The following is a 144,179-nucleotide window of genomic DNA, read 5'->3' on the forward strand; positions in this document are numbered from 1 at the left end:
TGTATCGAAAGATGGCCTAGTCGGCCATCATTTAAGAGAGGCCCATTGGACTTGCAAACTTTATATACCCCAATATAGGGGAATGCCAGGGCCAAAAGAATGGGAATGGGTGGGTAGAGAAGTGGGGGGCGCTTTGGGGGAATTTTGGGATAGCATTGGAAATGTAACTGAGGAAAATATGTAATAAAAATATTAAAAATTAAAAAAAAAGAAAGTCAAGAAAAAAAAAAAACAAATGCAAGCAACCATATCAGCCTGGTGGTGAACAGGTGCTTGCAAATGGCCTCCTATGATGGAGATGAACTGAGTGAGAGTCCTTATTAAGGGAGGATGCAATGGTGTCATGGAAGAATCCAGAAGGAAGCCGTACTTCCTGTCTCTGACTCAGCCAGAAGCAGGAAGAATCTGCCGCACGCACATGTTCTGTGAGTTGCACACTGTCAACTTGTTGAAGGCACGGAAGGATGAGTCAGGGGACATGGGATCTGCTTTACTGTGAATTTTATGTGCTTCTTACATAAGCCATAGTGAAATTCTTGCCCTATATCTATATGTCTTAATATCTGGCCATATATCTATCTGTCTATACATCTATAACATGAAGGTTGGTTTCAGATAGGAATTTCTCTGAGTTTTTACAATATTTGATACAAAGATGGTTATGGACTTAAAACACTAGGAAAACATGCCTATTGACCAAAGAAACCAGTGATATTTATTTTTATTTTATTAAAGATTAATAATAGAGTTCTTCATTATGGTTGAAGAAAAATGGATTGTGTATATGCACTGTAGTTTCTTTACTCTCCCCTCTGTTAGCAGACACCTAGGTGGGCTCTGCTAACTTAAGTGTGGTGAATCATCTGCCAATAACCACTGATGGCACAACCAATGATTTTGTTTTAAATATCACCTTGAAAAATGAAAGCATATAGTGTAATTGTAGTATTTTCTAAGCCACCACACACCTCCTCATACTCCATTTTCAAACAATCCTAGGATTTGGAAAGACAAGTGCCCCATCCTATTATCAGGAGGAAAGCAGACTTGTGATCACCCAGCTTGTAAATAAATGTACCCAGACCTCAAACCAAACTGGGCTAAAACCAATTTTGCAAACTCTCTTCTTTCGGGGAGAATCCATGTCAGTGCTCCAGGTAGTTACTGTGTCAGCTTCAGGTGCTGGTGGTTCACATTCATTGCCCACGTGCTTTCTGTCTGAGAGGTCTTCTTGCGCTACTCTAGGACTTTCTGGCATGAAGAATTCATTTGCCTAAAGCTGTCTTTATAATGCTTGCTATAGATTTTATTAAAGGAGATTCCTCGAGCAGGAAATGTTCCAACAGAGGGCAGGCAGTGACATCAGGAGCACAAGGCAAGCTCTCAGTTTCCTGAGATGCCCTGATTAGTGGCCATGGCCTCCTGTTTGATGGTGTCTGGAGAAAGATGCTTAATAGCTGGGCTCATTACACACGTGATCTGCAGAGTATCATCCAAATAGAAAGCAGAGCCCCTTTTTGGTGTCGGTAACAGTAAATTCAGGGCGAATCCACATCCTTGGAGTTTCGGTGTACCCATGGGAAAATTTATAAAATAACTGCCTGATGAATGTGCCCTTTACCATAGGCCTACTATCTTCCTCTCCGGAACCTCGCTGTTTCTTGCAACAGGATGACGTATCCTCCTCTGAGTCCTCAAGCCACAGTCTTTGTCTACTGAGGCATCTGCTCATCACAGGACAATTCTGATTGTATGTTTATTTACGCGTCTCTCCCACTGGGCTGTGTGGTTCATCAAGACAAGACTGTATAAACACACCACAAAGTCACGCACACATGTACTCGCACGCATGCTCACAATGGCACACACACACTGAGTGTATGTTTTCAGATCTGTTCCAGTCTTAAGATTTCAGAGTCAAGGATTCCCATGTGTGACTCTCGGGATGTCATAGTGGCTCCAAGATTCCACTAGCTCTCCTCACCATCCTGACATTTCTGTCTCTAGGTCTCGTTTTTCACATTTTTGTAGCTCCATATCCTTCCTCGATGTTCTGACATGCATGGTGTGAGAGAATATTCTTCCTCTTTCTGGAATGCTCTTCTCCTAAAAACACACAGTCTGGTAGCATCCCTTCTTTCTTGCTTTCTTTTGTTATTTTATCTTTACTCAGTCATTTTTGGGGGATTCCATCATCTCAATGAAACTAAATTTGTCCTGTGCTATATTCTACTAGCTCCTCCCTAAGTACCCCAAAACGTCCAATATTTCTTCCCTCGCTTTGCATTTTCACTTCCAGAGTACTAACCAACTTTTAACTTGTAGCTTAGTATTGAGACTTTTCATTTAGGACCTGACTCTCACTTCTAGAATGCAAGTTCTGTAACAGAACAGAATCTGTGATTCACTGGTACAGTTGCCACTGTCTCATGTCTATGAGAAGAAACCAACAAAAGAAAGTGAAGGAAGGTGGGGTTTGTTTGGGTTCGTAGTTTGAAAGGATACACTCCGTCATGGTGGTTAGGCATGGCAGCAGGAAGGGAACTAACTGGTCTTATTTATGAAGAAGAAAGATGGATGCTTGTAGTCAACAGGCCTCCCAGCACCTTTCTCTCTCCTTCAGCCCAGGACCCCAGCCCACGGATCTGCATACATCCTCACAGATACACTCAGAGGTGATTCTAAATCTAATAAAAAACATATGTAATCACCATAGTAAATGTGTCCCATCAAGATGGCTCATCAGGTCAAAAGTGCTTAAGGAAAAGGCCTGGTAACTTGAGTATGATCCCCAGGAAGTTGTCCTCATGGCACTCACCAGCCTTTACATATATGTATCAAAGACAAAGCTGACAGTGAATGCTAGCCATCATAAATGCCATCCCACGTTGCTAGAGGAGTGCTGGGCAGGTAGTGGATGCTCACAAACTGTTGTTGGACTACATTAGCTCTATTGACTACACTTTACTGAATGAGGGATTAAGTCCTCCCAAATAGTCAGGCTGAGTGCTTCCACTATTCTGTTGCTAAATACTTCCACTACACATTGTGGGGTCCTTTGTATAGATAGATCTCTAAGGAGGCAGAGTGCAAACACAGAATTTGCCACAGAAAAGTGACAATCCCTTCTACGCAAGCATTTTGTTACTTTTATAAACATTTGTCTTCTTTATGAAATATCTCCAAAATTGAATTTACAATGAGTTCATCCCCATCCTTGTAAAGTGGATGGGTTGGATGGCATTCCTTGGAGATACTGGTTTGGAGCAGATACGATTTCTTTCCTTGGTTTTGTCCTTCTTGTTTCCACTCTCTCTGCTTCTTCAAGTCCTTGAGTTAGTAATATATTGATCAGAATAAGCACAAAGCCAGCAATTGCCTCTTGGTTGATTGTATGGCCACATGGAACACATAGCCAGAGTTCTCTGAGAATCAGCCCCTAACTCTACTCTGGAGTGATTTCTCGGGGATTTTAACCCAGCCCATCTTTGAGCTGAAATGTTTATCATTTTTCTTTTTATTGTTTCTGGCTTCTTCTCTGACTTTGAAGTCTCTGAAATCTTTAAGTATTTGGTGGGTCTCTGTACACTGCAGGTCTTCTGCTTGTAAGAGGGCACCTGGCCAAGAGAAAGGAATTGGAGCTCCTCTCTTGGCTGGGCCCATAAAACAATCAGTTTTCTTCACAAGTCTGTCATCTGAAACGTGAAGCCGTGCTAAAAGTGCAGATAGTGCAGCGTGCTCCAAGGAAATTAGACTATCCCAGTGGGCTTCAAATGAAAGGTAAGTCCATTGCATACAGTAACCCTCTCTTCTCCAGAATAACTGGTTGTCTCTGAGGGTGAACATGGCAATGACCTACAGCTGGGTGTTTTTCATGAAATGCCTTTATCTCTCTGCTGAGCCATTTGGTGATGCCCATTTGTCCTCTTTGGGTCCTGACAGTCTCAGATCTTAAGACTTCCTCAAAGAGAAGGCAGACTCTCCTGTCTCTGTTTATCTCCTCAGAGGGAAGGCAGACACTTAGGCTCCTGCCTCTCCTCTTACAGGGAAGGTCCACTCTTGTGCCCCTGCTTTTCCAGAAACAAAGGAGGTGGACCTTCATGTCCTTGTTACTCTCTTCATAGAGAAGACCCCAGTGTCTCCCCATAGGTGAGTAGACCTTTGTGTTCCTGTTTTTCTCTCCACAAAGAAAGCAGACCCTCACAATCCTATTTTTCCTTCTCTCAGGAAGCCCAAAGTGATTATTTTTCCCACTTCCTAAATCTTTTGGTAATCTTTTTTCCAAGGGAAGTGACCTACTCCTGCCTACATGCCATGAGGGGTCCATGGATACCATATCTCAAAAGCAGAAGTAAATATTTGCATCAAAGAGAAGCCATATCACAGGCTTGAAGTTGAGCTCTCATGAATGAGCTCTGGGATTGACTTGGCTTTATGCCTTCAAAGATGCAATGAAAATCAAGACATTAAGACCTTGAGGTGATGAGGCTCACCCAAATCCAGTGAGTGTCGGTTTTGTAAAGTTCATCCTTTTACTTTCTCTATAATGTTCACTAATTTTTCTGTACCCTCCAAAGAGCACACACTGTATCGCCATGGTTGAAATGCATGCAAATGGCAAGAACAAGAGGAGGCATACCTGCTGAGTCAGCAAGGTTAGGTGAGCAGTAGGAGAGTTCAGTGTGCCATCGTGAGGTGCCATTGTAAAGAGTCAAGGGATGGACAGAGTGGCAGATAGCTGCCTGGTGTGAACACATGGTAGGATGAAACCTGCCTATGAATCAAATCTACAAACACTCAACTCTGTGCAATAAAAGCTGTGTTAGAAGTTGGGTGGATCAGGTAAATGATGAAACTCTATCTGCTGATGAAAGAGGGAGTCACTTTCCTGCCTACCTACCTGCCTGCCTGGTCAATCTAAGAATTCTGGACTTCTGTCTGGCCCAACTTCAAGTCCTGCAGAGGGATTCAACAGAGAAGTTAGAGTGAATATTTTGAAGAATTACAAATATTCCAGGAGTTGAAAGGATCAGGAGTGAATTCTTTGTCAGTCCTCAGTTGGAAATCCAGAGACCGAGTACCATATTGTATGCCTCCAATCTCTTTTATGGATGTTCCTATTAGTGGTGCCAATCCCCACAGGCAGCCTAGTCTGTAAGCCTACATCATATTCTTAAGTTGTTTGGATTGTTAGAATTGTGCAACCGGGAGTTCTAAGTGCCAACTGAATTGAAAGTCTTCTCTTGAAAGTACTGAGTTTCCATGCTGGTGTAGTCCCCCCACTTGCCTTTAGATTCCATATCTATACATTTAACCACTGTGGATCAGTATTATTCTGAAAAATTGCATCTGCTCTGGACATGGACAGTTTTTCTTCCACTTGGCCATTACTCCCTCAAAGTAGAGCCTCTGACTATGAATAACCAACCCCTTCACATTGTATCAGGCACTGTAAGTACCTAGAGCTTATGTGGAGTATATAAGGGCATATTAATAGAACATATTCAAATGCCATGCCATTTTATGTAAGAGAGTGAGCATCTGTGGATTTTGTTATCTGCAGGGGATCCTAGAATTAATCTCTTGTTGACACCAAGGATCCATCGTTTTTTTCAGGAACCCTTCAGTGGGAAAGAAACCTCTCTTCTATATATTTGTGAAGGTGGCTTCTTGTACTCACATCCAGGAGACAAAACTCAAAATAACTGCTACTGCCATTTTACATTACCTCAACCCTAAGTGATATTAGATCTGAGTGGATCACCTTCTCAATCTATCCTGACACTGTAGGTCCACACATCTCCTTCACAGTCTGGCAAAGCTGATAAGCTTGATATCCAATTTGAGGTCATATAAGGGACCCCTGCCTCATTCCTAATTCACATAGAAAGGATTACTTTATTTCTCTAAGGAGGACTACAAAATCTACCTATCACACTGTCTCTTTCCAGACCATTAGAGCAAGATCACTGGAGTAAAAACTGCACACACACACACACACACACACAGAGAGAGAGAGAGAGAGAGAGAGAGAGAGAGAGAGAGAGAGAGACAGAGACAGAGACAGAGACAGAGACAGAGACAGAGACAGAGACAGAGACAGAGAGACAGAGACAGAGACAGAGAGACAGAGACAGAGACAGAGAGACAGACAGAGACAGACAGACACACAGTACATACATACATATCCACAAGCATGCAAGCACAATTTCATATGAAGCATTTGGGATAATTGGTTGACTTGGATCAGTTTCTTAGAAGCCACCTTGGAGGTGACAATTCAAGAGCAAGTGATGTATGAGGACACTCTTCCATGAGAATGAAAAGACTGGGGGAACCAGGAGAGCAAAGGGGAAGAAGCCAAGTCAAGGTGTGACTTCAGACAACATATGACTCCAGCCTGACCCCAAAGAGAAGCTTTGGAGAAGAAATTACACCCTAGAATTGATCCAGACTTCAGTATATGGAGGCAAGGACTCTGTTTTACTCTTGCCAGTCCGTAGACAAAACAAAACAAAACAAAACAAAACAAAACAAAACAAAACAAAACAAAACAAAACAAAACAAAACAAAACAAAACACAATCCTGGGTTTTAGAGTTATCTGAAGAGCTAGGTGTTAGTGTTCACAATAACCTCATAATTCCATCTGTTAGAGACAGAGATCTCCTGCAGGCTGAGATATGTAGAAATGTAAATAGATATAAAAGAATCTGTATAGGATATCAACAACATGTCTATTCATTCTGCCATGCCACTTTCAAATGACTACTATTAGCTTTAGAGTTTATGTCCTTCTACCCCATTGGTCTCTGTATGGTAAGAAACAACCTACCATTATTCAACAGTATTTGAATAATCCCTGGGGTTGGTGGGATCAGGAAGATCCTGCCACATCTCAGGTTCCACTGAGTAGGTAGATCAATATGAATGACATTCATATTTTGATAACTATTATTCAAAGACATCTTTTAAAAACACTTTATAGGGGCTGCTGTGAAGTCCTGTTTGCTGAGTCTCCTTGTAAGTATGAGCTTGGTCAGATCCCTTCTATTACTGGAATTTTTTTATCCAGCTGACCATCAAGTTTAGTCAAATCCCCTCCCAAAGAAGACAGATTTCTATGAGTGATCCTGGGACCCAGCGCTCAGCCCTTCAGAATGGCCTATCTCTTAGAAGGCAGATTCGTGTTAAATAAAATCACACACAGGCAACTCCTCTGACAAGGCAAATAGAAATCTGGATAAAACTGCTCCCAACTTCTTTACTGTAAACAAGCCAAAACGCAGCAGAGCACTAAACCGGGTCTTTATCTTTGTGGGTTTGTTTCTGTTTAATTTTCAGTAATAACTTCTAGACTCCCTGTGCTCCATCCTTTTATGGTCAGGAACTCCTGACACGGTAAGCAAGTCTCAGGATGCTGCTCTTTTAATATTATCAGATTTTTAGTGGTCAGTGTGAAGCTGTTTTTCCTCTCCCTGCCCCCTCTCTTTCATAAAAGCATCTGCTCCTTTCTCCTCCTCAAATCACAAACAAAACAAGAACAAACAAACAAACAAACACACAGAAAAGAGGGCTGGAGACTTGACTCAAATAATAAAGTGTACCAGGACCTGAGTTTGATTCTCAGAACTTATAAAAAACTAAGCTGGGCATGATGGCACACTGAAGTCTCAGCAGCAGGGACATTTATCCAGCTCACCATCCAATTCAGTCAAATCGCCTCCCCAAAGAAGACAGAGATTTCTATCAGCAAACAGGCAGATACTTGCTGTTCAACAACTAGCTTTCTCCATGAGCTACAGGCCAATGAGAGACCCTGCATTAAGTAAAGCAGTGAAAATAATAATAATAATAATAATAATAAAAACAATAATAGTGTCTGAAAAAATGACATTTCAAGTTGGCTTCACATGTGTATGCATTCATATGTATGTGTACATATGCACACAGAAATACACACACACACACACACACACACACACACACACACACACACACACTCTAGAGAACAGGACTCTTAAGCTACCCAGTTTCTAGTCCCTAGAATACACTTTGGCTCTTCCTCTTCCATAGCAATACCATAGGATGTCAAGGAGTTTCGAGGGACCTGAGAGATGGCTCAGTAGTAGTTCTATGTTTCCTTGTAGAGGCAATGGGTTTGATTCCTAGCACCTACATGGTGGCTCCCAACCTTCTGCAACTTTATTTACCTCTGTGGATACCAGACACATATATTGATGCATGTAGGCAAAACACCTATAGCTTCAAAATAAGACAAATAAATCTAATATACTTAAAAATTATTTTAAGCTATTTCTAAATAGATGATCCAACTCAAAGGGGGGGGAACCCCCTTCATATAACTACCTAACTCCGTCAGCTAGCAAATACTTGGACAAAGAGACACACCTCTTCCTATAGTTGAAAATATTTCTAAGAAACCAGCTGGCATGGTTGGTCATTATTGTCAGTTATGAGTTAGACTGAAAGAACTCTTGTTTATGATTCCTAAAGGATTATTTTGTAATCCAAGTGCATGAAAACATGTTTAATACATTGTTCTACCAAATGACAGTTCCTATAGCTTGCAACTCAAAATGTCCCGGTGGCGAAATCCTCCTTAGTCACCTGCTATAACTTCACTGGAATGTGTTGAGACACGGAGTCTATAAAAGCAGCTATACCCTTGTTAAGCTGTTTGGTCACATAATGTAGGGCCTCATCCATGGACACTGTCAGGAGGAGAAAGGCTTTTAAACCATGTGCTTTAAGCATATTGAGAAACTAGTTTCTAGAAACCCAACTTTTCATTGAGTGCTCTTCAAAGCCACGCTAGTGTATTTCCGACAGCTATAACAATGCTATATGAGTCACACACATGGTTTCAAGATTCCTAAGCTGGCTTTGTGAGACTGCTGATGTCATATCGGAACTCACCTCCAGGTCTCTGAGTCGTGAAGCTGCCCTGCAATTCTCTCAGACTCGAGGTTCTAGAGAAACCAAACATTCCTTTCCCTGTTTAACAACTGTCTCTACTACCAAGGAAAGATATTTCTGAGATTCAACCTGCAAAGGTGTCTTGATCAGCCCACTGTGATGATAACAACTAAAAGAGCAAAGAGAACCTCGGGGTTGAGCACCTGGCAGGTTCGAGTCGGAACTCCAGCTCCACTGCTTTCTGAGTGATTTCACATGAAGGTTGCTTCATCTCCATGAGCCCATATTATCTAACCTGGAAAACCAGGAAACTATCCCAATCTCACTGGGCTGGGAAAGTATAAAGTTAGTCACAGAATGACATCTGTCCTAACAAGGGGATCCAACATGGACACCGGTGTTTGGGAACTGCCTTGTCTCTGGTGAACTTGATGACTAGTCTTCTTGATTTTAAGCACAAAATGACTAAGAAAATAATCTCCTCTGGTTTTGGGCTCTCTTCTTTCTACTTTGTTTTTAATCTTTAAGAAGGGGGTTAATTAAAACTTTCTGTATGTTAACCGAAAACATACAGAAACATACATAAAACAAGGGAAAATGACAAATGGGAGAGGTAAAGCCAGGCCTTGCAAGTCCCCCCTTTTCCTACTGGATGCCAGTTGCCACTACAAGATTGTGAGAAAGGAGGACGGCTGGGAGATATGACTTTGAGTCTAGTAAAGGGGGGCACGGACTTTGAATCTAGTAAAGAGGGGTATGAACTGAGGGTGAAGAAGAGCATGGAAAGACTAAAATTTCAAATGAGCAGAGAAGAAAAACTAAATGCCACCATCAGCTTTCTGAGAAGTACAGATGGGTTGCTGGGCTGGACAGAGGAGAACCCTTTACAGCAGAAGGGATGGGAAGAGCTTTGCTCTGAGGAACATTTCCTAATAGTAGCTTCACTGGCAATCTTCTACCTCTTACTGACAGTGAGTCAGAAATCAAGTGATAACTTGATGTGCAGAAGCCCTGGATAATCTGAGAACTCTGTACCCAGTATGAACACACACATACACATATTTTATAATATAATATAAATACATATAGTATATTATTCATATTGTACATTAAGAACCGCATAGCAGAGAAAACATATGGCTGTTGGCTTTCTGAGTTTGGGTCACTTTGTTTATCTTAATATGTTCCAGCTCCATCCATTTTCCTGTAAACCTTTATAAATGAGGACATAGGAGACTGAGAGACACTAAGCTCAAGGACACTCTACTTTTAAGGCACAGCTTCAGGACCGAACACACCCTGGTGCTAGAATGTATTTCCTTACTCTCAGCCACAACCTCCCAGATGAAACACATGACAGATCTCAGTTTTTACACTTAATTATGAAAAAAGTCACCTGAGGTATGGGTTATCACTTAGATTCTTAGGGAAGGAGCCTGACACCCTCCTGTGACTTCTCCATGACACAGCAAAAGAGGACCTACACAGTCAACTAACTTGAGCCAATGGGGGCTCACAGAGAATCAACCACCAACTAAAAAGCAGGCAGAAGTTGCACCTAGGCCTCCCACACATTTGTAGCAAATGTGTAGCTTGGTCTTCATGTGGGTCCTGTAACAATTAGATCAAGGCCTGACTCAGACTCTGCTCCCTGCCACTGGATCCCCTTCCCCTAGCTGGACTGCCAGGTTGGGCCTCAGTGGGAAAGGATGGACTTATAGATCTGCTGGGACTTGATGTTTCAGGATGGGGATGTCTCGAAGCGGGGCTTCCCCTTTTCTGAGAGGATGGTGGTACTTGGGGTGGGTGTTGTGAGGGTGGGCCTGGGAAGAGAGGAGAAAGGGTCTGCGATTGGGATGCAAAGTGAATAAGTAAATAAATTAATGAAAACATAGAAAGAAAACAGCAAGATTTAGAACTTGTATTTCAGAACTGGTCAAGAGCTGAGCCCCAAACCCCTGGACCCAGAAGAGGACAAGATGGCTTCTGCCATTATCTGGCATCATAATACTTGAGGAAAAAAATGTGGAGGTTAGCACAGACTTTGGTTCCCAACAAATAAAGCATAAAATATCCTAGCAATGGTCAACAACTGGTATAGTGTATGTGTGTGTGCTAAAGAGCCATGCGTACAGGAGAAGCACAGGGTTAAAGGCATGTCTCCAGTCTCATATTCCTTGCAAAGCCTTCAAAACACCTTCTTCCCGAGACACACTTCTCCAATGTTTAAGGGAAAGAATCCATCTTTAAACTTGAACGGTTTCCTGCTGCCTTTCTCTGAAATTTTCATTATCTTAGATTTCCTTTTTTTTTTAAGGGTTTAAGGCTGTGACTTCAATGAGGCTGGGCTGAAGAGACAGTCTGACAATACTTCAGCCCCTTCATTCGCTGGCATGGGTTAACATTTCATCCTGAGCTAATACCACAGCGTGACCTCAGAGCAGTGGCAGGTGCCTGATGTCATCTTCAATACAGAAACCTTCACAAGCCTCTTTGGAGTAATGATGGAATGGCACACTCACCATTGGTCCCATGAGAGACTCAGAGCACTTCTACTGCCTGCAAAAGCCAACATAATTGAAAGTCCGCAGAGTGTTGACTGAAACACATCTTGCTTGGCTTCCCTAAATGCGCAGAAAGACTGAGGAGAAGGAATTGGGTGAGATGGCTGGCCTTTAACAGTTGCCAGTTGACACTGCCAGGTCCAGAAGTATGATCTAATTTCCACTTCAGGGGGCCCACAAACACATGTCAACAATCAGTTTCCAAGGCCACTGTCCAAGTCCTGGTGTCCCCATCCCTTCTGCGCTATAATGTATGCCTCAGTATCCTTGGCAACTTCTGGAGAGAGGCTTTCCATGGAGGTGACCAGTGCAGATTGCAATCTCAATAGCAGGGTGGGAATAAGCACATCTTTTTTATGGTTAGCAAGATCTTACTATTTCCAGAACCTTGCTCAGTACCCATGATAATGGTAAAAGACAAATTAATAGTAAAAGACAGATACTCATATTGCAGAGAAATACACTAAGGTGCATGATTGTAAGACTGGAGTTAGTCTCCAACTACCAGAATAATTCTTCATCTTCTTCTTTATCATAAGGTGGGATAATTAATATAATAAGAAGACCTTACTTGGAAGTTCTTTGTAAGGGTTGGGCTACATACTCATACATACAAATCTTTTTAGATCTATATTCACACAGAGATATTTTTACATGCCCACACACAAATATATACACATGGCATCTAATCCCATGTATGGCATAAAGTAATCCTTCTGTAAGAAATATACTTTCTTTTTCTATGCAAAATAGCATTGTGCAATTGTTCAGCTGTGGACTCTAAAACCAGATCAGCTAACTTGAGATAGTTTCCTAACCTTGGACCAGGTACGTACCTTCTCTGGGCATCAGTTTCCTCATGTGAAAACTAGAGCAATGCTTAAATCTTTTCTGAAAATACTATAAGAGTTTAACCAATATACGATAGGGACATACAACAAGCAAACTACTGCCTTTGTAAGGTGGGATTCAGGGAACTTCCCCCTACCTTTCCAGGCTTCGTACAAGGGCTTCTAGGACACGCGAGAGGTGGAAAACTTGACTGCATTCTGAAACTCAGAGAGAGTGATAAAAACACAACATGAAGTAGTTGCACTCACAGGGAATTGTTGCCACCATGCTAAGTGTGAGTACTGGGCTATTCTGCAAAGGTCTCGAGGTTTTTCAGTGATCGAGATTGCCACACCCTGTGCCACCACATCAAAGATCTTGGCACCTTTCAGGACACTGTATGGGACCTGCCATGGCATGCTCCTTCATCCTAGGACAAAATGACAACTGTCTCGTACCTTGTAGGGCCAGTTTTGCCTCCTTCTCCACCCCAATACCAGCCTCGCTCAAAAAGTTCCTCAAACAGAGGCTCCAGGATGGGAGTAACAATGGGATGTTTTCTAGTTGCCTCTTTTTTTTTTAGGGAGGCATCACAAAAGCTATTGTTAGTCTCTCAAGGGAAGGAAACATATGCTCCAGGTGAATTTTTTCAAACTCTTGACATAGGAGAAACACAAATTACAATCCCAATACATTTTTTCTTGCCAAGAATAAGAAATGGGAGGAAGATAAATTTTATATATATATATATATATATATATATATATATATATATATATATATAACATGTTAATTTATAAATACCAAAATGGTACAATATATAAAGACATGGTCTTTGCAGATCCATTTTACTAGGACTATCTCATGATGCTTTAGTACTTTTATATTTTGTTACAAGGCAGAGCCTCAGAATAGAAAACACTGGTACAAATACTTAGTCGTATAGACAATGGCAGTGTCTACAAAGTGAATAAAAATCCTTTTCCTTAATATAGTCTTGGAATTCTTAATCAATTAATATGTGGCAATATAAGGTTAGTAGTCTAAAACTAACATTACCACAAGAGAAGAGTATACTCTGGCCGCATAGGCTTCATGACAGAAAGGCAAAGATAGTTAGACACACGAATGTGTTGATATCCAGATTATATCATACCATTTAAGAAAAATAGAAGATAGTTACAGTTAAGCACAGTTAAACATGGCATCCTCATAAAATAAGAGATAGTACAAAAGGATAGTTCTTACATGGTATTGAATATCAAAAATGACATTCAAGTAAGCACCAGTTTTAAGAACACACAAATGCCCCCTACCAGCTGTTACCATTAAATATTCTTCTACAAATTTAAGTCAGTGAAATGAAATGCAGATGGAAAGAGCTGTTAGGGGGGCTCACTACTTTCTGTTTCTTAAGAAGGTAAACGTATTAGACTTCAGAAATAGTACTGGTTACAATAAATATGTAAAAATCAGTAACTTCCTACATAGTTGCACTAGGTAATTGGAATGTTAATAAGAAAGTAAATTCATTATGCAGGGCAAGAGTTCTGAGCTTAATAAAGGCAAATTTTATAGCATTACATGTAAAAAACCCTTCTAAATTTACAAAGATCTAGCTGTAACTGCAATGGCTAAATAACTCACAGAAGAACACAGGTGTGTGAGTCACACAAAATCTTCTTGTATGTCACAAAAGGGTAAATATATGAGAATATGGATAAGCCAGATGCCATGTCACTTACCTGTGCCACTTGGTAATCAGTGTTAGATCTTCTGGATATGGGAGCAAAGCTGTGGTACTCAGTAGAGCCAGAGCCTGGGACTATCACTATGGCTCCCTCATTGGACAATGGAGACTCTCTGAAGGGAAGAACAGCTGAGGCTGTGCAATTCGGCTGTAACTGGAAGCAGGGGAGTCAACCACATGGAGAGAGATACTAGTACAATTTTTGCTTTGGAGATAATTAAGAAAAAAATCAGTTTTTTCATAAAGTCACAGATTGAGTATGTAGTCTGTTACGGGAGCATACCAAACAGAGTAGTGTTGTCTAACAAAAATCTAGACTATTCTCACCACTCTCTTAAAGTTCACCTCTCTTCCTTGACTGACTTTTACTAGAATAAGCAGATAAAAGTTACATGAAAATGTAATTTATGAGTCCCAAAGGCTGCTGGGTAATATAATAGAGAAGATGGCATGTTTTGGACAATTTCTAGCATCATGATCTGGGAGGGTTACTTCTCAATCCTGAATATCTCTATCTACTCCACTGAAGAAGAGGGAGGGACATCTACAATCCAGGACCACAGCATGGCTGGGGAGAGCAGGAATTGACTGCAGTCAGCCAACATGTCTCTTCTCCCATTATCTCCTCACTGATGCATCAGCTTGTAGACTTCAAGCCATCCTCCATGTGAGCCACTGCGTGTTCCAGAGCTGCCGTCTGATGTCATTATTCTTGGACTTACAAAGAAGCCACAGTGATCTGTCATTGTTCCGTTGCATGATCTTTCTATATCCACTATCTCTCTGCCTTAATTAAGGTATAGTTGGCAAACCTAAATCTGCGTTTCTAACTCAGTTGATACTTGCGTCAGCTCAGAGCTCTGGCTAACTAATAGTCCCTTACTGTCGGAAGTGTTAGGCATATGACTGTCTTGGTCTTGATTCCTTCCCTCTATGGGTGCCTCTCCTCCTGAAGTGCCTTCAGGGACAGATTCACATGTTTGGTGCTCTGCTGCTAGAGTCTGCCACTATTTCCTAAAGAGAAGGAGTAGATGATCATGGGTAGCCTTCCTCTCTGATCCAAACTAGCCTTGTGGGTGTTCCTCTTAGTTTGAGAAAGAGCCACGCTGAGCCCTGAATGGTTCTTGACACACAAGAGGCACATGGGCCAAGACAAAAGGCAAGACAGAGACACAGTAAACTTTAGTCACTATAAAGGCTTTCATTATTGTTCCTCTGATCTAAGCCCAGGTCTCTAAGAAAGGACTTGCTACTCCCATGCCACTACTGCCTCTGTTGAGGTGTGATGCATATGAATTAATTCTTCCCACAGTTACCTGAGGAGGTACAGTGTGGTTTAGGACAAGGCTTCTTTTCAACTAGTGCATGAATGTTTCCCAGCTGTGACATTAATTCTGGAGTTCTTCAGTCAAAGGTTAAAAATAAGTCTCATGAGCTGGCCCCATGTTATATTCTGAAACCCATTCCTCATGGAAGATGAAGACAGATATGGAAAGACCAGAGCTTGGAGTGTATCAGAGAATGTGCATGTATTGTGTGCATATACATGCAAAAACTGCAAAACACACAAAGAAAGCAGTAGGCACCTACTTGTGCTTTCCCCAGACCCAACTGTCTCAAAAGCTTCATTTCATAAGTCCTGCCCTTATAATACAGGAGTATGACTTGACATTAGCCAAGTTTAGAGAACAATAGTCCATTACTAATCTCTTCTCTGAGTAGCTGGTCAGCTGAATCTGGGTAAACCCATTGATAGCTCTGTGCCTCCTTGCTCAGAGCATATGCTCTTCTAGGACAAGGGGTAACAATTGATAGTACAAGCTTTCCCCACACTCCTAACACAAGTTCCTTGCACACTTCTGCACAACTGCCTTGCCTAATACCACTTCTTGGGTGTATGCTAAGGATATATATTTTCAAATAACCTTCTAGAGAATTCAGTTCTCCTCCAGCCCCAAACCCTTTGGTAATGCATGGAGTATTTCCTAAACCAGTTAAGCCCAGAATCAGCCATGTTTCTTGAAGTAGGTACTGGATTGGACTCATTTCTGACAGATCTTTATAGCATATGATAAAATAGTATATCGCTTAGAACAGATTCTCAACTATAGTATAATACTACCTATAATTAAATAGTACCTATTACCTATGTCAAGTTTCCAGAAGAAAGTGAATACCTGATACAGTCATCTGTTACCAGAGCAAGCAGGCAGAGTGCCCATACAACCTGTGAGGTGCCCCCTCATCTGGTAGCTACCTTTCATTCAAATAGAGGAGCCCATCGAGAAGCAGCCTCATCTCACCCCTTTGTCAGGCATGCAGCCAGCCAGCTTTGTAGTCCAGCTGAGTGACCATACTATACAAAGCCATTCCTTGTTTGTTTTGAGATCCAATGCTAAAACAGAAGAAATAATTTGGACTTTTTTTTTTCAGTATCTGTGTTGGTCCTTCCTGGTTCACAAGCCCTTCATTTATTTAACAGCGTATTTTTATCTATCTCTTTAAAGGAAACACATCTCATTTTTCATGAGGTTAGCCTTGGCTTTAATTGCTTTCCCAATAACTCATTCCACATGTCTACTCATCTTGCTGGATCCAATTCTCCTGGAGAATCTGACTTTATTTGTTCTTATGAAGCATCACTTAGGCTGACCTATGAGTTAGGTCTTGTGCAGAGATCTGGAAAGCATCTCTCACCTGCCTGTCAATATCATTATCATCACCTGCATCACCCTCAGTTACTTAAAATCTACTTGAGGCAGAAACCAGGACCTATATCTTCTAAATCTGCATAATCCTCACAAACACTCAGAGTGGGAATCACAATGATGTCTCCATTTACACTTAAGAAAAATGAGCCTCAGCTGGGAGAAGTTAAGAAGTTAAGGTCAACTTGAGCCTTTTGGAATTTCCTTGTGACCCACTGAACAGAAATGGCAGACTGCCTCCTGGCTTGAAATGTTCTGTGAATACTGAAGATGATCTGAGTGAGTTCTTATGCCAAACCCTAGTTAGAATTTGAACACAGTTCCTTCCATAAAGAAAATGGAGATGTTATTCCCTTTTGAGGTGGTTTTATAAACTTGTGTGACTATTCCATATTCACTTGGAACCTCTTACTGTGTCTCTTTTACACACATTGTGCATCTTTTTTATGGTAACTCTTCAAGGTCATTAAAACAGGTATCACTAGCCTTTTGCATCAATTCAAAGTTGTATGTGGTTCAGTAACTACCAACTCGGTGTTAGCCAGTATCTATGTGAATTCACAGAGAATGTGAAGTGAGTAACGCCAGTGCAACGCTCATGAAGACTGGTCTATATTGTGTACAATTCTCCAATATGGCAGTGGGCATGCTCAACCCAACAACAAATCCACTCACTGGGGGGACTGTAGCTGTCAAGACACAGAACTCTTCCCAGTATAGCCAGGTTAGTTTCTGGAAGCATGTGGAACTGGAAGAACCAAGATACACACAAGGGCTTGATGCCAGGCTAAAGAGCTAAGTGCCATGAATAGTAGGCTCAAAGGAATTATAAGTATTCCAGAAGAGGATTTCTGTGCTGTTCTTGTGCTAAAAAAAAAAAAAAAAAAAAAAAGGAGCACGGTGATGTCGGGACCTTCAGGGAAGCACTTCCCCATGAACTATGAGAAAAACAGAGTAATGGGATGAGAAGAGACTAGACCAGTTGGGAGGAAGAGAAAATAACAAACGAAATCTGCTATATACTAGCGTTCATGTTTGTTACCTTAGGGTAAGGAGTGGGTCAAGGGTGTGATACCAATCCTATATTAGAAATGAGCATCAATTCAGGAACCTGATTTCAGGAGTTACAGGCTTCACTTTTCGCAGGCCATGAGTTCTTGGGCACATCTGCTTTTGTGTTTCATGTTAAAAAGAAGAAAAGGTGTGTGTGTGTGATGCCTGAGCAAGGTCACTGGGTATTCGGAAGCAATCTTTTGCGATTGTTTGAACCAGGGATGATGAAAATATCCCATCCTGGGCATCTTTAAGATGAGAAAGCTGATAGTGAAAAAGACAGGGGAGCTAGGGGAGAGGCTGAGGACCGAGAATTGTATGTAGGTTTCATTGAAGATCCACATTCCAATGAAGGACTTGTTTCCTTGGGACCTTCACTTCATCCTCTCAGATCTGCTAGTTCATTGTTAACCGCCCATCACTAGATCCTCAGGGTGATTACCTCATCCTCACAGATTCATCGGTTCATCCTTAGAGGTCTATCATTTTATCCTTATATCACTTCATTGAAATCACCTTTGTCTTCAAAATAGACGAAAGGTCCATCTAGTGCCTAGGATCTTATTTCCTGAGGCTACAAGGACACCAAGAAATTCTGTGGAGCTCATGGAACAGAAAATAATCACACAAGTCCCCTGTACAAAGCAGCCTCCTTGCCGCGAAGCCCTGTTTATCTGACTTTGGCATATCTTTCTGTTTTATACAGTGCATTTATTTAGCCTTCAGGAAAACTGAGGACACATTATTCCTCCACTTGGAAAAGGAAAATATTTCTATTCAAGTCAAGGGAAAAATAAAATTCCCAGACACATTCTGAAGTCCCTGTTTGGTGAACAGCACGATGAACATGTAGCTGGTGTAGGAGTGGTCTCACTCCAGTTATTGTCCCTCTCTCCACAAGCATTCTTCAAACCCTAGCCACCCTTAAAATTGGCTTTACTCCTTGAGTGTTCTTTTTTCCATCATGACATTCCCTGGTCTATCTCAATGACTCCTTATCTCTTCTCCCTTCCCCAACATATCCATAATGTCAAGGAGATCTTGTTTGACTGTGTTTGCCTGATTGTGTCTTTCCCTCCTTTCTAATAATTTTACTCTAGCTGTCACTGAGAGCATCTGAGACACTGGCTGCAGCTACCCAATCTTCTTCAACACCCTGCCTGGGGATTCATGGGAAGCTGCTCAGCATCTGCTTGGGCAATACTGAAAATGGAGGGAAGCACACGGGTTAGTGGTCCCATTTTCTCTCTCCAGAGAGACCTGTATTAGAGTTTTCTAGAGAAACAGAACCAACAACATGCCTATGTATAATAAAACAGAAGTTATTAGATTAGCTTATATGATAGGTACAGGGTAGTTCAACAATTACTATCTGCACAGTGTAAAGGCTGGGAGCTTGGTAGCTGCTTAGTGTAGGAAGCTGGATGTAGGCATTCCAATCAGGCACTAAAGAACTGGAAAGCTATGGGTCTTTAATTTACACTCAAGGGCCAGAAAGGTTGGGTTCCAGTGTCAGGCAAGGATGGTGGCAACAGCAGTGACGATTAGTAGATGTGCTAGCCATCAAAAAAGGAATGTGGGTAGACAAAGCAGCACTGTTTTCCTCTCTGAGATCTTTGCATCTGGGATGCTACCAGAAAGTGCTGCCCACTGTGGAGAAGGGTGTTCTTCCCTCAGCTAAGTTCCTTCCTGGAAATTTCCTCACAGACCCACCCAGTGTCATGTCTTAGTTGATTCCAGATCCATTAAGGTTGCCAAGCAACATTAACCATCACCCAGCCTCTACGGACTAGTATTGTGTTTCTGCTCCCAGGGAGGTGTGAGCAAATGCCCACACTGCCCAAGGAGACCAAAGAAGCAGTTCCAAGACCAGCTTAATTATCCAGTGGGTTTTCTAGGTATACCAGAATATAGGTGAGAGGGAACAGGGTCTCACACCAGCTGCATCCCATCTTGAGTGATGAGTCCACCGAAGCACAAAGATGAAGTCTTCCTTCAGTTAACCTCCAGCTTCTAGGTAGTCTTATAAACGCACAGACATGGACAGATGGTCAGGATATATATGTAGCTGTGAGGGTAGGAGCCTTTGACTATAGTTTCAGATAAGAATCTAATGATTTTCTCTTGCCAATTCCTAGTATGAGAAAATGTTCATAGGCTTTCTGTTTCCAGTGTTCACTGTGAATAACCATAACTAGTCTGATTTCAGGTGGTAGCATGTTATGCCTGGAGGACAATATTCCATAGCAAGGGTCCATAGAGATGATCAGCTATGTATGGCACCCTATATAATGGCTTTTGTCCTTTCCTGTAACCTAGCCCTATGGCTGTTATTCACAGAGGTTATATCCTCCAAAGCAAGTATGCACCTATGTACTCATCACAGGTTGTGTTTCCTAGGTGAACCTAGACCAGGTTTAAAGAGCTCCATGACTGTCTTTTTAACAGAGAAGCCCATCTCTACCTGTTCTTTATATTGAAGACTGTTTACCATTATTTTCAAACAAATGGACCCACTAACAGAAGGACTGAAGTAGAAGGACATGAAAGAAGGGGAAGGAAAAAAGAGAAGCAGGCTCTAGCCTTCTAGACAAAACCAGAAGTCCTCATCCTGGTAGTCAAGGTTCCTTAAGCCCATGAAGAATAAATTTACCTTCCAATCACCTATAGATGCTTTAGAAGAAACTCAGCCTCCACACAGATATACTTCGGGTTATTATTGTTTTCTAAGTAAGACAATCCTGCACTTCCTTGTCAACTCCTTTCTACACAGGCCTTTCTGCCTGCTGTTCTCTTACTCAACTAGCACATCCCAACAGGAGTCCCTCCTTCCATGTGGTACCTCCATGAGCTCATAACCTCAGCTTCCCCCTACTTTAGTTGGTCATGACAGTATCACGTCAGCCATCACTATTATACTCACACTAACGTTTACTGAGCTCTTGCAGAAGGCTAGGGCTCTGTAAGCTGCTTCACATGGCCCATTTCATCAGCTTTGTAAGACTGTACGTGGGTATGATATTAGTGACACAGCTCCAGACAAGAACAATTAGGCTGTGGAAGGCTCAGGAGCCCAGGATGTTAAGTGTTCATGCAGGAGTAACTCAACTGTGGAATTCTGCTTGACGGCTAATAAGAAGATCTAGGGGCATTTGGATTCAATGGTTGGGTCCTATACTTCTCTGTAACTTCCATATAACAGTATTGAGAATGAATTGTAGCATAAAATAATAGGCAGAGGAAAATTCTGGCACATATAATGAGGACATATAAGCCTGTAGGGGGAAGAGCCCATCTCAGTCTATACTTCCCTTGTCTTCCCACCTAATGCCTCAGCCATTAAACCTGAGCTTGGACAACCCTTGCTGCATTGAAAGCACCGATGTTTTCTGTTTTAGAAGAATGAGAACTTTTCTTGAGGTCTTGGCGCAATGAGTTTAGTTCTGGGTGTGCCTGTGATTGCTGTTACTGGGACTTGATAGCACTTTTTCTTTTTCAGAGCCCCTGTGATCTCAAGGGCAGGTATTTGACAGCCTTGATTGCCTTTGGGCCAAATCCATGCTTAAAGCAGCAACATTGTCACAGTCAAGGCAGGGCAGAGCAGTGGAAAGAGGCCCATTTCGGGGTGGCAGCCTAGTATTTTCCCCAGCTGGATGGGAGCCCCATGGTCCTGTGGTCAGCCTCAGAGCCTACCTTCATGTCTCAGACCTACATTTGGAACTGGCTTCTCCCAGGAGCCCAGTTCTATAAACAAAAAACAATCGGAGCAAATAAACACATTATCTCATTGCTGCTTGACTCAGATACTCCAGAGGTCTGGAGGCAGGAGGAGCCAAAGAAAGGAGAGGAGGATGGAGTGGGAGTGGCCCAGTGCCAACAAAAGCTCAGGCCAGCCTGTAATGGCATTATAACAGAATACACCAGTAGAGAAAATTACGTTTTGTCTTTAGATGTCTGGAGTTAATGGGATCACCTTTGCTGCCATCTTAATCCCATCCCAGGACTTGCAACTCTCACAGATGCCCACTGTTTCCTGGGTGCAGGTGGCTAGCACAGAATAGCTACCTCACTTGGGAAATGAAGCCATGGAATGTGCTCCTTTGTATCCAACATCTTGTTGACCTCCCCCTACAGAATCAGGTTTGTGAGGGTCATTCTACCGGTAATTGTTAGACATAAGAAAGAAATTCCAAGGGGGAGTCCTCTTCTTTGAGGAGAAGGGGGAGGGGCAGTGGTGGGGAAGGACTTGTAAGGGAGGGGATGAGAGGTGGGGAGGGAGGGGGTCTGTGATGAGTCGGTTAAGTGAATTTTTTTTTAAAAAAGTAATGGCCTCTGCCAAGGAGAGGACCAAAAATAGAATCAAGACTTGACTCAAGGTCACCTGTCTTTAAGATCTTGGTTCCTCCTGCTTCTTCCCCACCAAGAAGACTGGAGACCCCAGAGCTCATCACCAGATTCTCTGCCCTCTCTCTTGCCAAAGAAGGCATACAAAATGACAGAATGGGGGAATAATGAAGGAAAATGGTCCCTCTGGTTTCTATCTCCTTTGCTCCCTGTTGCTGAGCTATGAGAACCCAAACTTGAAAGGTAGGGAGACTGCATCAAGGTGAAACTCCATTATAACAATAGTTTTGTGTGCTCAACAAAGCTTCTACCTCTCTCTGGACCTCAGTGTCTCAGACTATGAGTGACTGAATTACAGCAGCTTTCTCAAGCGATTCACTTAGCTGTAGTTTCCTGTCGAGTCTTTGGTACCTCACATTTTAGATCTGTCTGTCTTTAACCTTTCTGCCTCTACAGATGTTCTACAGATAACAACTTCATCAATACAGTGCATTCATTGAGTATCTGCAAAGTTTAACCCAGAGCAAAGTTTAACCCAGGGAGGCTCAGCTAGTCATCCAGAGCTGCCTGTCAGAGTGGACTCTCTCATCTTGCTTTTCCAGAGATGCAGAGACGCCATGGAGAACTGTGCTCCATTCTCCTCTTTTTCTCATGTGTTTCAAGACTTGGCTCTCTGCTGCGTTTCATTTTTCCAGACGTGATTCAGAGACGTTTCATTACAACTTGACATTTTCCACCCAGACTGAGAGTCCTGCATGAGGCCTATCCTGAGGCTCTCTTGCTGTTTATTTAATAGCTAATTAGGGCTGATAGAACAAGTGTAGCCTCAAGGTTTCTGCCAAGACCAGCAGCATCCAATTACCTACTGGAGTAGGAGGTGGTGGGATAGAATCCAACGTTTCCAGAGCCTGGTGCCACAAGACTACATTGGAGGGAGGTTGGAGAGAGGAGAGAAAGTGAAGAGATGGGGTATCAAGTGGTTAGAGAACCTTCTAAGGAAGAAAGTTATCAGACTAAGAAGAGAATTGAGACTGAATAAGTTCTCCTCTTCTCCCTTTGTTTTGCTGTGGTCCTGTATCTCACCCTTAACTCCAAATTAAAACACATCTGAGCTTCTGAGGGGAGTGTCTTGTGGGTCAAGCCAGGTGAATGGAAGAACTCTTTTGTCCAGGAGAATTTGATGTAGTCATTCTGTTTGCATTTGTTAAATGAGCATCCTCACTACTAAGAGCGTCCGGGATCTAAGAAAGAGTGTTGGAGAAGTTTGGAAAGCAGATAGGAGAAGAGACAATATTTTGTGGAGTCTCAGGATGATGCTCAGGAGGCATCCACCTCTGACAGGGCCTGGAAAGTTCCCTAGTAGAAAATGCATTGAGATGGAACTTTCTAGATAGCTCCACAGAGGAATGCTGTGGAGGGTGAGCGACTCGTTGCATGTCCTGGCCTTGCCACTTCATTTGTCTCCTGAAAGTTGGCAATGCGTACAAAAGCAAGGAGGCATGATGTAAGCCAGCTGGATCCCAGGCAGCACCCAACTGCAAGTTCAGGTGAGCAAGCATGAATACACTGTAATCTGGATAAGGCAAGCATCATCATCAGAAAGATCTGTCCACCAGCTTGGCAAGGCCCAATGCTGTAGCTGATGGCCACAGGAGGCATTTAAGTAATTAAAAGCAGAATCTACAACAGGACAAGTAACAGACTGAATGTTTAAAGCTGTGCTTGTAACATGTCAGTCCTATTGGGCAGAGTAGATGCAGGCCATTTCATACATCCCTGATATTCCATGGAACAGCATTGATCTAGACAGTTGAATGCTTACAGCAAGAAAAGTAAAAGAAGCAGATTTCTGATTAGAGTGGCAGTAGAAAATATGGGCTATGGGGTGGGTAGAAAACAGTGACAAGGGACCATCTGGGAGTCCGTTCTGAGTGTTAAATACCCTTGAATATAATAAAGAAGAGAGGGGAGGTGGGTGTTTCTGTTATTCTATTATCTTTTGATGAGGATGAGGAAGGAGGGAGTGGGATAAGTATAGCCCCCTCCCTTGATCCAGGTGAATCTTGGTGAGGAGAGAGAAGGGGATGGGAATGGATGCAGTTCTGTCAATCACTTCACAAGAGGCTTGGTAAAGCTGGACGACAGGACAGGATGGATAAAGTCACTCTGCCACTCCAAGTGAGATCTGATGAGATTAAGCATCAGAACAGGATGGATAGTGTCCGTGGTAAAGATAGAGAAGTAGTAGAGTGGCTACATTTCCTGTCTTACTCAAGATGAGGCTTGATAATGTTGGAGAAGGGAACACAGTTAGTTATCATATTTGTGCTACTCTGGGTGAGCCTTGGTGAGGATAGAAAAGAGGTAGAGATAGGTACAGTCCTCTTGTTACTTCAGCTGTTATATTCAGTATAGGAATTAGGTAGAGATAAATTCTATCTACAGACTGCTCTCAAGTGTTTCCTAGAGCTGTTATCTTCTGGTACTAGTGAGTAGTTAGTGGGCTCCTCTTTCATTCATCAGAACCCAATGGCTACCTCATATATATACATATACACACACACACACACACACACACACATATATGAATCTTGAGGTTCAGTTTCATTACCTGGTGCTCAGACCCACACTTCTTGGGTTCAAATCTTGTGTTGTTTCTAGCTAGTTGTATGGATTTCTGAACTCTCTGGATTTTTTTTACTGTTTCTTTTATGTAAAGTAGGAAAAAATAATAATGTTACACTCTGTGTTTTTTATCTAAATAAGATACCTTTTTTTGCTAGAGATGCTGATGATGTATCAGGGTGCATGCCAGGACACTTTCATCACAGAGCTCCATCTTTAACCCCTTATTTATAAAGCATCGTAAATGGGACCTGACACATCTTACTCCCAATAGGTGTAAACTCATACTGTGACCAAGAAGCAATGAGTCTTGATGCTTAAATCGGGGATTCTAGATCATTCTTCAGGTACTAGAAATGTATTGCAGTTGCTTTCTTGGACTAAGCCGGAAAGCAATTGGCAACTGATGACAGCTAGTGGAAGGAAAAGTCAGTTTTCTTTAGGAATCCAGGACATGAAAGGCTATCCTGCCCAAGCAGATGGACCTAAGTCTATATATGTACAGACAGCACTATGTGGACTCGGGGCTTTAAAAAACTCAACAGCAAAGCAGAGGATGCCAGGACTGAGAAGTGGAGGACCATAGGGGAGGACTTGTAGAGCAGAGTGTGGAAGGAGAATCCAATCAAAACATATTACATGCATGGGAGAAATTATCAAACAATGAGAATAGAAAAAAAGAAAAGAAAGAAAGCCATATTATTTCCATGACCAAAGCTGGTCTCTGATCCTTTTGGTTTGCACCGTCCAGGCAGAGATGTCAAAGCTTGAACATGGAGGCTGGTTTCCCCAAGGACTCATTGCTTGGTTTTTAAAACTTCATTCCCAGAGAAATGGAGCCTCCTGGCTCCCTGGAAGAAGGGTCAATACAGAGAAATGTGATAATGGAGTAAGACTAAGGCATTTCACAAACATGAGACTCTATGACCTATGTGTCTACTGGGCCTGGGGCTCCAGGTCTGGAGCTGCGATCCATCATACTTACTCCTCATAGGTTTGCAGCAGGCTACTTTTTACAAAGGGCTTTTCAATGATCAGGATTTCTTCCTGAACCTTTTATAAAAAGAGCCTCCAATAGCTGCCAAGTATATGTTAGAATCCCCTGGCAGAGAGCCCACTTGCCTGGAAACTGCTGAGTGATAGAAGCGACACCCATGTTTTAAAGCTACTTAATTCCTTCGCTAATTCCCCCCACATTCTTCCATGCATGGCCATGCATATAAATCAGCCATGATTATGCCATTCACCACTCTGTTGCTTTCTGTTCTTTGACTTTGATGCCCACATGCCTATCTGCTATTTTGCTCCTCCAAGGCTAGCCAAGAGAGAGAGAGACCTGTGGGATTAAGTTGAGCAAACGAGTTATCAATATTAGGTCTCTGGCTTGAATACGCACTCATAAGTATTCATCATAGTCTTTGTGAAAGGAGAAAGGACCAGCACTGACTTCTGCCCATCAGCCAAGATCTTGGCACCTTGCAAAAGTGAACCCTAGCTCTTGCTTCTGACCCTGGCTAAGTGAAGTGAGCACATACTTCTTCATGTAGGAGAGGGCACCCAAGCCTGCAGAACTGGTTGATAGGCAGCTTTTCCGAGGTGAAAGCCCTACCTTTCCCCCACATTTAAAGTCAACACATAATTTATTGTAAAGACTGTGCTGTACCTCTGCTCATCCCTTAAGGGTTAATCCACTGGGTCAGGTTCCACCCTGGCCTGATTAGGTTTCTATTTCTGTAATAAAACAGTGTGACCAAACTCTACTTGGTGGACATGGTAAAATCAGTAAATTCCATGAGTAGGTGCCAATGCTACACTTCCTTAGCTAGGAGCTAGCAATGTACGTGGAATTGCATGTCGGTAAGTCCCAGGATGGTAGTTGTTTTATTATTATTATTATTATTATTATTATTATTATTATTATTATTATATTTTCTTTATTTACGTTTCAAATGTTATCCCCTTTCATAGTTTCCCCTCTGAAAATCTCCTGTCTTTTCTCCCCCAGCCCCTGCTCACCAACCCACCCACTCCAGCTTCCTGGACCTGGCATTCTCCTATACTAGGGCATAGAACCTTCCCTGTACCAAGGGCCTCTCCTCCCATTGATGACCGACTAGGCCATCTAGGATGGTAGTTTTAGTAGAAGCATTATGTGCAGAGAAGACAAACCCACAAGCAGTGTCAGCATCTATTCTGGTAATAACATATTGCCATCCCCTCCACGATGGAAGTAGTCCCCTACCCCAGGATTTACATTAAGATGTATTTCTTCCCAGAATTTCCATCCCCTAATGTAGTCCCTAGAACTGAGACTCCATGTTCAGCTGGGTCTGCCCACCTTTTTGAAGTCCTGACTGCTTCTTTTTCTTCTCTGTTGACTTTCTTCTTTCAGATGCTGGCAAAACCTAAGTATGCTCTTAACCTCTTTAACTAGTACTTTAACTCTTTAACTAGTACTTTAACTCTTTAACTAGTACTTTAACTCTTTAACTAGTACTTTAACTCTTTAACTAGTACTTTGAGCTTCCTCACAGCTGCTGCATGGTAGGCTTTCCCTCTAAATAAATTGTCCTGGAGGCTTCTGTTTGACTTTGTTCGTGGTAGTATCCATACATAAATTCTTTTATTAATGAGATTAATAACCCCAAGATGGGACCCAAATTTCTCATGTATCATGTAATGGCCCAAGGAGGACTCCCCAAGACTTCCAGTAGTATCTTTTTCCTGCCTTTCAATTCTTTAATTGGCAGAGATAATGAACCCATTTTGGCAATTCTATATGCCTTCATAGACAACTTACAACAGAGATGTGTGAAAGGGAATGAACAGGTATTAATACCCATGCACGGATTTTGGGAGGAAACCAGGGCATAGGTCACCCTACCACAGTGGGCCTGGAAGGCAAGTGACCTTGCCTGCCTTGCCCTGTTGTTCATAGTCCAAGTCTTGTGTTGAGCAAAGGCTGAGATAGACTTGGGAGTGCGTATGCATTCATGTGTGTGTGTTTGTGAGTGTGTGTGTGTGTGTGTGTGTGTGAGAGAGAGAGAGAGAGAGAGAGAGAGAGAGTAGAGGTAGTTGCCATCAAGGAACCACAGGTCTGGCAAGACTGAGTCTTTTCCTTTGGAGTAGCTCCTGCTTACAAAATCTCATGAAAGAAGATGTGGAAGGAGAAAAGAATAAAGGAATGAGAAAAAAACCTTTGATAATTCCAACATAGTTCCTTATGCTTTTACTTTCTACGTAGCTATGTATTATTTAGTATAATTATGCTGCTTTGTATTATGATTTTCTTTTCAGGATAACTGACATGATCTTCCAATTGTGTGATGGAATATGTAGAAGCAGGTACTTCAACTGTTTCTTTCTATTCTGTTTCCACAATTCAACACATGGTGCTACTGTGATCAGGTACATAATGATCTATTTCCAGAATGTTTTTGGCTTCTAGGGAAACTAAGTGTTTCTTTTTTTAGTATAAACCTTATTGCTTTTTTTTTCTTGAAAATTTTTCTTAATTACTTTACTTTTTTACACTCCATATTTTATTATCACCTCTGACTGTTCCACATTCTATACCTCCTGCCCACCTCTCTGTCTCCACGTGGATGACCCCCACCCCCAGCCTACCTGACCTCTAAACTCCCTGGAGCCTCCAGTTTCTTGAGGGTGAGGGGCATCACCTCTGAATGAACACAGACCCAGCAATCCTCTACTGTATGTGTGTTGGGGGCCTCAGGTCAGCTGGTGTATGCTGATTATTTGGTGGTCCAGTGTTTTAGAGATCTCGGGGGTCCAGATTAATTGAGACTGCTGGTCCTCCTACATGATCACCTTTCTCCTCAGCTTCTTTCAGCCTTCCCTAATTCAACAACAGGGGTCAGCTGCTTCTGTCCATTGGTTAGGTGCAAATATCTGCATCTGCCTCTTTCAGCTGCTTATTATGTTTTCTGGAGTCCGGTCACACTAGGTCTCTCTTTGTGAGTGCTCCATAGCCTCAGTAATAGTGTCAGGCCATGGGACCTCCCCTTGAGTTGGATCCCACTTTGGGCTTGTCGCTGGACCTTCTTTTTCTCAGGCTCCTCTCCATTTCCATCCATGTAATTCTTTCAGACAGGAAATATTATGGGTCAGAGTTGTGACTGTGGGATGCCACACTTGATGTCTTATCATCCTGCTGGAGGTAGGCTCTATATGTTCCCTCTCCCTACTGTTTGACATTTCATATAAGTTCATTCCCTTCAAGTCCTGAGAGTCTCTCACCTCTGTTGCCTGTTTCTATTCTTTCTGCCAGCCCTCAGGGCTTCATTCCTTTTTGCTTACCCAATACCAAATCAGGTTCCCCTCTCCCCTCTTCCACTTTCCCACTTTCCATCCCAAGTCCCTCCCCACTTGTGACTGCTTTCTTCTCTTTCTCAAGAGGGATTGAGGAGTCCTCACTTGGGCATTTCAGCTTGATGACTTTTCTGAGTAATGTGGTCTGTATCTTGGGTATTCTGTACTTTTTTTTTTTTTTTACTAATATCCACTTATTAGTGAGTACATACCATGCATGTCCTTTTGGGTCTGAGTTACCTCACTCAGGATGATCTTTTCTAATTCCATCCATTTGTTTGCAAAACTTAGGATACCCTCATACTTAATAGCTGAGTAGTATTCCCTTGTGTAAATGAACCACATTTTCTGTATCCATTCTTCTGTTGTGGGACATCTAGGTTGTTTCCAACTTCTGACTATCACAAATAAGGCCACTATGAACATAGTGAAACACGTGACCCTGTGGCAAGGTGGGGCATTTTTTGGGTATATTCCCAAGAGTGATATAGCTGGGTCTCTTCAGGTAGATCTATTTTCAATTTTCTGAGGAACCGCCAAATTGATTTCCAGAGTAGCTGTACCAGCTTGCAATCTCACCAGCAATGGAGGAGTGTTCCTCTTTCTCCACATCCTCTCGAATATTTGTTGTTACCTGAGGTTTTGATCTTAGCCATTCTGATTGGTGTAAGGTAGAATCTCAGGGTATGTTGATTTGCATTTCTCTGATCACTAAAGATTTTGAACATTTCTTTAGGTGCTTCTCAGCCATTAGAGATTTCTTGGTTAAGATTTCTCTGTTTACCTCTGTACCCCATTTTAAAACTGGGTTATTTGGTTTTCTGGAGGTTAGCTTCTTGAGTTCTTTACATATTTTGAATATTAGCCCTCTCTTGGATGTGGGGTTAGTGAAGTTTTTTTCCCAATCTGTAGGTTACTGATTTGCCTTATTGACTATGTTCTTTCCTTACAGAACCTGTCCAGTTTCATGATGTCCCATTTATCAATTCTTGTTGTTAGAGCATGAGCCATCGGAGTTCTGTTTAGGAAATTTCCCCCTGTGCCAATGAGTTCAAGGCTCTTTCCCACTCTCTCTTCTATTAGATTCAGTGTATCTGGTTTTATGTTGAGGTCCTTGATCTACTTGAACTTGAGCTTTGTACAAGGTGACAAATATGGGTCTATTTTCATTCTTCTACATACAGATAGCCAGTTCGACCAGCACCATTTATTGAAGATGGTTTTTTTGTTCCATTGTATATTTTTGGTATCTTGGTCAAAGATCAAGTGACCATAAGTGTGTGGCTATAATTCTGGATCTTCAATTCTATTCCATTGATCAACATGTCTGTCTCTGTACCAATACCATGCAGTTTTTATCACTATTGCTCTGTAGCACAGCTTGAGGTTAGGGATGGTGATTCCTCCAGCTGTTCGTTAATTGCTAAGAATTGTTTTTGCTATTCTGGGTTTTTGCTTTTCTGGATGAATTTGAGAATCACTTTTTCCATGTCTTTGAAGAATTGTGTTGGGATTTTGATGGGGATTGCATTAAATCTATAGATTGCCTTTGGTAGGATGACCATTTTTACTATGTTAATTCTGCCATTCATGAACATGGGACATCTCTCCATTTTCTGAGATCTTCAATTTCTTTCTTGAGAGTCTTGAAGTTATTTTCATACAGGTTTTTCACTTGCTTGGCTAGAGTTACCCCAAGATATTTTATATTATTTGTGACTATTGTCAAGGGAGTTGTTTCCCTAATTTCTTTCTCAAACTGTTTATCATTTGTATAAAGGAAGTCTACTGATTTATTTGAGCTAATTTTATATCAGGCCACTTTGCTGATGTTGTTTACCAGCTGGAGAAGGTCTCTGGTAGAATTTTGGGGGTCCCTTATACATACTATCATATCATTTGCAAATAGAGATACCTTTATTTCTTCTTTAGCAATTTTTATCCCCTTGATCTCTTTTATTGTCTTATTGTTCTAGCTAACACTTCAAGTACTAAATTTAATAGATAAGCAAAGAGTGGGCATCCTTGTCTTGCCCCCAATTTTAGTGGAATTGCTTCAAATATGTCTCCATTTAATTTGATATTGGCTGTTAGTTTGCAGTAAATTGCTTTTATTATGTTTAGGTATGGGCCTTGAGTTCCTACCCTCTCCAATACTTTTAACATGAAAGGTGTTGTATTTTCTCAAATGCTTTTTCTGCATCTAAGGCAATGATCATGCAATTTTTTTTCTTTGAGTTTGTGTATATAGTGGATTGTGTTAATGGATTTTCATATATTAAACCAACCTTGCATCACTGGGATGAAGCCTACTTGATTGTGGTGAATGATTGTTTTGATGTGTTCTTGGATTAAGTTTGAAAAAATTTTATTGAATATTTTTGCATCAATATTCATAAATGAGATTGGTCTGAAGTTCCCTTTTTCAGTTGGGTCCTTGTGTGGTTTAGGTATCAGAGTAATTGTGGCTTTATACAATGTGTTAGGTAGTGTTCCTTCTCTTTCTATTTGATGGAATAGTTTAAGGAAAATTGGTAGCAGGGCTTCTTTGACGGTCTGGTAGAATTCTGCACTACATCTATCTGGCCCTGGGCTTTTTTTTTTTTTTTTTTTTTTTTGGTTGTGAGGATTTTAATGACTTCTTCTATTTCCTTGTACAATATGGGCCTGTTTATATAGTTTACCTGCTCTTGATATAACTTTGGTATGTTGCATTTCTCTAGAAAACCATCCATTTCATCTAGATTTTCCAATTTTGTTGAGTATAGGCTTTTATAGTAGGATCTGATTATTTTTTTGAATTTTCTCTTTGCCATTGTTATGTGTCCCTTTTCATTTCTGGTTGTGTTAAGTTGGATACTGCCTCTTGGCCCTTTAGTCAGTTTGGCTGGGGTCTATCTGTTTGTTGATTCTCTCAAAAACCAGCACCTGGTTTGTTGATTCTTTGTATTGTTTTCTTTGTTTCTATTTGGTTGACTTCAGCCCCGAGTTTGACTATTTCCTGCCTTCTAGCCCTCTTGGGTGAGTTTGCTTCTTTTTGATGTAGAGCTCTCAGATGTTCTCACCAGTTTCTTTACCAGGGCACTTAGTGCTATCTATGAACTTCCTCTTAGCACTGTTTTCATTGTGTCCCATAAAGTTAGGTATGATGTGTCAATATTTTCATTAAATTCCAGGAAGTCTTTAATTTCTGTCTTTATTTCTACACTGACCAAGTTATCATTGAGTAAAGAGTTGTTCAGTTTCCACGTGTGTATGTGGGCTTTCTGTAGTTTTTGCTGTTCCTGAAGACCAGCCTTAGGCCATGGTGATCTGATAGGATACATGGTACTATTTCCATCTTCGTGTATCTGTTAAGGGTTGTTTTGTGACCAATTATATGGTCGATTTTGGAGATGGTACCATGAGGTGCTGAGAAGAAGGTGAAATGTTCATTTGTTTTAGGGTGAAATATTCTGTAGATATCTGTTAAATCCATTTGGTTCATAACCTCTCTTAGTTTCACTGGGTCTCTGTTTAGTTTCTGTTTCAATAACCTGTCCATTGGTGAGAGTGGGGTGTTGAAATCTCCCACTATTTTTGTGTGGTGTTCAATGTGTGTTTTGAGCTTTGATAAAGTTTCTTTTATGAATGTGGGTGCTCTTGTATTTGGGATATATATGTTCAGAATGAAAAGTTTTCTTGGTGGATTTTTCCCCTTGATGAATATGAAGTGCCTTTCATCATGCTTGATAAATTTTGGTTGAAAGTCTATTTTATTGGATATTAGGATGGCAACTCAAAGATTTTTTCCATCCTTTTACTCTGAGATAGTGTCTGTCTTTGTTATTGAAGTATATTTCTTGTATGCAGCAAAATGCTGGATTTGTTTGCATATCGTTTGTTAGCTTATGTCTTTTTGTAGATGAGTTGAGTCCATTAATATTCAAAGATATTAAAGAGAGATGACTGTTTGTTCCTGATATGTTTGACTTTGTAAGTGGCTTTATGTGCTTGTGGCTCTCTGCTTTTGGCTTTGTTGTGAGATGCTTAACATCTTGCCCTTTCTTTGGTGCAGGTACCTTCCTTGTGTTGAAGTTTTCCCTCCAGGATCCTCTGTAGGGCTGTGTTGGTAGATACATACTGTTTGAATTTGGTTTTGTACTGGAATATTTTGGTTTCTCTATCTATGTTGATTGAGAGTTTTCCTGGGTAAAGTAGCCTGGGCTGGCATTTGTGTTCTCTTGGCGTCTGCATGACCTTTGATCAGGCTCTTCTGGCTTTCATAATCTCTGCTGAGAATTCTGGAGTAATTCTGATAGGAATACCTTTGTATGTTACTTTACCTTTTTCCCTTGTAGATTTTAATATAATTTCTTTGTGCTGTGCATTTAGTGTTTTGATAATTATGTGATGAGAAGATTTCCTTTTCTGGTCCAATTTATTTGCTGTTCTGTAGGCTTCTTGTACCTTTATATCCATCTTTTTCTTTAGGTTGGGGGAGTTTTCTTCTATGATTTTGTTGAAGACATTTTCAGGTCCTTTGAGCTGGGAATCTTCATTTTCCTTTATTTGGATTTGTTGCAGAAAATATTTAAAAAGTCAACCTGCCATCTCTCCTGCCCTGCTGGTCCAAGTTCCCACTCTAGTTCCAGTACTGTCAGGCTTCAACACTATATCCCAGCAGGGTCCCCCTTGGCATGTTCTCCCAGGTGAGCTACTCTCTCCCAGCTAGTGAATTTATCTCACTTCCACACAATGCACCACATACCCCACAATCAGCCATCTCAACACCTAGTTACCCAGTAGAAACTTGACTCCTAAAGCTTAGTTATCCAATTAGATTTATATAACAATAAGATCACAATTTACAAGATGTCAATACAATAATTTCAGAGCCAATTGATTAAGTTAAAGCTTTAACTTAATTATTCTAATCTTGTGAAAATCTTAGCTACACGTGGCTGTTTAAAACCACATGGGATCAGGATCATCTCCCTATTTGTCTGCCTCCATGTTGGCTTCTCTCCTTTTCCCCTCCTGCTACCTCTCTATCCCTCTCTGTCCCCCAAACTCCTAGCTCCACCTCCCTCTTCCTGTCCAATCACAGGCCTGCCACTGCCCTATTGTGATTGGACAGAGAAAATCCTACAACACTGATTTTTCTTAGATTTGGTCTTTTTATTGTGTCCTGCACTTCCTGGGTTAGGCATTTTTTATGTTTTGAATTTTCCTTGACAGTTGTGTCAATCTCTTCTACTGTATCTTCTACACTTGAGAGTCTCTCTTTCATCTCCTGTATTCTGTTGGTAATACTTACATCTGTAATTCCTGGCCTCTTTCCTAGGTTTTCCATTTCCAGGTTTGCCTCCATTTGTGTTTTCTTTATTGTTTCTACTTCCACTTCTAGGTCTTGGATTGCTTTATTCAATTCCTTCTCCTATTTAACTGTGTTTTCCTGTATTTCTTTCAGTGAATTATTGATATCCTCCTTAAAGGACTCTATTATCTTCATGAGATAGGATTTTAGGACAGATTCCTGATTTTCAGTTGTGTTGGTGTATTCAGGGCTTGCTGTGCAGGAGAACTGGGTTCTGATGATGTCCATGAATTTTGGCTTCTGCTGCTTATGGTCTTGTGCTTGTCTTTTGCCATCTAGATATCCTTGAAGTTTGTTGATCTGGATGACTATCTGGAGAATGCCTCTTTTGTACCTGGGTTGCTTCACGTCTCCCAGTAGGTCTGCAACCCTGGATGTATGGGGGCCTTTCAACTAGGAACTCTTCACAGGGGCAGAGAAGTTGCTTATCTGTTGCCCTGGCAGCAGTAGATCTCCTCGGAGACCTTCAGACTGTTGAGTCTTCAGTGGAGCAGTCAAGAAGTTGTCCAACTGCTCTGAGTGCAGCTTATTTTCAAGTGCTCTGAGTGCAGCACATCCTCAACCTGCTCTGAGTGAGGAGGGTCAATTGGCTCTGAAATTATTGTATTGACATCTTGTAAATTGTGATCTTATTGTTATATAAATCTAATTGGATAATTAAGCTTTAGGAGTCAAGTTTCTACTGGGTAACTAGGTGTTGAGATGGCTGATTATGGGGTATGTGGTGCATTGTGTGGAAGTGAGATAAATTCACTAGCTGGGAGAGAGTAGCTCACCTGGGAGAACATGCCAAGAGGGACCCTGCTGGGATATAGTGTTGAAGCCTGCCAGGCTCACTTCTCTGAGTGCAGTGAGTCCTCTAGGATGGATCAGGATATGGAGTCTTCACAAGAACAGACCAACTAGGAGTCTGCCCCAGCAGCAAGGACCAGGCAGAATGGATGGAAGGGATGGAAGGGGATTGGTATTTCAGGAGGGTGGGGGTTTTGGTGGGTGATGGGTCCCAAGTCACCAGACTCCCAGCAGCAGCTCTGGCACTGGAGAGTAGGGGTGTGGGAGGGGGTTCTTACCAACTGCTCTGAGTGCAGCAGGTCCTCTAGGATGGATCAGGATATGGTGTCTTCACAGGAGCAGACTAACTAAGGGTCTGATCCAGCAGCAAGGGCTTGGCAGAAACAAAATTAAGTTCTTCTAATAAAATTGGCATACATAGTGTAGAACACCACACCCTCAGTATGTTTGTCTTAATAATAATAATTTTAAAAGCTAGAGCAGGGCCATGGCAGCCCATTGCTCATGAGTTATCAAGCATGAGTAAAAGGCTTAAAGAATTGTGTTATCCTCAGTTATGAATTTTCCTTTCCTGTCTGAGTAATGGCCACATTGATGCCAACCTGAGTATATGCCAAGGAAGCTTTATGAACAATTATGTGCTAGTCTGTCTGATTTTTCATTTGTGCAGAGAAGCAATAGATAAAGTAAGAGCCTGTGCATGGTTTAGTCAATGTAAGGCAATATTGATGTAGACCTACTGGGGGCAAGAAAGAATGCCAGGCAAATTGCCCTCCATCTTTTCTTTAGTGGCTCTTATTTTAGTGATTTTTACTTCCCAATGACAAATGACTGGTCAAGGAGAAAACAATTAAGATTTTGCTGAACTGAACAAAAGGTAGTACATGCTCCTCTCATGAATCCAATAGAACAAAGATGAATAGCTCTGCCCTAACTCTAAGGAATCTGTTCTGAAATCTTCCACACTCTACTCTGCCTGCAGCCTTACAGACAGGACCCCGCCCCCCCCCCCATGTAGATACATTTGCTCAGAAACATGCATAAACTATTATGGCTGGTAAAATGCACTAAATTCTTTTATGTGTGCTAACATGTAAGTCCTATTTCTTCCTGTATGTTCACACATATATTAAAATGTAGATTCACAGGTTTGGGTGGAGGAGTGAAATATAATCTGGGACTGGTGAGATGGCTCAGTAGATAAAGAGCTTGCCCCTAAGTTTGACAACTTGGGACACCTATGGTGGAAAAAAAAAGCTGATTCTGATCCTTTGGCATTCACACATTTCACATGCAACATTGTACCCTCACACATTAAATAAAGAAATGCAATAAAAAGATAATAATATAAGGAAATTCTTAGCTCAGCACATAATACATAATAAACACAGGATACACACAAACTGTTAATAACATGAATGCCATAGCTATAATTGTCATGACCATTACATTTACTCAGCTACTGTGTGTGTTGTATTGTGTTGTGTTGTGTGGATGTATATAAACAGACAATATTGTCCTGAATAAAGAAGCAGAATTGAGTGTGTCTGGAACACCCACCACACTAGGATATCTAAACTGGACTTTGGTCCGTTCACCTTCAGGAACTTCTCTGTTCAGAAAGTAGCATGACTTCTTGGAGTAGCAAGGTAAAATAAAATCAAGTTTGGAGCATTGTTTTAGTAATACCAGATGGCTCTGTGTGTGTCACATGCTTAGAGCAGAGTGTAGAACGCATTACCTATCAGCAGGGTTTCCTATAGTGAGCAGCATAGGTGTTCTAGCACATTCTTTTATCCATTTGGCCTAAAGAACTATGTAAGACACCCATAATGCTGGCTCAAAAAGCAAGCATAATTGTTTTTAAAGGAATCTTCCCACTGTTCCAAAAGGGCACTGAAGATAATGTTTGTCGGCAAAGAAGAGAATCAAAAGCAGTAAAGTAGAAGACAGACGCTACATGAGAATGAAGAAGGAAAGATTATTGTCGAATGCTCACTCCGTCACTTATGGGGTCCATGATTAACGATAAATTACTTTTCTAAGCCTTAGTTTTTTCAGTCATAGGATGAAAATAGTATTCTTGTATATATCATAGTGTTGTGACAAGAATGAAAGATGATCTGTCATGCAGCATCTAGCTGAATAGGCAGCAGGCTAGCCTGCCTCAGCTCCTTCTACCCACTGGTTCTCTCCAAGGAACTCAATCCTTCTGCCCCTCTTTACTCCTTTATTCACCATTGTCTTCCAGGCAAAGAACCAGAAATCACATAATAGGACAAGTAATCTCAGAAAGACACATCCTTGCCTCCTATCTCATCCTCAGCTCAGAATTCTCTCTCTCACCTGCCTACTGCTTTGGAAGGTTTCTTCTCAGTTGCTACAATATACCCTAAGCCTTGAAAGTGAGGCATTAGCCACTGCAGGAAGAAGTTCCTTGTTCACAACCATTTCAATGTCATCTAGCTGGAGTGGCAATAGCTTTGCTGTGACACAGGGAACCTGGGTCTCAATGCCAACTTCCAGTTTCGATGCAACATGTCCCATCAGGCCCCATTGTAAGCTGGTAGCTTATGTCCTTGAGTGAGCCCTGCCCAGTATTGTACTAAGTCACTGGGGCAGCTATGGTGTTAGAGCATGGGCTCTACTGTGCCTACAGTCCAGGGAGCCAAGCTTAAGTCTCAACATGGGGCTCTTCTGGTGAATGCAACTTTCAAGTCAGTTTGCCATAGAAAGTTCATGAAAGTTTCTTCACCTTCATTATGAAAATTATTAGGGCTTGGGGGCTTATAAATTTAACCAGTAAATTGTCTGTCATACACACTTGAGGACCCAAGTTTGATCCCCAGCATCCATAGAGAAAATCAGAAATAGCAATGCCTACCTGATGATTTCATTGCTGTGGAGTTAGAGACAAGCAGATTTGCGGGGCTTGCAGCTAGCTAGTCTAGCCTAATCAGTGGTCCCAGAAAAAAAAAAATTTCTTGCCTAAAAGCTCAAGGTGAATGGCTCCACCCAAGGTTAACCTCTGTTCGCCACAGGCATATGCACACATATACACATGTATGAATATGCAACTCCTCCCCCACATATTTAAAAAGCAAAAGCCCATTGTTAACCCAACTTTATGAGACTCCACTAAGATACTGTGTTTAAAAGCGGCTTATGAATTACAAAGTGTTTTACAGGTAGAGAAAGATGTTACCCATATATTGAAAGCTTGGAAGTCGCCAACCATCTTTCCAGAAGTAGAGGGGGTACTCAGGAACTGCTTCCTGCCAGCATGCATACACATATTCTGCATTGAGAGCCATGGTATTGTTCTAAACAGTTAACGTGGCAGAATCATGATAGCATGAGCTTGGACACTGGAAAGAAACAGAACTCAAATTTCTTTCCCCATATAAAGCAATGGGCCTTTGCAACTTGATGCTCTTGAAATGCTACGGAGCTGAGCATGGAAGCAAACAAACAAACAAACAACAAACTGAAAACCAAAAACACCTGAGCAAATTAACCAGAGGCTTGTCCATTCCAATTTGGTTTTGGAAGACATTCATTGAGACCAACATACCTGCCAACGAAAATCTTGGGAGTCTTGGGAGTGGCAGCTTGGACTTGACATCTGTATTATCTACAACCCCTTCATTTGCAAACTGGTCTCAATGAAGGTAACAGTTTGTGGTAATGGGAACCGTATGGGCTGGTGACTGCTGTCAGTTTAAAAAGTCCACATGACTTCTGTGGCCAGATGCAATGAAAAGCTAAGAGCAAGAAGACAAAGCTGGGTGGAAGGAGGGGCTAGGAGCTGCCTGGCTGAAGGGAAGGATGTAGGGACAGAAGACATAATGCCAGGGCCTCATCGGCAGTACAGATGTTTTCATGAAGCCTGACCTCTGAAAGCATAGGCTCCCACATTTTCTTGAACCAGTAAGTATTGGGGCCAGGGGGATGCTTAAGAAGAACTGTTTGAGAATACAGATGTATAGTTCAGGCTGTGCACAGATCTGCCTAGGATGTGTCCTAGACATAGAATCTTCTGAGAAGAAGCCCAAAGAACTATGAATAGAGGTAAGGCTAGACAGTTAATTTTTTTAATTAAGCATATTTTGATGCTTTCATGCATGCGTCATGTTTTACATGTATAATAGAAAAGGTCTGGACTTGAAAATTGTATATTATTCTAATGTCACAATAAATATGACCAAGCAAATATGAGAAGTGAGTATTTAATTTGAAGAGATTGTTTATTAGTTCGTAAAAGCAAAATAATATAACCAATAATTATTGTGAAGAGCATTTGTGTTGATGATGTTTCTTCTATGTAGTAAAAGCTTCCATTTGTTCATTCACTTATCTATTCAGTAAGTATTTATTCAGCACCTATTTGGATAACACTAGATCCAAAGTCCTAATCAGGAAGGAGGCAGTAGGAATGAGGGAGGAGCAGGAACAGAAAAAAGACTGAGGAGATTGGAGCAAAAGAAGCTACAGACAGGCTACATAGCTACATAGGTCTGGGGCTATAGCAAGAACTCGAACTAATTGTCGGTCTGTCTAACTGTCTGTCTAACTGGGAAGTCTTAGGAAGGTTATGAGCAGATGCATGACAAGATCAGGTTGGTCTGTGCTGCTTTGCTGAGTGGTTTCTACACAAACTTTTACAGAACCTTCAGTGAGTGGAGCAGTTGTAGGAGTCCAAGTGAGGGAAGTGTATCGAGCACTATCAGAAACGGTGAGTCCTTGCGGGTTTGTGGATTCTATCAGGAAACGAGAGCCAGTCTTTTGCTGATGGTTGTCATGTATATTTCAGAGAACAGGGGAAGAAAGAATCTAAGAGTTAGAACCAAAGCAACTGAGAGAAGTTACCATGCAGAAGTGGGAATAATTGTAGGTGAAGCAGGATGGGGAGAGGAGTTTGGGGATCCAGTAATATGTATCCCAAGTCCAGGATATGCAGCAGTCATTCAAACAGAAATGAAGAGGGTTTAGTGGGTGAAAATCGTAAATGCATGAGTTGTATTTAAGGCTATAAAACACTATGAGAACTATATGATAGTGAGTGGAGACAAAAAGGAGGGGACATATCTTCTGTTGGGCACTGCTAAGACTCACAGAGCTTAAAGAGCCTTCCATTCGATGTCTTCCAAATGTATGAACTCTATCAAAAGAAAATTAATGAACATTACTCCTAGTTTGCATAGTATAAGCGAGAAATTCTGTAAAGTAACTGTTGCTGTTATTATTTTATCTATATGAAAATTGGAAATCAGAGAAGGCTATTTGTTTTCTTTGTGTCAAATAACTAGTAAAGAACAGAACAGATATTCCATCCCAGGCACCCTGACCACCATCCTAAGGTTTCCTCCATGCTGAGCTGCCAAGGACTGACATGGTAACAAACAATGAAGAATTTCTTTAGTCTTCAGGGTGTTGAGTTTTCCCAAGTTGGAAATAGAAGCCAGGCCCATCATAAGAGTCAAGCATCCTTGCTCTCCAAGCTGAAGATATTACCAATCTAAAAAAATAAATAATATTATGAAACTCTGCTTTTGGCAAAGTTAAAACTTTAAAACAATAATGAAACCAGGAGAGAGGTGGAAAGAATGCCGACAATGATAACATTTGTCAGCATCCTGCCTTCTCTTCTCCACACATGCTCACTGGAGCTCTAAACCATGCTCTCCATCTCTGGAGGATGCAGGCACAGGCAGAGTATAATCTTTCCTGTGTTCTAAATCAGGAAGAAAAGATAGAAAAAAAATAAAATGACCCCTATGAGGTCACCTATGTGTGGATGGAAGTTAGAGAAAGGTGGATGCTTTGAGAACCTTTCTCCCTACAGACTGTCTAACCCTGCCTTATGCAATGAAGAAGAAACCTGCTAACAAAATCAGATCTGACCATTTTCCAAGCCCATTTAATCTACTGTTGATAAAAACACTTTTGGAGAGAGCTACTATGCATGCTAGCATGTATTTCAAAGAAGAATAAGCTGTAGCTTGCTGACATTAAGTAAATGGACTAATGTTTATATAAAACACAACTACCATTGTATAAAATGTGGCTATAACCACAGAAAAATCAATTCAAGTTTATTCATTCATTCATTTTATTTGTTCATTCATTCTTTCATTTATTATTTTGTGTGTATGTTATGTATGAAATGCATGTACATGTTTGTGCAGATACACTTGCACACATGTGTTTGTGTGTTTGTGCCCATGCATACAAAATTATGCGTGTGTGTGTTTGTGTATTTACTTAGGCAAGCAGTTATTATTGGCTGTCTTTCCCTATTGCTCTTGATGATTTGCAACCTCATTTATCATTGACCCTGGAGTATGTTTTTTATTCTAGACTGGCCAGATAGCCTCTGGCATCCACTTGCTTCTGCCTTCCCAGTGCAGGTCCTAGAGACTCACACTGTCAAATCCAGTTTTTATGTGGGTGCTGCGGATGTGAATTCAGGTTTTATACTTGAACAGCAAGTACTTTTACCTACTGATCCATCTCCTTACCTCATACTTATTTTTTAAAATGTGCTTTGCTTGGCTTTTATGTGTCCTACAAACATCAAGGCCAATTCTGTTTGAGGCTTCACTCTTTTCTAGACTGCAATTTAATCTCATCTGTGCCAGGGGTTCTTCTTCTTGTTTGAGTACTATCAGTTCTTCTGAAGAGCCCACAAAAATGGTTCTTCTCAAAAGAATGAGCTGAGACTTTGCCATTCTGGTATTAACAAAGCCTTTCTAAGTACCATACGAAAATGTCTGGGTTGCACTGGACCAAGTGCTATGAGCTGAAGAGGAAGAAATGGATTATAACAGCAGGCAAAGAACCCTGAGTGACAAGATAAGCAGCAAGTAGTGAATAAGCAAGCAAGGACACCACCTTGGCCAGCCCCAGCATTCTACATCCTCATTCTGAGTTATATTAACATAGTTTTGTGACTGTGTTAGTTACTTTTGGATTGCTGTGACACAATGCCTCACTGGAACAACTAAGGAAATAAAGGTTTATTCAGACTCATGCATTGGAGACTTGAGTCTGTCATGTTGGGGAGAGCATGACTGGAAAGGTATAGAAATGGAAACAGCTCATTTGTAGCATATAATTGTATATATAATATGCATATATCTATATGTACACACACACACACATGTATGTATGTATGTCACAGCACCAACAGCTTTTCATGTGGCACAGACAAAAAAATCAAAAGACTAGACAAGAACAAGATGCAGATTGTGATATTGAATAGTGATGACTTGATAGAATAAGCATTACCTAAAGGACAGACATCTGTTCAGACATTTCTATGTTGGGTTACTTGAGGTATAAAGACTCAGAGCAATGTAGGCAGAACCAAAGTCAATCTTTCCTTAAGTCCTTTCTTCAGATACTTTTCACAGCAACAAGAAAAGAAATTGATAGGCAAAACTGTTAAAGGTCTATTCCTAGCAAACCGCTTCCTCTAGCTGGGCCACTGTTTGTAAAACACCCTAAGAGCTAAGAACTGGGTATTTAAAACATGAGCCTATGGAGAAATCATTCAGAGTCAAGCCATGTTTAGCTAAAATGAGGGCAAACATGTCTTTACTGCAAACCCCAGAAAAACCCACACCAACACTTCCTATTGTATTTCAGATCTGAAAACTGTATTTTTTTTTTACTCTTAACCACACCTTAGCTCTTGTCATAGTTTCAGCCAAAGAAAATAATTTCAGAGCAGCTCATGTTAAGCTTTTTCTCAGTCCAAAGAAAGAGGACAGGAAGTAAGAGATGACATTTGATTTTCTTTTTGAGGTTTCCTGCTCAAATTTAAGACCAAAAAATTTGGTGTGGGTTGTTTGAGTCAAATGAATTAGGGAGAAGTGTTATTTCTATTCAACTCATCTCATATTTTTTTTCTGAGGGAAGATAAAGTCAAAGCTGTAGTGTGTTCCTACAGTTGTTGTTCTAGAAAATGAAAATAAAAATTAGAAATGTGGATATAAGTCAACATTAAGGCAAAGCAATATATGGAGAATTGATAGTACTGGAGAATGGGAAACTTGTGGTCACACTTAATTGGGGAAGGGATTGTAAATACTGGCTGGTTTTGAAAGTGACATTTGAAACAGCTCTTTGAAACATGTAAGCTTTTGACACACAAAAGAAAAGATATTCGAAATGGAAGAAACAAAGTCAGATAAGTGAAGAAGACAGGAAATCTCATGATGAAAGGGTAAACAACGGAGCAGAGGGTACCCATGTTTGACAGAACCTTTTTATGGATAGTCTGGTGACATTTTATGAACTCTATATTGAAGGAAAGAAAACCCAATTTATCATGAATACATTGAGTTTAGATTCAGGACGAAAACCTGTTCTTGAAAACATTCCAAGAGAAATAGAGAGAAATCAAAGAGAGACATGATATTGAATTTATAGCCCAGAGATGTAGATAAAGTGGGAACACTGGGATAATAAAGACTTGAATTGCCACTATGCAATAGACAGCCAACATTAGCTATCTGAGATGACAGTAGAGAGCCATGGAAGCTTGAACGCTGGCAATATTATTATTCTCAGAAAGAAAAAAAAGAGAAGTGTCTTGAAGTGTCTGGTAGAAGTGACATTTAGAAGGAAAAATTTAGATCTGTAAAAAGAGGACATGGAAATCATTCCATATGGAGAAAATACAACAGGGGTAAGAACATATGAGAAATATTTAGAAAGACAACTATAAACTTGAATGACATGATTCTTAAAGTGAGATATTTTGTAAGAGTATTATTGAGTATTTTTGAATCAATATTCATAAGTGAGATTGGTTCGAATTCTCTTTCTTAGTTGGGTCCTTGTGTGGTTTAGGTATCAGAGTAATTGTGGCTTCATAGAACAAGTTAGGTAGTGTTCCTTCTCTTTCTATTTTATGGAATAGTTTGAGGAAAATTGATATCAGGTCTTCTTTGAAGGTCTGGTAGAATTCTGCACTAAATCTATCTGGCCCTGGGCTTTTTTTGGTTGTGAGGTTTATAATGACTTCATCTATTTCCTTGTGCAATATGGGTCTGGTTAGATAGTTTACCTGCTCTTGATTCAATTTTGGGATGTGGTATCTGTCTAGAAAACCATCCATTTCATCTAAAATTCCCAGTTTTGTTGAGTCTAGGCTTTTATAGTAGGATCTTATGATTTTTAAAATTTTTTCCATTTCTGTATGTGTCGCTTTTCATTTCTGATTTTATTAATTTGGATACTACCTCTCTGCCCTTTAGATAGTTTGGATAGGGGCTTATCTTGTTGATTCTCTCAAAGAACCAGCTTTTGGTTTTACCAATTCTTTGTATTGTTCTTTTTGTTTGTTTGTTTCTATTTGGTTGATTTCAGCCCTGAGTTTGACTATTTCCTACCTTCCACTCCTCTTGGGTGAGTTGCTTCTTTTTGTTCTAGAGTTCTCAGGTGTTCTGTTAAGTTGTTAGTGTAAGATCTCTCCAGTTTCTTTACCAGGGCACTTAGTGCTATGAACTTTCCTCTTAGCACTGCTTTCATTGTGTCCCATAAGTTTGGGTATGATGTGTCAATATTTTCATTAAATTCCAGGAAGTCTTTAATTTCTGTCTTTATTTCTTCCCTGACCTAGATATCATTGAGTAAAGAGTTGTTCAGTTTCCATGTGTGTATGTGGGCTTTCTGTAGTTTTTGCTGTTCTTGAAGGCCCGGCTTAGACCATGGTGATCTGATAGAATGCATGATACTATTCCAATCTTCTTGTATCTGTTTAAGGCCTGTTTCGTGACCAATTATGTGGTTGATTTTGGAGAAATTACCATGAGAAGGTGAGAAGAAGGCTTATTCTTTTGTTTTAGGGTGAAATGTTCTGTAGATATCTGTTAAATCCATTTGGTTCATAACCTCTCTTAGTTTCACTGTGTCCCTGTTTAGTTTCTGTTTCAATGACCTGTCTATTGGTGAAAGTGGGGTGTTGAAATCTCCCACTATTTTTGTGTGGGGTTCAATGTGTGTTTTGAGCTTTTGGAAAGTTTCTTTTATGAATGTGGGTGCTCTTGCATTTGGGGCATAGATGTTGAGAATTGAGACTTTCTCGTGGTAGATTTTTCCCCTTGATGAATCTCTGGGAGGGAAAGTGGATGGTGCAGGGTTGGGAGGACGTGTTGAGGAGAGGGGAACCTGATTTGGTGTTGGGTGAGGGAAAAAGAACTGAAGCCCTGAGGGCCAGCAGAAAGAATGGAAATGGGCAAACTCAGGAGATAGGAGGTTGGCGGGATCCCCCAGAATGCACCAGAGACCTGGGAGGTGCGAGACTCACAGGACTCAAAGGGAGGACCTTAGATGAGTAGGGAGAGGGAACTTATAGAGCCCACCTCCAGCAGGATGACAGGGCATCAAATGAGGGAGAGGTGTCCATCCCACAGTCACAACTCTGAGTCATAATTGTTCCTGTCTGAAAGAATTACAGGGGTAAAAATGGAGAGGAGACTGAGGAAAAGAAGGTCCAGTGACAGACCCAAAGTGGGATTCATATCAAGGGGGAGGTCCCATGGCCTGACACTATTACTGAGGTTATGGAGACCTCACAAAAAGGGACCTATTGCCCTCCAGAAGACCCTACAAGCAGCTGAAAGAGTCAGATGCAGATATTTGCACCCAACCAATGGACAAGCAGCTGAACCCTGTTGTTGAATTAGGAAAGGCTGAACAAAGCTGAGGAGAAGGGCCATACTGTAGGAGGACTAGCAGTCTCAATTAATCTGGACCCCTGAGATCTCTCAAACACTGGACCACCAAACAGGCAGCATACACCAGCCGATATGAGGCCCCCAACACACATACAGTAGAGGACTTCCAGGTCTGTGTTCATTCAGAAATGATGCACCTAACCTTCAAGAAACTGGAGGCCACAGGGAGTTTAGAGGTCAGGTGTGGTGGCAGGTAGGGACACCCATGTAGAGACAGTGGGTTTGGGGAAGAGGTGTGGGATTTGGAACAGTCAGAGGGGGAACAGGGTGGAGAATAAAATATGGAGTGTAAAATAATTAATTAATTTTCCCCCAGACATGTAAATCTGGGAAGAGGTTGATAAAATTCAGGGATTGAGTGTTTAAATGTAAATAAATTTCTCATTGATCTGGCATTTTAGACTAGAATTTCTCTGAATTTCATGTATGTAATTAGCACATCCCAGGTGTGCTGTGACTCTGCACAGTAGAGGTCCCAGATAGTTTCACCATGCATTACTTTCATTGACCTTATCTCAGACAGCATTTACAGTCATCACGATCTCTCACAACTCTCACAGGATTAGAACCAATGCCCTATCTTGCAAATTCACGTCTCATCTCTATGATTTGAGTTCTTTCTGAGCAACCAACTCTCAAAGACACAGACAACATAATGCCCAAAAGCTTGCAGGCTGGCTAGGTCCGGCAAACCTAGCAGAAAATCAACAATGTGACTGTATTAAACAAGACAGAAGACAAAGGTGCACAGTAGATACCTCCTGCACTTGTGTACGTGGGGCAAATTCACACTCACGAATGCTCTCTGGCTGTCTATCTGTCAGTCTCTTTTTCACTCTATCTCTCTGTGTCTCTCTCTGTGTCTCTGTATCTCTCTCTCTCTCTCTCTCTCTCTCTCTCACACACACACACACACACACACACACACACACACACACACACAAGAAAGTGAGGAAGAAAGAGAGAAAGAGAAGGAAAGTTAGAAAAAAAATTAAGCAAAAACAATGCAGGACTTCACATTCAGAGTCTCCAGGTCCCAGTCTGTTCTGCGTTCTATAGTGAAGTTGACTTTCCAGAGAGTTTTGTCTCATCATTATTAATGCTGTCATCAAAAATTAAATTGCAGAAATTCACTCGTGAAAATGGGAAACAAGAACTCTCACTACTTCGCTCAGTTGGTATTGCTCTAGGAGCATTCAGAGAAGGGGATGGTAATGCAAAGTCACTGTCACCTCCAGTGATGCACTGCACTTCCCCTACAACTGAAAAGAGTAAGAGTGAATGTGAAGATGGCCCAAGAATCTTGCTAGGGAGGTGACAGGGAAGCACCCACTACTATTTGAATGATTCCTGATTAAAGGTAGATCTTCCCTTCCCTAGAACTCCATCATGGAGTAGTCAAGAATTTGTCTAATCAGGATATCATAGATTGGACTTCAATACTCTCTCTCTCCATCTCTCCAAATATGCTTACACTTCACATTTTTCAGATGCAGATTCTGGGATACAGAGGCCCAAAGATCAACATTACCTGAAGTAAGGTGGGAAAAGGGAATCTCAAGCCATAATTACAGAAATCAGCTCCATGTCTTTTTACTTCCCTCATAGCCCTAACATTTGGTCTTAATTTGAGCACTATGAACTACTTCATTTGTACTGGTATCCTATTTTTACTTGGAGTGCCAGGCTTGTAGGGTGTAACTGTCTCTTTGATTAATATCCCAAGCATTCTAAGACTGGTTGCTTTCTTAAGATCAAAGTTTCTCTCTTACACACAGAGTATATGTACAGAAAGAAAAAAAAAGTAAGCTGGTTCTTTTTTTTTTTTCCTTTTTTCAAAAGAGACAAAGTCTTCAGAAGAGTGAAACCTGTCCCTGAATCCTAATCCATGGATCCTGCTCTCTGTTTTAATGGCCTTTTATTTTCCTGGAGAGTCAGAGTATGTACCATTAAATACCAACTTCTGCCTAAATCCTGTCCTTATCATTCTATGACTAAGATCTCATTCATGACACACAGGCTTTGTGAGAATGGTGTAACTGGTAGGTTTCTCTAAATACCAGAACAGCTAGGAAGTAGCAGCGTTGAAGTGAAGCTTCTACAAGGTGCCAGGATATCCCAGGCCCATCGTGTATGCTGTCCGACACCTGGCTTGTGCACATAGAGCATTGCCTAGAGGACATAATCCATAGCTTCCACCCTCATCTAAAGATACCGTGTCTTCAAAGTGATTCATAAAATGTCTCATTAAATCACCTTCAAGAGAGTTCATAAAATGTCCCATTAGATGTGATCCACAGCTTGAATCTAATCTCACCAGAAGCTCTTGGTGTGAGAGGAGTTGGACCTTTAATTTGCTCCCTTGATGTCAGTTAGATTTGAGGCCTGGTGGTGGTATGCCTGTTTTCCTTAATGGCTGAGGGCCAAGCCAGGCACCCTCTCCTGCTCATAAGCAATGGATGGTTTGCACGGAAATGCAGAACTTCCCAGGGACCCCTGCTGCACTTCATCTTACAGGGTTTGGCTCACGATTCCAGCCAACTGAGATCATTTAGAAGTTTGATTTTTGTCATCAATCATTTTCTATCCCTCCCAGCTGTGTGTCAGCCACAGATGTGATAAGCGAACTTTATCTATCTTTGTCTAAATTGCAGATACAAAATATTAAACAGGGCTCAGGAACATACCTCTGCTCTCATCCCAGGAACTTAGAAAACAGGCTTCATCTTCATATTTGCCCTTTGATACCTGTTTTTTGTTTTGTTTTTTTAATCCTCTAGCAAAGGCTTCAAGTGTAGAGCTTTGATAGTGTGTTCCTTTACTTGTGAGTTGTAATGCTAGGGACTGTAGATAGGCTCAGTGTTTGTTGAGTTGCTTTCAGAGGACTTGGGTTCAATTTTCAGCACCCACCTGGCAGCTCACAATTATCCATAATTCCAGTTCCAGAGGATCTGGTATCCACACAGAGACATGCATGCTGGCAAAAAAAAAAAAAAAAAAAAAAAATCAATGCACATAAAAATAAATAAATCTTTATTAAAAATTTGGGTCCAACTCTTCCATAAGAGTTGGGGGGATTGAAGGACCTAAAGAGGATGCAAACCCCACAGGAAGACCAACAGAGTCGACTAACCTGGACCCTTTGGCCTCTCAGAGACTGAGTCACCAACCAAAGAGCATACAGGGCCTGAACCAAGGCTCCTGGCACATTTGTAGCAGATGTGCAGCTCAGTCTCCATGTGGGTCCCCCAACAACTAGAACAGGGGCTATCCCTAAAGCTAGTTCCTGTCTGTGGAATCTGTTCCCCAACTGGGCTGCCTTGTCTAGCCTCAGTGGGAGACAATGCAACTAACCCTGCAGAGACTTGATGCTCCAGGATGGAGGGATACCCAGGAGAGGGCCGCATCTTCTCATAGAAGAAGGGGAGGGGTGGGGTGGGGAGGAGGAACTCTATGAGTGAGGAAAGGGGGGAACAGGGATCAGGTTGTAAAATTAATCAATCAATTAATTAATGGAGAAAATATGGGCTCAGTTCATAAATCCCAGACCAGCATAGCAGCAGTGAATACTCTCAGTGTCTCAGTAAATATGGGCAATGATCTCAGTGGGCAGTCTCATGTGGTCATTGCTGAGTCCAAACAACTTTATATCTGCCAAGCATATTTGCTCATTCAGAGCTCTTGTGTGTATATATATACAATTCTATCAGAATTCCCTTTCTTTCCCATTAATTCCATCCTCACACTGTTCTTTGCCTTTTCGTGAAAAGTTCCCCCTAGATTCATGTGTTTGAACATTTGGTCCCCAATGGGTGACACTGGCTATGTAAACCTCAGGCAGTGGAACCTCACAGAGAGAAGTGATCATCTGGATGGACTCCTTGCTCCTCTGATCGGCACTCAGTGTTGGATGAACAGTGCGTTAGACCAAGCTATTGGCTTCAAGTCAGAAGTCATGTGGACAAAGGCGTCTTCAAGATCTGTGTGAACAGGTATCACATCTGTTTGCTTGTCATCATTCTAGATGAAATTCCATAAAAAGCAGACTCTGAGGTGGTCCTTTGTACACAAAACAGTTATTGGGGAGGAGTTATGAGAATTGACCCCCTATAAGATGGAACTGTAAATGGATTGGACACAGGCAAAGAAGCTCATATAATGAATTAAGCAAAAGAACTCTGCTAGTCTTATGGAGAACTTGGCAGAGAGATGGCTCTTCAGTCTTATCCCAAATAGAAGCAAGAAAGTTGAGCCTCTCGTCACCTGCCTTCCATGAAGGCTGCTTCCAGGAAGGGGATGGAATTTTGATCTTGGAATTTGTCTTTCACTGAGTACATTCCCAAACAGAAACAGCTGAGAACCACCAAAGTACACAATGGTTGGAAACAGAACTGCTCCTTGTGGAACTGGAGAGTATCTGCTGGACGATCTGTGCCTGGTGGTACATGACTCATTAAAGGCTTAAGAAGATGTTCTGTGGGGCTGTCAACATCTATCAGTCTCCATATATTTCAGCTTCCTGGTAAGGACTGCTTAGGTACTCACCGTAAGGATGAGGAAAATCAGTCCTCCTTCCTTGATAAGGGAAGACCACCCTTCTTAGAGGAGAAATGTTGGGGGGGGGGGAGAGGGAGCGATAGGCTGGTGGCACTGAAGCCAAAAGACAAGAGATGATTCAAAACAAATAACATAAGATTCTGGAATGAGAGACCATGGCATGAGCCTATGGTAGCCATCGACCAGGCCAGGTCCTCATGGCCTCCAGTGCCAGATGTCAGAGTTTTGGCTAGATCCACAAATAAGTTGTGGGGACCATAAAGTTTCAATAGAAGATTGAAGACCATGCTCTCATAGGAAGAACAGAGGTTGAATTACTGAGGCTATTTTTGATGCAAGGATTCCATGGAGGCACCAGCTACCCAAACTCAATTATATGTATGATCTCCATGTAGAACAGTGTCTGACTGCCCACACTCCAGGTACTCTGTGAACTGAAGGAATCCTGAAGAAGTCTCCTGTAAGTATAGTCTAGCCTTGGCAGTGAGTGTCTATGAGTCCATTCTCAGTTAAAAGAAACAAAGAACAAGCTTAGGGTTGTCAATTCAGAGGTAATGGAGCACAATAGACGCTCAAAAGATCATCAGCTGAGGAGTCTTCCTGGACAGACTTGATGTCCATTATCAGCCACTTACCACCTATACCATACCTATACTTTACCATCTGTAGTGTAGCATGTTCCTAGTCCACATTCATAAAGTTTGTTCATCCATGAAGTGAAAACAGGAACTTCCAAGCACTTCACTGGTAGGGAAATAAAACTTAATCTAATGACAAAAGTTTTATTTTTATCATGCTGACAGATATTTTTTGGAAAGATGAGGATCGATGTTAATGAAAGCGGATACTGAAGGCTCTGTTGCTCACCGTGGGTGGGTATGCTGAACTGGAATAAGCAATTCTAGGAAGGAAATTTTGAAATTTCATTTCACATTGTGCTATAAGCAGCTCACTTCACAAGTGGTCCAGTTAGAATCATCACTGACTACCAAGCAGCTTGTTTGCCATTCCTTTTAAATTTATTTCAAACATTACATTATTTTCTGTGTTGTTTTATAACAAGATCATAACTTTAAATGATAATAATAATAATAATAAGAAGAAGAAGAAGAAGAAGTGCTTCTCAACTCCTGTACTGATAAAGTATATGCAGAAAGGGGCCCTGAAAACCCTAGCCCTTGCATTTAACCGAAGGTCCATTTCCTTCCAAAAGCAAGTATCTCCCTCTATCTGACCACCTCACAGTAAAAGAATAATCCATCCTCACACTGTGGTCCCCTACAAAAGGCTTTGATATACAATAAGTGGTTTTCTGCAGGGTAACATCACAGCAGTCTCTGAAAGGTATCCTTTAACCATCTTGCTGACTCTATTTCTTCAGCTCACTTTCTCTTTCTGTCCTGGACTTTATCACTTCTTTCCTATAAGATCTTGTATATTATCCTTATTTCCAGTTTTTTCTTTATGTCTTCATAATTCTGCTCTCCTTCACCCACTATACTGCAGCCAAGGTGATTGCTCATCCCATTGTGTTTCTCTGACCATGATACTCTCTGTTCTTGATAGAAGGGACATTGGTACTTCTCAATGTGAAGTTAAAGGTCATATATGATTAAGCCTCTATCTAATTTGCCAAGGGCCTCTCCTGCTTCTCTACTGTGTGCAAAATCACTACATTGGTCTTTCACAAACTACCTTGTAGTAGTTTCCCAAACTCTCCACTCACTTTCTATGTTTCCTTCATTTACAAACACCAAACACTCATTCTACTTCCCTAGGTATCTTCTGAGAGGTTGTTCTCTCTCCACTTCTCATTCAAGTCTGAGGATGCTTACAGTCACCTGCAGTACTTCTAAATCCAGGTCAGTTTTGGGTCTGCTGACTATATTGGACAGCATGATCCTCGGGGGAAATATACTATAATCTTTTGAAATCTTGCCACCCAGCATGTATGCAATGCAGTCCGCGGGTCTGTTAATGTTTTCTTAAATGATTTTTTTTTCAGATTTATACCCCATGGCATAAAACAAAGCAACGTAGAAAATCTCTGACTGCTCCATAATGCTGACTTCACAAAGTCCCCAGCCACCCACAGGATCTCTCAAAGTTGTCATCTGGAGGATAGGGGAGCTTTGGGGAAAAAATCAGAGCCCCTCAATTACCAATTCTGACAACTCTTATTTTAGCTTAGATCTCCCCATGCAAATAGACAGTTGACATGTGATTGGAGAAGAAATAGAAGTATGTTTCTATTAAAACCATGTTCCTTAAGTTGTCGCTCTGAATTTATATCCCTCTGGCCTTTGCCAAGTTGGCTCTGGGCTATATTCTGTCCTGAAATTAGAGCATTCTTCTTGTAGCCCCAGGAGATGCCTAAGATCCTTGAAGATGAAAACCAGACTCTGAACCATAGCTTTGGGAATTAGGGGAGTCCAAAGTGTAACTTCCCTATGCAATATGCTTGGGATAACCCAGCTTTCCTTTGCACTTCTGATTAGAGTTTTGAGATGGAAGAGGTCACAGCTCCGATGATCTCAGCCTAAGAAGATGAGGAAGAAGACCAGCACAAGTGGTAAGAATCAGTTACATTGGGGTGAAGGAAAACACTACCTAAAATGTCAGAGGCCCTTGAACTTTATTTAAGAAGAAGCAATTGTGGGGTATATGTACATGAAAATGTTGAATTTTATCACAATGAGCAATTATTTGGTATCTGTTATTTTCGTGACATTTACTGAGTCTGAGGAAGGACGAAGACGAAGCTAAGAAGTTGATTGCCCTTGAACTACTTACTCATTGCTACTTTTAAACAAGGGTTTGGCTCTCAATTGCCAGTAGGATAGGGTATTATGAGTCTCAGAAAAGATTAAAATTGCATCTGTGAGTGACATGGCATAGAACCAGGGAAGATGGAACAGGGTTAAGAGTCACGGTGTCAAGATCAGCCAACTCCATAAAGCATGATCTCATGCCACTCAGAGCCTCGGTTTCCTCTGCTGGATTTACAGTCATAATAGCCACTTCAGAAAGGGGTTAGGAGGGGATTAAAGGAGAAAAAGTGTGGGAGCTGTTGGCCTGAAGTAGCACTAGCTTGTTTCTCTTTTGCTGTCCATCAAAGCTACGACCCAGTGACCTCATGGGAAACCTTGGGGAGCGATAGCATTCAAGAAGGAACATGGGGAAGAGTATCCAGAGTACAGAGTGGAAGCCTTTGCCCTCTTCTTTCAGCTCTCCAAGGAATGTCTTCCTGCCCAGTGACCTGGACAACTGCCTGTCTTTAGAATTAACGAATGCTCTGACTTACAGGTATTTCTATTTGCCTGAGAAATGGAGCTAGCTCACTCAGTCCAAAACCAAGTAAGACTACCGCCATACTGGCTTCTCCATTGAGGCTTCCACACCCCCACCAGACCACAGAGTGCATAAGAAGAGGAAAATAAACAAAAGGGCAGGGCAAACAAGGCCTTTTCCTCACAGGGTTAGCCTGTGGTCTAGAGCAGAACAATCTGGCTTGGGAATCTCGGTTTGGTTTAGGGAATCTCGGCTTGGTTTAGGATGGCTGATTGCTGGAAAGCTCCAGCTTCTGTCAGAAGCACGCAGGCAGCTGGTTTATGTCTCTGTGACTTCTTTCATTTTATACATAGAAAAGCACATTTCCAAATGTGTCTGTAAACACAAGAGATGACCCACTTTCCCTGCTCTGCTTCTTCTTCCAAGTTTTAACTCAGAAGAAATGCAGCTATCCTGTTACAGTGGGCCTGAGAAACTTAAACACAACATAGCATTCTTACTCTCAGACAATGAGGGGTCAGTGAGGAGTGATGATACCTCAAGGCAACTCTGACACAGCTGCTTCCATCTCTGCTTTGAGATCTGTGTTTCCATCTTTCAGATGGACACAGCAACACTTCAAGGATGGGTTTATGAATTAAGTAATTCCATATATGGAAGAATTATGTTAAGTCTCAATAAGCGTTTGCTTCTTCCATATCTGCCACCATGATATAGGGGATACGTCTTGCCTTAAAAAATTCTCTTTTGCAAAGTTTAGCTCTTTTCCTCACCCTTTCTACTCTGTGGGGCTGATTCAAGAGGTTAAGAAAAAGATGGAATGAACGTACTTGTCTCATGAAAAGAGCACTAGAACAAAAATAAAGTCTGTTTGATGTCTGTTTTCTCTAAAGGACAGCAAGGTCCATGTAAGAACCAAATATTCTTAAAGACTCACCTGAGCAAGGGTGGTGGCTCAGTGGCAAAGCTCTTGTCTAGTGTGTATCAGGTCCTGCTTTTCATTATTAACATTTCTGGGGTTGGGAGTATGTCTTATCCCATCAATGGATCCTTGAACTCCCAGAATGATGAATTATAATCAAAGAGAAGGAGAAAAATGGAGATACAAGTTGCTGTTGAAGTCAAGCCATATTGGCTACAGGGCCAAGCCCGAACTCTTTGAATATCATACAGCATCAAAGAAATCAAGTCTGGGAAAGCCTGATGCCAGATAAATGATTAACTTAAAGCCTATATGCTCTAATCTGAGATCAAAGGAGGTACTCTTTCCAACAAGTAAAACCCTCTGAAAAATTAGAACATGATTCATGCTAACAAGGCACTTAGGATTCAAGTAAGTAGACAGCCCCAGCCCAAGGAATTAGAGGTATGTCTGTCTAAGGGAGGAGGGAGACAAGATCATCCTCAACTTTTATGTTCAGAGGTAGGATTTCCATGACCTGAGGCTATCTAAGGTCTAAAGGGTTGAACTTCTAGAAGAGTTATTTACCACTGATCTATAATTTACTAAGGTCTAAGGTCAACAAGAAAAGGGTGCCTCCCATTGATCTGTTACTCCCAAGTTCTAGTTTAAGGTCTTGCACAAATGAATCCCCAGGTACCTAACTTTCTATATTTGCAGTAGGAAGTCTTCATTATTAATTTTCAGATTACCTCTAACCCTCCTATGAAGGCATGTTCTTATCTATCTCCTTTTGTAGGATGAAGAGAATCCCAACACAGAGCCAACCATTCTAGTTCCTTCTGTAATTCTGAGAAGCTATTTCATTTGTTAGGGTCTATGATACTTCATGATGCCAGTCCAGTCTGAAACAGAAGGTAGAAAGAAGTGTGTTTCCCTATTATTTGACACCTTCATCTACACTAGCTTGTCACAGCCTGTGGGTCATGACCCTTTTGTGGGTAGCATATCAGATATTCTGTACATCAAATATTTATGACTCACCATAGTTGAAAGATTAAAGTTATGAAGTATCAATGAAAATAATTTCATGGGGGTCACTGTAGCATGAGGAACTGTACTAAAGGATCACAGCATTAAGAAGGTAAAGAGCCACTGATCTACCCAGTTGTCCAAGCCAGAAGCTTAAGGAACAGCTTTGACTCTCCTTACCATTTCTGTCTGCCTAACTTCACTGTCACAATGTCTCTATCAGAGTCTCTCTCAAATCAGTTTTTGCCGGTATCAGGATTTCTCTGGAGGACTCAACAAAGTCCTCTCCATGCCTGAGATTCCTACAATGATTGAAATTCCATTGTTTCTTCCCCGTGGGTATGTATTTCTGCCTTGGACGGACAACTTCAGTTCAGCTTTCACGTGTCCCTCAGAACCACTCTGTGCAGATTGTGACCTGATGCTTCTAACACACTGTCCTTCACCAGTCCCTATGCCCTCAACCCCTACACTCTATCATTCACATCTTACTGGACATAATGCCTACTTGTGTCATTCATTTCTTGCTGGATATGCTGCCTACATTACATTACTCTCTTCTTACTGGACATGCTGAGGTTCTGGATAACCTGTCCATCTTTCAGTCTCAGCTATTCCACAGGTGCAGGCTCTCACACTCTCCAGTGCTTCAGCCCCTTCACATTTCACATATATTTCACCTGAGTGATTATTTTAGATTCCGACAGTTTAAGTGTGGATTCCTCGAGATGTTTCATTTGGTTGGTTTTACACTGCATTTCTGTTTTTACCAAGAAAACTCTTTTTTTTCCTCTAAAACTCATCTTAATGTTGCTTCCCAGTAAAGACTTCTCTGTTAGTAGCCTCCTCTGCATTCCTTGAGCAACCCCAGCTCATGGTCATCCCAGTGGTCATGAAAGAGGCATCTCAGTTGACTGGTCCCTTCTTGTCTGCTTCCCTTCCTAGAATAACCACAAGCTTCCTGAGGGAGTGCTGCACCTCAAAAAGGCCTACCCTGAGACTTGACAGTAAGGAGAAAACAGCACAAGAATTTTCTGGGGAATAAAGATGTCCTCTGAAGTTCTAAGCGAAGCAGAGAGAAAACTCACATTTATTTTATAAAAGGTCAACTCTTAGGATATATTCCGATATTACTAGCTTTTCTCAACACTATGACAGAACATCTGACAGGAACAATTTAAAGGAAGAAGTTTTTATATTAATTCTTGGTTTGGGGCAGATGCAGGCAGAAGGCAGAAGGCAGGGTGGTGGAAGCACAAAGCCACTGGTTACATTGTGACAGAAAGCAGAGATCAGAGTAAGATCTGGGCTGGTCCTCAGCTGGCTTCCTCTCTTTTTATTCAGTCTTGGATTCTAGCTTATGAGATGTTGCTACTGAGGGTGGGTTCTTCCTCCAATGGGTAAACATCTCTAGAAATGTTCTCACAAATACACCTAGAATTGTGTCTCCTATGTGACTCCAGATCCAGTTAAGTTGACAGTTGAAGATAAAACCATTATACTTCTTAGTCTCATTTATTCCTTGAACTAGACAAGAAGGAGCCCAGACAAGGTTGCTGTACCAGCATTGGGAATATCCAGATTGTTCTCCATTCTGGTTAGGTTTGTTTGTTTTGTTTTCTTGTCAACTTGACATAAGCGACAGTTTTCTGAGAAGAAACACAACTGAGAAAATGCCTCCATCAGACTGCCTAAAAGTCTGTAGGGTGGTTTTTTGTTGTTGTTCATGGTGGTGGTTGGTCAGTTTTGATTTTTGTTTTGTTTTCTTTCTTTCTTTCTTTCTTTCTTTCTTTCTTTCTTTCTTTCTTTCTTTCTTTCTTTCTTTCTTCTTCTCCTTTCTTCTTCTCCTCCTCCTCCTCTTCCTCCTCCTCCTCCTCCCTCCTCTTCCTCCTCCTCCTCATTCTTCTCCTTCTCCTCCTCCTCCTCCTTCTCTCCTTTTCTCCTTCTCCTTCTCCTTCTCCTTCCTTCTCCTTCTCCTTCTCCTTCTCCTTCTCCTTCTCCTTCTCCTTCTCCTTCTCCTTCTCCTTCTCCTTCTCCTTCTCCTTCTCCTTCTCCTTCTCCTTCTCCTTCTCCTTCTCCTTCTCCTTCTTCTTCTTCTTCTTCTTCTTCTTCTTCTGTAAATTAATGACTGATTTGGGAGCACCCAGGCCACTGTAGGCTGTGCCATTTGGGTGATGTAAGAAAGCAGACTGAGCAGTCTAAGGCAAGCAAGTCAGTAAGCAGCACTCCACCACAGCTCCTGCTTCTGTTCCTGCCTCCAGGTTCTCGCCTCAAGTTCCTGCCCTGCCTTCATTTCACTATACCTAGAAGCTGAAATAAACTATTTCCTCCACAAGTTGTTTTTGGTCACAGCATTTATATCAGTGATAGAAATCAAACCCAGGCAGATGATGAGCCAGGTTCTGTCTAGCTGATTTCCCAGAACAATTCATTTCACCTCTCTGAGCTTCATTCAGTCTCTTCACATAGAAAGTAAGCCTGTAGAAAACAAGCCATAATTTTCATTCTGAGCTGTCCTTTAGAGCCTTTGAGTAAGGCCCAGGCACTGGTATTTTTAAATGCCTTCCAAGTGATCTAAATGCCAGGATTCAGTGCTGTTGAGAAGGTACAAGTGGTAATATATCAGCTGCTATAAAGGATGTCCAGTATGACTGGGATTGATGCTGCTGTTGTAGTGACAACAGTGGTAAAAGATCCCCATCGGTCTGCTGACGTTTGTAGCACATGGAACAGTACCAAGTGTACTGAGTGCTGCACTGTACTGGATTGCTAGATATTGTTCTCCAGTAGCATAATCTGGTTATATGGATTTGGAGTGGTTGGTAAAGAGTCATTTTGAATTTGTTTCAGCACCTTGAGCTTAAAATGCTAATTATTTTGATGGATTATCCAAATGACTGAGAGCTAGAGACTGACTCTGAAATCCCTCTGTTTTAGCAGCTTTGAGGTCCTAAGCCAAGCTCTCTCAACTCCATTGATGCTCTAGACTTGAGCTTCTCCAGCTCTGTTCCCGGAAAGCGCTGTACCCAAGCTGATGAGAGCCACCTCGTTCTTCTATGTTTCTGGAGCTCTATTAGAAGAAGCAGCTGCTGATTTTCATAGGCCGATCCCACCCAAAGCTACCTACAGCATATGATCCTGTACCCAGAGAGGCTGCTTAGAAAACAAGAATGTGTGCGTGTGTGCATACATGCATGTATGTGTGTGTGTGTGTAAACATATATTCCAGGCAAGCCATTCTTCTGACAGCCACAGAGCTGCATCTGGAGCTCCAGAAAACCTATGGCTTGGGACAGTTTCCAAAGCCAGGCAAACATCCAAAGGGCACGTTACCCCCAGAGAGCAACTGGGCAGCTTCCTAAGTTAGGGAACAGGGGTGGGAATGATGGTGGCTAATATACTCAGACCTGGGAAGGCTGAAGTCCAGAAAACTGCCCTAAATGAAGCCACTCAGAGGCCAAGCATCCATCCAATACAGTGGTTCTCGACTTTCCTGATGCTGCAACCCTTTAACACAGTTCCTCATGGTGTGGTCACCCCCAACCTTAAAACTATTTTCATTGCTACTTCATAACTGTAAACTTCTACTTTTATGAATCATAATGTAAATAACCATGTTTTTTGATGGTCTCGACAACCCCTGTGAAAGGGTCTTTAAATCCCCAAAAGAGCCTTGGCCCACAAGTTGAGAACTTCTTATCTAGTGGTTGCTTGTGGTGGCAGCCATGTCTCAAAAATACCAGAGAAGCATCCTCAAGGCAACCCATATAGCCAGAACTTGCAAAATTAAAAAATAAAAGACCCAGAAAGGAATCATCTCAAACCTCCAAATAAGTGGTTAACAGTATTCTGCTCAGCTTGGCTTTTCCCTTTCAACTTCCTTTGAGGTACAGGGTACCTCAATTTTGTAAGCAAAAGCAGAGGGATGATATTTAAAGCCTCTTATCCCCTTCTCCAGCCTTTATCCCAAGACAAAGATCTGTTTTATAAATAGCAATTGTCTTAAATATGGTCCCTGATGAATCACAAGTCACAAGGCTGGAGGATGGTGACAGTGGCTCCCAAGACACATGTACTCTGTTGCTGATCTAGTTCTCCAAGTAGGTAGGGCCTCTGTCTGCCACTGGGGATCAAGTGCTCTGGCTTATTGGCATTAGGTGATGGATGTTATGAGGATCCACTCATATCTACTACATGAGCAGAGGGAAGCCAACCTGTGGCTCTCTGGTTCCTGCTCCTCTAACCAATAAGACAAAGGGCTTGAAACCTTTTAGCCCTAAACATACAGAGTCCCAGTCTCTACCTACAGTTTGAAAACTTCCCCTCTGCTACTTCACACATGCAAATGAAAGGCATATTTATACATGGCACACATACTTGAATGTATCCCAGATTTTTTGAAACCACAAACAATTTCTAGGTAAAGATAAATGTAATGAAAGGTACCATAATGATGTTTATGTGTCACAAACTGAAATGAACCAGCTGGATAAGAACAAATCACTACTAGCTTAGGACTGGCAATGCCACTGTTCAGTAGACAGGACATTTGGAGCTAGCCAGTGGAAGGGCTCTTTTTTCAGATATTCGGGGAACTGGGTAAGTATTGATGGTCAAAGTAGTGATCATTAAGGTAGGACATATGTGGTAGGCTCAATGAGAAGATGCTGTTGGTGCAGCGTCAAGGATCCATTCCACTCTTTAATCTCACATACATAGATACTTCTTTCCAACTATGGATCAAGAAATACTTTATCCACTTACCAGCTAGTTAAAATTTTTGGTTTTTGCTGTTGTTATTGTTGTTTTGTTTTCTGAGAATGACTGTACTTTATACACATTAGAGCCTATTATTCTGAAACATCAAAGTCATTCAGTTGCCTTCCAATTAAAATTTGTCTGCATGGGGCTGGAGAGATGGCTCAGCAGTTAAGAGCACTGACTGCTCTTCCAGAGGTCCTGAGTTCAATTCCCAGCAACCACATAGAGGCTCACAACCATCTGTAATGTGATCTGATGCCCTCTTCTGGTGTATCTGAAGACAGTGACAATGTACTCACATATATAAAATAAATAAATCTTTTTTAAAAATTGTCTGCATTATTATAAACAACTCCGTATTTACCAATAAAAATGAGAAATTCTGCTATGTTTTAAATAAAAAGTATCTGGTACCAAACAAACAAACAAACATAAAAGTAAAGGCTTGGTCCCCTGTTAGGTGTGTTATTTTAGGAAGTTCTAGAACCAAGAGGAGGTAGGATCTTGGGGGGGTTATCTTATTCCAGGTCTCTCTTGAGCGTTCTGCTTCCATAAGTCAGTAAAGATATTCCTTCAAGCCATGCTTGTATGGTCATGAAATTCATAATACCTTCTGATTGCCATGACAAGACAAACTTGGATGAGTCTTGGAAGAGAAATGTCAAATGAAACTTTGTCATCAGAGATAACCAAGGATGTTGTGGAGAATTTTTTATCTAGAAGTATGGATTGTTTGGTCAGAAAGATCTGGACATAGCTGGCATCTGGGTTTACAGTGAATTTTCTGGGGAAACTCAGAAATGACCTTGGTGTGAGAGAGGGTAAGTTAAGTTGTACAAAGTGGTGTGACAATTATCTAATGACATGACTAAAAATCACAGTGTGTTGAAATCTTCAGGGTGGTAAGGAGTGTCTTTGCTAAATGTCACTAATATCTCAGCTCTGTGAGACACATAGTATGCCCACTAAAAGCTATTTCTTCCCCATTTCTCAGAGACAGTAGACAAGAAAATAATAGAAAGGAAAGAATACTTGAAATAAATTCAATAACAAGAAAAATGTTGTTTTTAAATCTTTGCTTCGGTGATTTAGCAAAGAATAAAGTATTCTTTATTAAAGTAGCAAAGAATAAAGATTGCATCTGAAATCAAGAAGGAGACAAAACAAAATAAAAAATGTGACAGTCAATAATCTAAATGGACAAATAGTGTATTAGCATTCTCCAGGGAAATGCGGCTTTGGGATCAAGAAAAGTGAACACAAATGGAATGAATGACTCATGTGATGGTGGAGGCTTGATTTTTCTACACATCTACAGTGCAGGCCAGCAGGTTGACTTCCAAGGATAGTTCAAAGCCAAAGCTGTTGGTTGGTAGAGTTTTTTCTAGCTTTGGAAAGGGCAGTCTGTTAGGTAAGAGTCTTTAAGCAATTAGATAAAATCCCATTAAATTGTGGTGATAATCTATTTTATTCTAATTGCACAATTTTCAATATTACACCAAACAAAATTAAAACCACCACAGGGCCTAGGAGATGGTTCTGTTGGCAAGCACAAGGACCTGAGTTCAGATTCCATGAACTCATGCAAAATAGATGGGTATGACAGCACACACTTGTAATTTTCCTAGTACTGCAGAAATAAAGCCAGCTAGATGGCTGGCCAAGCTAGCTCCAACTTCAGTGAGAAATTCTGTCTCAGAAACTAGAGATAGTACCCAAGGAGCTGAAGGGGTTTGCAGCCCCATAGTAGGAACAACAATATGAACTAACCAGTATCTCCAGAGCTCCCTGGGACTAAACCACCAACCAAATAAAACAAATGGTGGAACTCACGGCTCTAGTTGCATGTGTAGCAGAGGATGGCCTAGTCAGTCATCAATGGGACGAGAGCCCCTTGATCCTGTGAAGGTTATATGCCCCAGTATAGGGGAATGCCAGGGCCAGAAAGAGGGAGTGGGTGGGTGAGCTGGGGGGGGGGACAGGAAAGGGATAGGGGGCTTTCAGAGGGGAAACTAGGAAAGGGGATAATATTTGAAATGTAAATAAAGAAAATGTCTAATAAGAAAAGAAAGGTAAGCTAGAAAAGATTGAGAAGTGACAATTGACATCAATATCCTGTCTCCATGCATACACACAAAACACACACACACACCTATACATGTATACACACAAATGCATACATAAAACAATTTTTTGTGGAAGCATCCAAAATAATATATGCCTAAACATCTTGGCACTATGACCCAACCAAGATGGCATAGTATAATAAACCATCACAGTGAATTTATAGGACTAATCTTTAAAGCTTCATAGTGCTCTTATGTGTTCACATAGTAATCTCTTTTAATATACTCAATACATTGATTGTGAATTATAAAGTTGAGTCTGTCATGCTCAGAAACTCCTGAAACACATAGCGACCTAGCATAGGTGCAGAGCAGCATGCCCCTGAATCAAAGGTGCTGCACTGAGAGCAACTCAAACCCCCAGACCCAGGGAATTTCTGAATGCGTCCCTTTCATGACTTCTTCAAAGATAATTATCTGAAAGGAGAAACGGATGTGCAGCTATCCACATAAACAGTTTAGTTCCTTATGTATGATTGCAAGGAGGAAGAGAAGTGTCTGAGTGACATTTGTCATGTTCTATTTTTAAAAGATGACCTATGACAATGTTTTTACCAGTGCCTTTGATTTCTTTCATTAGTGAAGATCTTATTGTGGCATTAAAAACTATTATTTTCACATGTTATCAAAAATTAGCTTCAAAAATTGAGTTTTTAATACATGCACCTCGCTGCGTATTCAGTGTCTAACACACACCAAGGAAGAGAGGTAAAATCCCCAGTGGACATGCATTAGAAGCTATCTACAAAAGTGCTACTTTTGTTGCATGCCGCTATATATCAAGGTTAAGAACAAATAAAATTAAAATCAGAAGAGTCATCATCTTTGAGGAAGGCACTAATGGCCATGGGCACTAGGGGGGTTCAGGGTACTGCAAATTTTGGGTATGTTGATCAGAAAATCTGTAACCTAAGGATATTATGGCTGTGAAACTCACTGAGCCATACACCAGGTCTTTGTGTACACCATTGTATATGTTCTGCATCTCAGTCAAGAAAAGACATAAGATATACTAGAAGAAAACAGCAAACAAAAATGAGAAGTGTTTCTTTGTATCACAGGGCCAAGAGTGGCAGTAAAAACCAAATAGGAAGGGTCCTGGTGGACTTTTGCCTTAGAGGGGAAAAACAGGAATCTGGACCATAGGGTGAGGAGAACTAGTGAGTGCAGATCTTCAAAGAGAAGCAAAGCTCTGGGGAGGGGTGAAAAAGAAGCTGGGGAATTTGCTTGTCATTAGAAAACCACCAATCCACTCTTTTCTGAGCATCCTGGAGAGAGGGAAATGCACACCTCCCATGTGTCCTCAGGAAATGTGTGAAAAGAACAAAGTGAAATCTGGCCACTGTGCTAGCAAGCCTTGGCCAAAGTAAACTGCATCTCAGCCAAAGTTAGGGCCAAAATAGCTGAGGCCTTTATGCTTGGATAGGGTCTCCTTAAGGAAGTGGTATCTTGTTTACTGGGAGGGTGGGGGGTGGGGCGGGGACCAAAGCTGTTTTCTAACCTTTCTAGAAAATTCTGATATGATGCAACTTCTCATGAGAATATGCCATGTGCTTGTCCTTAGGACCCTTTCCAGGAAAGACATGGGTTTCTATTTACATCCAGGGATGAAAGAAACAAAGGAAGACATAGTTCTTTTCTCTCCTTTGCCCCCCAGAGATGGTTTTAACAAAAAGGAAAGAAACACTGCCGTGGGCTTGGGGTTTGGATTTCTAAGAACTTCTCAATTTGGTTTGAGAGTGAAAAGATAATTTTCCCAAATAGGATCTTGTTGGACTTTCCAATTATGTGCTTTAATTACACCAATGAGCCCTGCCCTCGTTCTGCAAGTGTGTTTGATTCTGGATGCCAAGGGAACCATCAAGTCTTACATGGATTATAGCCCAGCCACTGCTTTTAATTGGGTTCTGCTGCTGTCATTGGGTGCACAGGAGCCTGACTATGGCCCCTACAGTCTCTGAGAGGGCATAATTCTGACTGGAATGACACACTTTGGTTTCTGCTGAAGCATGCACAAGCCTAGTGAGTCTACAAACTAAAGAGAGAATAGCCCCCCGCCCCACCTCCTCCAGCAGTGCTATGAGGTTAGACACATCCTTGTTGACTCCTGTATATAAAGACTTCATAGCAAAGTATATTGTGTTATACCTCATTACTACCATTGGTCTAGGAACAGTGGCCCTATCTCATATGCAGCCATTCAAATGGAGGCTGTGCCTGCAAGGTTGACATGACAGTAGTTCTTTGAACTTTTCTCCTATGCTCATTCCTCTCCTTGAGGCCAAAACCACCTCAGTCCTTTTCTCTCTGCTCCCCCCGCCCCTGTGCTGAGTTATAACCTTGATTTTCTTATCTAAGTTGGCTAATCCTGACACTTCAGCTATATTCCTCTTTTTCAGCATGAAAATTAAATTTTAAAAATTGAGAACAACTTTCAAACTATAAAACACTGGAACATCCTACCCTTGTGTGATAAGCCACGATAGCCCACCATTTCAGTTGGAAAATATTTAGTATCTCTCTGCCAGTTCATGTGTATGGTACCCTGGAAGATCACTGTGTAAGACAGGGAAAGGTAACCAAATGCAGAGAGAAATCAATCAATGGTCATTGTGCATTGAGTTGGGTCAAGCTCTGGTCTGGGCTCTTTACTTCATTTTGCTCATTTCACACTCCTAAGACCTTACAAGAACTTGCTTCTATATCACAAGCTACGTCCAAACATTTGTGTTTATACCCTTAGATAGAATCTACTCTTAGCCTAGTCAAAGATGCTTCTCTTTGCAATGAATACAGAAGTGCATGATTGTTCACTATGTTGACAATCAGTGATGGCTGAGCGCTCACCCTAAACCAGGCATTATGTCACCCTCCTGAAGGCTCAGGAAATATCACAGGAGATGATCCAGAAAGTGGAATTTGGGGAGAAGGGTTGGGAAAACCAATGCAATCATGAATACACAGCAGCATCCTGCCATGGACCTGCATAAGATTGAACCTGTTGACTTTCAGTCACAGACTAGGGAGGGGTTCACAGAGCCCCAACTATCCCTGATATGCTATTGGCTACTGATGGATTCTGGTGGGGAGGGGAGAGAATAAGACACTATCTTAATTTAAGTATCTACTAATAAACCTACCAAGCTCCAATGTATATTTCCAAACCTATTGGTCCTGGTTAAATTCAGTCTCAACACAAAACAATAATAACAAGAATGACATGAATTGGGGAAAGGGAATTGCTTGGAGGAAGGGGCTTGGAGGGGAATTCAGAAATGAGAGAGTGAGAATGACAGTAGTCAACAAAGAACAAATTTATAAATGTTTTCCTAAAAAACAAAGGAGTTCTTTAAAAAGAAAGCCATCGTTTGAAAGAGCAGCTAGTGCCTTGGAGAGACTGTACAACCCAAACCCACAACTCTGTACTACCACACTTTGCATGTGTATTATCTTACTCTATCACTGTGACACACTTCACAGTGGGTTGGATTACCCAGATGGTGGTGAAATCCATCCAGAAAGGCTGAGTAACCTGTCTAACATCACACAGCTCATCAACTGCAGAGAAAGAAATTGACTCAAGCGTATATTCCCAAATGCGGTCTATGGATTCAAATATGTACCCATAAGCCTTTAATTTATGAAGTCATAAGGTGTATGGACAGCTCTGACAAGGGTCTTCAGGACAACGATATGTGGGGTAGAAAGGTTAGCTTTGGTGAGAGGGCCAAGAAAGAGCTCCTGCAGAAAGAAGGCACTGAGACATATTGAGACACAGGGTCTGCCACCCAGACCAATTCTTAGGGAGAGGAAGATACTTCCCACTACTCCAGCTGAGTTGCTGACTGCCATGTGAGTTTTAGCTTTTATTCACTGAGCCCCCTTTCTCTGTAGACATCACTATGAGATTATCAAGTAGAAAAGTTAAAAGGGGTAAATCATAGTAGGAATGACTTGTAAACGTTCTAAACAATTCTACCATTAAAAAGCAAAGCAAAGCAAAGCAAAAAAAAAAAAAATAGAAATGACAATCCTACTGAATAATTATAACTTTGGCCTGTGATAGTATCTTTCTCCCAAACGCCTACTGCTGACACTTCAGCCTCATTATCAACAATGACACAACCTTCTTTGACCCAATTTTGATCTACAGATGGAGAAATGGCTTCCATGGAGCCTCTACTGGGCTTTTGCAGATGGGCCATCTAGTGTTGTAGAGAATTAGGGAGATTCCTAGAATCTTCCAGCTCTTGGATTTGTTTCTTCTGTCCTAAGAATAGCTAGGGGACTCCTGCTATAAAGCACAGACCTTGGTGGGGCTCGGAGGTATGCCAGCTTTGATACTGTCACATTAAAATAAGCCACTAAATCTGCTCCCAGTGAGGTCCTCCTGCCATTGCACCATGCCAAGGTTACATAACTCTCATTTGAGCAATCTAAAGTCTTGCCTCAAATCAAAGGTTTCACAACTGCATAGCTGCACTGAATTTATTTGTCAGAGGCTGGGGAAGAAACCAGGTCAGCTCCAGAACTAGAGAAAACAAGAATAACTTCTTGAGAACTCACTACACAGGGCAGATCTTGAGATCTGAAGCCAGATGGGTCAGTAGAGTTGAGAGAGGGTGGGAACCAGAGATGGCTTCACACAGGAAATCCTGAACTGAAATTATAGAGTGAAGAGTGAGTCTTCAGGAAGGAAGAAGAGAAACAGTTCATTTAAGCAGCGGTAAAGCAAGTGGTAAAGATTTGTGAGACCATACAATGAAACTATGGACTCATCTTGCTATGACTAAGCCCTTTAAAATTCTAGAGTAGCATTGTAACACAGTGGAATTATTGACAAGTCGCCCTATCAACTCTTGGGCATCTGAGATGTTCCCCAAGGATTTAGATGCATAATATGCAGTGTCCTCTTGGAAGAGTGACTGAAATTTTCACAACCATTGAGATTCAATTGAAATCGAGATCAGGGAGGTTCCCCCCTACCCCAACTTCTGTGATGGTTACTCAGGTAAGACTGAAATTCATCTTGGACCAGCCATAAGATCCAAAAGTCACTGGCTTCTTAAAGGGTTGCAGTTGGTGACTAATAAAGAGGACATGTTCTGAGATCATTGATAGTTGTGCTCGCTCCTTAAACATTTTGCCATTCCCTAAAATGCAGAGAGGTTAAGTCACCTGACAGAGAAATTAAGTTGGAGCCATCCTGCCTAAGATGCGTGTACCAGCAATGCTCATGGGAACTTGAGGAAGTGCCTCTCCAGGCTTTTTCTGTGTCATGGTCTCTGCTACTATTATGTAAAAGAAAGTCCATATCCGTGGATCTGCTCTTAATTAGGTCAGGGACTTATTTACAAAGCCTTCCAGTGATCGGATGTCACTGTGGAGCCTGAGATGTGCTAATGTTGCTGCTGCAATCCCTCATCCCAGCACAGCAGCCCCACAGGCACCACATGGCAGCCCATGTTGTTGTTAGCGATTACTCAATAATAATGAAAATAATCAATAATAACTAACATGTGCCTATTGCTTTGGTTTTTAATGAGTGCTTTCCACATACGAAATTTCCTCTATTGTTTATAAGATCAGTTTCAGATAAATATACCTAACAATACCTCTGCTTCACAAATAAGGAAATTTAGCCTCAATAAGATTGGGCAAATTGCAACCTATCATATAGTTAGTGGGACAAGGCAAAGATGCCCAGGCAGCTCACTCTGACTCTAAAGCCCATTGGCTTCTTCAATGTGTTTGCTATTAAAGTCTTCTGAAGCTGTGCAAAATAATACTCTTTGGTCCTAAACTCTGTGCTCCTCAGTCCTGTCATTAGACAGGACTTTTGCTCAAATTGAACTGCTCATCTTGGGCAAAGACTGGGGTTTTTTGTTCAACAGCTAAGCAGTAAGCCACACATATACACTCAATAGCCTGGAGTTCTCTGTGCAAAGTCTTTGAAAGCACTCTTATCTCTCAGTGGGACCACCACGATGTCCTGGCTCAACACTGTCTCCCGAGGGAGGGAGGGAGCTGACAAGTGAGAGATGCCTAGAATGATACCTAGGCCAGTGAGAGTCTCCACTCAGGTTATAATGAGCATCATTATTCTTCACAACAGAGACTTCAGATTCCAAGAAATAGGAAACACACACGAGGTCACAGAGCCTGGAGAACGGGGAGCAGGAGCTCTGATGTAGGCTTCCTGGGCTCCTGACTCTCACATCACCTCTACCAGGAGCCTCTGACACCTGGCAACCTGGCAGTCTTGAACATATTTCTTTTTATTTCTGTAAATTAAAGAGAGATAATGAGATCACCCTTGGATTGCCAATTTAGAAACATTTTTCCTCTCTCTCCTCTCTCTCTCTCTCTCTCTCTCTCTCTCTCTCTCTCTCTCTCTCTGTGTGTGTGTGTGTGTGTGTTATGCACACTTGCTTGTGGGGTGAGGAGAATTTTCTCTTTCCAGTTTTATCGGCTTATTTACAAGAAGCATTGTACTTCAGAGAATCCTCATGAAGAAGACACACATGATGTTGGTCGTTATGCCCACTTCTAGGTGATTTAGGCATCCTTTGGGCCACAATATGGTGTTTACTCTTGAGGTTATTATGACTATCCCACTTTTGTGACCACAAAATGTCTTTTCAGATAGGCCCAGGATGCCTTACAAAGTGAATATCTTACTGTATCTGAGACTCCACTCTATAGACTGGTCATGGGGAAAACATAAGTTTCACCATGTTGATACTCTTTCATCTTTGGGATAGAAGTGGGGATGCCTTCTTCATCTTGGAGTCAGCAGACATCTATGATTAACTATGCAAAAATGCCAGTTTGATGATAAAAGCTGTACTTAGCATTGGCTCCTCGGCTAAAGCAGAAGTCTGGGGGATATAGTATTTGAGGACTCTTCTCCTAAATGGAAGCTTTTGTTAACATCAGATATCTAATTAACTTAGGCTTTAAAGTGACGGAGGTGCTGTGTCCTCAAGAAAGATGTTTATCAAAATAGTTTCATCTAACATAATTATCTCAGATCTGCCTTGGGAGAAAGAATTTAAATGCTTCTTTTTTAAGAACAGCCAATGTATTGAATAACATGGAAACATTTTGTTGTGGGCTCCTGCCTTTGCAGTTGAGGCTAGATCAACTTACCAACCAGCATAATTATCATATCCCAAGTTTGTCTCAGGAAATGCCTTCCAGAATCAGGGAAAACACAGTGTCTGTACCCACAGGAGGAGGTGGCTCCCCCCGCGGGTGAGAGTCTCCAGCTGCTCTGCACTTATAATCAGATTGGCTCCCATGTGTACCCCAGCCTCCTCCAGCTCATCCTTTATACAGTAATGACAGAGTTGCTGGCTGCTGATCTCCAGAATGGTATTTAGGACATCAAATGCTTCAACCACCACCTATGTGCATAATGACTCCCAAGTGGGTGCCTTTAAACCTGGTCTCCCCCTCCATCCCTAAGACTCCAAATCAGGTTCTACAGTGGCCTATTGGACTTCTGGGTCTTTATTCAAAATTACCAAAGTGATCTTCCTAATACCAAATCTATCTACTTCCTTTCTGCCTCCAATCACAAAGGAATCTTTTGCTTAGATTCCTCAATGTTATCAGCCACACCAACCTCTTGATCATCCACAGCATAGCCCTTATTTTATAGATTGACATTCTATTTTAGTGTACTTTATATTATAACAGGTTTAGATTTGTACTACACAGTTTATAGAGATAGCAGATGGGAAAGCTCCTCCATTGGTAAAATACTCATTGTACAAGCATGAGGACACAAGTTCAATTCCCCCCAAATCCTCAGCAACCTATCTAAAACAGCTGCACACAAAGGCATATGTATATAATTTTGGTCCTGGTGAGGTAGAGATAAGAGGTCCTTGGGCTTGATGGATAGTTAGCCTAGCTGCCTTGGTGAGCCTGAGATACTGAGAGACCTATCTCAGAAAATAAGAAGGACAGAATCTTGCAATAATACTTAAGATTAGCCCCTGGCTCCCACATACAGATGCACATACATGTAATTGCATCTGAACATCTGTGTGCATCCTTCAATACACACAGAGAAGCACAGGCAAAATGTGGAAATAGTAAAAGAACTTCATGTCTCAGAACTATTACCATTAACATTATCAGTATTTTGTTACAAGTAAACTAGTATTAACACATTATTATGTTAAGTGGCATTTATGCATTGATTACTTAGTTTTTACAGAAAATTAATTAATTTTCTATTTCATAAAACACCATGCCCAAAGCAACTTATAGAAGGAAAGGTTTGTTTTGAGCTTATGTTTCCAGAGAAGTAGGAGTCCTTCACCATCTTGGCTGGAAAGCATGGTGGCAGGCAGGTTGGTGACTGGAGATTCTGACAATTTATATCTCAAACTGAGGCAGGAAATAGAGAGAGAGGGGGTTGGGACTGGATATATATGGCCTTTGAAACTTCAAAGACCACACCTCCATTTCTTCCAGTGAGGCCCACAGCCTCTGCAAACAATGCCACCAAATGGAGATTGAGTACTCAAATGGCTGAGAATGTAGGAGGTATCTCATTAAAATTACAACATTCTACTTCCTGGGCCCTGTAAGTCTCATGACGATATCATAATGCAAAATGCATTTGGTCCTCATAATATTTTACAGTCTCAGCACTGTTTAAAAGTCAAGATTCTCTTCTGACACTCAAGGCAATCTATTGTTGGTAATTCCCTATAAACTCACAGAGGTAAATTATGTACGTTTCCAGCATATAGTGGCACATAGTATGTATTACCATTCCAAAAGGGAGAAATCTGGGGATAATGAAAAAAATACTGGACCAAAGCAAAACAAGAACCTATCAGGCCAAATCCTGTAGCTCCATGTCTATTGTCAAAGGGCTTAGATGGCTCTGCCCCTTTTCCCCCAGCTTTGTTGCCTGCTTTGCATATCTTTTTCATGGGCTGCTTCCACTTCCTGAGTGGAACTTTTATTGGCAGATGAGCCATGGTTGTAACATCTTCAGTGTCTTGGGGTGTCGAATGCAATCCAGGTTTCTTCTCCCCAGCTCCATGCAACTGCTTCTTATGGCCTCTTGGCTCCCAGGACCTTTGCCTTCACTCAAGGTCTCGTCTACCACATACCTTGACTCAGAGACCTTCTGAAAACATGGAGAAGAATTTCATAACACCTTTCTTTGTGTATCCTTCAAGACTCTAAAGCCAACACCACCTGGACAACACTGCCAACTTTACCTGCCAGCTTGGCATGACCTCTGGTGACTGTGAATCACAACAGCTTAAGGTTATTGTTCATCTCTAGGAGCAAACATTTTCTTAGGCCTTTTCCTTTCATAAGTTGGAAGCTTAGCTGGGAAGGGCCTTACCTCAAGAGCAACCCTTCCCTTGTCTATAGGGCCTCTCCTTAATCTCCTTCACTGTTTCTGCACAATACTCTGCTACAACCTTAAGTTTCTTTTTTCCCCACTTTTCTTCAAACTATACATTTTGCATTTATTTCTGTTCCTTTTGCTTTTGTTTATAATAAACTTGTATAAGAGTGAGTCAATATTAGGCTGTCTTGAACTCTTCTCCACCAAAAGAATTATTTCATTCCTTTTGAATTTAGCTTCCTGCAAGTTCTTAGGACATGGGGAGAAATCAGCTAGAATTTTTTTTAACCAAAATATAGTAAGTGAGGTATTTAGCCCTATTGCAAATGCTATTTCTATGAAAACCACTTGAGCTAGACCTCCATAGTCAGCATAGCTCCCAACACTACTGTTTTCCACACTTCTACTAGAATGACCTATTAAGTTCTGCTTATAGCATTCCACCAAATTTCTAGTCCAAAGTTCCAACATCTTCCACATTCCTCAATAAAACTACATGTTTTCAAGTCTGTCGCAGCAATAACTCATGTCCCTGGAACCAATTTCTGTATTAGTCACCTTTCTATTGCTGTAATTAAATGCTAAAATGAATAACTTATATAAGGAAATGTTTATTTGAGGCTTATTCTTCTGAAGGCTAAGAGTCTGTCACCATCATGGCTAGGAAGCTTGGCATCAGGTAGACATGATGACTGGAGTAGCTGAGAAATCACATCTCAAACTATAAGCAGAGAACAAAGAGAATCAACTTGAAATGGAAGGGGATTTTGAAACCTCAAAACACATTTCCCTCAACAGCTTTCTTCCAGCAAGACAACACCTCCTAAGCCTCTCCAAATAGTACCACCGAATGAAGAACTGATATTCCACTGTCTCTTCTATTGGAGACATTACTTGGAAACCACCACAATACTTTATTCAGATTCCCTTATATTTTCCCAAAGAGCTATTTTCAAATCTAGAAATCCTGTTTAGTTAATGTGAATTTTTTGTCTCCTCATGGTTTCAGAAGGCAGGCATTGTTGTTGACTTTGATAGTTTAGAAGATGACTAGCTAGAAATATTCTATAATCCCCTGCCAGTGAAAAATCATAGATATTCTATCACAATGAAAAGAAATGTAGGTTAAAAGTAAAAAGACTGCAAGCATAAAGTGCTAGAAATATTTTTAAATCTCTGTGTGTCTCTCTATGTTTGTGTGTTTCTTTTCTGTTACTATGATAAAGTACCTTGACATAAAGTAATTTAGAATGAAATGGGCTGCCTCACAGCTCCAGGTTATAGTCTCCTTTATTATAGGGAAGTTAAAACAGGAACTCAAAGTTGCTAGTCACATCCACTGTTAAGAACAGAAAATGAATAAATGCATACTTACTTAGTCATTCTCAGGTCTCTCTGAACACTTATATGCTTCAGTACCCAAATACAGGATGTAATGCCACTCATAATGGATAGGGCTCACACCTCAATTAAAGTACTCACAGCCATCCCTTACACACTTACCCACAGACCAACCTGATCTGGACGATTCTTAATTGAGTGTCTCTTCCCACGTGATCAGGTGATTCTAAATGTCAGGCTGACAAATAAAACTGATGCTCTCTCTCTCTCTCTCTCTCTCTCTCTCTCTCTCTCTCTCTCTCTCACATACACACACACACACACACACAGAGAATGTGTATGTGTGTGTGTGTGTGTTGTTCAGGCAAGTGTGCCACAATGCATGCACATGTGAAGTTCAGGGAACAATCCTCAGTATTGGTCCTCACCTATTACCCTGTTTAGAGACAGGGTCTCCTTCTTTGACACTCTGCACAAGATAGTTGACCCACAGACTGCCAAGAATTTTCCTGTCTCTGCATCCCATCAGGTATTATGTGGGACTATCCATACTCAAGTCCTAATTTTTACACAAATACTATATCCACTGAGTCATTTCTTCAGTCCCTGGCAATATTTTTTTATTTACTTATCATTATACATAAGTACACTGTAGTAGCTGGCTTCAGACACACTAGAAGAGGTCTCATTATGGGTGGTTGTGAGCCATCATGTAGTTGCTGGGACTTGAACTCAGGACCTTCAGAAGAACAGTCAGTGCTCTTACCCTCTGAGCCATCTCGCCAGTGCCCCCCCGCCCCGGCAATATTCTTAAGGAATTGTTTGGGCACTGGGCAGAATTAGTCACTGCCTTCATCTAATAGAGAAAGAATAATTAATATCTGATACTGCACTTATTAAAAGCAAATGATTATTAGTCATTTTCTTCCCCTCCCTAATCTGCAGCTCTTCTAGGGTTAAACTTGCCTTGTGAATCACAGTGCTTCTGGAACCTGGCACTGGTCATGGGACATTTTTAGGCTTCAATCCATGTTTGAAGTTTTCTTATTTTCTCACCTGCAAAGTGGAGTGCTATAACTTATTTCTTAGGAATGCTGAGATGATTAAATTAAAAGATTAAAATACTTGGCATGAGCCCTCACAATTGGTGCTCGTAAAGCACTCAAATATATGAGGTGCTACTATTTTGTCACCATTATTAATGTTTGTGTCATGCAAGATATACTGGTGATCCAAAAAATTGACTTTGACCTACTGTATGTGCAAAGTAGTAAATTTAATGATTAGATGGAACCAAGAGGGCCTAGCTCAGCTTTGCACTCTGGAAAAGGGTTGTCTCTAAAATTCATGTTGCATTTAGTTTGCTTTGATACCAATTCAATGACCATCAATTTTATCCTTTACAATAGTCCGGATCCAAAATAAACACAAGGCATGGCTTCTAGTCTCAAAATCTTATAAATCGACTATGCAGTTGTCAGCCTTGTGTGCAGAGCCAAGCAGAGGAAACATGGGTGTGAGAAGCTCAAGAAGGAAGCTGTGTCTGTGTGGAAGCCGTTGTTGAGGCCAGGGATGTGAGTACTGGATAATGAAGCTGGGCAGGATGGTTAGACAAAAAGACTGGACAGCCAAAAAGCAATATATAGAAGGAATGAACATACAGAGTTCAGTGCCTGAGAGAAAAATGTAACTTTTGTGCAGAATGGAATAGGAAGGCATGGCATAAGGCTGGGGAAAAAAAGTGAGGTGGGGGTAGCTGGAAAGCTGCTCTGAAGGGCATTACAGTCATTTGTACTTTTGAACTATGGATTAGTAGAATAAGGACAGAATTTGAGAGGTGGCTGATGGCCTAGCAAGAGAAAGATTAATAGAAGAAAGCTTAGCATGTTTGGTCACACTGTCATTTATCCATTGTTTTGTATGTATGCATTCAGTAAGTATTTATGGGGATCCCAAGAATCTCTGGGACATATGAGCTTTGAAATCTGCTATAATGGGCTGGAAGGAGAGAGATCAAGGAGGTTCCTAGTGCAGTTAAGAAAATATCACAGTGGATAAAAAGTCAGAAATGAATGTATAGATGACAAAGATAGATAATAGGTAGATAAATAGATTATTAATAGATAATATGTAGGTAGACAGACAGACAGACAGATAATCTTAGTTGGAGTTTTGCTGTTATGAACAGACACCATGTTCAAAGCAAACATTTAATTGAGGTAGGTTCAGCGGTTCAGTCCATTATTATCATGGCAGAAAGCATGGCCGTGTCCAGGAAGGTCTAGAGGAGCTGACAGTTTAACATCTTTATCTGAAGGCAGCCAGGAGAAAGCTGACTCTTGCTCATTGAGTGGAGCTTCAAAGCCCACCCCTGACAGCGATATATTTCTTCCAACAAGACTACACCTACTCCAACAAGGCCACACCTCCAAATAATGTCATTCCCTTTGGCCAAGCATATTCAAACCACCACATTCCTTTCCCTGGCCCCATAGGCTTGTTCAAATATATGAGTTTATATTAATAAGAGTATTGCTGTGATAGGCCTGACCGTGTTTCTGTTTCAAAGAATGTGGATGGAGACTTTAGATTTGGAAAGTAGTTGAATGATTAAAGGCGATCCTAGCAGGAATATGGAAGACTTTGTTGCTAAGGGTGATTTAGAACTGTGGAAGCCTGGCTCTAGAGGGCTCAGAAGAGAAGAATTTTAGTATGTGGCCTAGAGACTGTTTTGTGGTATTTTCTGTAAAAAAGAAAAGGAGGGGGGCTGCTTTTTGTCCTTATCTGAAGAGTCTGCCTGAGGCTAAGTTTAAGATGAAGACAATCAGATTAATTGCATTGAGAAAAATGTCTCTCAGTATAGATTTTGTCCTCTGATTTACTCTCAAAAAGGGCATTCTGATCAAACACAGCAAGCTTAAAAATTCAAAAAGCAAGCCTCACAAGGAAAAGTACAAAAATATATGGTTCAAAGAATAAAGGGGCAGCAAGAAGTGGAATGGGGAGGAATCATATGATCCAGGAAATAAACATATTAAGAGAGTAGTGACCTCAGGGAAGATGCCACCAAACTAAGCTCATTGTCTCTGTGATTACAGTTGAACCTGGTTATTGTTTTCATTTGGACTTTTTATCTAGAATAAACTACAATACAGAAATGGAGGGCACATTTGTTATCCAGAGGTTGAATGACACAGGCATTTGATTGGATCTTGAGGAATAATGGCCATAAAAAGCTTTGACACTGGCATGGTGGTGTATACTTTAAATTCTAGGAGACAAAGGCAAGCATATCTCTGAATTCAAGCCCAGTTTAAGACAGAGCAAGTTCTAGGTGAATAAAAGCTTAAGTCCAGGTTTGGTGGTACACATCTTTAATCACAAGATTCCAGAGACAGAGCCATGGAGATCTCTGAGTTGAAGGAAAATATACAGAGCAAGTTCCAGCACAGCCAAGCTTAGGCAGTGAAGGAATTGGAAAATAGGAAGCTGGTGATAATGCAATAGGACAAGGGGGAGGGGGGTACTACCTCCAGTAAGCAGCCAAACTCAGCAGCTTCAGCATGTGACTCTGGCTTTAGAGTCAAGAATGGAAGGGACACTTGATGCTGGTTAGCTGGAGCTAAGAAATTAGCAGTGGTTAAGATGAGACCATCATCAACGAGGTAAAAATCTTCTTGGAAGTGTTTACTGAGAGCACAAAGAAGCTGTGCTCTAGAAATAGCCAAAGTTTTACCTCATGCTTCAGCCGGACTTGGTCATGTGTAATAATCAACCAGGTGAAACTGGTTTTGAAGGCATGATGGGGACATGGCAAACAGCTGAAGCTTGGCATTGGTGAAAGTACAGCCTTAGTTGCAGTTGATGGCCCAGGACTGAAAGGGTCATGCAAAGAAGTTGAGGCTTGGCACCATAAAGAAAGCCTATGAGAGGCTATTGTAAACCCTAGTTGTAGTGAGAACCACAGGGCACCAGGAACAGCAGCAACAGTGGAGTAGGGTCAACCAAAGCAGAGGGCAGAGCTAGAGATGTGACCCTTTGGAGAAACCCAGAAGACAATGTGTAGATTACACTCACTGGGACAAGAACCTGTAAAGTTTAAGTTGTCTTAAAGACTCCAAGATATTAGAGATACCAGAGACAAGGGTACCTGCTGAGGAAAGCTGCTAATAGAGTGAAACCAGCCTGAGAGAAAGAAGTTTGTTGCAGTCAACAAAGATGAAAGGAGTTGGACATCTGAAGAGCAATTTGACATCACACATTGAGAGACAGAGTTGGAGTTGGCCCATCTTGTTTTTGGTCTTGTTTGGTCCAGTATTTCCTCCCTATGATGCTTTGTAATGGTAATATATATCCTGTGATGTTTAAGGTGTGTGATCTGCTTTTTGATTTTGCCTTTATAGGGGATTACAGTTAAGTGATTGACTGAATATCAGAAAAAGACTTGAACTTTAGAGTTTTAATGTTGTTGAGACTGGTATAGACTATGGAGACTTTTGAAGTTTGACTAAAAGTATTTTTGCATTATGTTATGTTTAGGTATGGCTCCCATAGACTCATGTGTTTGAACAAACCTATTGGGGTCAGGGAATGGAATGTGGTGGTTTAATATGTTTGGCCCAGGAGTGGCAATATTAGGATGTGTAGTCTTGTTGGAGTAAGTGTGGTCTTGTTGGAGGAAGTGTGTAACATTTGGGGGTGGGCTTTGGATCTTTCCTCCTAGCTGCCTGGGAGACAGTCTTTTCTTGTTTGCCTTTGGAACAAGACTTAAACCTCTCAGTTCCTCCAGCCACATGCCTGCCTGGATGCTGCCATGGTTTCTGCCATGATAATGAGGGACTGCACCTCTGAATCTGTAAACCATCCCCAATTACATGTTGTTCTTTTTAAGTGTTGCCTTGGTCATGGTGTCTCTTCACAGCAATGGACACCATAGCTAAGACATAGATAGGTAGATAGATAGATAGATAGATAGAGAAAGAGAGATAGTAGAATAAATACATAAACATATTATAACAACAAATATATGCATGTATGGATAAATTTGTAAGAACAAATTATGTAGGGTATATACATTACATATAGATTTAATTAAATAGGTAGATAGGTAAATAGATAGATCATGTATATTCTCCTTGTGTGTCATATACACAGTGGTTTAATAAGGTAAATTTGAAAGTCTAGTTGTTAGATTCAAATAGGGAATAAAGCAAGCAGCTGCAAGGACACATAGTTAATATACTGGATAGAGGTTGCCCTGGCAAAAACCAACAAGGCAATAGGAGAAAACACATTAAACACTATGGAAGACAGTAATACTGTCAAACTCTCATTGTATGAAAAGAATAGTGGGAGATAGTGTTGGGTGAGCTAGCAACCACAATATGGCAAAGGCAGTTGAGTACTCACAGTGAAGTGTGGGTAGGGTGATAGAAAGCCAGGAGTCCTTAGAAATCTCCACTCTATGAGGGATTCAGAGAAGAGGATGGTATCAGAGGTCATATCTGATACCAAGAGGGGGTATCAGAGGAGGACACAGAAAAGTTGTGGGTAAAGGAGTGTGAGAGCACTTGGTAGAAAGGCAGTCAAAGAAATGTGTAGTTAAGGATATCAAGCACACTGCCATGAGATACTCATCCCACTGCTCAGGTACTCTGACATGTAACAAGAACAACACCAGTAATAATAATAACCTTTTCATTTGTGTTTGTTTTGTTTGTGAGACAGTGTCCCACTATGTAACTCTGGATGATGTTGAACTTGCCATGCTCCTGCCTCAGCCTCCTAAGTACTGGAATTACAGGTATGTGCCACCATGTCTAGTTAATAAAATTCTTTCATTATTAGCTATATCTTAGACTCTGCCACTGCTCTGGAGACATTGATAAAACATGTTTTCTTATTTTCCTTCTAAGCGTGAAGCACATAATTTCCAAGAATTAACTCATTTTCCAAGCGAAGCTTGCATGTATACTACTAGAATATAGATATTGCAATGTTAGAATTGGCCCTTGCTAGAAATGGATTTTTATTGGTTGAACAGAATAGTCGTGTGGTGTAGCTTAGACCATTGACTTACTATTAACCAGTAAAATCCTATCTGATAGTATTACTTGCCCTGTGCTCTCTATCAGAGTCTTTTACTTACTCATGTGGGGTTGAGTAGAGCTCAGGACATTCTCCAATCTCTCTGGAAGAGACAGTCTCTAAGGAATAGTCTGTACTTTTAGGGACTGGCCATACCTTTTCTGAAGCATTTCCAACACATGGATGTGTTCTGAACACAGGATACCTTCACCCCAAAGAGTCTAATGGATGGGTAGGAGTGACCTGTAATAACAAGAGAAGTTGGCCAATAAATTGTTTTTCTTTCTTCCAGCAGCACTTCTGAATAGCTTGGACTGCATCTTAAAGGCCAACCGCAAATTAGAAAGACCAGAGGTCACTGTTGATGAGTGGCTTTCAGTTAATGGAAGAAATTCTCTCTTGAATGCAAGGGGACAGTATATTAGGAAAAGGTTATTGATATTAACATACCTATCCAAGCCAGGACTTGCTCTCTAACATGTTTGATAAATGCCATGCAAACACGTTCATGCCTATGTGAGATGATCACCCCACAAATGCTTTTAGGGCTTTTTTTTTTTTTTTACATCCAACAGGGTATATTTAAAGTCCCAGAATACAGCAAAGGAAAAATTTATTTTTATTTAAAATTCAAATATTCCAAATGGGAAGAAGAAGAATTCTGGAGCTAAAATAAACCTAGCTAACAACTCCTTTAAGCCACAAGCCAACATCCTGCTCATAGGGCTTGCTCTAATATAAAACAGTCCTCCAGTTTGCCATCATAATCCTCCTCACCATGATGTCCACATCTGGAAAGCATAGAGGAGAACATGGGTATTTATTAGGATGGACTATGTCATCCACAATCACTCATACAAAGAAGGAAGGGCACGGGATGCCAAAGTTGTTCTGCATGTGCTTATGCTCTTCCTGCCTACTAGTGCCCTCCTGTAAGCTGATGTTGACATTGACTTTGGTCCATCAATGATCATAAGCAACATCAGTATCTTTCAGAAAGCATGTGCTACTCTGCAAAAGATAGATGGAGCACTGGCTGGGATAAACTTCCTGGAGTAACTGTTAATGGGTAGTGTGGTTGAGATAAAGGGAATCACTGAGCAGATTTCCTTGTCATTTAAAAAGCCATTTTGTTCTTCATCCTCAGTTTTCTACAAGTGCCCCCTGTGTACTGGGTACTTTTGCAATCACACAACTATGAAGTATATGGTTTGGCTTTGAATTCAGCTTTGAATAACTATCTCAAGGCACAGCCAACACAAGAAAAGCTGGTGAAGACCATGAAGGCAGTGGGTATACCATTCATCTGGGTGGGCATGTTGTGCTCTAAATCTGCCATAGTTGAATTTAGCCACTTGGAAGAACTTTCAATACTGGTAAAAGAGGGATAAAGATGATGCATGGGTTATCTGAAGTGGCAGGGAATTCACAGCAACTAAAATGAAAACCTGTGGTCAAGAGTTAACTTGACAACTCCAGAGAACCATTTCTAGGACTTTAAGGGGAGGGAGTCTTGGCATTTGGCCTCCTGACCCAGAGAAAAGTCTCCTAGGAATGAGATAGGTGCCTTGTTTAGTCTATGACCAATGTAATTGATTCTTAACTGTTTCCAAGCCAAATTTGAGTAAATGGTGGGGTTATAATAAGGTCTCCACAGCAGCAGGTTCTACAAACAAGAATCTCAATCTTTTAACAGTTTGTGCTGTGCTTTAGGGTGTCCCATAACTCTTTGTGTGTGTGTGTGTGTGTGTGTGTGTGTGTGTGTGTGTGATTTTTTAATTAGGTATTTTCTTCATTTACATTTCAAATGCTATCCCAAAAGTCCCCCAGACCCTCCCCCCACCCACTCTCCTCCACACCTACTCCCACTTCTTGGCCCTGGTGTTCCTCCGTACTGAGGCATATAAAGTTCGCAAAACCAAGGGGTCTCTCTTCCCAATGATGGCTGACTAGGCCATCTTCTAATATATATGCAGCTCTAATATATATACGAGATCTGCAGGTACTGGTTAGTTCATATTGTTATGCTGGGGCCTGGCAAACACAGAAGTGGATGCTCACACTCAGCTATTGGATGGAACACAGGGCCCCCAATGGAGGAGCTAGAGAAAGTACCCAAGGAGCTAAAGGGGTCCCGTAACTCTTATGTCATGCACACAGACATGCATGTAGTCAACACACACAGATTTTCCTAGACCTCACTGTCTCTCATGGCAATCTAACATTTGAGAACATTCTCTAAAATGTACTACTCCAAAAGTCACAGCAGATCTGCCGTGACATGGCTTGAACAATTTGCCATGAGATGGCTTCAAAGGAAAACAGGGCCACAGCACAGAAATTGAATTTTGAAAATATTTCAATGTTTTCTCAGTATAATGTCAATGTTTTTAGCAACCCTGGTGTGGCAAAGCAGACAAGGTTTCTGCCTCAAGAAATCACAGCCAAACAAAACCTCCTAAGCTGGTGTGTTTTTCAGTGCAATGCTTAGAAAATCTTTCAGAATCGCCTTAGCAGCTTAGGGAAAAGGGATTCCTTGACCGTAGTTGTCTTGTCAAATAAGACTTTCTAGAATGATGGGGCCCGGGAATCTGATTCTCATCGCTTAAACTTTGGCTTTGGACCTAAAGGTCAGAAAGCACAAAGACCACTCAGCTATGGTGAGGGCGCTCATTAATATCAACCTTCCTGACCTTCTAACATTCAGGAAACTATAGCCCATTATAGCTGGAATTGTTGTGTATAAAGGATAATCAATCAAAAACTTCTCTTGGACCCCAGAGAACCTGAGCAGCCTACAGGAGAAAGAGAAAAGATCGCTATATGAGTCAAGGAAACATCTCAAATACATCCTCTAGATTCAGATGCAGATGTCCTGTTGCAGACAAACCCATCTTGTGTGACTCCTGGTACCACTTGTTGAGGTGGGTGTTTTTTTTTTCAGAGAAGGAGCATTTTTGGTCAGCAGTACTGAGTGGCCTGTACTCAAGAAACTCCAATGCAAATCCCATAAGTCTAAGTTCAAACTTCAGAGCCACATTACCACAGGTCTATACCAAGGATGCAATGTTTCACACAATAGGACTGGAACGAAAGTAGGTCAGTTCCGACCCATGGGAACCACCTTGCATAGGTTAGAGGTCAACGTTGTAAGTCGCTTCAGACATGCTAGCATTGTCAATTGATTTTCTATGCCACACTCGGAGTTGTCCTTGATGCGCCCTGTCATGCATCTCCAAAAAGTAGCCCAGGTTTTTTAACAAAATCTTTCTCTATTTGCATACCTATTTCAGTTATGTCCTTCTGTTTTTGCCTTTCACCCATCCAGTCACTCCAAACAACTCCCCCATGCCATTCTACACATCCGTTTCTTATGTAAACCTTTAACATCTGGTCACAGATCTTAGGGCAAAACTAAGGTTCCTACCACCATGCATAGAACCTCCACTAGCTGTGGCCCAGGGATCCCTCCTCCTCACCCCGGGTGACTTGCCATCTTGCTTTCCTCACTTTGGGTATATTACACTTGCATCTTTTAGATGTCTAGTCTATGTTCCCTTCTGTTCGGCAGCCTTCATATATTTCGTTCTTTCCCAGGGGAGCACTTTTCACATCCTAATTCACTCACTCAGCTCACTCAGTCTTCAGATCTCAGTTCATTATCATTGCCCTAGGGAGCTCTCTTCATTATTCCTGCCCCCCCACCCCCAGCATCAAATCAGTTCCTCCTGTTCCATGCTTTCCTGGCCTCTGTACTTAGAACAGTTGACAATTGTTCCTTGTCTGGTGATTGCCTGTCTCACCCACTAGAATATGAGTTATATTAAGGTGGAGACAATGTCAGTTTTGTCCAGTGTCAACTTCTTCCCACAACCTGACACAAAGATTGGGATGGAGAAAAATGATAATATATATTACTATGTGTGCTCTTTGCTGCTTCTACTGATACTGCTGCTGCTGATGGTGGTGGTGATGGTGATGGTGATGGTGATGGTGATGGTGATGATGATATCAGGCTAGCTGATGTCAGTCCTGGTTCTGAGTGCTTTGTTTTCTTTAAACTTTAAACAGGTCATGAATTGACTGGCAATCTGCGTGCTGTTTAGTAAATGAATATGCTTCATTTCTCTGAGCTTCATTTTCCTATTGACAAGTTGGAGAAATATGTGAGTGAATCATATCCTATGTTGAATATTGTATGTTTTCCCATAATTCTGTGTGATTGAGAGAATCAGTGATTGGAACTTTTAAAATTTTTTTCCCTGAGAATGTGAAAATCCACATGTGTTTTCATATACTTTCACATTGGTCTGGAATAGCATTTTTCCACATTTGTTTTTAAATTGACATTCTAATATCCTATACAGAGAAGAAAAACACTAAAGATTAAAAAGTATTATTTTTTAAATCAACTTATGTTCATTGAAAATGAAGATTATTTTTAAGAAATCAGTAAGATTTTTATTATATCAAATTGGGCCTTGAAAGTTGCAAACATTCTTATTACTTAGTATTTTTATGTACCTTTCCACAACCAATTTCTATCCTTTTGATGGAAATATGACTGTCCTTCATTTTTAAGATGAATCTGCTGAGAAAATGAACAAGAGAAGGAAAGTGGAAAAGGAGAAATAGGAAGGGAAGGAGAAAGGAGCAAATGGAAAGACATCTACTGATGTCTTCCGACGGAAGATGAGGGAGAGGGACTAGGGCAGAGCAACTTAGCATGGGCTCCCAGAACCACGAGCAACCCTGTGCCTCTCCCATCCTTCTTGACCCCTCTCCATATAATGAAAAACTCCCTTACATTCCTTCCTTTCTCTTTTTCTCTGCCACGTGAAAAGATGCCAAGTAAGGCTCATAGCTGTTCAATTTCACCTATGTGGAGGGAAGACCAGATATGGACACCCTGTGTTCCTCCAGGGAGCATACTGTTTGATGATGGAAAAATGTACCATCTACTTAGATAAATGGGTTTTAGAATGGAAAAAGATACTTTGGGGTTGAGGTTGAAATGGGGGCAGAATTTTTGACACACTACAATGGAAGTTAGAGCAAAGGGAGGTTAAATGTAAGGCAACAACAATGGAACACACTTGCCTGGTATGAGAGGTACAGGCACACCCAGGAAAAAGGACTCATCCAAGTGAGCCAAGCTCTAGGTATGTAGGCAATGATGTTGTGGCCTAAGGGGAGGAAGTAGGAACTAAGATTGAAACTATTTTAGGGAATCTTGAATAACAGGATTACGGACTGGCTAGGCACTATTGAAGCATTCAAAAGTAAACATAAAGAAAACATTTATATTAACTGTCAACTAAGTAGTAGATGAACTGATGCAGGGATCTAGGAACCAATGAACATGAGTTTTCAGTGCAGGAGGCTGATACCGCAGGGAGTTGTACTACACAATGTTGGACAGCATCCCTGGACTCAACCTATTCTGTACTAGTTGTGACAACCAACAACACTCCCTACCCTACTAACTATTCCCAACAATGTTATCAATGACACAGTGCCTTGAAAATTATTGATCTTGTCAATCATCAGTGATGTACTGACTCGGGGTCACAAGGGGAAAGAGAGGGACACAGGGACCACAGATGCTTTAATCTCTGTAAATGCCGCAACAAAAGCAAAGGTTATAAATAGCCAGGGAGATTTTCAGGTTACAACTTTGAGTAATGAAAAAAAACAATAACATTCACCAAAGGGAGTATGGGAACTAGTGAGAAAAAGTGGCAAGGTTTAAGTGTGTGGCTAATAGAAATGCACAAGGAAGTAAACAGAAATGTTCTGTGAGTAGTGTGTTTACTCAAGCTGTCACAACGGAATAAAGATGAAGGGGAGTGACATATGTCAAAAGAGAGACTGGAATGTAGAGACTGGGTATTGTGAGGAGGTAAAATCATTAAAGTAATACTTTTTAAAAAGTTATTAAGAGGTAGAAAGAATGTAAGAGCCAAAGGATAGGAAGAATTCTGTGAAACGCTGGGTTTTCCACATGGCATGAACTTATAGTATCTGTGATGACCTACACAAGACCTGGATAAGATCAAGCCGGACAAACTTCTAACACAGCTGAGAGAGGAACTAAAAGGAACCCACTCCTAGCATAGCAGCTGTTGGCAGTTGATAGCCATTGGTAGGCTGCCCATGCAACAGTGGATGCTTTACACCCATGCACATATGGGCAGCATAAAATAGACTTGAGTGGGTTATGATTTAAAAATAAAGAGAGGATGTGAGTTGGGGGATGGGAGGATGAGAAGAGATCTTGGGAGAAGTTGGAAAGGGCAATAATGGGATGGATGTGGTAATATTTCATTATATATATATGTATAAAATTCAAAAATAATAAAAATGTGGGAAATATGATACAAGACAGATAGCTGTTTGTTTCCACGTGTGCATTTGTGTTAGCAGTGCATTTATTGCAGAAAGAATATAGGTCCTGTGGATTCTAAAATAAAATGGTGCTTTCAAAGTACATTTGAGGTAGGATAAGAACAAAAGCTCTACCTATTTTCCTAAGCAACCCCAGTTGTGGGATGGATGCATGTATTCATTTTATATCATCCATACAAGTACTTTAAGTGGATCTTATTTGAATCCCATGGCAGTTTAGAACCTTTTAGACTATTCCATGCCCTGAGCAGTGGCAAAGTCCGAAGAGTTTGGTTCGTGTTAAACAGACTTCACAGTCAGTAAGAGAGTTGTGATTTCTACAGATGGGAACATTGCATCATCACTCCAAGCATCACCTTAGTTTCCTCTGCACCATAGATTCCAATACCTATTAATAGCCTGGCTTGGTCCAGGAAATATACTGAATTCACAGCAAGCAGACTCATACCCCCTAATCCAGGGATAGGTATCCACATCTCAATTTGAGTACAGGTTTAAATCACATGACACCAAACTAAGAGCTTAAGAACAAAATCCAAATGCATCTTCCTCTCCTGCCACTTGCAATCCCAGCAAGCTTGCATGGGTCTCTTGACCATCCTGATTTTTCATTTCTTAATAATAAAGATAGTCTTACTACATGGTCAAACTCCATTGTGACTATCCTATACTATGAAGTATAAAGTACACACTTGACATTGAAGGTGGTCACTAACTTATTGCTAGGGATACAAGGAGGAAGACCAGATCCATGAGAAGCTGAGTGGCTGATATACCAGGAGGACAGACCCTCAAGTTGAAGAGAAGAATAATTCTAAGGGTGAAATGATACTGAAGCATTGTCAATTGGCTCAGAGAGTGAGAAGATGATTCCAACAAAGAGACATCTGGGATCGACATTTGAATTGGCTAATCAGAGCGTGAAAGCAGTTTAGGAGCCAACCGATGATGCGTTCACCAGTCAACTGCTGAATGCAAAGTGAATAGGAAGAAACCTAGTCATTTTATTCCCATCAATTTGGTGGGAAAAAATGTCACGGTATGAGAAGCAATGAGACTGGGAAAGTTATAAACATGAATTTGAAGCTACTACTAAAGTCTAGAAGGATCTATCATAAGAGTTATGACAGGAAACCCAGGTGAAATTTTCCCGTGTAAGATGTGTATCAATTGTGGTCATATATCTTTTTAAGGCAGGTATTAGAATATCATTCACTGTAAGCTTCTAGTAGTCTCACACCCCTCTTCACACACACACACACACACACACACACACACACAAGTTCATTCCCTCCATGGGGCTCTGTGGTCTAAGAGAGCATGGCAAATGCTGTTTAAACTAAGATTGGGCAAAGCATATTGCCTTAACTACACTGTGAATCTGTGAGGCAAATCCCAAAGTTAGTAAACAATGCAAATGTCTCTTTTTTTTTCCCCCTCAAAGAATTTCCCATGATTTGTGTTTGGAGCGAACTTTAAAATAATGCTTCCTTAAACAAAGCCAGCTACTATCCTTTTTAGCATGTTTTTTTAAAAAGTATCAGCATTTCTGCTGGCACTGCAGCACATGCCTTTCCTCCCTCATGCGGAATCCCTGACATCGAAGAGATCTGCAGGTCCAAAAGCATTTACAGTTCTCTCAACACCTCTGTCAAGTTGGATCAAATCACAACAACCAACCAAGCTGATGACAAGGTTGCTTTAGGACCCTGCCCCCTGCCCCTTCCCCGACCCAGTAGCCTTCACACATTTGAGCCATGAGAAAGGGAACTAATATAAAAATACTATCACTTCTCCAGATTGACACCTAGTGGAAAGACAGCCTTTATGATCATCAGTAGGAGATTCTAGGAAGAAATCATCTTCCACCACGTCTATGAGTTCTCACACACTATTCTGAAATGCCTTCCCACTGGCAGGGACAAATTTGCAATTTCTGTGGAAATGCTTGAGTGAGTGGAGGTTGAAGAAAAGACCATTTCTACATGAAGTCTAAAATCATGGTGACTTTTGATGACCACTGGCACTTATAAGGTATTTATGAATAGGGTGGATCCTTTCTGTAGACTCAGTGGCCTTGTTTTGCTTATTCTTTGTTTTATCATGCTGTGTGTGTGTGTGTGTGTGTGTGTGTGTGTGTGTGTGTGTGTGTGTGATATTTGCATTTTTTTCATTTAGGGCTGTTCCTTGGAAAATTAATTGTAAACCAGTTTTTAAAAAGTAATCTTGAAGAACAGAAGCAACTTCATTAAAAAAAAAAAAAAACATTAAAATCTGAGAAAAAATCACTGTGTTGATTCTGAATTCCATGTGAGAACTCTAGAATCCCGAATCCTCCTGATGCAAGTGACAATCAATGCCCTCTTGCTAATTGTTATTTTCTTCTCTGAGAGTGTCTGTGCATTCACTGCTTTCAGAGAGCTCATTGAAATCTCTATGATTTCATTTAAAAACCCATCCCACCCAACCATTCACAGAAAAAAGAAGATGAGAATAGCCCTCTTAAGTCAACATGCTGTTCTATGACCTCAGCATGTTTTTAAAGTCCATTGTGAAAGAGCTCTGACAGACAGGCAAGACAGCATCACTTCTGCACTAGCTGAGGCTCAGCCACAGCAGCGAGGAACAGACTCTGTCCCCTGATCCCTTGTGAGAGAACTGGCTACAGTTGAAAGGAGAAGCAGCCGCACAGACTATGCCCACTTTCGTGGTTGCTGGAGAAACAGAGCTTGTTTATCTTAAGCAAACAGCTGAGCTTACTCCAGGTCATTGCACATACCCTCTTTTTGCACACAGGGCATCAGGCACATTTATCTCATCTGCAGGAGGTAGGGGTTTGATGCCACTTGGCACCTCAGCATCCCTCAGTATCCCTCAGCGTCCTGCTTGGACCACTATGTGAACTTCCTAAGTACATTTTCTTTACCTCTATCTGTTTCTGTCTTCTGAATAACCCTTAACCTTTCTATAGAAGGCTTAGAATTTATCATATTTTGGATTAAAACTCTCTAGTAACTCCCTATGACAAAAATATCAAAGTCATTCCTCATGATCTTCAGTAGAATAAGCTTTTTTTCTGCCACCTACATCTCTTTCTGGTTTTAACTCACATGTTTTCTCTACTCCTTACAGGGGACCAGCCACATCAAACACAAGGGTTCTGTGATGACTTGGTACGTTCTCAACTCAGAGTCTGCATACAAACTGTCTTTTACTTTGGGACATTCCTGTGAAATCTCTCTATCAGGAGTCCCAACTCATTTAGCAATATTCAAATTCAAATAGTGCTTCCTCAGTAGATCTTTCATAGAAGCATCTTGTCAGAAATGGTAGGAAGAAAAAGTCTGTGTCATATTGCTTATTTCTCCATACCTTTATGAATGACAAGATAAGCACACACTGCCCAGAGTAATACTGTAATAGATACAGTGAGTAAAAACAAGGTCTGTACAGCTTTTTTTTCTGACTGGGTAAACCCACTAATATCTAAGTCAGTTTTCTAAGCTGAAAAATTAGAATAATGGCTAATATTGCATAAGATTGCTGTAATAAGTGAGTGGGAGAAATATTTTAAACCATCAGAAGAGGTCCTTATTCATTGTGAGCATCCAGTAAGTGGTAGATAATGTTACTATGTTTACTAATTTTTTGATACACTTATTATTTGCTTAGGCATACTTTATATAGAAGAGAGGATGGGGACTCGACCTTGGTCATTTTTATTATCATATAATCATGGTACGTACCTGTTCTATGTAACAGAGCTGGAATGAGTGTTTATTGGGTTGGGAGATGGTGCATTGTTTTCTGCACAGTATCTCTATGACTCCAGACATTGTATCTCAAGGAGTGTTTTTCTGCTGCTCTCCCCATGGAAAGGAAGACATTATATAAGTCCATCAAATACTTAATCTTTAAGAGAGATTCTTGAATGGAATCGGTTCATGAAGCTCTTAGTGATGTGACAGTTTGGCAGCCAGATCAGAGTCCTGGTTCTGACAGGGTTCATGTCATTGTGACAGTTATTCCTATTCGTTTGTTCAGATTACCTTCTGGATCTCAACCACATACCAGACAACATTCTGGGTACTGGAGAGAAAGCATTGCCTAAGATCCCCCAAGGTTTCCATTTTCATAGATATATATTGGAAGGGAGGATGCAAAAGGAAAGAAGGGCAGAAGGGAAGTGGTTTGTCTCTCTTTTTAAAAGCCCACAAGGTAAGTCATTTCAAATGTATTTTAAGCCTTAACTCATCTTTGTTCAAATCATCAAAAGAATCTAAAGATGTAAAAGAGAATAAGTCACAACTGCTGTATTTGTAAAGAGATCTCACAAACTCTTGTAGCTCCTTATACTCACTCCTTCATCCAACTGTAGGCAGCACTGGGTCTCTTTGCCCACATTGTACATAGGAATGCTTAGGATCTCCTATATGAGTGATTCAGACTTGTCTCAGAACCCAGTTCCTTCCAGTGGAGGCCATGGATGCTTTGGGACACGCCTAATCAACTGGTTTGTCCAGGCCCTACCCATCTGCCACACCTCCACCAAATATCTAAAGCCCTTCCTTTGTTGCAAAATGATTCAGTGTCATTTCCATAGACATGGGGATCTGGGCACGTGTTCCCACATGCCCCCTACATTAGGAGACTTAAAGGGAGCCATCTTTTTAAGATATCAAGACAGCTGGAATAAACTCTTGATTGACTTAAGAGATCTGCCAAACCAATCATGGTTTTCATAAAACAAGCCCTCACCTAAGCAAGCTGTGGTACTGGTATCAAACACAGAATGAATTAGAGCATAGCTAGTGTGAGAAGAGGGATAAATGAGAAAGCAAAGGTTCGGAGCATGAGATCACAGGCCTGTCCTCTCAGCTCTTTGGAGGCTAAGGCCACTGAGAGTTTGAGGATATCCTGTGATACATACTAAGTTCCAGGCCAACCTGGACTATAGATTCAGATCCTATCTCAAAAGTAAATCAATAATCTTCGCAGTGTATGTGTGGGGTCAGGTGGGAGGCAGGAGACTGAGGGAAGAGGAAGAGGGGAGTTGGTAGTTGATATTATTAAGATACATTGTATATATGACTCAAACTATTAAAGAATAAATGAATAGTTTAAAAGAAACAATAAATATATAAATAAATAATAATAATAAAATGATCCCTAGGAAGTACTCAACAAATCAACAGAAGGAAATAAAATTCTTGACCCATGGGCAGCTTACATTGAGTCAGGTACTCTGTGAGCAAGACCTACAGAACAAATGGGAGACAAACAGACAGGGCAACGTCTAGGAGACATCTCTTAGCTTGCTCTAAATTGTGTCATCTTCCTTCAGTTAGAGTTAAGGTTAAAATCAGAATGTCCATTCAGATTTCCAGGTTTTCCTGAGAACCAAGTTCATTCATGTTACCAATGTAGGAGACCAAGAGTGGTAGGTCATGGAAGAATAAGAGCTGCTCCAGATACAATGTGAGGGGGCGTGTCACAGTTCATACAAGTCTTTCATAAACATTAAGAAGTGGAACCTTCCTTCCATTTCCCCTGCATTTTCCTATTGAATTGATTTTACTACTTCTCTGTGAGCCATTTACAGTTGTTTTATTTGTACACAATATGATCAAGAAACAAAACTCTTGATTGTTATATCATTGTGGACAGACACAAGGATAGTCATTTCAGGTCTCTGTGAAGAGGCCCTTGTACCTAGGGACACTTGGGATGCCTCACTCTAAGAAGAGTAGGGACTAGCAGAAAAGCTTAGTAGACGTGTGGAAGCAACCATCATGATCAAATCAGGAATTCTGTGAGAAAGGCCACTGGAGTGCCGCCTACCTGACCTTCTATTTTGATCACCTACTCAGATCCAAATTTTAAGCTTGACCATTCAGTTCTCAGCCAGTCCATCAGTGCTCACAGTGTCACCAAAGGGGAAGCTGCATGACTGAGACTGGAGAGATGGCGATAGTTCCCCGCAGTATCTCCCTGGGAACTATAAGAGTCAAGAGCACTGACAGGACTGAACATGACACATTAGCTCACAATAGCTCTGGCTATACTTGGACAGCTTACCAATGTGAGAAAACTTCTTCCCAGGTTTTTTTTTTTTTTTCTGAATGGTTATACAAATTCTGTCTTCTCAAACCATGCTGTAAGGGATATATATATTTGTATTATTATTTGACAGAAGGGACACAGAGAAGCTATGTGAGCCAAGTCTCAGGGCTCATAAAAAATGCTAGATTTACTCACTTCCAAATCCTATATTTCTAACTACCCCATCATCTGGGTCATCCATGAAGCAAGAGCAGACATTAAAACTCATGTCACCTTCACTTATCCCATAGCTTCACTTGTCTTGGCAGGCCCTTAATGGCCACTGGGAATTGAACTTGAATCCCTTTGGAAAGCATTTTTGATAACTCTGGGTTGGAAGAAGAGTCCAGTGGTTCTGGTTGGATTTCAACCAGAAAATCCTCCTCCTCCTCCTCTTCCTCCTCCTCCTCCTCCTCCTCCTCCTCCTCCTCCTCCTTCTGTTTTATAGGAGCCAATGCATGGGCTAGTGGTGTTGTGTAGAGCTCCCCAGGGCTGGGGATGGACTGACGTATGTCTATTCGAGGTTACCTCTGGTCATTTGCAGCCTGAGATTAATGAGTCCCCAATCCTAATGCTACAATGATAGTGATCACGCCCAGATTTTCATCTTAATCCGTGGAGATGAACACACATCAAAAAGCTTAGCAGGTTGGCCCAGATCATTATGATAATGATTAATAACAGGCTTGTTGACGGTGCTTCCACCTGCACGGCTCACCGTCGCCTTTATACAGAAGATTCTGGTGCAAGAAGGTAAAAGTGAGAACAGTAGCAACGCTGGGGACAGAAAGGGTTTCCTTAGCTAAGTCAAATTTTCTTTGACTCAAAATCAAGGCTGTTTGTGAAGTCCCAGCATCATAATTTTCTTGCAAACCACAAATTTGAAAAAAAATACAGTTTGTCTATGAACATAGATAAAAGAACACTCCAATGAATATTGGATCATGTACCTTTCTTTAAGTGTGTTTATGTGTTCATTTGTGTGTGAGGTGTGTGTGTGCACATGTATATGTGCATGTACATGTGTATGTGCATATATATGTGTGTATGTATGTATATGTGCATGTATATGTATGTATAAAAATATGCATGTGGAGGTCAGAGGTCACTCTCAGGAGACATTCTTCTGAAACCTTCCATCTTGGTGTTTTGTTGTTTTGTTTTGTTTGTTGAGAGTGGGTCTCTCATTGATCTTGGACTCACTGATTTGACTAGGCTAGCTGGCTGGTGAGTTAAAGAGAAGTACTTTATTCACTGAAGCACCTACACAGTCCTTGGCTCATATAAATTCCTAACACCAAATACCTTAAGTTGATGTTTCCAGTATCTGGATTTCCATCTAGAGATTAGACACTGGGAATGTACCTTTCTATTTGGATCATTAGCTCAGTGTCCACAACCTAGAAGCTACTCACCAGATGTTAGCTATCATGCTAAACTGGTGAGAATGCGCCACTGTTACCTTTATTTTAAAGATAAGGACACAGAAGTCCATTTGGTGGACAGGGATTATCCAAGGTCACTGACTGAATGACTGGGGCAAACCTTTATCTAGAAACACTGTCCCTTGCCTAATCTCAGACTGCTCTTTCCACACCACCTTTAAAAGCCTAAGAATGACAAGCCCATCAGATATCAGTCTCCTCAGAAATTCACTATAAGAAAGGTTTGAGAGCTATAGTCTAGTGCAGTAGTTTGCAACCTGTGGGCCATGATCCCTTTGAGGGTCAAACAATGCTTTCATAGGGGTAACATATCCGATATCCTGCACATCAGATACTTACATTACGATTCATTACAGTAGCAAAATTACAGTTATGAAGTAGCAAGGAAATAAATTTATGGTTGGGGATCACCAAAACATGGGGAGCTATATTAAAGGGTCACAGCATTAGAAAGTTTGAGACACCCTGGTCTAGTGTATCTAGGTGACTATCTTTCCAAAGGCCTACCCTACACCCTCCCAAGGAACAGTCTATCCATCCTGGTTTATTTATGAGATGAAATTAGATGTCACACTTTCAAATAGTTGACCCAGAAACTGTAAGAGCATACTTGTCTTGGATTCCTTCTCACTTAGCATTAGCATGTAAAAAAAGGAAAGGAAAGATTCATTTCTTAATATTATGCAAAAAGAGATCTGGTTCTAAGGCACAAGTTAGTGCTATTTATGACATCAGGGAGTATTGAGCAAAGCCAGAGTTGCCATTGGCCATTAAGTAACATCAAAGGGAGAAAGAAATACAGTTTTGTTTTGGAGATGTAGACTTTTGAGGATTCTTCTATCTCAGCCTATCAGTCTTGTGATGGTTACTGATGTCTTGTCATTGACCCCAAACACAGAGCCTTTATTCTTGCAGAGCAGTGATTTGTACGTGGCTGGCACTGTCTCTGCAGCCTCTATTGCACAGTGGACAAGGAAGAAGACAAATGATTTAGGAGAGGCTCAAACATGTGGGTTTGCTTCTTTATTCCTGGAACACGCAGCAGGGGTCATTGTTAAAAACTGACCTGGATCAGTGACTTTGGGCGCAGTGTAGCCCCAGAGCAGTGGCTGGTATCCATTGGCTCATATGAACAAATCAGGTTGCTATGGAAGGAGGGAATAACTCAAGTCTAATTTTTTTCTACTGTTTTGGGCCATGTTGCTACTCTTTAATTTCTGATGATACATTCCAAACAAGTCATTGGAAGTTGAAAGTATATTTTTAAAATGCATTTAAGACTCCTAATTTATCCCCAGGTGGGACAGTCTCTGGGTCGCCTTTCCTTCAGTCTCTGCTCAACACTTTATCTCCACATTTGTTCCTGACAAATACAGAGGCAGATGTTCACAGCTAACCATTGGACTGAGTGCAGCGTCCACAATACAGGAGTTAGAGAAAAGACTGAAGGAGTTGAAGAGGTTTGCAGCCCCATAGGAAGAACAACAATATCAACCAAGTAGACCCACCAGAACTCCCAGGGACTAAGCCATCAACAAAGGAATACACATGGGTCCAGCTGCATAAGTAGCAGAGGATGGCCTTGTCGTGCATCAAAGGGAGGAGAGGTCCTTGGTCCTTGGATCAATAGATGCCCCAGTATAGGGGAATTGAGAGTGGGGAGATGGGAGTGGGTGGGTGGGTGGAGGAACACCTTCATAGAAACGGGAAGTGAGGATGTGATAGGGTGTTTTCAGGAGGGAGGGAAACTGATAAAGGGGATAACATTTGAAATGTAAATAAAGAAAATATCCAATAAAAAAGTAAAAAGAAAAAAATAAATATAAATGAATAAAATGATTAATAAAAACTAAAGTAATGCCAAAAAAATAAACTAAAGACCCCTAACTTAGAAAACACTATTGCTTACCAACTTGGTAAAGTCTAAGATCTTGGCTGTGTGCCCTGTTGATCATGTTACTCATGTTACTGATCATGTGACTAACTAGTAGCTGTGATCTGGCACTGACAGTGTCATACTACAAAGTCACTGGACAAGCAAGCATAAATATTCAAAATATGGGAGACAATTTGTACTGCTGCGCATATATGCCAAAAATTAGGAAGTTGAACTTCTGTAGGTTAAAAATTTGAGACTATCTTCAAATGATTAATTTGAAAAAATATTCTTTTATTTATTTGATGATGAATATAGAATTGTTCTCATACATTCTTGTCAAAAGAGAAAGGACTTTAATCTGGTTGTTTGTTTGTTTGTTTGTTTGGTTGGTTGGTTGGTTGGTTGGTTGAAACTAGGTCTCATGTGTAGGCTAGACAGTTCTCTAACTCATGATCCTCCTGCCCCAGCCTCCCAAATCCTGAGACTGCACGACTATACTCTCACACAGTCCTCTAGAAAGCAGCTTTTTACTGCTAGGGACAAGGATTAAGGATCAGGCTATCCTGAGTTCCAGTCCTTGGCCACTTCCCAAGGTGACTGTAATTAGAAGCTGTTCAGCCTCTCTCATCTTCAATTTCTTCATCTTCAAAAAGAGAATAGCAATTTCCCTTCTACAGGTGTTGGCTCAGAAAATAGCTTCAAAAATATATTAGCAGTACAGAACATTAAAAGGATGCAACATTTCTTCTCCTCTCTTGAAACCTTTAAAATTACATTCTGAAAACAAAACAAAACAAAACAAAACAAAACAAAACAAAACAAAACAAACAAAATAGTCTTGACTTAAGTAGATTCAAATGTGGGCCCTTCATTCTTTTTAGTATAGCCAAATTGAAGGGTGATTCATTTGGCAATAAAAGCATGTTATTATAGGCTAGCTGGCACACTCATGGTCAAGCCATCCATCAGCTGGAGTGATTGATCACTCTGCTTCTGTAATGAGAATATAACCTCTTCTCCTAGTGAACCCTGGGTCAGATTTGTGTTGTAAGGTAAAGGTGTATGCTGCAGGGTACTCAGGTCATTTTGTATATGCGTTAAAGGCTTTGTAAAGTTTGATAGTGGCCACATCCAGCAGAAAAACGGAGGTGGGGGGGGGGCTGTGGAATCATTGTGAGTAGAGATGGTCTGTGTCTGAGTTTGTGGATTCTACTTATTTGCTTCTATATTTTTGTGCAGTTTCTTTAAAATGCAGTGCTTCAATCCTGACCTTTCTGAGGAGTGAGTCTTTGGAATGGTCTTTAAATGACTAAATTTCAAACTGCTCAACTTTACCTTCAGAGGCTCTGACGGACTTCAAAGCCTGCATGAGGACACACAGAGCCACGTCATAAATGTACATAAATACCTGAATATACACATGAATATGTAATTTAAGAATCACAATGAAGTTTTCAAAGCATTCTGAAATACATTGTGGTCTTTTCCTCTCTCAGGCTTTTTCAGTTCTCTACATTTCCCTAGGACATGGTACAGCCTTTCACTCCTGATCAAGCTTTTCCTGAGTCTGGTGCCTCCAGCCAGTACCTTCGAGGTCATCTCTCAAGCATGACTCTCCCCTCTGCTCCTCCTGAACATTGCCTTATTACAGTGTTTTCACATCTGAGCTTAATCATCTTTTGATGACTTAGCTTTCCACACCAACGCTGAGTTTATAGAAGATCTAGAACATAACTTATCTCAGCCACCATGCTCCATCACAACACCTGAATCACTGAAGATATCAATATATATCAAATGCATGAATGAATGACTCAGTGATTGAATGATTGAGGAAGTGAATTATGGCTGTAATGCCAGGCCCAGTCTTAGTATGGTCACAACCAAAATGGGGCAGGACTTTTATTAAAAAAAAAAAAAAAATCTTAAGCATCAATCTGTAAAGCATTAAAACTTCCAAGAAGAAAGCGCTTCCTGAAGCAGGTGCACTGGCTTGTATGACACAGTGATTCCAGAGTGGCTAATAGATCAGGTAATTTGTCCACTTTCCTGGAGTAAAGGCTTAGGCTGGGGCTCACATTAGCTCAGAGCCCTGTGCATGATGCTGCATGCCTCCTTCAATGCAGTTCAATTAAGCTTAATATCCTATGACTCAAGGGTTTGCACACCAAGGCTTGGCACTTAATATTGTAATTACCTCTTTTGATTAGAACTGCCTTTCATAAGCAAATCAAGGCAGTGGTTTGACAAGCTTGAGGAATTGCTTAGGGAGCTCACTCTACAAGTTCCACGGGGGAATTATAATCACGGTAATTATCGTCCAAGCGAGATTCCAGTTCTCCATGTACGGGATGTACTGGGAGGTAAGTGCATAAGAGTCACGCATTGCGTCCTCCCTCCCCCTCCCCCGCTCGGGGTAAGCTGCAGAACTGTAAACAAGGAAGAAGCTTGAAGCAAGCTCAGGGCAGTCCACAGGCTGAGTTGCTTGTACTGAGACAGGGCTCAGACTGTTCAATACACTGAAAGCAATTACTTGGCCACACTGCGGTTGTGGGTTTTGTTTCTCCTCCTCTCCACTGAAACTGGACACATAGCTGGTAAAAACCCACTCACCAATTCTGTGCTAATGATTGGAACTCTGTGGACAATGAGATGTGAATCCACACTCGGCTCTTTGAGAGGTTAAGATAATGTTGCACTGATTATAGAAACTAAAATCATCAAGAAGCCGGGTGGGTAATGATGCAGGACAGGATTTGGCTTAGAGTTTTTAGGGTCTCAGTCAGTGTGCAGATAAAATGGCTCCTGAAGGATGAATACAGACTCTGTTGGTGATGCTCTGAGCATGTTAGGCTGATTTTTACAAAACAGATGTCTCAAGGAGACTGAAAGCCTTTTCTAAGCCGCAAGAGAGTCTTGTTACACAGAAGTATTCAGCCTACGGATGAGCAAGGCTGCCTTTCTGGACCCATGGCCACGCGCTGGTTGCCCTGGGAGGCTGGAACAAGTCTCTCATATTAAAACATACCATGTGCCTACAGTGCTTCAAGGAGACTCTAAGAAATCGTTACTAGTTCTCTTTTTCTTGGAGAATTTTTTTTTATGTTGGGGGCCCCTTACTCTCTGGAAACATTATCTCTCATGTCAAAAGTCCATACTAGTTGTTCCCCACTGCACACACTCCACAGTCATCGCCCCTCACCCTGGACTTTTCTCTCCATCATCCACAGCCCAAAGATTCTTTTAAAAATTAACAAAAACAGAAGGGAAAAAATGCCACAAGACCAAGATTACTAGCAGATGTTCAAGCGATGCTGGAGAGTGGAAAAGGCGCTGGAGGCTGGGGTTCCCTCCTCGGCCCCTTTGGAAAGCAGCACAGAGCTAGGGACGGTCTCGAGGACACACCTCAATGCACTTCCTCACGGTTTCATTCTTTCAAGAACTATCCTCTGAATAAGAAAAGATGCCAAGCCTGCAGCTGAGCTCCTCCGCCACAAAGGGAATAAGAAACATTTACTGAGAGCTTGTTATGTGCAAGACACTACTCTAAACCTCCCAGGTTAGAGTGTACTAACCCAGTTTCCATAACAACTCACTTGTTTATCCTCAAATGGGAAAACAGTGACATGGAGTGATGATGAAATTGTTGGTCCAAACAGCAATATGAACTAAACAGTACCACCAGAGCTCGTGTCTCTAGCTGCATATGTAGCAAAGGATGGCCTAGTTGGCCATCATTGGGAAGAGAGGCCCTACTTAGTCTAGCAAACCTTATATGCCCCAGTACAGGGGATTGCCAGGGCCAAGAAGCGGGAGTGGCTGAGTAGGGGAACATGGCAGGGGGAGGATATAGGGAACTTTCGGGATAGCATTTGAAATTTGAAATGTATATAAAGAAAATATCTAATAAAAAATGTGAAAAAAAATTGTTGGTCCAAAATTCACACAGGTGGGAGAAAGAGAGTTCAGAACTGGAGCCTCAGTAGTCCGATTCTTTAGCCTAAGCCACAGGTCAACAAGCTTTTCCTGTAAAGGGCAAGATAAGAAATTATTTAGACTTCGTGAGCCAAATGGTCTCCTGCTATTACTCACTTCAGCTACAATAGCTCAGAAGCAGTGCTGGGTAATGCATACATAAGCAGGTGTGGCTGGGTTCTGACATGACTATATGCATGGATGCTGACATCTGAATCGCATAGCATTTTTATGTGTCATGAAGTAGTCCTGATCGGTTGAGTAATTTTTCCTAGTCGTTTAAAAATATAAAACTCTTAAATTATGAATTAAACAAAATAAGAGGTAAGCTAGATATATTTTCAGTCTCTAAGACTGATCCCTGGCCCAGGTTACGTTAGGAAATAACACAGTGTTATTTTCCTTGCGGGTCCTGAAGCCTGGCTGGGGGTGTAAGCTGAGAGCTTTACATCTGTGCACTTGATGCTTGTTTGGCCTGCATCACTCCACCTATAGCCTCCCCTCTCCCTGGTTCAATCCTTCTTGTCTGAAGGGGTTCACAGTGGCCTCTTTCCTCTAAGGCATCTTTTCTTGATGCTTGTTGCTCTCTTCTCGGTGATAATGTTTCTTCCTAGCACTCTCTCCTCTATGTTAATGGCCTTACAGCTACCTAATGCTATGTCTGCATAGAGAAGTAAGAGCTCATATATTTGTCCTTTCCAGGATCCTAACCAGACTCGACATGGACAGGACATACACAGGTAATATTACCCAGGTGAAGAAAAAATGAACATATAAACTGAGTTGTATAAAAGAGTACTCAGGGCCAGTAAGATGGAGGAGAGCTGGTAATGGTATCCTGGGGGTACAGCAAGCATGGTCAGTCAAGAAGCAGGATAAGCAGGGATGAGCAGGTATAGCAGCTTATGGCTATCATCCCTAGCACTTAAAAGACTGTGACAGGAGGATAACCGTGAGTTTAAGGCTACAGAGTGAGTGGGATAGAGTGAGACCCAGGTAACACAGTCAAACACAAACCAAAAAGAAGAACAAGAGGAGGAGCAAGAAGAGGAGGAGGAGGAGAAGCAGGAGGGGCAGGAGGAGCAGGAGGAGTAGGAGGAGGATAAAGTAGAGGAGAGGGAGGAGGAAATAAACGAAGAAGAGGAACAGTGACTGCAGCAGCTAGCAGCAGTAGCCAGAATAATGAAAAGTACGGCATGACCAATTAGCAGTAGACCAGGAAAACTGTGCAAGTGATAAAAGGAGCAGCCTTGAAGTCAGCGCTTGCATTAGCACTGGATCCCCACTGGGCGTATTTGCATGGTCTAAAATTTGGGGGATGCTGCTGACAATTTCAGATTTATTGTTTCTATGATCTGACTTTCTCCTAAAGGATAAGAATATTTCACCCCCAAAATGTGCAGCCTGGGTGTAATGAATATAATGAGCTAAAGGCAGCAGAGACTCAGGGGATGCAAGATGAGTTCTAGACTCACTTTATTTCCTTGAAAGCAAGATGTAGATAGCCCTTTGAGGAAGATTCCTCTGTGTCTCAGCAGAGAGGGCTGTTATCCTCAGTGAAGAGAGAAGCAAACACTCAGATGTGTCACAACCTCAATGACAGACAACTTTGCTTCCTTAAACTCATGCAGTGATTTCCAATTGCCAATGTCAATTGCCAGACAAGGAGTTAAGGATACTGCTCGGAGAGACAAGGTGGTAGGCACACTCTTGTAATCCTAGCATGGAAGGAGAAGGAGGAAGATCATGGGTTCCAACTAACTCTTGGCTACAGGGCAAATTCAAGCTCTGCTGGGAATACATGAAATTCCATCTTTTAAAAAAGTCAATAAAATTGACTTTTTAAAGACTTATTTCAAAGTTTCCTTACAGGATGAAGATATAAGAGACTCACCTATCCTGGCTAAGGTAACCAGATTTCCTTCTATAACTGGTCGTTCTCTTATTATTTTGGAAAATGGGCCCACTTCAATATTTGATCACATGGTACCTACTCCTACCAACTCCATGTTGCCTTGTTAAGATCAAACAATGGTCTCCTATCAAATGGTTAACAAGGCCAAATCATGTTATTCTCTAAGAATGTAAACTCTCCCTCTGCCAGATCTGTTTAGCTGTAACCAAACTGTTTCCAGTGATCTCTGTGCGTGGAAATGCTAATCCATGTTATGATGAGAGTATAGGAGAATCCACACTGACAAAGTTCAGATACCTGCAGACCATCTCATGAAGCACAGAGGTGAAATAGTGAGATTGGTGCCATAGAATAAGGAGTCAGATCGGCAAACAGATGGAACAAATCCGGTCCCAAATCACACGGTTACAAAAAGATGGAGCTGAGGAGGGAACCCAAGGAAAGAAATCAGGTTCTGTACCCTTTCCATCCTCCGTGCTCTCCCCCTGTTCTAGGCATCTAGCCCTGGGTTGTCACTGACTCTTCTTGCTCAGAAACACTTCATTACCATGGATCCAGTCATGGTGCCTGCTGATAGAGTTGTCTGTGGGACAGAAGTGAGAGTCAACTTCCTTCTTCCTACACTTGTGCCTTGTGTGCATCCTGAGACTCGTGACCTCTAAGCAACCTCTCTACTCATCTCTGGGCATGTGCCTGCTTCTCCTGGGCTGTATGGCCTCATATTTGCAACGAGATGATCAAGTGCTCTTTAAAGGGCCTTCATTAGCTAGGCCTGGAGACATTAGAAGGATTCTGTAAGACATATTAAAATAACTGCGGGTAGGTTTTGGAAGGGGTGAAAGTACTGGAAGAGGAGGAAGTAGGAGAAATGGAATCACTTTCACTCTTAAGGGACAGAGGTAAGCCACTATTCAGGACTTTGGAAGGGAAAAAGGGGGGATCTGTACCAGATTAGCTCCAAAGATGGAAACTTGTTAAGGAGATTTAAAGTCTAGCATCTTAAAACCCTTTGTAGTTCCTGGCGCCTGGCTTTTCTTGAAGCTCAAAGTATTTTGCAAACATTAGCTCTTTAATCCAGCCAGCAGCCCTGTGAAGTGGGTAGGTGTGAATTTCTTATCCCCACTTAGGAACTTTGAATATGAGGGAGAAGAGATCACCAGTGAGGGAGCTGGTGTGAAATGGGGAAGGTAGTGAGAGCAACTACACATGATAAAAACTTTGATATCCTTGATGCTCTACAGTAGGAGCCATGTCTAGAGCAGAAGGCAGAAACTCCAAAGCCAGCTGTATCTGGATACACAGGGGTCTCCTGGCTATTGTGTGACCTCAGACAAGTTTCTCAACTTCAGTAAATGTGTCTTTCCTTAGGAAAGGGCAAGTGAAGATAATTACAACCTCATTGACTTATGATCTAACACCATTTTGTATCATGTCAAAATCACTTGAATACTGGAAACTTGATGAATATGTTCAAGAGATTTAAAAATCATTGTTGTAAAGCTCATCAAACACTTGTCACACTGTTGAGTTCTGAAGAATGATATACTTGTACTGAGCATGGTTCTGGAATGGAAGGGAGGGTGCTTATAGGCACAACTGCTCAGCTGGCAGGATGAACATAGGACTGAGTCCTGGAGAATGGTCTATGTTGGGTTTGTTCAGATAAACCAGCCAACCAGATAAACCACAGTAATCCTAATGTAAAGCTAGAGACAGGGCTTAGCTCCTAGGGATGTCCTATTAGGATGATATTGTACCTGAGAGTCTTAAAAAGCTTGAGCATGGTTAAACCTTGTCATGTCTGTAGTGGTATGCTTCAGCACAGAAAACAGTGTCAACAATGACTTTAGGAATGGATGGGCAAGAAGATCTTCTGTGGTTTGAGAATAAAAACATAAAACATTTAATTGGCCATTCCCCAAATCTGAGTACTCTAAAATTATTTGTGTGAGCAAAGCTTAGAGGAAAAAAACAATAAGTTTATAAAATTGAGTATTAATGAATTTAATAATGGTAAGATATATTCACATTTTTAGTGATGTGAAACATAAGTTAAAATTGTTGGGGCACTCACCACATTAGTGGGAAAAGTAAGTGTAGGACCCCACAAAAATTTCTTCAAGGCATAAAAGAGATGAGGGACGTGTGAAGAACAGTGGCTGCCGTGAGAGTGGTGGGAGAAGGATATGAAGAACCTGTATCATAGAGAAGAACTCCAGACCCAGACCTCTAGATCCTCAAATGTCCTTGGCACTCTCCGTTCCCCTTTGTCTGATATGATCATAGGAGAGTTCATTGACTCAACTAATCAGAGATGTAAATGACCTATCACCACTGCCTTGCTCCTAGAACCCCCAGTAAAGGATAGGTTACTGTCCCAAGTCCAAGTTCCCTGTCTTTCTATTCATAGTCCTGACTTAGTTTCATTAGCTGGCCTTCTTGTACTCAATCACACTGGCCAGAATGCCTTGGTAATCAGGATAGTAAAGACAGGGTCGTGAAAGGCTTCAGGGTCTAGGAGCCAGCACCATCTAAATAGTCCAAAAAATCAAAACATTGCACAAGTTGATTATCTCTTATCTGAAATATCTGAAAGGAAAAGTATTTCAAATTTGGTAATTAACTATCTTGGGGATAATAATATGAGACTGCATATCAAATTCATTTTATTTCACAAACATCTTATACATTAAAAAAAATTGCAAGAAATTTGATGCATTATCTTTTAGGATAGATGACAATGTATCACCAGGATAGAACTTTTCAGTTAACATCTATTATCTATTGCCCCAAAACTTTCAAATTCTGGAGCATTTTGGACTTTGAATTTTGTGATTATAGATTCTCACTGTATACCAAAACAATGTAGGGAAATAGTAGGTTATGTTTCTATTTGACCACCAGGCAATTTATGAGAACTCTGTGTCTTGAAGTGCTCCACCATGCTACTGTTTACTGTCACTTCTCTTAATAGTCACACTCTTTACCAAGTCAACAGAGGCCCTGTAGACCTGTTCCTCTCCCTCCAGCTCATCCTTTCCCTCATCCTCATCCATCCTGTCTCCTCTAAGCATGTCAATCTTTCAATTGTTACCAAACAGGCATATTCTTGTCACTCTAGCCCTGGTAAACCCCTAGTGGATAGTATTTTCTTTTATTCTTCTTTATGCTATGACCTGTTGAATCCCAATAATTCTGGAAGTCCTTCAGACGCCTTCAGAGAAAAGCAAAGGCTCTCTCCTGCATTGTCTCAAAGTACAGAGGCTTCAATCCAATATTTGTGGTCAGCCCTTATAGGAACTGTGTTCTACAGTCCCATAAGTCTTTGGCACTTAGATTATTGCAGCAAGTGCCACACTATGTATCACTATTTGTTTACCTGTCTGCACGATACAGCCTGGCGACAGGCAGCTAGGCGGAATGTTTGGTTAAGACAATGACACAGTTTCCTTCCTCTTCTCTCTTGACCTACCCAGTTCAAGTTGCCTGTCCCCTCCATTTCTTAATACAATGCCCGACAACTAGCATGCTACCTGTGGTCCAGGCCCAGAGAATGGTCAAGAGAACTACCTACTCCCTCCCCGTTCCCTGTACCCTGCCCCTTTGTACAGACAATATTATTGAGCTGCTTTCTAGAACTTTCTACAAGTATGTTATTTCCCTGCAGCCATTGGAAACTATGTTCCTGAGAACTTAAGTTGTTCACACCAGACTCCTGAGGCTGGATTTGTGCCAGATAGACTCAGTGATGGTTGAGGCGATGAGGACTAAGAATCTCTCAGCAGATGCTGCCATGGCCTACCACAAGGCTTTTTGTGGCTGCCTTCAGTGAAGTGTCCAGCCTAAACAAGCTTCCTTTCCCTACCTGCTGAACTGAACATTCTCTAGAGCTGGTCCATGAACTCTCTAAGTTATTCTGGCCAGGAACACTAGTACCAGGGGGCTTTTTTCCTATCCATAGTAAGTCTCTTCTTACCCACAGAATCTTTACTCGCAATAAAAGTCAGAAAGGTTCGAGCTGAGGGATTGTTGTGCTGCACAAGGAAGCTAAGATGACAGAGAAAAGAAAAGTGATTAAAATAGCTACAGAGAGACATCGTGGAGTATCATCTGAAGAAAAAAGGAAACAAGACAGAAAGGGAAAGTATCCAACTTGTTTTGTACATATTTTAATGTGAAATAGGATTGTGCACACTGGTGAAGAATTTTACAGAAAAAGAAAATTATTTATACTTACTGAGTATTTAGAACATACTGAGAGTTTTACTATTTTAAGTGGGATATGTTAAGCTATACAGCAGCCCAATGACACAGGTTCTAGCAATCAAATGGCTTTTCAAAAGAAGTGTAACCCAGAGAAAAGAAGGGAATGTCTGCCAGTCAAGAAAAAGTTGAGTGAAGGATGGTTTCTCTTTATTTTAAAATAATGTACATCTCAGAAAAAGAAGTTCAACATGCAGAGATACCAAGTGACTCAGGAAGTATTTTGAAAGTTCGGTGAAAGAACTCATGTAAGGGCCCATGCAGGTTCAAATTCAACAAACCTCTTACATATAACTGTATGTATAAAGCTATGTTCTATGTATACTGTGCAGAGCAATAAATGTACTATAATTTCATGTTGGGGTAATAATGGAACTTTATACATGTTCATGTGTGTTTGATTGTGTGTGTATGACATAGGAGAGAAAAATGGAAGAATATCTGCCAAGCTGATAGTGACCATCTTGGGAGAGGAGACAGGGAGGGTTTATTATATACCTTTGCACCACTGCTCTTGTTAATCAAAGCATGTATTGCTTTTTGAACCAAATAAATTCTCCTGGAGTTCAGTGTTCTTCACCTGGATGCAAATTACTGAGCAATCTCCTCTCACCTCAGCCTACCCAAGAAGATTTGAGCCTTTTCAGAGTCTGTCTATGACCCATCTGCTTTTAGGATATCTCCCACTTCCCTGGCATGTAGAGTGACTATATATTTTAAATTTATCTTTTGGTTTATGTATCTAAGTCTATACAGAAGACACTGAGACAAGCTCACTCAGCAGGCATTGGGAGAGAGACTTACAAATTTGCAACCCTGAGCTTTGGACTATAAGCCTAATGGCCTTATTCTACATAGTGAGTTCCAACCCAAGCTACAGAATCTGTTTCAGAAAAATAATAACAATAGTAAAAACAACACAAAGTATTATATGAGTCATTATTGTAATTAACCCTCCGTTTCCTTTTTGCCTATCATTAGGGTAAGAAGTCACCAGTTCCGTGAGAAGTGGATTGCTGATTACAGCCACACACACATTCATTCCGTAAATATTTATTGAGCATCTATCATGTGCCCTGCACTGGGGTAGGTGCAGAGTCAGCCTTACAATCTGAGCAAACACATTTCCCACAGGCAGGCAGCCAAGAGCCATTAGCACATGCTTCCAACGTTTGTCCTCTTACAATTAAAGAGACTCCCTTTATTGAACTTGAAAGTTTAGTAAACATGAAAGACTTTATTTCAGAAAGACTCTGAATCAGAAAACACTTAAAAGAGCAGAGCACAATGTTAGAGACACATAGACTACAAATAAATCCAGGATGGATGAACATGGAGAATGGAGGCTAGACCCTGCATTTTGGAGCATCTCACGTGCCGGGTGTTTCACACACATGTTGTACTAACAAGTGTTAATGACCTCATATGGAGGCCTCAGTGATTCTATGTTTTGTACTGAAGCTTTGCTCAGGAAGATGAGAAAAAGGCCAAGTTCTTAGAAAATGTTCTAAAGCCAAGACTTGATTCATGTCACTGTAGAAGTCATAGATGTCTTGCTATTAGGTCCTGTTTGCAAAAGGGACTTGTCATCCGACTTACATGGCCAAAGTAAAGTGATAGTTGTCAGTCACCCAGGACAAACACACCAAGTGGAGAATTTTGTCAGTAATAGAATGCCGATACTAACATTTATGGAGTCCTCGTCATCTGCCAGACACTAGTTTGACATTCTTCTAAACACTTTATGTGGGGATTTTCTGATCGACAGCCAGCCGTCCTCATTTATTTATTTATCAGACTCCTGTCTCCCTCATTGTAGTGCTCACAAACATCCTCCTCCAAGTCAAGTTACTTAGCCCTTCCCTTGCCCAAAATGCTGGTCTGACTTCCTGTCTTAGTCAGGATACACACAAAGGCTTTAGAGTGATGGGCAGATTCTCTATGTCCAGCCCCACCTCCTTGACCTAATGTCCCTCTGATGTTCTCCTTGATCTTTGACTAGCCCTTTTGTTGTATGAACCTGGGTGTCCTAATTGTCTTTCTTATTTTAATTACCCTTTAACATATAATTATATATTCATACACAGGACTAAGCTTTACATCTTTAAAAACACACCAGGCTCGCTCCGGTCCCAAGGCTCTGCACTGGCCCTTGCCTCTATCTGGAATGCTTTCCCACAGGCATGTGACTGGCTTACCTCCTCAGCAAGGTCAAGTCTTTACTCCAATATTGTCTTCTCGGTGAACTCCTACCAACCATGGTATCATTTCATAACTACTGCCTTCATCCATATTGTTCTGGGTACCCCTGCTACTATTATTTTCTCTAATATCAGCTGCCCTCTTCTAGTATAATATACAATTTAATAATGTGTGTAACTCATTTGCTGTCTCTTTCTTCCAGAACATCAATTTTTAAACTTTTGGGTCACAACCCCCCAGCATGAGATTATAAAACACAATGTGAGGGGGGAGTGAAAATTTTGGTAAGATTGAATGATTTCTGACTGCACAATGACCAGAAATTGACTTTAAAAAATTCAACGCATAGTGTGTTGCTAACAACATCTATCCTGTGAAGCGATGTGTCGCTTCACTACAGCCCTGGTTCTGGACACACAAGGAGCTACTTTGCATGCATGTGCCGTCCCTCACCAGACAGAGGCAACCCGAGCTGCCAAAACCCCTTTGGTTCCAAGGAGAGATCCCTGTATGGTGTGAACTGCAGTGTTTTTATTGTTTGAACAAAGTGTTCTGCTCTTACAGCAGTGGATTGACGTGATTTCAGAAAATAGAGACTTTAACGTTTTCCTACTGGCACTCCTCTGCATGTAAGTATCAAATTAGTATGTCTTTGGAGTATATTGAATTTCATTTAAAAAAATCGTTGAATGAATTTTCGCTTGGATTGGGACAGAATTTTCAACATGCTTTTGCCATTTCAGATTACATGTTTCTGTGAAGCAATGTTCTCAGCACAATTATAAAACCAAAATAGCCATCGACTCAGAAAAAGACTGAAGATGGTCTATATGCTGATGTGGCCAATATGTAGCTAAGGTGTCATTTTTTTCACTTAAAAATAAGTAAGCACCTCCATCTTATTAGTGTGAAATTTGATTTTATCTTTAACGAACGATATCATTATATGCATGCTAAAGAATTGTTATTAAAACATTGTATGCTATATTGTCTATAAATATTTGATTGAAATCTCTATTTTCAGTATTTATATGCTCAAGATGATCAGAGCTTCCCAGGTTGAAGGTGTTATGGAAGAGGCCTAAGGAGTGTGTTCTGGAATACAAGAGCCAGAAAGTTACCCTGATGTACGAGTAGGCCATGACAGAGAGAAGAAACTTTAGAACGCAGTAGCAGGCAGCGAACTTGTGAGCTTACGAGTAAATGTTTTCTCTGTCACAATTACTGAAGGAAATAGATGATTGTGCTTTTCAAACCTCAGAAGCTCTCGGGCAAATTTGCATGTGCAAAATCCACTACTAAACAGAGGCAAAGGCACTTCTTATGGCCACAATGTCTCCTTGGAGAGCAAGGAGGGAAGACAAAGCAGGAGATATTTTTCCACGGAGGGGAGGAGACTCCCTATCAGCCAGCAGCCCAACCAGTGTGGTCTCCATCCTCCATTGTGATTGCACAGAGTGAGAGAAAGTATGGGGAGAACTGTCTGTTTTTGCTGTGTGTCCTGAGTGACTGTTGACTCCTAGGATCCTACGCTGGCAGCAGGCTTCAGAATTGCAGGCTGCATCCAGAAAGCAGAAGAATAAAGATGTGAATGAGAGAGACCCCCCAAAATGGAGGGTGATGAACCAAGCAGTCAGAGTTTTGAGTCTCTCCCATGAAACGTTCCGTATACATGCTTATGTGTAAGCATATTAATGTCAAATATGAAAATTAGCAGGTGTTGTAAGATAAGAGCAGCTCTGCTGGGAAGGTTCCTGTTTGCCCAACACAAGATGCCAACGGCTGAGACGGTCACCCAGCCTCATCACTTCTGACATGAAACAGCACCTGTGTGGTGAGTGCTGCCTGATGAGCAGTCTGAGGGAAACTTCAGCTGAGGCTCCAGACGGCCATGCTTGGGAATGGCTGTCCATTTAGATTTAAACAAGGAGTTGTGCCCTGCCCTTGCTAGTCCTGTGATAGCTTCTGGAAAGAACACTTGAAGCAGATGGCTGCTTTTAGAAAGTTAGTGCAACAGAGAGACAGTCACAGGACTGCAATGGAAGTCATAGGAGCTTGGCTTAAATGAGGGCTGGAAGAGAAGCTGACGGATGTTAGAAACAAGGCTTCTAAAATAGTGCTTAGGTTATCGAGATTCCCCTGTGAAGACACATGTTGAGCATAAATGTCCTAAATTATCCCCCAGGCCTACAAAGATAAGCAAGTGGCTTCCTGCAGACAAGGGACCATGCTCTGAATTCAAGGGCATACCTAGCAACATCACCTATGAATCAAGGCCTGTGCTAGGAACTTTTCCTTCCTAGTTTGATGTTGTTATATGAGAAATGAAGGCTAGTAAGGCTGAAAAGTTTGACACAGATGTCTGACCACTAAAGGCAGCATGGGAATTCAAGATAGAACACTCAACATTCCAGGGTTCTTTCAGAAGATAGGGCCTCCCTCCTTACCACTGACAGTCTTATATAGATTGCCTGTTATTCTTAGTTTAGAGGCAATGTCTGCTACAGTAGGGAAAATGGAGGGGGTTGTGATTGTAGCAAACCAACACCAAATTTCAACTTCCATTATCTTCGCTTGCTAACCCAAGGAAATCACTATACTTCCTGAAGGCTTAGTTATTCATTCCAGGAACCTGTGTACTGTGAGTCTACGTGGTCTTAACATTGGCCATCTGTCCTGCGTTGTGAGGCAGTCAACACAATCGAGCACTGTCGTTCCTCTAAAGAATCCCATGCTACGTTCTCTTGCCAAAATCCCTTTTCAGAAGACAAGTGAAGAAAAACAATGGGCATATGCCAAGAAGTTGTCATCGTGACCTGCCTGCGTTACATTCTGTGTATTAAATAGGGAAGCTATGAACTGTCTTGTCATCATTGTTCTTGAACAAGAGTGTCAAACTCACTGTTAGTATACTCCACTCTCCTCCCAGATGTCTTGACCATGGTCATGAACCATGGAATTGAAGACATTGCCCTGCAAGCCCTGGCAGAGCATTAAGTTGGCTTGATTTTTGGTTTGGTTTGGTTTGGTTTGGACGAGGACTCCATAAATGTTTTGGTTTAAGATTTCAAGACAGGGTCTCGCTATGTAGCCATGCATGTCCTGGAACTCACTCTGAAGACTTGACTATCCTCCAAATGAGATATCCTCCTGCCTCTGACTCCCAAGTGCTGGGATTAAAGACATGCACCAGCAGGCATGACTTAAGCTGCTCTGATCTTTAAATTATAAATCTTTCTTATTCTTTGATAATTTCATACAATGTGTGCTATACTTTGGCTATATTCATCTTCTGATTTTCCTCATTTACATTTCCCACTCTTGCCAGACCCATAATACTTTATTTAAATCCTTTTTTCATATGTGTGTGCATGTGTGTGTCTATATGTGTGTGTCTATGTGTGTGTGTCTCTGTCTGTGTCTCTATGTGTCTGTGTGTGTATGTATAAAAATTTTCTCCTTCTGCAACTCTTCCCACATCTTCCCCACCTTCCTACCCTCCCAATTCCATGTTTTTCTCTCTCCTTATTCTCCAAAAGGTACCCCTTTTACCTCCCTCCCCTCCTTTTCTTTCTACCTCCCTTCTGTTCTTTACTGACTCATCTCATTTAATGAGGGTTGGTTGGTTGCTTGAGCACAAATGGAAGATTGTTTACTTCAGCAAGAGCCACTTATCATTGGCAACCAGAGGAACATAACTCCCATTCCCCCAACAAGCACTGCTGCCTATAGCTCCTCCAGAGGTTGGGGACCACAGGAAGCTTTCTCCCATCTGTTATGGGATGCTGGTAAACTCAGTCTTGTGCAGCTATTAGGCTGTTATGCATTTGTGTATGCTGTCAGGCCAGGTCCAAATGACAGGATTTCAAGGCTTTTATTCTCCTCTTCTAGCTTTTATATCCCAACAGAACATCTCTATCACTCCCTTTAAGAATCAGGGAACATTGTAGACGAGATTTCTTTGATTTTTCTAATAAATTGATATCCACCAATTACAAACATCCCTCTCCAAAGGTGTTCTGTCCTGAGTAATTACTAAGAGAACATGGTGATTTCCAGCATGGGAAAGGCAGTGTGAGTCTCACTATAATTACAGTGGAAGCCATGAGATGTAATCACTAAACAGACTGCACAAATGGCGTCTGTTGGCACTGTTGGACTGCTGTGCTTGCTATCAAGAACAGTGGTCAAATCATTTCCCAGAATGAACTAGGGTACCTCAACTGATACGATTTTTAAATTAAGCTTTTCCTTATTGTAAAGTTGGAGATTGGTGGGCTGTTGTAAAAAAAAATGCAGATAAATTCACTATTTCTCTTAACCAGTTGTGTCTAATAACCTCTTGCAAAACTATAGTACAGAATTCTATCCAAGGGGCTGGCGTGGCTGCTGTTAAGAAACACGGAACATCAAAGCCAGAAAGAGGATTTCACGTGTCGCCTTTTCACGGTCATACTTCCTCTTTCTTACTCACATACCTTTACTTCCTGTCAGCTACTAAAATGGTCTCCATTTCTACAGTTTTGTCATTTCAAGAATGTTATATAAATGGAACCAAATATTGTATAACCTTTTGGAGTTGGTGTTTCCTTCAGTGTGACTCTCCGGAGATCCCGCCTCATTCTTCCACACAGTGATGGTTTCTTCACTGTTATTGCCACAGCCCTGGAGATCCTGGGGCTTTGGTTCATTTCCTGTTGTCTATTTTCCCCTTTGTTGTTTTAGACACAGATCCTTTTACTTCTTCCTTTCCAATGCAGATGCTGTTCTTTCTTGCTCTTGGCCAATTGCTGTGGTTAGGACTTCTAATAGGAGCCATTAAAAAAAATAAAGGACTCAAAACACTTAACATGCATATATGAAATTCTCAGACAATAAAAAAGTATAAAAGACTCTTCATAGATGGAACTGAGAAAAGGTTAGAACTCAGAGACAGACAGAAATCTGGTCTCTTATTACAGGGACACTTGACAAAGACAGCGACTTCCTTGTGTTGTGTGGATGACAGAAGCTCAGGACTGTGAGGAGTCTATAAGAATCTCACATTGGTGCCAATAGAGGGGGAAAGTCTTCTATAGTAATTCATAAGTATTCACCATCCTCCTAGCGGTTGGTCAGCTCCAATGTGCATAAAAGTAGCCATCTTAAAGATCCTATTTGAAGATATATTTTAATGCCAGTAGTACCATCAGACCAAAATACATGGTTTCACTCAGCATTAACAAATATTAATTCCAAATATTATAGAATTTGAAAAGCTCACATAAATAGGTTGATGAAGGAAAACTCCTATAGAGGAAATCAAAGTACTCCGAGTGTCAGCTGAAGTCAAAGGAAGAAGACTCAGTGTTAGAAATATTAAACAGAGGGTAAGGGATAAATATCTAACTTTAGATATTGAAACGAGACTTGAAGAGTGCATGTAAAAATTAAGACCATTTATAATGAATGAAATAGATTTCTATAAGTGAAAAATGCAATCATAACATGTCATAATATGTGTTGCATTGGATTACATATGATAAATTATATAATGCTCAGAATATTACATATGTAAATACATACATGTGATAGCAAGTTTACATTGTTGTACTGCTATAATTATATATTATACAATTTACATTTACTTTACATATATGAAAAAATTTATGACTACCAAAAAGAATAATTAAATTAAAAATCTAAGGTATAGATTTTAGAAATACAGTATTTTAAAATAGAATTAATGAGTGGTTGATTACTCTCATAAGATTTCAGCCAGCACTGTATCAGTATATCTTGTAAGCAGGTCACTGCTGTAGGCAAGCATGATACTGATGATCATTCTTTTCTTCTGGAAGTTGCACACAGCTCTAACACTGTGAATGTTAACCAGCAGGGGAGAAGCTTCTAGATGTGCACCAGCTTTGATTTCTCCATGTTTGATGACATAAGTGATGCTTTCAGCAATAAGGCCTTATTGTAAGGTTGTGGAGACTAAAAAATTAGCATTGGCAATAGCCAGTGATATTGGGGTAGTGGGTTTCTGTGGGACTCTTTGGATCAATGGCTCAACAAAGTTAAAATCTATTTTTGGAAACAAATGGTTTTCAACTTACATCAAGTAAAAATGTTTTCCATACATGGAAACAAAACAAAGACTTTCCCAAGCTAGGTATGATGACACCCACCCAGGGTCCCAGCACTTGAGAGGCAAAGGTAAAAGATGAATTATCATCCATCTCCAGCTATACAGTGAGTTCAAAGACTTCCCAGGCTACATAAGGTCATATCTCAAAAAGAGGGGTGGGAAGAAGACAAAAGAGAAAAAGGAAAGAAAGAAGGAGGGAAGGAAGTGAAAACGAGGAGATAAAAAATCAGACTTCTTAGAGAACTTTGGAGCAGATTTTTCTTAAAGTTGATTCTAAAGAATGCTGTTCAGCTAATATAACTTAAACAAGTGACTTAACAATCTGTGCCTGAGTTTTCTCAATGACAAATGAAAATAATAATTAAGTCTAGTTCATAGGTAGGTCATAAGAATTACAATGGCATAAGGTTTTAGACAGGTGTCTGGCATATAATATAGGTTATATAAGTGTTAACATCTACATTTGTTGTTGTTAGAGAAAGAAACTGTCAAGATGAAAACTTGAGAGTGAAGAATGAACAAAATATAAGACCATAAGTGTAGAACAAAGCCAATACTAATGTCTTACACAACTAAAATTTTTAAAAGAAGATGGTGAAAATAAATGGTAACTAAGCAAGAGAGATTGGAATTCAGGAGTCTAAGTTTCTTGTATTTTTTGGAAGCACACAAAAGACATTAATTTTATAATACAAAGTGTTTATTGTAGTGCTAAGTTTCCTTAAGCAACAATAAAAATAATAAAAATAGAATGTAAGAATTTCAAATTATAGAATCATCATGAAGCTTACATTAAAAAGCTCCTCTTATAGCTTCAGAAATCTTAGTACATGATAAATACTATATAAGTGTTTCTATCTGTATGCTTTATGAAAATCTGGAATGGACATACTCAAATGAAAATATTAATTATATGTATTCTCATACTTAATTAGCATGGCTTAATAGTTTCACGTTTTTTACTATGGCCCAAAGGAATTTTTAAAATGTGTCTTAGAAAACCTTTTTTAGAAAAATAAAAGACCACTGGAAGAATAAGGACATAACAAAAGACTTCTAAAATTGGTCAAGCAATTATCAAAGAATCAAATACATTATAGAAGTACAATTTAAAGCCATTGAAATTAGACACCCAAGGTCCAGGCTGAACATTAGCTCAAATAGAGCTGAAGAGGAAATTGGAGAAGTGGAAAATTATTCAAAGGAAATCACTCAGAATTCATCCTAAAAAACAAAAAGTCTAAAAATATAAATGAGGGTCTAAGAGATATTGGTTATAAAATGGAGAGAAATTTGAAGATTTGAGATTATGGATATAAAGTATGTAGCACACCTTATCATCAAATTGAAATGACATAGTAACTTTCATTTCAGAAAGAACAATTAAAATATATGTATAAATTGTATATTAGTTTATAGATATTATCAGATATAAATCAGAGGGGAAGTTAAAAGAATTACACTAATTATAATAAATAATAAAACTATTCATAATAAGTTATAAACTAATTTTAAATAAAACATATTTCTCCATAAAGAGTTAAAAGCAAATTTATAAATATGTAATTTAGATACTATGTAATTTAAATTGGTTTATTGGAGTAGCCTGCAAAATATTAACAATTTACCATTTTTTCTGGAGGAAATAATTTCTAGTTGATTTACCAGTTAATTCAAGGGCTTTTAAAATTACATTTTTTATAGGGCCACAACCCTCTTCCGGTCAGAAAAGCACCGGGGCAGCTGGGGCGCAGGGTTGGCTGACACTCGCCAGCTACCCACAACACCCGCCAGCTACCCACAACACCCGCCACAGGATCTTAAGACTTCTGGAGAGTGGAACACAGCTTCTGCTCCAATCCAATTGCGCGCGGGACCTGAGACTGCATTAGTTAGGGAAGCAGAAACCAGCCTGAGTAGGGCCACAGGCCTCATCCGGCTGGATCAGCGCCGGGGTAGCTGGAGCACAGGGTTGCCTGACACCCGCCAGCTACCCACGACCCCCCCCCCGCAGGATTTTGGGACTGCTGGTGAGTGGAACACAGCTTCTGCTCCAGTCCAATCACGCAGGACCTGAGACTGCTCTGGTTGGGGAGAGAGAAATCCGGCCTACATAGGGCCACAACCCTCTTCCGGTCAGAAAAGCACCGGGGCAGCTGGGGCGCAGGGTCGGCTGACACTCGCAAGCTACCCACAACACCCGCCACAGGATCTTAAGACTCCTGGAGAGTGGAACACAGCTTCTGCTCCAATCCAATTGCACGCGGGACCAGAGACTGCATTAGTTAGGGAAGCAGAAAACCGGCCTGAATAGGACCACAGGCCTCTTCCGGCTGGACCAGCACCGGGGTACCGTCAGCTACCCACGACCCGCGCTGCAGGATTTAGAGACTGCTGGTGAGTGGAACATAGCTTCTGCTCCAATCTTTAAACAGTGACAACGATAACAACTAACCCCAGAGATTACCAGATGGCGAAAGGTAAACGTAATAACCTTACTAACAGAAACCAAGACCACTCACCATCATCAGAACCCAGCACCCCCACTTCGCCCAGTCCAGGGCACCCCAACACACCGGAAAAGCTAGACACGGATTTAAAAGCATATCTCCTGATGATGGTAGAGGACTTCAAGAAGGACTTTAATAACACACTTAAAGAACTACAGGAGAACACTGCTAAACAGGCAGAAGACACTAAAGAGGAAGCACAAAAATCCCTTAAAGAATTGCAGGAGAACACTGCTAAAGAGTTACAAATCCTTAAAGAAAAACAGGATAACATAATCAAACAGGTAGAAGTCCTTACAGAAAAACAGGAAAACACATCCAAACAGATGATGGAAATGAACAAAACCATACTAGACCTAAAAAGGGAAGTAGACACAATAAAGAAAACCCAAAATGAGGCAACACTGGAGATAGAAACCCTAGGAAAGAAATCTGGAACCATAGATACGAGCATCAGCAACAGAATACAAGAGATGGAAGAGAGAATCTCAGGTACAGAAGATTCCATAGAGAACATCGGCACAACAATCAAGGAAAATGTAAAATGCAAAAAGATCCTAACTCAAAACATCCAAGAAATACAGGACACAATGAGAAGACCAAACCTACGGATAATAGGAGTGGATGAGAATGAAGATTTTCAACTCAAAGGACCAGCAAACATCTTCAACAAAATTATAGAAGAAAACTTCCCAAATCTAAAGAAAGAGATGCCCATGAACATACAAGAAGCCTACAGAACTCCAAATAGACTGGACCAGAAAAGAAACACCTCCCGACACATAATAATCAGAACAACAAATGCTCTAAATAAAGATAGAATACTAAAAGCAGTAAGAGAAAAGGCCAAGTAACATATAAAGGCAAGCCTATCAGAATTACACCAGATTTTTCACCAGAGACTATGAAAGCCAGAAGATCCTGGACGGATGTTATACAGACACTAAAAGAACACAAATTCCAGCCCAGGCTACTATACCCAGCCAAACTCTCAATGAACATAGATGGAGAAACCAAAGTATTCCACGACAAAACCAAATTCACACATTATCTCTCCACGAATCCAGCCCTTCAAAGGATAATAACAGAAAAAAACCAATACAAGGACAGGAACCACGCCCTAGAAACAACAAGAAGGTAATCCCTCAACAAACCTAAAAGAAGACAGCCACAAGAACAAAATGCCAACTTTAACAACAAAAATAACAGGAAACAACAATTACTTTTCCTTAATATCTCTTAATATCAATGGACTCAACTCCCCGATAAAAAGACATAGACTAACAAACTGGCTACACAAACAAGACCCAACATTTTGCTGCTTACAGGAAACTCATCTCAGAGAAAAGGATAGACACTACCTCAGAATGAAAGGCTGAAAAACAATTTTCCAAGCAAATGGCATGAAGAAACAAGCTGGAGTAGCCATTCTAATATCTGATAAGATTGACTTCCAACCCAAAGTCATTAAAAAAGACAGGGAGGGACACTTCATACTCATCAAAGGTAAAATCCTCAAAGAGGAACTATCAATCCTGAATATCTATGCTCCAAATACAAAGGCAGCCACATTCATTAAAGAAACTTTAGTAAATCTCAAAGCACACATTGCACCTCATACAATAATAGTGGGAGACTTCAACATACCACTTTCACCAATGGACAGATCATGGAAACAGAAACTAAACAGGGACACAGAGAAACTAAGAGAAATTATGAATCAAATGGATCTGGCAGATATCTACAGAACATTCTATCCTAAAACAAAAGGATATACCTTCTTCTCAGCACCTCATGGTACCTTCTCCAAAATTGACCACATAATTGGTCACAAAGCAGGCCTCAACAGATACAAAAATATTGAAATTGTCCCATGCATCCTATCAGATCACCATGGACTAAGGCTGATCTTCAATAACAAAATAAATAATAGAAAGCCAACCTTCACGTGGAAACTGAACAACACTCTTCTCAATGATACCTTGGTCAAGGAAGGAATAAAGAAAGAAATTAAGGACTTTTTAGAGTTCAATGAAAATGAAGCCACAACATACCCAAACTTATGGGACGCAATGAAAGCATTTCTAAGAGGAAAACTCATAGCTCTGAGTGCCTCCAAAAGGAAACTAGAGATAGCACACATTAGCAGCTTGACAACACACCTAAAAGCACTAGAACAAAAGGAAGCAAATTCACCCAAGAGGAGTAGAAGGCAGGAAATAATCAAACTCAGGGGTGAAATCAACCAAGTGGAAACAAGAAAAACTATTCAAAGAATCAACCAATCAAGGAGCTGGTTCTTTGAGAAAATCAACAAGATAGATAAACCCTTAGCCAGACTCACTAGAGGGCACAAGGAAAGCATCCTAATTAACAAAATCAGAAATGAAAAAGGAGATATAACAACAGATCCTGAAGACATGCAAAACACCATCAGATCCTTCTACCAAAGGCTATACTCAACAAAACTCGAGAACCTGGATGAAATGGAGAAGTTCCTAGACAGATACCAGGTACCAAAGTTGAATCAAGATCAGGTTAATGATCTAAACAGCCCTATATCCCCCAAAGAAATAGAAGCAGTCATTAATAGTCTCCCAACTAAAAAAAGCCCAGGACCAGATGGGTTTAGTGCAGAGTTCTATCAGACCTTCAAAGAAGATCTAATCCCAGTTCTTCACAAACTATTCCACAAAATAGAAACAGAAGGTACTCTACCCAACTCATTCTATGAAGCCACAATTACTCTGATACCTAAACCACAAAAAGACCCAACAAAGATAGAAAACTTCAGACCAATATCCCTTATGAATATTGATGCAAAAATCCTCAATAAAGTTCTTGCTAACCGAATCCAAGAACACATCAAAACAATCATCCATCCTGACCAAGTAGGTTTCATCCCAGGGATGCAGGGATGGTTCAATATACGGAAATCCATCAACGTAATCCAGTATATAAACAAACTCAAAGACAAAAACCACATGGTCATCTCGTTAGATGCGGAAAAAGCATTTGACAAGATCCAACACCCATTCATGATAAAAGTCTTGGAAAGATCAGGAATTCAAGGCCCATACCTAAACATGATAAAAGCAATCTACAGCAAACCAGTAGCCAACATCAAAGTAAATGGTCAGAAGCTTGAAGCAATCCCTCTAAAATCAGGGACTAGACAAGGCTGTCCACTTTCTCCATACCTATTCAACATTGTACTTGAAGTCCTAGCCAGAGCAATTCGACAACAAAAGGAGATCAAAGGGATACAAATTGGAAAAGATGAAGTCAAAATATCACTTTTTGCAGATGATATGATAGTATATATAAGTGACCCTAAAAATTCGACCAGAGAACTCCTAAGCCTGAAAAACAGCTTCGGTGAAGTAGCTGGATATAAAATTAACTCAAACAAATCAATGGCCTTTCTCTACACAAAGAATAAACAGGCTGAGAAAGAAATTAGGGAAACAACACCCTTCTCAATAGTCACAAATAATATAAAATATCTTGGCGTGTCTCTAACTAAGGAAGTGAAAGATCTGTATAATAAAAACTTCAAGTCTCTGAAGAAAGAAATTATAGAAGATCTCAGAAGATGGAAAGATCTCCCATGCTCATGGATTGGCAGGATCAACATTGTAAAAATGGCTATCTTGCCAAAAGCAATCTACAGATTCAATGCAATCCCCATCAAAATTCCAAATCAATTCTTCAACGAATTAGAAAGTGCAATCTGCAAATTCATCTGGAATAACAAAAAACCTAGGATAGCAAAAACTCTTCTCAAGGATAAAAGAACCTCTGGTGGAATCACCATGCCGGACCTAAAGCTCTACTACAGAGCAATTGTGATAAAAACTGCATGGTACTGGTATAGTGACAGACAAATAGACCAATGGAATAGAATTGAAGACCCAGAAATGAACCCACACACCTACGGTCACTTGATCTTCGACAAGGGAGCTAAAAACATCCAGTGGAAGAAAGACAGCATTTTCAACAAATGGTGCTGGCACAACTGGTTGTTAACATGTAGAAGAATGCGAATCGATCCATTCCTATCTCCTTGTACTAAGGTCAAGTCTAAGTGGATCAAGGAACTTCACATAAAACCAGAGACACTGAAACTTATAGAGGAGAAAGTGGGGAAAAGCCTTGAAGATATGGGCACAGGGGAAAAATTCCTGAATAGAACAGTAATGGCCTGTGCTGTAAGATCGAGAATTGACAAGTGGGACCTCATGAAACTACAAAGCTTCTGCAAGGCTAAAGATACCATCAATAAGACAAAAAAACCACCAACATACTGGGAAAGGATCTTCACCTATCCTAAATCAGATAAGGGACTAATATCCAATATATATAAAGAACTCAAGAAGGTGGACTCCAGAAAGTCAAATAACCCCATTAAAAAATGGGGCTCAGAACTGAACAAAGAATTCTCACCTGAGGAATACCGAATGGCAGAGAAACACCTGAAAAAATGTTCAACATCCTTAATCATCAGGGAAATGCAAATCAAAACAACCCTGAGATTCCACCTCACACCAGTCAGAATGGCTAAGATCAAAAATTCAGGTGACAGCAGATGCTGGCGAGGATGTGGAGAAAGAGGAACACTCCTCCATTGTTGGTGGGATTGCAAGCTTGTACAACCACTCTGGAAATCAGTCTGGCGGTTCCTCAGAAAATTGGACATAGTACTACCGGAGGATCCAGCAATACCTCTCCTGGGCATATATCCAGAAGATGTCCCAACCGGTAAAAAGGACACATGCTCCACTATGTTCATAGCAGCCCTATTTATAATAGCCAGAAGCTGGAAAGAACCCAGATGTCCCTCAACAGAGGAATGGATACAGAAATTATGGTACATTTACACAATGGAGTACTACTCAGCTATTAAAAAGAATGAATTTATGAAATTCCTAGCCAAATGGATGGACCTGGAGGGCATCATCTTGAGTGAAGTAACACAATCACAAAAGAACTCACACAATATGTATTCATTGATAAGTGGATATTAGCCCAAAACTTAGGATACCCAAGATATAAGATACAATTTGATAAACGCATGAAACTCAAGAAGAATGAAGACCAAAGTGTGGACACTGTGCACCTTCTTAGAATTGGGAACAAAACACCCAGGGAAGGAGTTACAGAGACAAAGTTCGTAGCTGTGATGAAAGGATGGACCATTTAGAGACTGCTGTATCCAGGGATCTGTCCCATAATCAGCTTCTAAACGCTGACACCATTGCATACACTAGCAAGATTTTGCTGAAAGGACCCAAATATAGCTGTCTCTTGTGAGACGTTGCCGGGGCCTAGCAAATACAGCAGTGGATGTTCACAGTCAGCTATTGGATGTATCACAGGGCTCCCAATGGAGAAGCTAGAGAAAGTACCCAAGGAGCTAAAGGGATCTGCAACCCTATTGTTGGAACAACATGATGTACTAACCAGAACCCCGGAGCTCTTGTCTCTAGCTGCATATGTATCGAAAGATGGCCTAGTCGGCCATCAATGGAAAGAGAGGCCCATTGGACTTGCAAACTTTATATGCCCCAATATAGGGGAATGCCAGGGCCAAAAGAATGGGAATGGGTGGGTAGGGAAGTGGGGAGCGCTATGGGGGACTTTTGGGATAGCATTGGAAATGTAATTGAGGAAAATATGTAATAAAAATATTAAAAAAAAAAAAAGAAATCAATATGGCAGTTTCTCAAAAAATTGGGAATCGATCAACTTCAAGACCCAGCTATCCTACTCCTATGCTTAAACCTGAAGGATAACCCATCTCACTCCAAGGACACTTGCTCAACTGGAAACAACCTAGATGTCTCTCAGTTGAAGAATGGTTAAGCCCTACCAGCAGCTGGCTAAAGACAGATGGGGATACAGCCAACCATTAGACTCAGATCTGGGACCCCAATTGAAGAGTTAGGTGAAGGATTGAAGGAACTGAGGGGGATTGAAATCTCATAGGAAGACCAACAGTCTTAACTAACCTGGATCCCTAGGATCCCCAAGAGACTAAGCCACCAACCAAAGAGCATACATGAACTGGCCCAAGGCTCCTGGCACATATGTAGCAGAGGACTGCCTTGACTGGCCTCAGTTGGAGAGGATTCAGCAAATCCTGTAGACTTGATGCCCCAGGGAAGGGGAATGCCCTAGGGGAGGAGGAGCACTCTCTCAGAGCCAAATGGGAGTGACAATGGGATGAAGAACTGTGAGGGGGGCGCCAGGAGGGGTGGCAACATCTGGAATGTAAATAAATAAAATAATCAAAAAGTAAAAAAAAAAAAAAAAAAAAAAAAGATAATGATAAGACATCGTACTTTACTTCATGTATTCTTATAATTATTGAAGTTTTTACCTAATCATTATTTGTATAACAATAGAGAATAAATTTGATGAAAATTGTTTCCAAAAAAAAAAAAATTACATTTTTTATGTAGTGGCCTCTTAGTAGTTGTACATGTTTTTACTGTAATATGAGTTAATGTATAAATTACTATTCTGCCATAATATGTTATTGCATTTAAAAAGTATGGAATATGAAGCATCTAATGGTCACATAAATTATAACTATTTTATTATTCACATTTTCTAATGTTCCAAACAGGTTAATGACACCGAACTTTTCAAACCCAAAGCCCAAACGTTTTTTATGTCATTTTGTATTCTTTTTCTGCAAAAGTCATAATGAGTTCTAAGATCTGGTCAACTGAGACTTTCATAGTTATATGAAATGTCATTTTCTTGCAGGTTGTTTCCTTTTTAATAATGCGTTTTATTGTCATTCCATCAGCCTGATCTCAAAAAATAACAGAACAACAAAACATAAGGTTAAATCCTCAACTCTCTTGAAACCAAGAAACTACAGGCATATCTTCACCGGACTTTCTTGTTCAGTTGTATTCTGTAACTGCTTTGCTCTTAGCATCTGCAGAGAGTGAATGTGGACCTGTATTCCACAACTTAGCAAAACACTGAATAAAGTGATTTGGGACCATCTAACTAACAAAAAATGTCTCTAATAATGTTTTTCTCCATTTCTCTTCCTTCATTTTTCACCTGGTCTGCTCACTGTCTGGCTGGTTTTATCCCTCCATTTTCACCTTCACCTTAAGCTGCCTCATTTTGTCTCTTGACTTGCAGTGACCCAGAATGCTTTTCACCACACACAGGCTGTGTGGAACTGGTTTAGGATGACACAAGATTCTGGAGCTCTGGGATCTTGATCCACATTTACTCTATAGACACAAGAGTCCCCAGGAAGAGAGTGTTCTCTATGTTTTTTAAATTCTTACATCATATATAATTTTTATACCTCAAAAAAACAAATAAATAATTAAGCTATACTAATAAAATCGCACAGTCAAAACAGTAATCATAAGAGAAAAAAAACCACTCTCTCTGCTAACTGTACAGAAAGAAATCTTTGCTCTCAGCATCAAAATTCAAGGGCATCTCTAGAAAAAGTTTGTGAAGAGGACATTATATCTGCAGTCATCAGAGATTAGAGCATCTAATTTTGTGTGAGAAAAAAATACCCTACATATTATTCTGAGACATTAGGCTATGTAAAAGCATATCTTAAACTACAAATGTGCAAAACCTGTACCTCTCATTGCCACTCTGGGAGAATTACAGAATACTAGGAAGTGCTATGTCCAGGAAAAGCTCCAATTAGAAAGGACAATAATTATATTGGACATATTCACCTGAAGGTCTATCCCCAGAATCACAAACGTTTTTACCACTGCAGAGCAGCGTGGGTGTGGTCCTGCATGGGTTTCCTTGTTTTGAGTTCCCTGCCCATGAAAGAGACCTACTGAAAAAGTAAACTTTCATCATAAAGCGTTCACATGGAAGAAGATCTAAATGTCAGATTCAAATATTCCCACATATAAGAGTTCACACATATATGATTATGAGAACAGGTAGATATACATAATTTGCATTTTCTCTATTTTACAGAGAATGAAATTAAGTTCCAGTAGTTTAAAATCACTTTTCCAAAACCAGACATCCAGTGAGTGTCATGCCTTAGACTTGGACTGTGTTCCTCTGACTGTCAATATAGTGTTCTTTTCCCAGATCAACTTGGGAATTGAAGCAGAGAAACTGGGCTCCCTGAACATGGGGAAATTGTGAAAAATCTGGAAGGATGCCAGAGTGGTCAGTGTTGAAGACCTGGTGTGGGGCAACTCATTCTTCTCTGCTCCATTGTTCAAAATTCTAAATTCTGCCCGAGTTTTTAGGAGGGTTACTGTAATGAACAACTGAGCTTTAAAAAAAAAAATCCATGGCCACGTATATTGCATGTATCTGTTATATTCTGCACTTGAACGCTTCATACACAATTTACTTTTATCACACAAAAGGAGGTGGGATGAATTCTTTCCATTTTCTTCTTGAGGCTCAAAGAAAGGGTGTTGTATGTTTGTTTATCTAGGACAAAGGAGCTGGGAAGTGATGAAGACAAAAACCAGACCCAGAGTCTTTGATGCTAAGTTCAATGTCCTTCCCATTGGCCTTAATTGGCACAGTGAGACCAACCTTGTCCTCGGGCTCAAAACACTATCTCAGTGCAGCCAGGGAAGACACAATGAGTCTAAACCACGTCTTGTGGTCCTGAGGCTCACCTAGCTCCCAGTACTTTCCTTTTCTGAAACAAACATCACATCTGCAATATGAAGACTTCCTTTTCAACATTTCTCTCCTTGGGTGTTTCTTTCAGTAAGATGTCATGGCTGCAGGAGCTGGAAAAAGGATGAGTGGCACGGGTAAGCCTGAGCACCTGAGTTTGGGTCCTCAGCACCCACTTATATCCCAAATGTGACTTCATGTTCAGGTAAGACTAACACTGAAGACTGGAGACAGGCAGACTCCAGTGGCTCACTGACCTGCTGGTTTAACATTGTGATCTCTGCTCAGTAAGGGTTCCTGTCTCAAATAAGTATGAAAAACTACTGGAAAGGAGGATACCCGATGTCCTCTGGCCTCTTCATCATGCACACACCTATGCACACACATGTATGCATGTAAGGATTTAATGTAATTTCTTGAGCCTTGGATTGAGACATTGAAGTCCACTGCTGTTGTGTAGTTAACAAGCAATATATCTTTGCAAACTAAGGCCTTTGAAAGTATATCTTCTGTGTTTCAAGTGGAGGCCTTTATATCTAGAGCATGTAGGAATTTCTTTTCCTGTGAGACTTTGAGTTATTTCTTTGCTCCAAACTGTTTCTACATTGGTAAATATTCATATTAATCAGTGAGCAGGATTATAAGGAATAAATGCCAAGTGGCACATAATCACTACTCAATAAATGATAACTTCCATCATGACAACTCTAGCTAAGACTGAAATTCACCAGCCAAGCAGCCTAGACAAATCATTAAGTCTCCATGAACCTCTCTCTTCATCTGCTCAGTTTTGAAAATAGCAGCTGATATTCTAGGTTTTAGTTTTATTTTTTGAGACCGGGTCTCATATAACTCAGGCTGGTCCTGAACTTACTGTGTTGCCAAAGATGACCTTGAACTTCTGATGCTCCTACTTTTACACACACACACACACACACACACACACACACACACACACACACACACCGTAAGCACTGTGATTACAGAGATGTGTGTCCATGCCTGGTTTTACGTGGTGCTTGGGCTCACCGAGCAGCTAAACAATCACACTACCAAATGAACCACATCCGCAGCTCATGCCACATATTCCTCATGTTCCCAGCCACCGCATAGAGTTCTTTATTCTGTGCTTTGCACAAACTGGATTGAATTAAACTGGAAATCCCCTTCTAGGCCCTGCCACATGATTCAACAAGCTAGTCCTCCAAGGATGATATATTGGTACATGGTGCCAGCTAGGGTTCTTGGGCGTGATAACAAACAGGACAGAGAGATAACTCACACTTTGTTACCAATGTGTGGATTCCAAGTGGTAGGTCAGATTTGGGAAGCTGGCTAGGCAAATATTAGTACTTATCGCAGCTCAAACAATCCTGACTGCCAAACCAAAGTGTTCCAAAGCAGGAATTGAGCTCCCTCTTCCGCTTTGGAGAACGAGAAATCACAATGTAATTTTGTCACACTGCCCAGCAGATAACTCGCTTTCCTACCTGGTCAATAAAGGTAGGCACCACCCTCTGTGTTTGAAAGCACTGTATGTACCTATGCTCACTCTCTTTAGGGTATGAAAAGCTGGATACTGTCAAGAAACTAGAGGTGGCTCTGCCTTTGGCATTGGAGAATCCTGGTGGTGCACAGACACTACCTAGCCTAAAGAAGATAAAGAGTTTTTTAAAAAAGAATAAAATATCTTCATGTTTGGGATTGGAATCATTCCCCAATTCCAAAATCTATGTCAGCGCAACCAATGTGGGGAGTAAACAACCATCTGGGAAGTTCAAGTGCAAGTGTTTTCTCCCGAGTTATTCAGTTGGGATGAAGGCACCCTGAGCATCTTTTTATCCTTGCCTAGATCTCCTATTTGCACAGTGATTTATAGTCTACAGAACAGGTCCAATTGGCTATCAGCAATCTCGGCTTAAAGGAAAGTGAGAGGTGGAACACCGTGAACTGCCTAGAATCCCTTAAGTGGAGGATGGAACTCAGGGTGTAGGCAATTGGGTGGGGATAACAGAGAGTCCTTTGCTGTGGTCGGTTAAGATTAGAGTATAACTGTCTAAATGTCACTGTAGTCCCATGTCTCTTTCACCTGTCAAATCATCAGTTGTACCAAATGGCAAAGTTTGACAACAGGGTGCAGAAGGTGACTTCAGGGACAAGATCATAAGGCAACCCAGTGGAGAAAGAGAATTCTTACTTTGAGAGTCTATGTACAAAGTAGGCCTGGTACTTAGTACCTTAAGTACATTGGTTCATTTCATCCCATCAGTAACTTAATGAGATCATGATGATAGGCTAAATCCCAGGCATGGTAGGCTCTGGACCAGTCATTGACTGTACCATCAATATGAGGCTGAGAGTACTGGCACTCTCTTCCAGCAGCTTCTGAGTGTCCCTGCAGGAGCCTGAGTTAATTAGCAGTGCCACATGGGGTTGTTACGACCTCTGCATGTGTACGTGCTGATGGGGTTCAGCTGTACTATGAGCTGCAAGGATGCTTGGGCAATGCCACTCAATCCTGTCTCATACCTTTCTCTACATCTCTATCATACTCCTTCCTAGAGTGTTCTCCACTTCACTATTCCTTACTAACGGTAAGCCTACGACACTCAAGCTTCAGACCTGAGTATCTGCCCTCAGATGTCACTATCAAACCTCTTAGTTGACTCATCTAGTATGCCCTTTCTCTTATCTTCTATACCATCTATAGCACAAAGATACCTTCCTCAGTTCCTTAACTCTACTAGCTTCTATTATGCCAGTGCTCTCTGGAATCCTTACTATGTTTTCCTTCTTTGATTTCCAATCTTTTGTCTGTGGTGAAAATTCTGGAACTTTTTAGCATCAACACACACACACAGAGACACACACACAGACACACACAGAGAGACTTACATACACAGAGACACACACACATACACACACATACACACACATATACACAGATACCTCACAGAGAAGCTAGTCTTTTATATGTCTCATAGTAAACGCCTCTGATTGCCCAAGACCATGCTCCATTTTGTCTCTTGTGCTTTGTATGCCATTTATGTGGTCTACCCAGCCACCTTCCCTAGATCCCTGAAAATCATTTTTTCTCCTTCTACTGCCTCAAGACATCAATCCAGTTTTCATCTTAATTCCATTCACAATCTACCCCCTTTTCCACATTAAATCTTACCCTATCATGGTTCAAAGGTATTATCATGTTTTGCCTAAATCAACATAACTATTCAAAAGGGACTTAATCCTCAGCTACCCTCAATTCCACCATTCACCTATCCAGAATTGTCCAAGCATCTAGATGCTCCTGAGCACACTATGTGACAAGGCAGTTTTCTACATAACAAAACCCTGCCTTTCATGCTGACTTCTATCTCCTCTGCCAACACTCTTCATCCAGTCTTTCTCTTTTATTTATTTGTTTGTTTGTTTATTTATTTGTTTATTTATTTATTTTTATTAGGTATTTTTAATTTACATTTCAAATGTTATCCCCTTTCTTAGTTTCCCCTCCGAAAACTCCCTATCCCTTTTCCTCTCGCCCTTCTCACCCACTCCCGCTTCCTGGCCCTGGTATTCCCCTATACGGAGGCATAGAACCTTCACAAGATGAAGGGCTTCTCCTACTGATGACCGACAAGGCCATCCTCTGCTACATATGCAGCTAGAGCCATGAGTCCTACCATGTGTTTTCTTTGGTTGGTGGTTTAGTCCCAGGGAGCAGTGGAGATACTGGTTAGTTCATATTGTTGTTCCTCCTATGGGGCTGCAAACCCCTTCAGCTTCTTGGGTACTTACTCTAGCTCCTTCATTGGGGACCCTGTGCTCTGTCCAATTGATGGCTCTGAGCATCCACTTCTGTATTTGTCAGGCACTGGTAGAGCCTCTCAGGAGACAGCTATATCAGGCTCCTGTCAGCAAAATCTTGTTGGCATCTGCAATAGTGTCTGGGTTTGGTGGTTGTTTATGGGATGTATCCCCAGGTGTGGCAGTCTTTGGATGGTCGTTCCAGTCACTGATTCACACTTTGTCTCTGTAACTCCTTCCATGGGTATTTTGTTCCCCCTTCTAAAAAAGGGCCAAAGTATCGACACTATGGTCTTCCTTCTTCTTGAGTTTCATGTGTTTTGCAAATTGTATCTTGAGTATTCTGAGCTTCTAGCCTAAGACAGACACTATCTCAGAATAAAAGGCTGGGAAAAAAATTTCCAAGCAAATGGTCCCAAGAAACAAGCTGGAGTAGCCATTCTAATATTGAATAAAATCAATTTTCAACCTAAAGTTATCAACAAAACAAAACAAAACAAAACAAGGAGGGATACATCTTACTCATCAAAGGAAAAATGTACCAAGATGAACTCTCAATTCTGAACATCTATGCTCCAAATGCAACGGCATCCACATTCATAAAAGAAACTTTACTAAATCTCAAAGCACACATTGCATCGCACACAATAATAGTGGGAGACTTCAACACCCCACTCTCATCAATGAACAGATCATGGAAACAGAAACTAAACAGAGACACATGGACACTAACAGAAGTTATGAAACAAATGGATTTAACAGATATCTATAGAATATTTTATCCTAAAACAAAAGGATATACCTTCTTCTCAGCACCTCATGGTACCTTCTCCAAAACTGACCATATAATCGGTCACGAAACAGGCCTCAACAGATACAAAAATATTGAAATAATCCCATGCAACCTATCAGATCACCACGGACTAAGGCTGATCTTCAATGACAACATAAATAATAGAAAGCCCACATAAATGTGGTAGCTGAACAACACTCTACTCTATGATAACTTGGTCAAGGAAGAAATAAAGAAGGAAATTAAAGACTTTTTAGCATTTAATGAAAGTGAGGCCACAACATACCCAAAATTATGGGACAAAATAAAAGCAGTCCTAAGAGGAAAACTCATAGCTCTGAGTGCCTCCAAAAAGAAACTGGAGAGAGCATATACTAACAGCTTTACAGCACATCTAAAAGCTCTAGAACAAAAGGAAGCAAATTCACCCAAGAGGATTAGATAGCAAGAAATAATCAAACTCGGGGCTGAAATCAACCAAGTTGAAACAAAAAGAACTATACAAAGAATCAACCAAACCAGGAATTGGTTCTTTGAGAAAATCAACAAACTAGATAAACCCTTAGCCAGACTAACTAGAGGGCATGGGGACAGTATGCTAATTAACAAAATCAGAAATGAAAAGGGAGTCATAACAACAGAATCTGATGAAATAAAAAAAAAAATCAGATTCTACTACAAAAGCCTATACTCAAGAAAACTGAAAAAACCTGGATGAAATGGACAATTTTCTAGACAGATACCAAGTACCAAAGTTAAATCAGGATCAGATTAATGATTGAAACAGTCCCATATCCTCTAAAGAAATAGAAACAGTCATTAATAGTGTCCCAACCAAAACAAACAAACAAAACAAAACAAAACAAAACAAAACAAAACAAAACAAAACAAAACAAAACAAAACAAAACAAAACACCAAGACCAGATGGGGTTTAGGGAAGAGTTCTATCAGATCTTCAAAGAAGACCTAATACCAATAATGCTCAAACTATTCCACAAAATAGAAACAGAAGGTACTCTACCCAATTCGTTCTATGAAGCCACAATTACTCTGATCCCTAAACCACACACAAAGACCCAACAAAGAAAGAGAACTTCAGACCAATTTACCTTATAAATATCAACGCAAAAATATTCAAAACGTCAAAATGATTATCTATTATCATCCAATCTTTCAAATAGAGCTTTATAAATATATGTTATCTTCTGGAAATTTTCTAGGATTTTCTGATGCTCTTACTTCTTATTTCCTCACACTAGTCCCTTCCTGGCCTTTGAACAAATACTTTTTCCAATTTGGTTCAGTCATCGTGGCCTCTGAATCACTGTGGTAGGAACAGCAGTGTTATGTGATTATCAAAACTACTGCATTTTCCTCCTCCTGGCATATGAGACAGTTTGAATTTTGTTACCCAATTGGTTGGATTAAAAAGCATTGCATGAGAGATGTAGAATTAATCTTTCCCAGAGATGAGCTTCTTAATTGGTTATCCAGCCCCGAATGGTCATTACTAAGTCATATACATATATGCAATATTAAACAGACTCAATGACTTGGTATTTATGCATTTATTCATATATGTGTATAGGAGTGTATAACAATAATAACTAAAGGGAAAACGTACATGAATTTGAGAGAGATCCAGGAGTGAGGGACATGGAAGGAATAAGAAGGAGGAGAGGAGGGAAAATCATATGATTTTAATTTAATTTAATTTAATAAAACAATAAAAATTAAAAATTCATTATTATTACTATTTAAAATCTATTTTACTACTTCCTAACTTGGTTATTGAGTTTAAAATCAGTTTACCTTACATTCTAATTTCTCTTTAGATTAAATAAATTACTTGTCTTTTTTAAATAAAAATTAAAAACTCAGACACTTGAGAGATCAGTGACACACAGCTCTTCGTGCATCTTTGAAGGCATTTGAAGCTAAGATTAACTAGAGGTGAGGAAGAGGAACACTTGCTTGAATGTAGATGGCATTATCCGGTGGGCTGCAGTCCTGTACTCAGTAACAGGAGAAAGCAAGCAGAGTGCCCACATTTATCTCTCTCTGCTCCCTGATCTACCCAGATGTTCAGCAAGCAGCCTTACTTTCCTGACAGCACAGTCAAGCTGTCATGCTTACTGCATCAAGGTAGAATCTACCCACAAACCATGAGCTAAAGAAACCCTTCCTCCCGTAGGTTGCTTCCTCTTTTACTTATTTTTTTAATTTGGTCCCAGCAAGGAGTGAGTAATACAACACCTACAAAGGCTGCGTTTCTCAGAAACCCATTTGATTAAACTGCAACATTGTAATTACAAATGGTTGATGAGCAGAAGACATTTGGTTCTCTTCCTGGTAATGTAGAACTTTCAAAAGCATTGGACGTGGATTCACTCATGTTTGCTTTTACTTCCTTCACAGCAGTGACCAGGAAGCCATAATTTGAAATAAGAGCCCCTGAGTCATTGCAAGACAGCCTCCTGTTCCTGGCAGCATCTAGACCACGAATCAAGCTTTTATCCTGTTTTATGGCTGAGATTTGCTGTAGAAGATCATGGGCTATCCCAATCAAGGCAGAGTTTGTGGAAGGCAAAAGAATATTCCCCAAAGTCACTCGTGTCCCCCAGGGCTTACAATGAAATATGTTACAAAGCAGGAGGAATTAGATTTCAGATAGACTTAAGGTTGCTAATCACCAAACCTTGGGACAGAGGGATTATTCTGCATTATCTAAGAACCCGATGTAATTACAGTGGTACTTAAAAACTTGGAGACTAAGATAAGAGAATCAGAGAAATTTCAGAGAAAGAGAAAAGTGGCTCAGAAGACAGAGGAATGAAAGCCACGAGCCATACACATCCTCTCTAAGCAGGAAAAGGCAAGGAGTGTTTCTCTCTTAGCGCTTCAGGAAGGAACACATCCTACCAATACCTTGAAAATTGCTCCCTGAGTATCAGGTTCATGTCATGGCTGAACTATAAGATAATATAGTGTTATTGACATTAATTAACTAGGTCTGTCATAACTTGATGTTCTGATACAAGGTCTGCCATAACTTGTTATAGCAGCAACAGGAAACTAATACAGACAGCTTTATATATCTTGAGGATCTCTCAATAATTCTCTTCTATTTTTCCCCAGTGCTGCACATGTTATATTAGTGAAGCGCCTATGTGCTATTTTGTTTCTTTGTTTACTTATTAATTTCTCCCCTAGACTGGATTTTCTTGAGGGCAAGAATGACGTCATCTTCATTTCTGTATAATTCACAATGAGCTCAGAGACAATCATTAGCACAGCATGTACTCAGATGAAGAGCGCTGAACTAATGTATATGTACAATATGGTACCTTTTCTAAATATATGATTAAAATATATGGTGATATATGTCTTTAATCTCAGCACCCAGGAGGCTGAGGGAGGTAAACTTCCATGGGTTCAAGGCCAGCCTGGTCTACATAACAATTCCCAGGCCAATCATGGCTACAGAGTAAGAGGAAAAAAGTAGTATGGTTTCAGAGTGGACCTAGCTGAGCGGGAATGAAAAGGAAGTTGTGAACGCTTAGTTGATGGAAGTTGGAATGTTTTAGAAGAGGTGACAATATGGACCCTACTTGTGCCTAGCTTAGGAATCACAAAGAGAAAAGCCTTCTTGTTGGCTGGCTGAAGAATCAAGGAAACCAGTATTCCATACATTGTTCTAAGTAGGCCAGCTGCTGCCCACAATCAGTGAGTTGTCCCTTCGCCAAAACCAGGCATAGCTGCTGTATCCACTCACGTTTCTGGAAGAAATCTGGCTTTCTATGTGAAGTTAATATGAATTTCAATTATGGGCAGACCGATGTAGGAGACCCTATCACTGTGGTGAAAACCAGTAAAAAAAAAAAAAAAAAAAGAAAGAAAGAAAAGACTGCCTCTGCCTCTGTTTCTGGCCCCTGAGCTCCATCAATGAAGAAAACTAAGAACAGTGTTCTAGGAAAAGGGAATGAAATATGTAAATAGGATGCAGCATTGTAAAAGATGGCGGGGAGCTCAGGGAAGAGTTGAGGAGTCTCAGGCCCACCTCACTTTTGCTGCCTGGGGAGAGGAGGAGAAAGCTGAGCCTGGTGAGGGCTGAGGGTGGAAGGAATCTTGAACAACATGCTCCGGATCTCGGATTTCATCCCGTGAGCAGAGGGAGTTGGGCAATGAAAGCGTGCTAAGGAGAGGAACATGGGATGATATCTTTGTTCTGGAATTTTCCTCCTGGCAGCAGGAGGGTAGAGCAGAGGTAAGGGGCTGGATGGAGGTGAGGAGTGAGGAGTATTATCCGTGGTGTGCATTCTTTGTTTGCAGCGTCAAGCAATACCTTGCTAGAGAGCAGTCCAGAGTGACCCTTATTCAGGAGGCCAAAGCACCCAGGAGAATAGCCTCTCTCCATGAGATGAATTCCAGGACCTCCCTGGCATCATGGGTCCTGACAAGTCTGCAGCCTGGAGGAAAAACGAATGATTGGGGGATGAGGGGGGTCTGTGTACGTGTGTGTGCCACAAACTTACATTTCAGGCCCAGAATATCTCATAATCCTTTTGGATAGGAGTCAGTTCAGAGCCATAAATCACCAGGCTCATCATTTCTGCAGGGAGATGTTTGCAACAGGCCTTGAGTTACAAGGAATGTAAATTTTCTGGAGGCCAGAAAAAGATAAATAAGAGCTTCTTTCGTTATTCATGCAGTTTGTTCTCTCTCTCTCTCTCTCTCTCTCTCTCTCTCTCTCTCGTTCTCTCTCTCTCTCTCTCTCTCTCTCTCTCTCTCTCTCTCTCTCTCTCTCTCTCTCTCTCTCTCTCTCTCTCTCTCTCTCCCTGAAATAAAACAGGACTGTCAACTTCACATACTTTGCTCTTGGTTTCTGGAAAGTATTACATATCAGGATCCAGTGAGCTATAGTGAGCTATGCCCTGCCGTCTCCCTGTAGTATCCATGGCAAGTGATGCCAGGTAAATTGTCAGTCACAAATGAGCTAATCTGAACCAAGTGGGAGCCATGTAGGGCTCAGCATGCAAAGGAAAGAACCACTTTAGTCATGTGCCTCTTTAGCCAGGACACCCTGAGAATGAGAGTATAAATGAGGAGAGTAAAGCATACAGGACCTCAGAGATCTGGACTTTATGTGTGATCTGTATGCATGATCTCAAAGTAGGTCTTGCGCCAGGAGCTCCAGAATTTACTTTTCTCTCTGTTCAGAAGTCTTCATACATGAGAAAACAAGGTAAGACTCAATTCGTTGGAAAATTGTTATAATTCATCTATCCACTCATTCACCCATCCTTCCATCCACCCATCCATCCATCCATCCATTCATTCATCTATCCATCCACCTATCTGCCCATCCAATTCATGTTCAGTGAGTGTGTCCTGGTTTGTTTTATGTGTCTGTGATAAAATACTTGAGCAAAACCAACTTGGAGAAAGGGTTTATTGGGTTATACATTCCAGTTCATTATTGAGGGAAACCAAAATAGGAGCTCAAGAAACCTGGAGGCAGGAATTGAAGCAAATACTATAGAGAAAGGTTTATTTCTGGTTTGCTTTTCACAGCTTGCTCAGCTTACTTTCTTAAACAACCCAAGACCAGAGATGGTATGCCCAGTGGGGTGAGCTCCTTTTCATCAATAGTCTATTAAAACAATTCTCACAGACATAACCCCAGGCTAATCTGATAGAGGCAGAACCTTAACTGAGGTTCCCTCTTTCCAGTGACTCTAGCGTGTGTTGTGGTGACAAAGACTTACCAGCACAGAGTGCTTCCTGAGTGCTAGGCCCCAGACTAGGTGCTACAGTTATGAATAGACTCAAAGCCAGAGCATGAAACAGACCAAGAATAAATTTCAGTGAATAAAAAAGGTGGAAGCAAAGAAAGCGCATGCATCATGGTGACTGAGAATGTCTAAGAAGACTTTGTTTGGAAAGACACATGCAAGACAGAACTTGAAGGGCCAAGTAGAGTGAGTGGTATAAACAGAATCTGTACAGAATGAGTACCAAAAAGTGCAACACTTTGGGCAGAGAACCCAGGGGCATCCCTTATCTCCTGGATGCTTCATACTTTCTCTAGCCAGACCTCTTGTCCACAAAATGGCCTTGACTGTTCCTTCCACTGAGTGTAGAGAGTGCAAGGAAGAAGAGATCATAGCAATTTCACCTTCTGGGCTTGAGGGACAGCAGCACAGAGAGCTAAACTTCCAGTGTCACTACTGTGAAGAAGGGGACACAGGAGAATTGTAGAGTTTTTCAAAGACTCTCATTATTTTCTATGCCTTCACTGCATAGAAATCCATGCACATATGTGCATGCATGTGATGGCATAAACACTTGTTTTCTTAGTTTAGGTCTCCATTTCTCTCTCTTCCTTCTCCTCCGTCACTTAAGTCATGGACTGCTACACACACACACACACACACACACACACACACACACACATCTTGTCCCTTCGTGTCAGCAGTGATGTCAGGAAAAGCCCTTGTTGCAAATAGAGAACACATTCATACGTGGTACTCAGCCTGATTTTAAATAAACGACAGAACAGTTTTCAAGGTGTAAACAGGGGAATTAAAAACTAGCAGAAGATGATGCAACCAATGTCTCTCTGTGTCTGAAGTACATATTATAAAACATGACACAAGGTCCTACAAATTTCACTGAAGTAAGAGCCCCTATCTGCAGCCACCAGCAGACATGAGGAAGGAGAGAGGAGAGAACACTCTGAGCTATTGGCAGTAGGATCGCTTTCAGAGTCAATGATTTCAGGAGAAATTAAAGAAAGAACCAGGCAGCATGTTGTGTCTGCTCTTACACACACACACGCACACCCATGCACCCATGCACACACCCACGAGCACACAGTTGCATCCCGTGTTTGGTGGGGGAAGGGATTCTAGCTTTTGTGGTTGTTGCCTTGCTTTCGTTGCTTTCACATTTTTAGTCTTTGTCTTCCTGGTGTCGTTCCAGAAAGCCTAGCTACATTGTGTTCTTCTGGAAAAGGCATTTGTCCTTACCAGAAACTCTCAGCAGCATTCTCAATGGGTCCCGGTGGATGTGGTCATGTGTGCAGCTAACTGAAAACAGACCTTAGCTGAAGGGACCAGCTTGGAGACTAATGCACATGATGAGGGTCGGTGACCACTTATATCTCTTCCTCAGGTCCCAGGAGAATGAACACGGGAGAAACAAGGGCAAGTACTTCTACCTGGATCAGGTAATGTCAAGAAATGTAGATGGGAGAGATTGTTGTCATGGAACCAGGCTGTCCTCTGAAAGCTGGCTTAGTTCTATCCAAATACTCTTCCAGCATGGCCCAGATAGCTGGCAAATGACAGAAATGTATTTCTCAGAGTTTTAAAATTTGGTATGTCCAGGTCAAGGTGGTAGCAGAATCCATGACTGGTAATAGCTTGCTTCCTGATTCTTAGAATACTTTCTCACTGGTGATGGAGGTGAGGATCACAGGAGACCCCAGAGGGTCTCTTTAGGGTCCAAATACTAAGACGCTATCCTTATGACAAAATGAGTTCCACCACCTAATACTGTCATAAGTAGGGCTAGGCTTCTAACATAAGAGTTCTAAGGGACACCAATATTAAGTCTATGCCAGAGTTTCTACATTTGTTTAGGGATATGAATATGGGGCTATTGAAGTTATGAGATGTGGTTCATCAAAAGTAGCTGGAGGTGGAAGGGTCACAGGAGAATAAAGAATCAGGTCAACTAGGTGACAGAGGAATCATCCGGATTGGGAGGGGGCAATGTCCAAGTGCTACCTCAGTGTCTCAACTCTTGGCTATTGAATTTTGGGGATTGTTAAAACCTCAGGACCTGATCCCACTTCTTTATCCTACTTTCTAGAGGTTAGGCCTAGTCCCTCTCACAGAGAGAAGTTTGCACAGGTGCCAAATCAGGAAGCAGGCACTTGTGAGCTATTTTAGAAGCTTCCCAGCACTGAGTTGTCAGCATTGCTTTAGCTTCAACACCATTGTCAACTGGAAAAAAAACTCACATTCTGTACCATGACATCATCTATGCAGATAAAGCTATAGATCAGCTGCAGAAGTAATCAGATTTGGTTCCTTCAGAGCTATCAGTTCTATTTCAAAGCTAACCATATGGCTTCACCCTGCCCGCATTGCCTACACAATATTTTAATAATTGTCTAGTCACTCCTTCTTCTTCCCATTGTACATGTCCCATTCTCTGTGCATCAAATGGCTAGCTCAGGACTTGAAACATAGATGATATTCACCATCTAATTTTTACAAAAGATAATGGGGTGACCACTTGGACTCCCAGTGGACTTAAGGTCCTGTAGGGAGACTGTTCTACTGGAAATAGAAGTATTAGATAGCAATGTGTTTTAGAGGGAGAAATTGGGCCCCAAGCTAGGTAGAGCTGGCTCTACCTCTTTCAGAGTGGGACAACGAATATGGAAATGGTAAAATAGAGCTATGCCAACAACTTTAGTGCTCAAAACAGTAAAGGGTAAATATCTAAATAGTTGGCTTTTCTCTTGACTTTTCCCCTCTGGAGATGGTAAGCATCACTCCCTCTGCTATATGCTCTCATGACAACATTGTTGACATTCAATTCTCTTTTCTAGTAACTGAAGATGTTAGAGGGCCAGTGCTAGGTACTCATGCATCGAAAGTAAAGACCACAGAGGCAATCTTGAAAATTTTATTTTCCTTTAGCATCTCCTAGAGTTTTTGTCTCTAAGGTCCTGTGGACTCACCAGCAGTGGCTTTTCCATCAGACCTTCTGATCCCTGGACTCTCTTGTGTGTATCCACAGCCCAGCTTCTTGTCCTGCAGTGATTGCTATGGTGACAGCTCCCATTGAAGATCTACCTGTTTCCAAATCACCCTCAGAAGTGTCCAGGCTGGTCAATTGTGCATTGCTTGGAAGGTATCCAAGAAGCTTAGCCGAGAGCTGTTTTATACACCCTCAACCTCTGTAACTGCTTTATAAACATACAAGCATTGATAGTAAACTCTGTGCTGCTTAAAGTACCTAGAATTATTTATTTTTCCTGCACTTAGACTGATGAATATGCATTTTGTCACCTGAGAACCATCAATTTTAAAGTCTTCCCTTTATCTTAAAGTCATTAACTTGGTAATGTCCCTATTAAACATGACTTAGAGGGACAGGGGGAAATGGAAAGCTTCTGGACCAGCACCAGAGCGGACTTACTTCCCTGGGGCGTACCCTCCTGGCTTGTTAAGCCATTCTAATATTCATATACTTCTGCTATGCTGTGTATGCCTTGAAGGCAGAACAGGGGTCCAGATGGGCTTCACACTTGTGATACTATCTCTATCAAATACCAACATCCAGATACACAAGCAGCCTGGAGAATCTGAGCTTCTACACTCAAGGCTATGGCAGCCAACTCTCACTTTGTTCAGCCAGAGGACCATGGGGCACATTTGAAATGTTTGAAGGAATCTCTTACAATAAGAGAAAGTATCTAGGGAGAAATAGAATAGGCTATTCAATCTCCATTTTTGTTTTCTGAAAACTGACTTGACTCTCAAGTTCCTTGGGACACTTAGAAATGTTGAGCATGAACATAGAAAGGGGGCTTTGAAAGAGTCAGTGAGTTTTAGAGACCTAACCACCCACACATGAGTTCCACGTCAGGCTCTAGCCACCACCTCTGGAACTTCAGTTTCAGTCTTTATAAAAGCTTGCCTCTGCTCTGCATTGTTAGTGCAAATATCAAAAGAAGATCATTTTCTGATTTCCTGGATGCTAGAGCCCTTCTATCTAAAACCTTTAACTCCTTTAAGAAAACAACTAAACCAAGAACTCTGTCTTCCACATGAGAACTCAAGTAGTTCCATCATGGTACCTGGGCAAAGGGGCAGTAGGCAGTAACTACTTGTTCAACAAACAAAGTAATCATTTAAAAATGCAATTTAATCATTAAAAATTCCCCAAAACATGAAGGCACATTGCCAAAACTAAGTGAGTCTACAGGACCAGGGATCCCCATATTACCCACAATTCCCCCTTGGTCTTCCCTGTCCATGTCTCATACTTTATAAAGATGTATATGTTTTTTTCAAAATGATTTGTAGGCAAAACAGCACTGATTTATGGAAAGTAATTCATAAATTATCCTCCAATACTAATTTCTTGGCATCTGAGAACCATTTTACATAGAGCAGGAATTCATATTTCCTATTGTAAATCACTTCAGGGAGCAGGGATTACAGAGCCTTTTTCCCCAGTGTAAATGCACCCGTCCTCGCCCCTACTCCCTACTCTCCCACTCTAAATGAGAAGCTGAGAGCGAGCAAGGCCAGGAGAATACTTGAGGATACTGGGAGGGAAAGTGGAGGTCTTTGTATGTGTGTTCTAACAGCTTTTAGAAACGTCCTCCTTTGGGGAGATGAAAAAAAAGATCTGAACAAAGACCTCCTAAGTGATACAAAAATATTATGAGTCGGCACCTTGAACCCCCATGATTCACGACAAGAAGTCCCATTCAGAGTATCTGAGCAAACACTGTAAAGAAGGACTCGCCAGGTTCAGAGAGGGGGCAGCTCTAGAGAAAATCGCCATTGATTTAAGTGAAAACAGTCCAGAAATTCAGGCCTAATTGAATCATTGGACTGGTTTATTTTTCTGGTCTGTGTTCCACATATCTCCTCTTCTCTCTGTGACTCCCAAGGCAGATTCTTCTCGTGGATAAATGAGGCCGGGTGAAGAGAACAGGATTCTTGCCCATAATTTTTTTCAGCGTATCTAGTTGATTTATCTGTTGATACCACTGTGCTATGGCAGTTAAAACATGGCAACAGTAGAACAAGCTGAAACAGACTTTGTGCATTTATAGAGCATATGAAATGCACATGTAGGAGATTCGAGAGAGACAGTCCAGATAAGAAAATGAATGCAAACATCCACTATCCTTTGGATAAAGTTGAAGGACATCCAAGGAGGGCTTGGCTGCAGAACAGTAAACACAGAGATGGAATTTGAGAATTGTCAGCTTGGAGAATCCTTGACAGGACTCTACATTCAGACAGGTGAATGGCCCAAGCACAGGGGATCGAAATCACTTGGCATTCCTCCTATGGGAGGGCTGTTAGCAACCAAAAGAAACCGTGTAATCCCACCTACTTTGGATCTCTGCCCCTCTGCTCTTTTAAGGAGAAATCGGACTCTTTCTCACACTCTCTGGTTTTGCTTTTGTTGTCGTTTGATTTTTTTTTTTTTTTTGAAAAAGAAAACCCCCAGAAGTCTTTTCCTTAGGAGAGAGCTGAAGTAGATATTGGAAAGCCAGAGGATGTGGATTGAAGCACCTAAGTATGTGAGCTGGGTATCTACAAAACCTTCTCTTTATCTATAAACATGATGGTAATTACTTCAGAGGAAGAATATGGAAATGTTTGCATGGTTTGATGAGGAAGTGGTGAATCATGAAGGTCAGAATCCTTGAAACTTGTGTAACACCTAAGCTCTTTTGTACGGCAAACAAACTGTCATAAAAGTCCACAAAAGTGACTATAGATGCAGGGTACTGTCTGCACTTGGAGGTTCACAAGTCAAAGCAAGAGGAAAAGTTTATTTTATACTCAAAAAAAGAAATATTTCCAGCTGAAATAACCACAACACGTTTTAGGCAATTGTTAATATACAATAGGCAAAATGAGATCATTTCAAAATTCACCATCAAAACAAATGTGCAAAGATAATTAAATTCATGCAACCTTTGGCTCACTGAGGATAATCCACAAATCTGTCCTTTTTTGAGACACACTGACTTTTTGTGCTATTGGACCTAAAATTAGATTTCAGATTCAGATTTTTTTGTGTAAGCCCAGCTTTGCCATTAACTGGTTTCATGATCTGGGGCTGGAAATATAATCTTTCTACAGTCTCCATTTTTCATTGGTGGCTTTAAAGGACTGAATAAAGGTGAAAATGGGATAAAAGTATGGAGGTAAGAAATTCCAGACCCGGGGTCTTAAAGGGGACAGGTCAGAACTATCTGTGCAAGCCTGAGCCAACATCTTGTCCTTGCCAAGCCTTGGATTAAATAGTATGCTAATCTCATTTTACCTACCAGGCAGAGCTGCCAGCAGCACATCAAAGTGTTTGTATGAAGATGCCCAATCTACAAACAAGGAAGCAGCAGGTGAACAGGTAGAACGACACTTCTCCTGAAAACCGAGCTCTGCCACATTGCTGGAGGCTGAGAAACCAACAGCCCTATCTCTTGGATCAAATCCATCACAAGACCAGAGCTCTTGGTGGAAGAGTCTCCAGTTCTCTGCCAGAAATGAGCTCAACCGAAAGTGCCATTAGCTGCTCACCTTGGGTGTGCTTGTTGTCACGATCCCTGTTATCAGTCAGAGGGCTATGAAAAAACAGATAGGGCCAACATACAAACATTACACAGAGAACCCAGCAGATCTGCCTGCTGAGACTCCAGCAAAGGCGGCCCAACTCTAAACCAGGATTAGATAGATAGATAGATAGATAGATAGATAGATAGATAGATAGATAGATAGATAGAGAGCAGACAGACAGATAGATATGGATTCTGTCATTCTCCCTTCACAGCTGCCATGAAAACAAAGCCAGGCATTCCCAGGTGGCTTGTCTACTCCTTTTCTCTCTTCTCTCTGTTTAATCTACCCTCCTCTATGCCCTAATGTAGGTACACATGATGTGGAATTAGGATCCATAGAGCAGAGTACCAAGTTGTCTCTTTCCAGCCTTCTGGAAGTGAATAGATTATGCTTGTGGTGATACCTTAATAGCTCAAACTATGTTTTTAAATCATGTGCTATGCACAGGATCAGAGCCAAAACGTCTCATTCAATGGCATCTCTACTTCACCTTCAGCTCCCTTCACTTCACCTGTTATTTCTTGAGGAGCTAAGATGTCCCTGCAGAAGCTCTCCAGGTATCACACCTCTATGTCTCCATCATTTATCTCTCTTGGTCTTTATCATTCTAACTGTGGCTATTCAAAGGAGACTCCCAAGATAGCAAAAGGATAGATCTGAACCCAGCTCCACCCTCAAATAACGGTGTGCCCTTAAACTTTTGTTTTAGCCTTCTCTGAGCCACAGCTTTCTCCCATTTAACTTCTGTCTCTCTGGGATGTGATTATGGGTTTAATTGAGGTGATATATATGTGATATCTGTGTTGTTGAAGCACTGAGCTCCAGGACAGCTCTTTACTCATTGGAGTTTGGCTCCCTTTCCTCTCTTCCATGCATGCTCACTTACCTTTCCAGAATTTGATGTCGCTAGGCTTAAACAAACTGTGATTTAGAATCCATTCATCTCTCTGCTAGTTGTGCCTTTCTAGCCTGGGTGAGTTGGAGTATCAGCTCTTTGAACCCATCTCTTCTATGAGTAAAGTGTACCTTCCCCTTCTTTTAGAACTGCTTTAGAGCTTAAGGAAGAAGAGTGCATGAACACACTGGCACAGTGCCAGGCAAGTTGGGAAGACTCATCTGAAGTTTGTTCCTTTGTAGACTAGTCTTGATAGCCTGCCTGGGTCTCACACATCCACTCCATTGCTTGTCACAGGGGAGGACCCCACCAACGCCTGCACCAAGGAAAGCTCTGCTTCCTAAGTGCAGATCTGTGGGGAAGGCTGAAAAGATTATGTGCTCTTTAGAGAGAAAGTCACCAAGCCAGACCTGATGGTACAAATTATAATCTAATCTCTTAGGGAGGTTGAGGCAGGAAAATTCCAGGAGCAATGTTCCCATTACTGAGTTTAAGTTCAAACTGAAGACCTTCCTGGGCTATACAATGAGTTCAAGGTTCAGCCCTCACAACTTGGGGAGATTGTCTCAAAATAATAAGTGAAATAAGGGCTGGGATATAGCTCAGTTGTAGAGTGTTTCGCTGGTGTTCATGAAGCCCTTGATTTGTTCCCCAGTACCATACTCACACACATATAGAAAGAAAGAGAAGAATTGGGAGTAGATATTCTTTATCAAACCCCCAAAAAGTCTGTATCAGAAACTGCTAACACCATAGTCCTGGTCATGTTCTATAGCAAGTTTGAAATGGATGATATCTTAGTCTGTTGGACTGCTATAACAAAACCCTATAGACTAGGTGGTTCTCAACCATGGCATTTTTTCTCACAGCTCTGGAGGCCACATCTGGGTCCCAGGATGCTCAGATTCCATTGGGATACCCTCGTATGTAAGCTTCTCTTATGAGCAATCTATTCCCATCCACAAGTGACCCATGCTCATGATTTAGGCCCTGCCTCCCACGCTCAACCTTAGAGGTTAGAACTTTGGCACACAAATAATGGGGCCATCGCAGATGGCTGGCTAGTTTTATGTCAACTTGACACAAGCTAAAGCCATTTGAAAAGAGCAAACCTCAATTAAGAAAACACCTCCCCTCCCCTTTTCTGAAGAGGAAGGGAGAAGGAGTGGATGGGGAAGGGGAAGTGGGGCTAAAACCAGGAGAAGGGGAGCAAATTGCAGTCAGGATGTAAAGTAGTAAAATAATAATAATAATAATAATAATAATAATAAT

This window comes from Mus caroli, unplaced genomic scaffold (assembly GCF_978045245.1).
Source record: "Mus caroli unplaced genomic scaffold, Mus_caroli_1 scaffold_6, whole genome shotgun sequence".
NCBI classification, from domain to species: Eukaryota; Metazoa; Chordata; class Mammalia; order Rodentia; family Muridae; genus Mus; species Mus caroli.